At 40.9% G+C, this 128,709-nt stretch overlaps 2 protein-coding genes across 3 annotated transcripts; one reads left to right on the top strand and one right to left on the bottom strand.

The window, feature by feature from the left end:
- The first annotated feature begins 55,733 nt into the window (after positions 1 to 55,733).
- On the top strand, positions 55,734 to 79,849 carry insyn2ab (inhibitory synaptic factor 2Ab). Its single transcript, XM_085428585.1, has 3 exons — positions 55,734 to 56,875; positions 59,844 to 59,915; positions 79,394 to 79,849. Exons 1-3 carry the CDS (start codon positions 55,734 to 55,736, stop codon positions 79,575 to 79,577), a joined length of 1,398 nt encoding a protein of 465 aa, XP_085284711.1. The 3' UTR covers positions 79,578 to 79,849.
- A 4,996-nt stretch (positions 79,850 to 84,845) lies between these two features.
- Positions 84,846 to 94,018, bottom strand: LOC146655501 (indoleamine 2,3-dioxygenase 2-like). Of its 2 annotated transcripts, XM_085428133.1 has the most exons (10): positions 93,881 to 94,018; positions 93,045 to 93,140; positions 92,777 to 92,896; positions 90,564 to 90,682; positions 90,436 to 90,450; positions 90,250 to 90,349; positions 89,995 to 90,112; positions 89,829 to 89,880; positions 89,456 to 89,604; positions 84,846 to 89,286 (listed from the first exon to the last, which is right to left on the bottom strand). In XM_085428133.1, the coding sequence occupies exons 1-10, from the start codon at positions 93,968 to 93,970 to the stop codon at positions 88,931 to 88,933; spliced, it is 1,215 nt and encodes a 404-aa protein (XP_085284259.1). In that variant the 5' UTR covers positions 93,971 to 94,018; the 3' UTR covers positions 84,846 to 88,930. The 2 variants fall into 2 exon arrangements, with proteins under 2 accessions (XP_085284259.1, XP_085284260.1); XM_085428134.1 differs by lacking the exon at positions 93,045 to 93,140.
- Between the last annotated feature and the right edge of the window lie 34,691 nt (positions 94,019 to 128,709).

The following is a 128,709-nucleotide window of genomic DNA, read 5'->3' as shown; positions in this document are numbered from 1 at the left end:
CTGACACTTTGTTTGGTATCAGTACTTGCTTTTGATGAATGTATTGTCTGTTTTGCTCAAGGGATTTGTTGTTGATGCATTGACAACTTATTTTGGACACCTGACTTTTCTTTTTGATGGAGTGACTCACTTTTGCAAGTTATCCACCATGTTTTGCAGTTTGCACTAATTGTTTTGAGAAGTGCCTTAGTAGTGGTGGAGAGTTCAATTCTGTTGTGAGAAATGCACCAAAGCGACTGAGAAAAACTGTAAACCTGCTTGAAACCTGAACTAAATATTTCTGCTGTCATAAAAGATTACTGTTCGTTGTTTAATAACAAGAAATATCACTACATGACACAGACAGTGGTATACTTTTTGGTGGAAGATTTCCTTTCCCCCCCACAGCTCTCAATTTAATCAGCAGTTAAGAAATTGGACAGAACAATGCTGTTTTTTTTTTTGTTTGTTTGTTTTTTGTCATGTGAAACAGCAACGGGAATATTGACAAGGGGAAACTAGAGTGCAACATAATAAAGTATAAAACTACAGTGCTATTTGAAATTAAAACTCAGCGACAGCAAATGCTGCAAACAACTGCATGTAAAACTGTGCTTTTTTTAGCTGTGAGGAGACGCCTTCAAATCAAGGAACATCAACAAAATGAAAAGATAGACAGACAGACAGACAGACAGACAGATAGATAGATAGACCATCTCAGTTCATGGTTTAAGTGACTGTGAATGTGACTTGTTGAAATCAGGCAGGCTGGACTTAGTATTTCAGAATATATTGATCTACTGGGATTTTTCTGCATAACCATCTCCGGGCATATCTGCATGCACAACAGGCATAACTTGATGCAGATGGGCTACAGCAGCAGAAGGCCATGCCAACTGCCACTCCTTTCAACTAAAAAAAGGAAATAAGTTCACGCAGGCTTACCAAAACTGTACAGCAGAAGATTTGAAAATGTTTCCTGGTCTGATAAGTCTTGATTTCTGCTGTGACCTGTCACAGCAGAAATAGGGTCACACTTTTGCATTACATTGAAAGCTTGGAGCCATCCTGCCTTGTAACAGTTCAGGCTTGTGGTGGTGGTGTGGTGTGCAGAATATTTTCCTGGCATGCTTTGGGCCACTGAGTACCAGCTGAGCATCGTTTAGATTGCCACATAATGTCTAAGCATTGATTCTGACCTCTGTGACCACTCGCCTTCTGATAAAGTTTACACTGCTGAACCTTCTGGTAAAACCACAGAACCCTAATGTTTGTTTGCAGATTCAAGCCAACCCTAATATCTTAACAGTGACTATCTTCAATTCATATTTATCACCAGATTACCAGCACACAATTTAAATGTTTCACTAAGCAAGAGAACAACATCTTCGGCAAAATCTTTCTCATATAGCTAAGTTGGAATGAGGTATTTCATAATAATTAATAAACCTTATAATTATTCAGCGAAGCTCGGCGGGTGTCATAAAGCTAATAATAAAAACCAGCAGTGGCCATCATCTTTCACCCACACGGTTTAATTCTTAGCACTGTCTAAGTCTGATTAAAGCACTGCAGTTCATTGCTATGCTTTTCAATACAATAACTGGGAGCTGTGATAAACAACTTTTTTAATTGCAAATGCCTGGAGTGTGACCAGTGTCAGAAGTTTGCATTTTGTATTAGCATGCATTTCCACTGCAGCATTGTTCGCCTCACCTAACAGATGGCGAAATGTATGCCTGGGCTATTCAAGACATGAAATGCTGCTTAATTAATTTAATAATAGGCTGTTTGGTTTACTTTTTCCATGTTTTTTCTCTTTCTTTCTCATGGATTTGTTTGAACAGTAGCTTTCTTTGCTACATGGGCTGCATTCAACATAGTCTTTTATGAATGTGAGCACAAGCATCACTAAATATTCATTATGTAATCATTATTACCATCTTCAACATCCAATACATCACAAGCTATCCCTTCTCGTGAGCCCATAATTGGGGTCTGCAGTCTAGTGGGCTCTGGGAGACTCTCCGTCTCCAATTGGTTGATTGGTCTTTGGTGTCTTTGGTGCTGAATATTGATCATCAATGATCAATTACCCTTTAAATGTGAAGCAAAATGAATGTGCAAAGACAAAGAAGAAGAGGCTCAATCTTTCTATTGAGTTTTAATCACTGTGACAAAATACTGTTTTGCCCCCATTTCCATGTGTGAATAAATCAATGATATAAAAAGAGAGAAGGCAATCAGTCTCTTTTCTCACCCTGTCTCCCTCTTTCTCTCACTCGTCTCCGTCTCTTCCTTATAAATTGACTGGCCTATGACTCCTTCCATCACTGAGATTCATTTTATAGTATACTTTTACAAGAAAGATATCTTGGCTTGTAATAGGACAAATATAGATTTTATAAGTTTGCAGTGTATATGGGTGGAAGCATCCTCCCTGCTGTGATAAACACCATTTTGTAATATGCATTTCACCTTGAAAATGTTTTGCTGCATCATCACTGTACCATAAACAACAATTTGAAGCAGCCTTATCATTCCACTTCATAAAAAATACAAAAACTGAAAATAAAACATTGGGTATCTTGATAACAAAGCCCCATCCTGCTTTCAGCTTTCATGAATATATGTATTGAGGGAAAAAAAGACAAAAACTGTTGTGTAATACAAGGACATTATGAAATTGCCTTCACAGCAAACTAACAAATGGCTTCAGGCCCTTTATGCCACACAGTGCGATGCAGGACATTCATCTGGCACACATGCATATGTAAGCATAGATTTTAAAGCATGTGCACACAGACCGTCCATGCAAAAACTCTCTGTCTCATTCCTGTTCTCATTTCAACAGGATGCCGCAGAGGAAAACAAAAAGAGAGACTCATAACCTCTGCTGTGGCTAGTCTTTGTAAATTGTTCCCTTTAAATTATTCACCACCAACATATTTGTCAGCCAGATCCTGGTCTGCTGTAGAGGCTTTTAAATATTGAAAAGATTTCACATCTAATAACAGCGGTGCACGAGCTCAACTCCAAAAAGTAACTATTAGGCAATCCGTGACTTATACACAGGTTTTGTCAGCAAAGCTCTAACAACAGAAGAGGATCCCGCTGCATATGTCAGCATCACACCCAGTCACACCCAGTGCAGCATTAGAAGTGGTAAACAGCGTGAGAGCTTCCCATTGAATCTACCTCCCACTCAGATTCTCTCTGCTTGGGTTTCTGACATTACACTGGTGGGAAACAGGGGGGTGGGGGTTAGAGACACTGTGCCCCCGCACTCAAGAGACCCATGAGTTCAGGACTGGCTCTAATTGTGGTTGCAGACTGGTGGAGGTTTTGACCTTTACTGATTTATTTACATACAAACATCTCTCATCGAGATGTGGATGGTCATCTTCCCGGTGAGAAAAGATCCTCTCATAACTAAAGGCCTTTTTTTCCTTTCTTTCTTTTTTTTTTTACGAGCTAATATAACAAGCACTGAGACACGCATGCCAGCATTTGCATGCTCTAGCATACACACAGAAACTCAGGCTTACAAATGCGCACACACTGGAGCAGATTCTGAGCAAAGTCATTTGATGTATATATATATTTTTTACAGGCCATAGTTAAGATGAATTAATTAAATGGACTAGTTTGGGGTTACATTTACATTTTTTCTCAAAGGAACATCTTCCTCAGGACATAATCTTTGCATTTTATTCAGGGATAACGATAACATCACTTCTTGCACAAACCCCAGTGAATATATTCAAGGTTGCAGGGAGGTCGTTAAGTAACGCTGTCTATTGGTCTGATGCAATCCCCTCAAACAGGAATTTCAACTTTTTTTTTACTTTAAGTCATTTTGTTTATTGTTCAAGTTGACTTCAGGATGAGGATGAGGCCTAACTGTCCTCTCCACAGAATTTTAATTAGAGGCATCCATTATGTTATCTCATCCGTACCCATGGATAAAACCTTAACTGATAATATCTATTATTAAGAATACAGTGCTCACTTTATCTTTATCTATATTTAAATTTAGTTTAAAATTTAGTTTAACTATAAAAAAGTAGATGTAAGCAACACAGACAAGTTTATGTCAGTCCTATATACCTGCTCATTACCAAAACAAATATTAGATAACCTTTATTGAGAGGAGTAGGCCTGCATGGAGCTCACTGAAGCAGGACTAAACATAAAGAAAAAGAACAACAACATTTTATGCTGTGTGTATTAGAAACATTACAAAAGCAAATGGCTGCAGCTTACTTTAAATAGTCAATACAAGTCAAACATTGCTATTTACTCTGCTCCTGTTGAAATGCAGTGGAAAATTCATTCTCCTTTGACATCCTTGCCGAGGTCAACTTTTTCAGCCTAAACCAAAATTCAGTAATGTATTGGTGATTGAAACTTACTGGAACATAACATTGCAAAATAGTGCAACTTGTAAATTTAGCTATTATATAAAATTCAGTTTTGTATTGTAACGCAAAACAATATTCCCAGAAATGGAAAATACAACTCAAACATAGCTAATAGCCACATTAGCGTTGTCAAGAGTTGACTAGATCCTTTTAAGAGTCAGAAAACTGTTAGTGAAGCATTTTTCTGTGTAACGTCTAGCGTCCTTCATCATGTCCTCTCTGTCTTTGATTTGAAGTTTTAAAAGGTTCGGTGTAAAACATGACCTGACACTTCTGATTAATATCATGTACGTATTGCAATTATCCTGTATTTAGCTGCTGAATCGTCATTAAAGAGCGTGTGCCTAATTTAAAAGTTTAGTAAGAGACATGCCATGATGACAAATTGAATATTGGTCATGCAAGGAACAATGTAATTGGATCCGGCAGATATTTTGCAAAAAATGATTAATTCATGAAACTGCGGCTTATAATGAGATGCAAAGAAACACCATCTTATGCCGATAAAGGCCTGCAAAAGTCTAATTACACAAACACAACAACGAGGCTCAGAACATTAACTGGATCTTTGTGTCTGCCATCTAGAATTCTTTGCAATCGGTTAAATTAATATTTTATCTTTGGTGATCTGACTTGTGAAATATTATACTGATCCCAGAAATAAGTCAGAAGACACAAACTGTAATCTGCAAAGCCTCGGCGCAGTTTGGCAGCAGAAATGGAAACAATGTCTCAGCGTGTTACCTGTACAATAGAAAAGTTGTTCATAGAAATTGGATTTTAATGACGTGGCTTCCACTTTATTTTGTGTACTGAAATTGGAATTTTACAAACAATGATGAGTCATCTTGCACTGTGGTGCACAGAGAACAACCTGCTGCTCAGTATCAACAAACCTAAGGAAAATGGAAAAAAAAGGAGTCTAAGACACTCCTGTTTACATCAATATTAGGTTGACCAATTTATATCAATATCACACAGATGATGTCATGGCCCACCCAGTACAGAAAGCTTACAAATAACTGTTTAATAAAATTATAGAAGACCAGATTTGTATTAGATAGAAAGCATCATAACTGCTGGAGTGTAACAGGTGATGAAAAGTATCCAGAACCACCATCTACCATCTGGAAAACAAGAGTATCTGCTGCCATACCAGGAGACTGTGGAGTGGTTTCTTTCCTCAGGCTGTGAGATTACTGAACTCATCTTCCACAGTTTCGCATTGAAAAATAACTGTGTAGTGCAGTAACTGATAAGATACAATAGTCTGAGAACATTTTGCTAAATGCTGAAATGACAAGCAGGAGCCAGTAGATATCTTACGGTTTGTATTCTCAAAATACTTTGCAGCACTGTATTATACTGTGATTTCCTGTATGCCTTCACATTGTGTCTACAAGTTTAATATCTGAGCCATGAATGGAAATTAAATAATAGCCCCTTTCATTGGTTTTAAAATCTCCACTGGCAAAACCCTTGATTCATCACTGCTTTGGCTGTTGCAAAAGTTGTACTCAAAATCATTTAAAATGCATTCTTGATAACTCTGTCTGTTCCGATGAGACAAAACCAGAGCAGATGAAAATTAACAGGCAATACACTGAGGATTTCTCCAGCATTGCTCACCCACCATGTGTGGATCAGCCACAGGGGACAAAGTGAACAGCAATAAAAGAAGATGAGTGAGGGATCTGGATAAGTCACCCAGGATCACCCCATTATATGAGCTATTCCTTTTTAAACCCTCATCAGCATACCAGGGATTTCCAGTGGAGCTTTACCACAGCTCAGACAAGACGACAATCTCCCAGGAGAAAAAAGTGATTTTTTTTTCACTGCCACATGATGCAGCTGCCACTTATCAGCTCATGAAAAAAGAGGCTTTTTCGTTTATAAGATTTAAGAAATACCAGAGGCAACACCTAACATTTAGGTCATATCTACACTTGATTCCTTTTATGTACAGCAAGTGATCTTTAATGTAATTTGCAGGCAACTGTTTATCTGCAAATCCTGAAACGGTGTTGGTGTGTACAGAGGAGAGGCCGAGTGTACAGTGGATATGGAAGACAAAACAGTATAAAGCTGCCTGTTGAGGGAGAAAACGATTCTGTCTCAGACTCACTAAAATCTGCAGAGATTTGACCATACTTTCCTTCCTCTGTTCGGATTGTAAGCCATTTTCCAAAATGCGTGAACACTTAAGTGAAAGCTGTCTCCTCCCAGCCTCAACTTATCCTCCCAATTCCCTTCAACTACAATATGTGCTTTATTAATCACAAGGCTGTAGCATGGATTGCTTGTTCTAGTTAGATGTCATTCCTTCGGTCAACTGGTGTAAACAAGACACACACACCCCTTAAAAAAAAAGCACCTAGCTGTGCAAAATGCAGCACTCATGGAGAATTGAAAGCTATAAGGAGCATTGCAACTTGTTTACTTCAGGTCTTAGAAAAAGTTTTGCTTGGTAAGTTCATCCAGCATCCAGGATTTCTGGCCGAGCAGGGTTTGCATCTGAATACCTGACTGTTCTTGCTAAATATTTTAGGTGTTCACTTTGAAGAGAGAGGAGCTGATGACCAGACAAAAGTCCTTGCCACATGCTTGAGGTGAGATGAACTTTAGACATCTAACACAAAAGAAAAGAGGCACTTAAATATTGATCGGCCTTCTTGAGAGGAAAAGGATGTGGTTGACAGAAGTCAGCAGAACAAAACCCACAGATAAATGTTGCATGCTTCCTTTAATCACGTCAAAAATAATGAAATAATGCTAGCCATCAGTGGAGGGACGTCACTGCAGTTAAGTAACTTAAGAACTGGTCTATTCCCAAGTCTCTGAAGGAGAAGTACTGCTCTGCTGTCTTTAGTTGCACTTATAAGTTCATGAGAAGTCCAGATGTTGATCAGTACATGTTCTGGCAACTGGCCATTGATGCATCTAAGCATAAGGAATTTGTGCTGTCATGTTTCATTTGTTTTCCAGAGCAGCCACTGTCAGCATGGATGAAGGTTTGATGTCCTCAGATGGAAACTTGACAGGGATGCCAAAAAACTTTTTTTCCTCCTATAACAACTGACCATCTGTTTAAGCATGCCACCTGGCTAAAGCTTTCAAATTGAAATGTTGGAATACGATGGGAGACTTACTGCTTTATTTGGAACGACCTTTATTTGGAACAATGGGGTTGGATTCAAACAGAAGTACACAAAAGAATGCTTTTCTTTTCTGCTTTTCTAGCCAGCAATTACCAGCTGAAAATCACAACAGGAGTTGGCAGACTTTATCAGCTGACTTACCAATTAAGTTCCTAGCTGAAAAAGCTGAATGTCCAGCTGGTAATGGTAAAGTGTGGATGTGGTAGTCATGAATGGGCCATTTCATTACACATTCTAATTCTACAAACTAATGTAATTAGTTTGTTTTGTCTTTCCTGGATTAATAGCAGCTATACTGTACGGAATAATGGCTCAGTCAACCGACTTCAGGTGGTCACAGGCCTGGTCTCTGTCTTCAAAGCAACCATTTCTAAGGCAACAAATTGCAAGTTAAATGTTAAATGTTCACTTTGTTGGACAAGCAAAATATGTCAGATTAGAGCACAGTTTAATCCATTCCTCACACTTTTGCTGTTGTGTTTCTGATTTTGTTTGCTAAAAACAGACACTATGCTTGAAGTATCACTCTTACGTCACTCTTGCATGAGCAGAATTACAAAGCTTGACAAGTCGGCTCAGCTTACATTGGTTAAGCTATGATTGGACAATTCCTCCTCAGGGCAGCGATTTACTGAACATTCAGTTGCTTACTAGAATAATCTCTTTTTCCCCCTCTGGCAACTACAAGTTTCAATCAGTGTTCCACAGTACACTTTATATTACTAATTCATTTGTCTGAATTGTAAGTGTACAAATTAGACTCTCTGAGCCATTTTAGTTGCTCAACTCTACAGTATTGAGGGAAAGGCACGAGGGGTAATTGAAGCACAGTGGGCTAAACCACAGACTTTCAGAGCAGGAGTAAGGTACAGTGGAGAACCTTTATTAATTCTCTGTCAGGTAAACAGACCGCAGCGGCGAGACCTGGGTGCAGAGGTAGATGTCATTCTGACAAGCAGCACAGGGAGGAACAGAGCAGCACTGCTGGGATCAAGAAGCACCTGCTGCTCTCAGAAGAGCTCTTCAGCAGCACGGAAATATTGAGAAGGAAAAAAAAACAAAACAATAAACTTGTTATGCCGTGAACAAACAATTCTGGCTTAGCATTTGAGTAGCGCTCCTAATAATGGCTTGAAATGTGTTTCCAATTCTGTCTCTACTGAGACCATAATCACATTATGCGTAACATTTTCGCCTCTGAATACAACTGGCCCTCTTACCTGCACAGTGGGACATCACGATGTGTGCGGCTCAGTTTGCAAATACCAACCCCGCTCCTCTCTTTCAACCTCTCAAACATGGGTGGCACACACACACACACACACACACACACACACACACACACACACACACACACACACACACACACACACACACACACACACACACGAAAAAACATTTCAAACTGTTACACAAACTATGTAATTGTGAAGTTTTACTTATCAACTTGCAGAGTACAAGTTGAGCCGTTCTACCAGATACATCAATTATATAGAAAAAGTTCAGTCAAATGTTACCTGAGAAACCACACAACAGCCACACACTAGCAAAGCAGAGACCTCACACTTAAACATGGGTCACTTCTGAAATTACAACTTACTGAGGCAATCAGAGTTCTTTCCCCAAATTGTGATTTTCCAAGTGCTATATGTGTTCCTTATGCTTTCTGGACACACCATCTAAGTGGGCTAAGTCCTATCAATTCCTCAGTCTCATCAACTAGAACCACTTCTTTTTAACTCAGCCAGTGGCATTGCACATGCATCACGGCTTCCATAAAAATTAAAGTAGGACGCCTGCCAGACTCGTGCCTGTAGAATCCCTAAATGTTACATTAGCACTTCTATCAACTCTGCCATTCTAAAGAAAGAAACAATGTAAGCAAAGGCAAATAATGAAAGCGGGATAATAGAGATAATTATCCAGATTGCATGGTAAAAGATAATTGCTTTTTTATAGTGCTCAAATAATCTAGTTATATTTTACAATAACCATTTTCCTGCAAACCTTTGTAGTGTAGACATGAAAAACAAAGCATGTTCCTCTCGCGCACTCAAGCTATTCATGACATTATTATAGTATTGTTGTACTCCACTGATGGAAGGATTTATATTTTGTGGGGGGTTTTGTTTTTTTTAGGTATGGGCACAGTGGGACTGTGGTTAGCACTGTTGCCTCGCAGCACGAAGGGTTTCCATGTTCTCTGTGTGTGTGTGTGTGTGTGTGTGTGTGTGTGTGTGTGTGTGTGTGTGTGTGTGTGTGTGTGTGTGTGTGTGTGTGTGTGTGTGTGTGTGGCTTTTCTTCAGGCACTCCAACCTTCAAGCACAGTCCTAAGCAGAGCTAGTTATATTAAACAGTGATTCTAAAATTGGCCATAGGTGAATGGTTGTCTGTCTCCCTATATTAGACTAGCCACCTGTGCAGGGTGTGGGTCTAGCCCAGCAGGGCCTTAAATTGGATAAACAGGATGGATGGACGGATGGATGAACATGGATAAATGGATGGATATTTTCTGGGCCGTAATTGCAATATCTTCAAAGGCTTACTAATAAACTTATTTACAAAAGAACCAAGAGAAATTGGACTGGAAAAGAGGTGCACTGAGGATAATGGAAATTGGAATTATATTCATATTAGATGAATCTACATTTCATTACTTACTGCCAATATGCAGCGCCAGTGCAGGGAAAGGGCGCCTGACTTTCATGCAGTGAGAGCACACATACCACACACCTGAATTTAATATTTAATTTTATAACTTTAACTTCAATATTTCTTAGACCCTTAAAAGGACAGTTCACTTTAAAAACTCCCATGGGCTGTATGGTTATTTAAAAAATACATTATTTTGGCATTTGTTCATAGTAGAGTCATCTTTCTCTTCTATTTGTATATTATTTCACTTACACTGACATAGTATATGATTATTTTAAGACATGTTAAGGAGACATATCTACTTTGACTAAAAGCTCTTGCAGCAATTGATGTCAAACACCTTTCAGTGTAAATTAGAGAAATGACAGAATACATGTTAGGTCATTCCTTCAAGTCACATGATAAAAAGACCGATTTCAGATTTAAATCACCAACATATTCACACCAAAGACAGCCCAGATTACAGATATCTACTCACAATCTACCCTAATAAAGCTAAACATACATTGTAAAGTCAAAATCTTTTCACTGATACCACTAAAAGAGAAGATTTGTAGATTAAGATTCTACAAGAGGGGAAAACCTGGTAATAGCGGTCATTAATCAGTGTAATGTTTTTTTCATAAGACACCAAAATGCCTGATCCAGACTGAAGTTTTTCAAAAACATTGTTATATCTAAGTAAAAAAAAGAAAACTGGAAGTAAGTTGAAAACTTGCATTGTTATTATTAGTGTGACTTCAGCAAACATGGGTAGCAAAACAATAAGACAAAATGAGGGCCTGAAATGCACTGCAAACCTCTGGTTAATGGACCCTCATGCTCCATGAATGATTGTCTTTGATAGTGGAGAACACTATTACACACTCTCTGTTTCCATTCTTCAACACAAAGAGCAGGGGAAAGGTTGAGCAGTGTGAGAATGAGAAAGAAGAAAAGTCATTGGTTCTTGCTTTAATGCTCTTTGTTCCAGTGCATTTTAAAATTAAATGTAATGGCATGCATTTTACAGTGCGTTGTTCATTTTCCACTTTGCTTCTTTATAATACATCAAGTATTTTCCTAGGTATGTTTTTTTTTTAATGGCTGCTGCTGTGTACATTTTTTTTTCACTAAGCCACATAAAGTAATACATTTAATGATTCAACTCAGACTCTCTGTGATGGATTTTTTGCATCTCAGCAGAAAAAAAGAAACACAAAATACTGTTAAAAAATACACACACATGGCCCCAGTTTTCTTCAGTCTATGCTCAGACCCAGTGCATGGACTAGCATGGACTATCTTGAATCAGTGGAGAGTAATGCACCTATAATGCCCCTGTCACGCACCTCTGCCTATGGAGTGGAGTGGAGAGATTGCAAGATGTCTTTAGGTTCTCTGGTTGTTTGGGAAGATGCTAAAAGCATCAGTCATGTGGAATTGCATTAAATCTGGATTCTCTATTAATGTTTTGTTTTGTTTTTTGTTTTTTTTAGAGAACTAGGGGAAAGAATGGGTATACAAAAATACAAAGTGCACTCAGAGATGGAATTTAGGTCTAAAAAGCTCAAACTGGAGCAGATTATGATGCCTATCATCTTACTAGTGTGCTCTGAAGACATTTTTCATTGAAGTAAATACATGTCCCACAAAATCCCCCTGTATTTTGATTTACAGAGGATTTGGGGAGTTCTAAAGGGATTATTCTCCATTAGCAAGTCCTCCCAGGTAAAGAGACTTAAAGAGAGGGAGAGAGAGAGCGAGAGAGAGAGAGAGAGAGAGAGATCTACATTTGACAGGGCTTAAGTGTTTAAGTGTTTGCATTCACTGTATCCAAGACAGTTATGAATTCACTTTTAAGGTCTTATTCATAATATGCAGCTAATGCTCAGATTAAGTTTCTGCTTAAATCATTTTATCTTCATACATGACAAAATGTTTATAAAATGTGCCTGATGCTAATCGTATACTAGCTATTATACCTTAAAATATACTTAACAGAAACTTGTGTAAAAACACCTAAAATATTAAGATGACCTTAAGCAAGCATCTTGTTGATAAATGTTGATAGGTTAAATCATGATATATGTTCATTAATGCTGAAATTGTGCAGTACTAAAACTGCACTACAAGGACACCCTCTTACTACTGTGTCTTACTAATTGTTATCAGAAAGATTACATGTTTGGTAGTGTTTGCGTGTGTGCATGCCTGTGTGCTGTTCTGTCTGTGAAGACAATAGCCCAAAATGTTTTGAATGCATTCTTAAAAACATTTTAGTGGTATGGAGAAGGGTTGTATTAAAGGTCCATAAAAATTTGGCTCATGTCCACCAAGGTCTTCAACGTAATGATTTATTGGTCGAAAAATGACAGAAAGCCTTATAACTTAGAGAGTAGGATTTTTAGAAGTATGGGTATTCTGTCAACAGAAAAATGTCACATTTGACCTCTGACCTCTCCTTCAAGGTTAATTGCTTGATCTGAAGTCCGAAGCGATGATAGCTAAAAGGAGCTATTTAAAACTATGATTCTTACTGCTGTTGTTTGTATTAACAACATGTAGGCATAAAGGGAATGGGATGTATGGTAATTCTCACTTTCATGTTAGTTTGACCTCTTTTTCAGGGTCAAAATTTCTTAAAATTTCTTTCATCTTTAAAACAACGCATTAAATTTAACTGCCTAGAATTATAGTTTGTCATATTTGACCTCTGAGCTCACTTTTATATTTCAAATCTTTTCTGTCAAGTTCTTTCAAAAATGCGTTATAACCCTAAAGGAAAGTATTGTCGGGAGAAAGAGAACGAGCTGTTCAGTCAGCAATACACTGCAGTATAATATATAATAAGCTCAAGTTATTCAAGTCCAGTTATTCATAAATCAATATTATCAATATTATCCATTACTCCTACATAATTTTTGTGTAATTAAAGTAAATATTTGTCATGCTACCCTCATTTGATATTTACTGCTGTACAAAAGACTTAAATTATATTTAAAGAAAATAAAGGGAAAAAAGCAACATATAGAAAATCCAATACAGTTCTGCCTAGGCAGAGATTTGTGATATCTGAGAGCATCTTGCTACATTTGTATTCTACTGCTAACTGCATATTTGGGGAAGCACAGTTGCCTGGATTGTGTTTTTCATTAAAATAATTTTCAAGTGAGGTGGGGGGGTAGCAAATGTACGGAGCACAGGGCTTTAATACTGGAGATCAGAAGTCACAGTTTCCTAGAGTTTTGATTTCGTCAAAAAAGAAAAGATTATGGAAGAAGACTGAATACTAAGTCCACAAGTATTCCCTGAAGTGCTGAGTGCCAAAAGATATTAACTCACACTGGATACTTTGAGTGGATTTTATCAGCGAAAAATGAGTTTGTTGAACATAATAAATTAATTTAGTTCCAGATCTCAATCCAATAGAGCACCTATGGCATGTGATGGATATTTGCATCACAGATGTGCAGCCGACAAATCTGCAGCCACTGCATACATGTCATGTTAATGTGGACCAAAATCCTGGCCTCCTCCCAGACCTCAATATTATTGAAGTAGTGTAGCACCATCTTGACTGAGAAAGAAACTAAAGACAGCCAACATCATAAGAAGAGCCTTGAATGTCCTTCAAGAAGCCTGGAATGCTTTCTGAAGAGTACTTAAAGAAATTACAGAAAATCTTGCCTAAAAGAGTTCAGACTTTGTTGAAAAGGGATTTACCCAAATATGGACTTTACAGTAAATTCATCAGAACTGTATGAATTCTGTTTTTGCATATGTTTCAATAAATGCCTGCACCTGTTTCCCATTTCCCAAACAAATATAAAGAAATGAGGGGTGGCTTGAGATTTTTGCTGCAGTTCTGTAGTTAAAGGTGGGTACAAGCAAGGGGTACTTAATAAAGTGTGAGTGCATCTAAATAAAGTTTCTAGGAAAATGTGACACAGCAGCATTATTTACTGTTTATGCCCCATAAACTTGGCTAGCAGGTAGCTCACATTTGGCTTCTCAACGTCAAGGTTTAAAATATGCATATTATACACAGTACGCTGCCCTACACAGCCGCATACAGAGTATACATTCCTGGAGGCTTTTCCACATAATACACTAATGGAATTTCTTTTTTTCAAGATCCACTTCAAATATCAGCTTAAAAATTGGAAGTTTGGACTTTGGGGGAAGTTCAGCCCAAATATCCCCAATTCATAATTGCTGTGTATAAACATAATCTCCATATCAATGACATTCAAATAACTTTCATGCTGGATTCATTGCAATCACTAAAGGCTTGTGGGACGTTTGTCATATGTGGCAGCTCTCCAAATAGTCCCTAATATTAGCCACAGGGAGAGGCTGGTGGTTATAATGAAGCAAGCACTTTGATGGCAGTTTAAAGATGTCAATGATGCAGGCGAGGCAGTGGTTTCTGAGTAGTATAGTCAGTTGAAAGCACAGACACTTAACACAACTCACATGTTAATCACCTAAAGTTAGTGCCAGTTAGTTCTACTCTGTCACGCCTGATGGGTTAATAAGAAAAAAAGAGCTGAATCTAGAATAAAAATAACACAGAGCGCACTCATATTTCAAGGATAACGTTTAAACCGGAGCATAAAGAGTTTTTGGCAGCAAGCATTTAGTTAGAGAAAAAGAGTGAAGAATATACAGCCACAGGTTGCGTTTGCAAGTGATGTTCATTTCCCTCATCAGCAAAAAGACATTAGGTCCTTGAACTGATGATGTACCTTATTTCAGCTCAAATGCTGATGAGTTAAAAGTGTGCATAGCGAGCATTAACATACCTGCAATTCACAGCATCTTAGTTGTAAAGTGTGAAATGTTCTTAATTTTAAACCGTTTATTGTTGTGCATTTTTAATTGGATGTGTCATTGTTTATTACAGCCAGCTGCTTAGAAAAGGCAACCGACTCCCCTTCAAAACTGAAAAGAAGATCATTTCAAAACACAGGTGGCGTTTGGAATATGAATGTTTAGTTTAATTCAGCCTCATACAATTCTCATCATGAGCTTCGTTTCTGAAATGAATGAAGCGGCCTTTTAATGTGAGAATTCAGCAGTCCTGCGTTTAGAGCGATAAGGTTTTCCTCGAAAAATAAAATAACTTGTTAAAATTAGACACCAAGTGACTGCATTTTGGCTGGACTGGTTAAATGTGGTATAATGCTCTGCCAGCACATTAAAAGATAAAGGCTTATGATATACAGCCGAGGCTTGCCTGGCCCTGGTTTTTAATAAGGGCTGACTATGAGCTGCTAAGATCTGTGGCTGTGCATTTCCTCTGGGACTGTGTTGTGCATCGACCCTATGCGCTGCCTCTGCATACACCAGTGACTGAGTCCTGCTTCCTTTTTCCTCCTCGCCAAGCATTAAATGTTCAGCGCTTGGTTGCATTACAGTTTATGGGATGGAGCACAATAATTACTGAAATTAGAAAATGAAAGCATTTCTCTTTATCATTTTTGAAAAGCATCAAATGAGCCACACATTGTTAGCTTTTTTTTTTTAACATTATTGTGCTATATTAGCCATTATTTTTGACTGCAGCTTATTGCAGCCGGATATACTCAACTTGCTCAATATACGCTACATGTTATGCTTCTGTTTTGCTATTCAGAACTAGGCCATGTATTTTTCAAAATAACTGATTAATATTTTTTTTTACTAATACCATTTTTGTCTTTCTTTCTTTCTTTCTTTCTTTCTTTCTTTCTTTCTATTCCCCAGATTTGTTCATACATGTTTTTTAACTGATGGCAAATCAAGATTTCAGTGACTATGAAGAGCTTAAAGTGATTCTGTTGTGCAGTCTCCACTGAAATCTCATTGAAGGCTTGGCTTGTCAGCCCATTTAAACCTGTTTGGACATTCTAGAATTTACTTCATCACTTGATAAATAAGAGAGGCTTAGCTTGCCTGAAGGGGGGACTGCTCCCTGTGCTGCATAATGTCAGGTACATCATGTCTTTTTAATGATAACACTTGTTTGCAAAACCGTGATGCTGACCATCATTAACCCAATTCTGTATTAGTCTGTGTATTTGGATGTGTTGTGTTTGCATTTATTGCACCTGCAATAAATAGTGGTCAAATTGCAAGAGGATTTTAGAGAAAAGCAGCCTCACTTTGTCTCCAATGGACAGCAGCCTTGCTCCACTGCTTTTCCAAATAAATCAAAGGAGCTTTGCATTTCAAAACATTTCAGGTTTGGCTGTTTGTATTAATTAGCAAGCATTTTAAAACTTACTTTCCTTTCATATGACATACATGGGTTTTTTTTTTCAGGAAATACAAGAAGTATAGAAAGTAAGGAGCCCTGTAAGGGACATCGGAGTAAAAAAAGATCGAAAATGTACTTTTGCGAGATCCTGAGTTACTTTTGCGCAAAAGTCCATGCACTTCCAGGTCAGTACTGAGACCTTGGAAACAACTATAGTGATGGAAGACACACAACCATGCAATTTTTATTTGGAGCTTGGCCTACACTATAAAGACATTAAATCAGTTCTTAGCAGGAGACACGTTTTTTATATAAGTGAGAGATATCTGAAGAAAGTTCTTAGTTTAAGGGGACACCATCATCGTGAGGCGTACTCTGACCTCTTTGTTGACTTGATTAGCAACCAGCTGCAGACTCTGGACAGCTCGAAGTACGATTTCCAGGATCTTGCAAAACCTTTGCAGGATCTCACAAAAGTAACTCAGGATCTCATTTAGTTCATCTTTTCTTTCCACCTTGAATGTCTCTGGCAGGGCTCTGTAATAATGTACATGTCATCTTTACATTCATAGGATCCATTGTGCTGTTAAATTCGAGTAAAGATCAGTGTTGGTCATTAAGATATTTTTAAAATTAATTTAAAAAATATTAAAAGGTTTGATCTGAAATACTTTTTTCATTCTCTATGAAGTATATGAGGGATGTGACCTTTAGAGGTAGGAGGTACAATGGTGAAAAAAATTTGGTTCATGCCACAGCGGCCATAAATTAGTAGTAAAACTGGTACTTCCCGACATCCTTTCCATGTTTCCATAATGTTTGATCCAACAGTTTTATTATTTTTTAGAAAATAGAAAAAAATTGTTTTAGTGGTTGATTGTCATGCTTGATTAACTTCTTACTTCTTACTTCTCAGATAAGTTTGGGTATAAAAATGTGAATTCAGTTTGTTATTTGTCTGACAAATCAATCAACAACCAACAATATAATATGATTATGATATAATATTTCTTTTTGCTTTAAATTAGTTTGAAAGATTTCCAAAAAATTTGCTTTTTCTTGATTTTATGGCAGGTGTTCTAATAAATTTGAAAAGCACCATGTTCATCTAAAAATGACAGGCTAAAGGGAAAAACATATGCTTTCAATCATATGAATAAAACATGTGGTAGTGTTTCTATCTTAAAGACATTGTTGTCGAGTGTGTAGTGCCTTTTCATGCATCATTATCGTCTGCACTTGTCAGTGTGATACTGATGTCATTTATGTTCTGTTCTGCTCCACTTCAGGGTCTGTTTTAAAGAAACTTACCAGCAGCTTTCACCTACAGGGTTTATTATTTCTTTATGACTGCTGCTCAAGCTCTGGCCCTTTGATCCCGCTCGCACATCTGAAAGTTTGTGTCTCTGCAGGATCAATAAAAGGTGCAGTGAAAGCTGCACTTTAGCAGCTAGGAGAGTGGATGGCAGAAGTGTCTGTCGAAATTGAAAATAGCAGATGTAGGATGAGAGAGAAAACAGAGACGCTTTTTCAAAACTCCAGACACCGACTTCATCAGCCTCCGTTCTGTCTCACCTGGAACATCTTTGGCGTACAGGATGAAAAAAGAAAAGATTGACAGATGAATGAAGAAACTTCAAATTCATCTTGAACATTTTTAAACAATTTTATGAGTGATCACATTCATAATTCACAATAATTGTTGCAATAAAACTGCTGTGTTTGCTTACGTGTATCAAATTCTTGTTATTTCAATATAAGCACACTGATGAGAATAAGATTTTGAGTATGCTTACAATTTATGCAATGTCAAGACGCAGCCCAATCAATATTGTTTTTTTCCACTGAGCTTTTTTTTTTTAAATTACTCATGACTTCTCCTGTTTTCTTTGAATATAAATCTCCCACTTTGCCAGAGAGTAAAAGAGTCCAACATGTGGTGAGCTGATCTAACAATCTTGCAGCCCCAGCAAGACCTAAGGGTTTGACATGAATAAAAAGCATATTTAAAAGATGACATTACATTCAAACACAGCAGAACTAGAATCAATTTATTATTCAGGAATGTTTCTGAATATACCTGATATCAGCTTATTTGTGCTTTAAGTTTCTTGCCATAAGCTTAAAGCAAAACTAAAAAAAATATACAAAATTACATAAAATATCTGAAAATGTATTAATATGGTACAATTATTGTCATGACCCTGTGCCTTCTCGGCTGACTCTGTATGGCTACAAGTGTTTTTGTTGTGCTGCATCTCCCTCTCTCCCCTTCCGCGCACTGCGCTCTACCGGGGCAGAGTCATGACGGCTCCAGCCCCTGGCTCGGACACCTGCAGACAATCATCTCACTCACTTCTTAAGGCGGCTGCTGAGAGTGCTTCCTCGCTGGATTATTGTGTAACACTCGTCAGTGTCATCACCTATCTGAGCCTTTTTCCGAGTTTCTGTCGTGCTACTACTTACCTGCCTTTCCTCTCTGTGCCAGATTTCTCGCCAGCCTGAGGACCGCCGTTCGGTGACCTAAAGACCGGAGCCCGAGCTACCTGAGCTTCAGTGGATTGTGTATATAGCCGTTCCCTTCCCGTGCCTGTGTTCCCCGGAGACCCTCTTCCTGTGCCCCCTCACTTGTATATACCCGCACCTGGTGTCTACGTGTAAATAAAATTGTGAACCTTAGTGACGGTCTGCCTCCGAGTCTCTCCTGAGCCTGACAATTATGGTTAAACACTGGCTTTGTTGATACAGATTCATTAATAAAGTAACAAAAAAATAGAGGAACTATATTTGTTGTATCCTTTGTCAGCTGATTAAGTGGGTTCTATTTAGCCATGGCAAACACTGCGCCTAAAGCTACTGGTGCTTTATAGCCAAATATTTTTCTTTCAGGGTCTGACCTTTTTAATTTATTATTACTGAAATAATACATTTGAAATTACACTGTATTAAATTACTGGAAATTCTCATTAAATCATGTGCAAATGAGATGAGAGCCCAAATATATATTATAAATATAAATCTAATTTAGGGTGGGCCATGCTGACATGATAGCTGCACACATCCATGATGCAAATCTCTAATTCCACCACAATCCAAAGGTGCTCCACATTAATGATCCTGCTTGAAGCTGCCATCAGAAGACTCATATATTTTGGTTATAAAGGGATGGAAATGGTCAGCAATAACATTCGGATAAACTATGGTCATGGAAAATACTCGGCTGGTCCTAAGCCGCCCAAAACACGCTAAGAAAATATCCTCCGCACTATTACACAATCATCAGTACTCTGAACCGTTGATGCAAGGCAGGATGGATCCTTACACCATACTCTTACCCCACGATCCACATGTCACAGCAGAAACTGAGAGAGTCAACAGAACACGCAACATTTTTCTCTTCTCCTAAATCAGATGTTAAATAATTATATAAAAATAAACTTAATCTGATGCCTACACATGTCAGCAGATATGTGTACACATAGTAACACACTTCTACAGTGCCTATAGCTTTGCCTGTCTGCCTTTTTTAAAACCCCTCATGCATTACACAGGAACACGTTGTATAATTCAGATGTTTTCTTGAAGGGAAAGTCCTTGAAGTTAAAATGAGTGATTTATGAGCCAAAATACAGTCTTTGGGTCTTGTCAGATGCTTTAAAGTATTATTAGGTTCTTGATTCTCTAAGAGCTCTTCCTATCTTTCCTTTGGTGTGCCAGAGGAAGAATTGATCTATACAAAAAAATCATTAAGTTTGATGAACTAATTTGAGTGTTCTGGGAAAGGGCATGCTTTCATCTTAGGGTCTGAAGTGTTGTGTTGTCAGGTCCTATAAATTATGAAGGAACACTATGTCCCCTGAAACATATGCAGAATTAATTACTACAATGTTTAAGGAAAATTGAAAAGGCAATGCTAGCCACCAGATGTGTGAAGCAAATGTAACACTTCTTCTTCAGATATTGTGACTTCAAATGAACGATTACTGGTGCTGACATCTCTCTGTTTATGCAACACATTGTATCATGCATCAAAAAGTAAACATACTCATACATGCGCACTGTAAACAAGCCCATTAGCCTACATCTTCACATCAGCTCTGTGATGATGTGAAAGAGGTAAAATGTTTAACACTGCCACAGTCTTCATTTAGGATGCAAGACGCATGCCAACATTTGCTAATTACCACTTTACATAAGCTCCAGCTCAGCTGATTGGGTTGTCAGCTGAGCTCATATAATGTCATAAACCAAATTCATACACAAGTTAAAAGTGTTACTTGATGACTGTTTCAGATAAGGGAGCATCAAATGATTGCACTGTATAAGGGCTGCATATGTGCACCACACTGCGTATCATGGGAATCTATCAGGAACGGCTCAAAACCACAAATGGTGGTGCAAGGAGAACATCGGGGCACTTTGAGTTATATGAGTTAGGAGATTTACAAGTACACCAATTTGTCCAACTGCTGAGATATTTTACTTTGCACCAGGCAACATTTAAATCCATGGTTCCAACATACTATCCTTAAAACTGCTTCCTACTTGGAATTTTGTCATTTTCATTGGCAGGTACCTTGAACCGTTTTTGCCATGAAGCTTTAAAGCAACATCAGTGAAACGGTGAAACCAAATATGTCAAGAAGATATTCAATCCCTGCTTTGAGGAACGAGTCTGAGGGGGAAATTTGGGGACACTGTGTGCTTTCTTTTTCTTTTTTTGTTTTTAGTGTCTATCTGCTGAACTGGATCCAAGAAGCTTGGCCTGCATCGCATTATCATTGTGAAGGCAGTCTCTTTTAGCCATTAACTCCATTCTGGATATAGTATTTAGTGTCTGTGTGTGGGTTTATGTGTGCACACACATGTATGGCATATGACTGACTGAACAGTGAGGTGATTTGCAGCCAAAAAAAGGAGCTGCAGTGATACTTTCTGGTAAGCTGTGGTTTGTTGGACTTGGAAAGAGTGTCCCTGGCTTAGACGCAGGATCAGACTGTTGTACAATTGATCTGTTTGACTGGAAATCCAAAACCTCAGCAGTAAAACATAGTCACAGTACACCGGAGCAGTGCACTCTTGGACAATGTTGGGGTCTTTATTTAACAAAAAAGCAGAGAAAGTAAGGCATTACTTATTTGCTCGCAGCAAAAATCTATTTCTTTCACTACTAATTACATTTATATTGCATTACTCTGCATCATGTAATCGCCAGGTAATGACAGAGTATAAACAAATGCATATGCCTGCATTTATATTCTGAAGAAATCATGCACAAGATTTTTGCACGTCAATATTTTTCCACATTTTTCACAATTTGCTGTAACTGCTATTTTATCTCACACACAAAGACAGCTACTGTATTTATCATAAAGGATAGGGTTGTTTTCTAGGAAAGCGGGTGTCCTGCACCTTCTCACAAAAGGAAGGCCATTAACCAGGATGACCTCAAAATGAACTAGTAACCTAGTTTGTGTAGCATAAACTATGACAGCAAATAAGAGCAATGCACATTCGTCTTGGAATGCATGTTGAGAAGTCATCTTTGAAGAAGCTACCAGCTGGGATTTATAGAAAAGCTGGTGCAGGGGGAATAACTATTCTTTGGACATTTCAAAACACAGATTATCACAACCACAGAGTTGTATAGTGTGAAATTGCTGAGTGGTGTAGTGGGAAGGATTCAGCACCTGAATAAAAAACAACAACAACACAAAAAAACCCTCAAAAGTGTTACTGTAAAATCATGAGACATATGCCTTCTACTCTTATAAAGTCTATGACAATAAAGCATTAGTTGCTTTGATAAAAGTGCTCTCGTGTTTTGAGACATATCAAACAACACTGAAGTGCAAGCTTTTAAAACTCAGCATAATGTAGTGTTGGTCTATATTTGCTGGCTTTTCCACTTGAAAAGTCATCAACTGAACTAAAAATATGGCTATAAAAATATGTCTATATTCTGTAACATATTTTAGGGTGTCACAAGCAAGAATGTTAATGCTACGCAGCTATATAAAACCAAAACAATGTAATAGGCAAAAACTCAAACACGCTACACTTGTCTTCGTTCTTCATCTCATCACAAATGAGAGTTTTCAGCTAGCTTATTTTCTTGTCTATTTATCCAGAATATCAGATGGGCTTAATGAAAAAACAACCAAACAAATCACAAATGTTTCACCGAGGCCAACTTTCAAATTAAAACATTCAGCTGGCACCTATCCAACAATAGATCAAAAACACAGAAGCTTCATTTTTGGCTTGTGTTTGGAAATCAACACCTGCATCACTGACAGTGATAAACCCACCAGCTGTCTTTCTCCTTTTCATCCCTCAGTACACTACTTCCAATGTTCAATTTGCTGGCTGTCTGCATTTGACACAAACGGCAGCCTTGAACTGCAAAAGAAAACAGGGACAGCAGGTCATATCTTGTTGAGCCAGTGTGTAAAACATTGATACTTTTGAAGTAAAAGACACACAAATGCCACTTTATTTACGTATCTTGATTTTTCGTGATATCACACATGTAACTCAATTTTTCTAAGGTCTCTATGTCACCAGGAAATACACCAGTAGATGCAGTTCTCTGTGTTAACTGTTAGAATCAAAGTTCTGGCCACATTACTCTACCGTGACATTTAGTACATCCCATAAGGGGCTATCACAGTCAACAATAGAACCCCAAAAGACAAAAGGTCAAATGGTTAAATGAATTCACATTGCTATCATCTACTGTTCTCTTGTTTGTAAGCACTCACTTGCCTAATGTCACTATTCAGTATCGCAGTAGAAAATGTGTGTTTTCTGTAGTGGCGTCGCAGTTTGAACGACATTTAAGATATCAAGAGAAACAATAAAGAAAAAATGAAGTTAGCTCCCAGTGTCGATTCGGGGAACATGCAGCCTCTCTACTTTTAAGATTAGGTTTAAAACTTTCCTTTTTGAAAAAGCTTATAGTTAGGCCTGGATCAGGTGACGGTGGATCCTTTCTTAGTAATGCTGCAATAGGCGTTATCTGCTGGGGGCTTCCCGTATTGCACAAGAAGATTGTTTCTTCTTTGCTCACCTGTTTTCACTGTGTTAATACACCGCTTTGCATTTAATCATTAGTTATTATTAAAATCTGGCTATCTGACATATTGTGTCCTTAGTCCTCCCCTAAGCCAGTAGTGGCAGATGGCTGACCTTCCCTAAGCCTGGTTCTGCCAGAGGTGTCTTCCTGTTAAAAGGGAATTTTTCCTTCCCTGTGTTTCCAGGTGTTTGCTCACAGGGGATCATCTAAGTTTGGGGTTTTCTCTCCATTACTGCAAGGCCTTTACCTTAAAATATAAAGTGCCTTGCAGCAACTGTTGTTGCGATTTAGCACTATATAAATAACGCTGAATTAATTTCCGACACTACAGATGCTTTCAGACATATATGAATTGAGGCTTAATTTATAATCCTTCCATAAACCCAGCTGTCAATGGGAGAAAAGTAGCATACACAGTGTAGAGGTCACCAGTCCATTAGAGGCCCAAAGCAGTTTTATTCATCACATCTGCAAAGTGTAGCAAAGACAAAAACTGTAATAAAAGCAATAATACTTTGTCTATTTTGGTTGTGGAATAAATACAGATTTTAACATCTGTGAAAGGGGGGGGGGAACCCTTTCACGGCACTGTGACATAATGTATAATTTCAGTTTTTACTGACCACGCAAAGTGCTTTAGACTACAAGCCAAATGCAACCATAACCATTCATTCACAGATTACTTTATTCTATTTACTTGAAAGACTTTATGTACCACATCCATGACCGGTTTAGAATCATCATAGCACCTGGAGGAAACTCTCCGAGGCATAAACGGTACTGCATATGTGATGGTTTCACCTGCCAGGGTGGTGTTTGCCTTCCATGATGAAAAAGCTTGAGAGAATTTTTAGGTCACATGCCTCATATAGCTCATGATGTATTTGCCTGTCTGATTTTATTAATACGCCAGCATTTCCACCTTGGTGAAGCGTAAAAATTTACCCTTCCATCATGGGTTTAGGAGTCATTTGTTTAGACAAGTTGTGATCTTTTTAAATTTCTGTCCCAAATGTGTGATGTTGCAGCAGGAAGATAATTCAGTGGAGGAAAGTAAACATTTTACATCTGTATAAAAAATACAGCTTAACAACAACAAAAAAGAAATGCACTAGCTTTGCATAGTTACTTTGACATACACCAAGGCATAGACATGTGCACCTTCTTCATTTAAGCACAAACTAAACAATTCAAAATGCAACACTCAGCTTCATTGTGAAACACTTGCCAGTGGTTGTGTGCATATCCCTGCAGCCTCAGCCAAGAGAAAGCCTATTTATCAGGCTGCTATTTATCAGGCTGCTAATCAACCTGATAACCTGCAGCTGTGCCTGCTGCCTGCCTGAGCCAACCTTCACTCTTTACCCCCAGCCAGTGTTATACCAGAGCCCTCTGCTACACTGTCATAATTCTCACTCTCGAGATTACAAAGTGAATCTTTAGACAACCCCAAAGACTTTTGTTATTTCACCAAAGCAAACAAAGTGTGAATGATAGAGAGATAGATGGAGATAAAGAAAAGAGCAGTTTTCAGATCATTGCTACAGGATAAATCAAGTCAGGTACCACTGACTTACGGTGGTACCTGACAGACATGAGCGCGACAGATAAATATGAAGCAACACCAGCTTGGATGTAGCCCAGTTTAACAAGATCTGCGTCAGGTCTCCGTAGCCTGTATGTTGGAATGTCGTACGGACTGGAGAAGTGTAGTTGGATGACAACGAAGAGAGGGAAGGTAGTCAGAACTACCTGACTACTTAATCATAGAACTACCAGAAGGCAATATTGACATTTACAAGTACCTGGGGATCCCACAGGCAAATGGGAACCATGAAGAGGCCGCTAGGAAAGCTGCAACCACACAGTGCCTGCTGAGGGTCAGGCAAGTCTTGAGGAGTCAGCTGGTAATAACAAGATCTGGGCTATCAACACCTACGCCCTGCTCGTGATCAGGTACCCTGCTGGAATAATGACATCAAGACCAGGAAGCTTCTGACCATGCTTGAAGGGTTTCACGCCATGTCCAGCACCCTGAGGTGTATGCTAAGCGGAAAGAAGGACGCCAAGGACTGGTGAGTGTCAGCACCACAGTCCAGGATGAAACAACAAACATCCACAAAATACATCAGGGAGATGGCCCCAACCAATCACAGGCAGCAGAAACCCAAGAAAGAGGAGGAACCTTCATGGAAGGATAGGCCCCTGTACCACCGGCAGATAAAGGAAGTGGCTGACATCCAGAAGTCCTACCAGTGGCTGGACAAAGCTGGACTGAAAGACAGCACAGAGGCACTAATCATGGCAGCACGGGAACAAGCTCTGAGCTTGAGCCTTGGGGTCTATCACACCAGGCAAGACCCCAGGCAGGCTGTGTAAAGATGACCCTGAACCAATCCAGCACATAACAGAAGGGTGCAAGATGCTAGCAGGCAGGGCATACATGAAACACCATCACCAAGTGGCCAGGATAGTATACAGAAACATCTGTACCGAGTATGGCCTGGAAGTCCCAAGGTCAAAAGGGTAAACGTGGGATGGTCGAGAATGACGGCGCTAAGATCCAGATACAGACGGACTAAATGGTGGTGGCTAACCAACCGGACAAGGTGGTGGTAGACAAGCAGAAGAAGATGGCGGTAGTGATCGATGTAGCGATACCGAATGACAGCAACATAAGGAAGAAGGAACGCAAGAAGCTTGAGAAGAGAGGGCTTCTGCTGTGTGTATCCACCGATTTTGCTGCTGCAATTTGCCTTTTAGGTATGTGTAAATGTTGGAGTCAGGTATAGATTTTATGTGTATACACACACAGGCATAAACTGATGGTACGACGCGACACTGAGCATGGGAAAACACAGGGCTTATCTACACAGGGTAGTAACGGGGAAATCGGCAACAGGAGGGAGACACAGCTGGGAGAGATCAGGGCTAACGAGACAGGGGGAACAAAGCTGCACATACTAACATCAGACAGGAACAAGAACCTTCAAAGTAAAACAGGAAACAAAACACACTTTACTAAGACACAGACAGACTTGACACTGACCAAAGGCTACTAAATGATAATCATAATCACAACAGTATCAGATCATAAATCATAATATAGAAAAACAGCAAGATAACTGAAACACCAAGTACCAGAGAAACATAAAGGAAAATCCATGATGCAAAAGTACCAAAACATAATGAACTCAAAATACTGGGTCCAACGGACCCAGAACCGTGACATTCAGATAATTATTTATTAAAAGCTAGATATTCTAAATGAGAATAAGAAAGAAAAGTATGTCTTTGTGCCCCCCTTTTCCCTGTTCATGCCCTATCGGCCCCCCTGGCTAAACTTTGCTAGATCCGCCCCTGCACAGTTACCAGTTGTCAGCTTCATAGAAAAGGATCCTGGTGTAGAAAGTAATATTAAATAAATTCTAACAACAGATTATCAAGCTGCTGTTCAGCCGCTGGTTTCCTCTTTCTGGCGCGAAGTGGGCGATAAACAAGAGAGACGGACTCGCGACAGAAAAGCCGATCATTAATCAGTTTCATGATTGAAGTAGCAACAGGAGAGGGAAGGAGAGAGAGGCAGTCGCTCCATATATCGGTTGTTAAGCTTAATGCTGGAATGCTTTACAAACATTCAGAGATGAACTTACACACTTGCTTTACTTCTCTCTGGGATAACTTTCTCGGAGATAAAATGCTGGTTTGGTAGTGAGGCTCCAGATGCTCAACCAGACCGCTGACAGGTCTTGCACGCCACAGCCGCTCAATCACGTGACGCATACTGCTCCGACGTGCTACGGTTATGAGCCGAGTTATGCCATGTCGCAAGTTTTGTGAGCTGCTTTTGTGATATTTAATGGATCGGATTACATTTTTTATTTCTCTCCAATATCCGATCCAGTAATTTAGGTCAGTATCGGACCGATACCGATACGTAATATCGGATCGGTCAATCTCTAGTCAATATGGTCCAGAATCTCTGATGAATGTTTCCCGCACCTCGTTGTTTCTATGTCATGAAGAATTACAGCAATTCTGAAGGCAAAAAATAATAATTTATGTTATATATTTGGCCCATATTAACTTTATTAAAGGAAAAGGGCTAAGCTAGGTATATGTGTGCATTGTGAATGTGTGAAATTTTAAAGATAACTGTTTTAAAATATGTACTGTGCTCTAGTGGCTACTGTCAAGCTCAGCAGTGCCTGCAGAGCCACAAAGGTGTTTCCCGATTTTCTGGTTTATTACAGAGTCTTATTCACAGGAGACTATTTGAATCACCACAGCAGGGCAAGCACAGGTGTTGCTAATAAGATTAACAATGCCTCTGTTGTATTCAAGCCTCCCAGTAAGTCACATCAGCGTGGCAGTAAGCAAACATGAACAATACCAAGACCTGGGAACAGAGAGAGCTCACTGTAAATCTGCCACCATTAATTTAATATTTACAATACAAAAAGTGTTAGAAAGTGGTGAGCTCACCAGACCTTTGTAGCTGTAATCCCCATATCTCAGCTTGAGGACTGTTGCTTGAGGTTTCATTAGCTCATTCCATAACATGCAAACTTTCAACCAAATTATTGTGGGGTGACAGGTTCCAAAAGGAAGAAGAATGCACCGAAGAAAAACAACGTACTTGCATAAATTAAGTCAAGGTTACTAGTGGGAGCACAAGTCAACTTGTGTTTGTGTATGTACAAATATACGTTCATGAAAATGTCAGCTTCTAACTAATTCAGTGCATATTTTACCCAGTAAAGGCAGAAAAAAGTCAAAGTAGTGAATAATAACAGAGTTGAATTTCATTAGTGGCTTCAACAATGCACTAGCACAAATACAATTAACCCTGTGCTATCCACACAAGTCACTTCATTACAAAGTAATTGAGAACCAGTCCAAGAAAGCTTTTTGCACACACTTTCATTAATTTTATAGTTGTAAGCTAGAAACAAAAGTCATCAGGGAAAGGCCAGTTAAGCTGGACAAAAACCTCTTTGAGAGATTTATTAGAGTTTTATTGTTGCATGAGTATATCATGATGTGCCTAGTGTATGAGTGCACTCTCACAAAACAATGAGATGTCATTCAGTACTGATAAACACTTTTGCATTGGAGAATAATGGGTCTTTTCACTGTGTCAAGTTGCTTATAGTGTCTATTGTGCTTTTTAAATATATCAATGGTTTCAGATGTTGTTTTTGCATTGCAGTGGATATCAATTAATATTCAAGGCATCCTGTTCGGAGTACACATCCATCATGGTCCACATGCAGGCATTTTGCTGAAGTCCCTATGGATTCATTGTCCTTCTAAGTACCCTTGGGTGCAGTCAAAAACAATATGGCAATCATCATTTCTGCATTAGCATTCTGATGCTGAGAAACATATCAGTGGCTGTATTCATCGCAGTATAGGCCATCTGGTGCCTCACACAGAAGAAGCATCATCCTAATATACAAGAAATCAGTCAATCAACAAACTCATATACCCATATAATGGCACAACATAGGCAAATAAGCCCACCAAAACCAAAGTGAATAGTGCTGCTGTTAGAAAACGTGATTTTTTTTCACACATCTAAAACTTACTAAATCCATCTTAGCGCTTTCCTAATCTGAAATAAACTTTAAAGACATGCTTACAGGGAATTGTATTGTAATTCACCATGTATAAAATATTAACATAGACCTGTCTTAGTGTATCTGACAAGGTAAAAGCAAATGGGATGTCCTAAAAGACACAGTTGTACCATTCTGGAGTATCAAAGACTAAAATGCATGATTAATGCCTGTCAGAACAAAGTGCTCACAGAAAGGTGCAATGGACTGTTAATACAGTGTGCTTAGGCGTAAAACTTTCCCAATGGTTGTGTGGAAGGCATTTTACGAATGAACTGGATTACAAACTTTAGACAATTTTTAAAAAAAGTTGTTTTTGTTTGAAAGGTCATAACCGTTAAAATATTATTAAATCTGATTCTTACAAGTTGCAGTAACTGTCAAATCTTACTTACATTTCATTACTACCATTATGCACAGTGTAACCATGTCCACTATGTGCAGACTGGATGGCCTGGCTGAATTTGGTATAAAGTAATACATTTAACAGTGAAGCAGCTCTTATACTGTTTTGATTTTTATTTCAAAGAAATATGTCTTTATTTGGTCTTGCTACTCAGGGCCTGTGTGACTGCGGTAAATGCTATTAGTGTTAATCCACGTCAAAAATACTATAAATACCTCAGGGTGTGTTACAAAAGGACTGTGATATTTCCTTATTTGCTTCTAAGTGACTCAAGCTTCACTATTAATGTCACTTCATTCATAGCTCCTTAAAATGGACCTCTTAGTCTTTCCCCTACTATCTTTTTGCACACACAAAAGCTTATGGACCTAAAAATATCAAGCTTTTGGGCAATTATCATTTTTTGTAAGTTTGCCTCCAGAGATGGGCAGTAACGTGTTACTGTTATCTGATTACTTTTTTCAAGTAACGAGTAATGTAAGGGATTACTATTGCAAAAAGGGTAATTAGATTACTGTTACTTTCCCGTAAGCACGCGGCGTTACTGCGTTACTAAAACCGTGATTTTTTTTTGCGAGAGTGTCTCATGATAATGACGTAAGCGAGTGCGACGTTCTTGGCAACAGCTGTGTGCAGATCAACAATGGATAATATATCAGTGCGGGACAGAGTATGAGCTTGCAGCATTTAAAGCGTGGAAGTACTGACCTTACTTTGATTCTGTAAAAAGTGACAAAAACATTAGCGTCCGTTGTTCACTGCTTGGGAAGAAAACTTATTTTTACAGCGAAAAAAACCCAACAGAACGCTACCACGTAATGGGAAATTCACAAACAAACTCGCGGATTCTTCCACTGACCGCTGCGGCACACCAGCACCAGGGCAAACATCCGCCTGCTATACAGGTGAATATAGAGCAACAGGACTTTGATATTTTCTGCTGTGTTTTACTTGCATCTATTTGAAAGAGTGAGTGTAAACACAAAAAAATATTTAATTTTCTGTGCTGGAATGTGCAGAAAATAGGTTTAAATGTTAAACAAATTTCTTCCAGTCAGAGAATGTTGCATATAATTAAATTTTTGCTTGATGCATAAAGTTAAAAGATTAAAACTAATAAAACAAGTTTTAAAAAGAGACTTTTCCATTTGATTACATTTTGTATGATGGATTATGCAGAAAAAGTAGAATTGGGCTGAAAGATCTATTGCTTTATCACCTATTCAGGTTGTAAATCGTGTTTTTAAAAAGTAACTAAGTAATTAATTACTTTTGAAAATAAGTAATCAGTACTTTCTTTAGATGTTCTTCCAGGCCTTTAATGCTACCATCTTCAGTTGTTATTTGTTTGTAAGTCTGTCTTTGTTCAGGTTTGTCTTCAGTAACTGAAAAGCATGCTCTATTGCAGGGTGTCCAACTCCAGGCCTCAAGGGCCGGTGTCCTGCAGGTTTGAGATATCACCCTGGGTCAACACATCTGAATCAAATGATTAGTTCATTACCAGGCTTGTGGAGAACTTCAAGACATGTTGAGGAGGTAATTTAACTATTTAAATAAGCTGTGTTGGATCAAGGACACATCTAAAACCTGCAGGACACTGGCCTTTGAGGCCTGGAGTTCGACACCTGTGGACTATATAAATTAATATTTCTAAGATTACAAAATGCAGTATTTAGTTTTAGTTCATGGTGAGCCCCACAAACTACAGCACCAAAACACAGCAAAACATTAGTGCAACATCCAATACTTTCTTCACAATTGGCTCAAATGGGCTTGAAATGAAGTCATTTGGATCCCTAGCCTTTCAAACACACACCTGTCTGCAGGAGATGATTTGAAGGGGTTTTTAAGTCCGCCTCCCATTTGGCATATAATGATAACAAGTACCTTCAATCTTGCTGCAACTGTACAAAAAAAAAAAAAAAAAACGCTAGGAAAACGGAACTGTAATGAGATGACTGACGGATAGTGTAATCCAGGCCGGTTGTCCTAACAAAAAAGGTTAATAGCTTAAGTGTTTGAAGCTCTTAAGGGGAGAAAAACTGACCTGCCACAGACTGTCTGGGGCAGCCCACAGCCTAACTCAATTTCCTTGCAGGTGATCAGAATAGGATTGGATCAAGTTAACCTGATGCAGGTCAAGAGAAGAGCCAGCATCTGGAAGCAGAGGTGGGTCATGACATTAGAGCCAGCCTATATGGCAAACCAGAATTGTTTGGGTCTTCTTTTGAAATGCAATTACTGTTTTGAATCAAAATTACTGATCCCTGATATTCCAGCTCTTTGTTCACCATGAGTGAGTCTGCAGAAAGCGTCCAATAAAAAGAAGGCCTTTAGTGGTCAGAATGACTCTTCATACAGTGAGAGAGTGTGGTGATTAAGAAGAGAAATGATAAGGGGCTAATGTCCTGCTAGACATTAGCCCTCTTTAGAATTAGCACATATATATTGCAGCACACTGTAGAAGAGATATTTTGTTCTTAATGATTATTGGAGTCCCCCATTGTCTGCAGTTTTTAATGATATTTTATCTTTCTTGACAAATTCTGTCACAACTGAGGACATGATGACATTTCTAATTTACTGAAAGATATAAAACCTTTGATTGCTGAATAGTTCACTGCATATATCTAATACCAGACTGTGAGCCTGCGTGCCTTAAAGGTATGACACTGCACCGCAGTATTTAACTTTTTTCCCCCAATGAATTCGCAAGGACAGTCAAAAAGAAATAAAAGCAAATACATCTGCAAACCAAGTGAGCATTTGCAATCTGACTCTGGAAATTGCTGGAAATGTTTTTGCACGCTACCACTGTTGAAGAAAAACATAACACCCATCCACAGTAAGCAATATTGCTCCCCTCTGTTTGATAGTTTTGCAGCTAATAGGATTATGCAAGAAGAGGCTGCATGTGATGGAAAGGTGGGGAGACTTCCACGATTTATAAGCCTGACAGGGACAATTAAGAGGGCACGCTCACTGGGCTATTACTCAACATGCACAAAATGAAAACACTGCCTTTCATTTACATCAATGAAGCCATGAGGAGAGCAAGTGGAAGTGTAGCTGGAAAGAAATACTCTTTGTTTCAAACTAGGGAGCCTATTAAAAGCAAACGAGCCTCTGCATTTATGTTTTGAATGATAAATTCAAGCATTTTTGTCACAGACATAGCACTTTTCCCTTGTGTAGTATCCTAATAATTGTCTCTTGACACAGATTGAATGCTGCAACATGCTACAAGTATAGATGGCTGCATTTCTGTTGCTCTTTATTATCTGAATGTGTGTAACTGTCATGTGGTAGAGTGAGAATGATAATGTCAGTTTTACAGCAAGAGACGAAAATAACACGAGGTGATCAGTATCCACACCGATTTGTTTAAGAGGAGCCTGTATCCACATCCATTATCATCCTTCCTATATAACCTATCCTGGCACTTCCATGTAAGAAATTGCAGGTAGATAAAAGTATACAAACAGGACAGCACAGCAAGAGGCAATTAGAGCAGCTGCAGCATCTCTAGGGTGGCCTGATGGGTCACGTGTGAGTGCAGCAACGAGGGACTTCAAGAATCTCCCATCCCCACATCTGCTGAATAAATGAAGAGATCTCTCCAAAAAGCACAATATTCGTTGACAACTGATCAGGGTGGTGGAGAGGCATGCATATATATGTCTTTGCTCGTGGAATAGATAGAAAGGTGGGTAGCGTGCAGCTCACTATGACAGGCTGTGTTAACAGTATGCACACAGACTGAGGCATAAACATTAGGGTGATCAGAGCAAAATTAAAATTTTTATACACTATCTGGAGAAAATGGATGTCTCACCCATACTGTTTTTCTTTAATCCCACTCCCACAGCCCCTGCAGGATTTGGGGCTATTACCACCCGCTCTTGCAAAAACACCATCCGTTCCCCTTGATCCTGTCTAGATTTTCACCACTGCTATTTTTGATAGTTTTGTATAAAAGCAATCCAACAAGAAATACCGTTTATATGTAGCCTTTATGAATTTCTTTAATCTGAGACAATCATGGTTCAGTTACTCAAATGTTTAGCAAGCCAGTTTTATAATATATAAGGAAAATGGATGTATTGCTTTGACAACCAGGCAAGTTGCATTTAAATGCATGTCTGTCCAGACTCATATAGTGAAGACCCTGCAGGGATTTAATAGGTGGGCATCAAAGATTAATGACACAGTCATGTGAAGTGCATTTACCATTTCCCCTTTTCTTTTCCTAGGTATTGTGGCAGAATAATGGAAAAGTATTGATGATATTCAAGAAAAGTTAACCCTCACTCAGTCAATTTATTGGTGGGATTTTCTGATACGTGGCCTACTTATTTATATTTATTTCTTTTAAGTCAAGTCAGCTTTGTTTGTTTAGACATCAAGTGCCGGCCAAAGTGCTAAACAGAAGGCCAATGTAGACACAATAAAAGAAAGAATTTTAATAAATGAGATCATACACATACATATACATATATGCACATATATACGTTATCTAATAAGATAAAAAAAACAAATCAAAAGAAGTAAGACAGAATTGCCCCCAAAAAGTGGCCTAAAAGTAAATAAATAAACATTTATTTATTTATTTTGTGTTATTGCTTTCAGGTTCATGTGAACGTGGTAGCGGGTCATGAAACATTCTGTGTAGTCTTGTTGCCGTGCATGTGTGTTGTTATCATTCTGCTCAAGTAACAAATTGTTTCCCATGTAATACTTAGAAAATCAATAATATGTTATTTTCACATTTTTGTACAGTCAGCCATGCTAACGCCTTCTTTTATGAATAGCACTTTTGGTTTGTGGGCTGGGATTGGGGTTAATTGAGTTGCATGTACACTGTACTATAGAAGGATGAAAAGCACCTAGAGAGGTGGAATTATGCTTGGAGCGAACAGGGATGAAAGTAGGTAGAGAATATATGTGCCGGAAAATACAGGACAACTGAATTTTGCCAACAGGCGAAGCCATCTACAGCAAATGGGGGTGTGAGAAAGAGAGAAAAGACATGGTGGCACGGATGGAGACTAACTGATGAATTAAAACAGAAGGGCTCCAGCAAGAGTGAAAAGGGAGGTTTATAAGACAATAGTGAGATCAGCTATGTATACAAGTACTGCTAATGAAAAGGCATGAGCCACAGCTACAGGCAGGGCAGTGAAAGATGCTCAGATTTGTGTTGGGAATGACAAAGATGGACAGAAACAGGAATCAGTATTGCACACCTTGGACTGCTAAGGGAAGAAGTAAGAGAGGTGAGCTTGATTTGGGTTCTGGGCATACTTTTAAAAGGATGTTGAAGGCCAGGCTACCAGTAAATTGAAGAATGGGAATGTCAAAGAGGAGGGAAGACATTTAAATTTTTTGATTCACAGAAGATGCAGAGGACAAGCTAGAAATAGAAGTGGATAATCCTCTGTGGTCACCCCCTAAAGATGTTTAACAGCTCTGAACATCCATGCTACTGTGACCTGACATGACCAGCAAACCTAAGAAATACAGGATCACACAGCCTGTGATAGACTCTCTTACTTTACAGCACTTGAAAGCTTTTCCTCTACCCCTGCGTCTGATTGGACCAACACACTCTTGTTGATCTTTAAATAGATTTGAAGCTTGATTCCTTCCCCAGCCTTATTTCCTCAGAAATAAGTGAAACATGTACAACCTCCAAACACCCCATTACACGGCAGTAGCTGAGGTCATGTAACCACCTGAAAAGGTCAGAGTTTCTGCATCCACTTAATTTTACAACCACAAGAGGTGCCTCACTGCCCAAACCCTGACCTTTTCCCAAATCTAACCAATTTTATTTTCAGTGCCTGAAGCGCCAAACAACAACTGAGAACGAAAGTATTAAAATGAGCTGAATACTGAAGTCAGCCATATTAAAAACTATGATCCAACACAGTGCATGTCCTAGAGTCCTAGAGTTTGATCCACTTTGTCGCTACATCCTCTTCTGTTGTTGCTGCACATTAAGCAGGGAATTTGCGTACCCATCACAACAAAGTTCCATGACAATGTCAATGAAAAATTCACTTTTTATTGGCATTATTTACCTGGTGCGAACATCTAATTTTAACACATTACTTTCCACTTTTCACCTCTTCACACAGCATTATATTGTGATGGTTTGTTAAAAGTGTCATTTCATGTATTTCTTTGAGATCAGTTGAGCTTTCCAATGCTGGACTGTTTCCAACCATTTCTGCAACATTTTCTTTAACCAGGAATCTGACATTTATACCTCCATCATGCAGTGATGGGTCTTCAGTTGTCAGGAGCCACAGTTTGAACCCCTCTCTCTTTGTCTGTCTTTTATTATTTGTTACACAGCTATTTCTGTTCCTTGTGCTGGGGAAAACAGACTCCCTGAATGTGTGCACCATTATCCCTGGATTTAAATTATATCTCTCCCTACCTCTAATGACCAGCTTTTTACATTGCCTTTGAGTTCTGCCATTATCTGCATTATTTCCAAATCCATGCAAGCATTGTTAACGGGAGCAGTTAGTAGGAATCACTGGCATTTGCTGTGCTGTACCTGCCACAAGCTGAGCCTAGCCATTATCTGTTTGGTAGCTTTCTCTCCTCAGAGGCCTTTCACATACTCTTACATTTTAACAGTATGCAATCAAATTATCTCCATGCTGCCCAGTTTTTTTCACTGGGGCATATTAATAATCACTTATTTTGATTTGAATGTCCAGCATTTATTTTCTCAAAGCAAGATTTTCCCATCTAAATAAACAGATTTGATCAATCAGACCACTACATTTGGCAACAAGTGTGCTCATAGTTCAAAATGTGCATCAGTACTGAATATAGTCTTAGAATCAAGCTGGCGTGTCTTTGTTTGATTCTCAGTGTTTGTGCTACTTCCTGTTTTATTTTGGTAGTCCTTGTCACATGTGCATTTTGTTCAGTTTTGCTTCCCCTGACTTGTTATGTCTGATTTGTTCCTGTTGTGTTCCCATGTGGTTCCACTTCTCTAATCTCCCCTCAGTGTATATACTGTCTCTGTTTTCCTCTGCCCTTTGCCAAAATGTTTGTTTATCTATGCTTGTGTTTTCTTCGGGTTTCATGGGCTCTGTTACTAGCTTTTCTCAGTTTATGTTCTCTGTTATGTTTTCTTTGTCAAATAATTGAAAAATTAAAAATCAGCCTTATTAAATGGCTCACTTTCCACCTCCCAGCTTCACTGAGTCTGCACACCTTGTAGATTATGACACATCATTGCATGATGCCTGATTTTGACTTCATTTTTTTCGCAGTGCGTTTTTTGAGGAATTTTCTGCAAGAACAGTTTGGGATGTCATGCTGCTTTTATGGAACAAGCTACATACTCATAGTGTTTATACATACATAGTGCAGTATCAAAGACTAAAAAGCCTTTATACTTAAATATCTGTGTGGCCTCACTGTCACTGACTAAAAGTGAGACAAAAAGAATGTAGTTCTCAATCATCAGTGCTCAGTGATCATCAGGTAAAGATGTTTTGAACATAAACAGTGTAAAAGATGAGTGTAGCTACTGTGACATCATACATTGTTTTCTGAAGTCTTGTTTTGAAACTTTGAGATGAGTGTTTCCTCCATTGCAATCTTGATTGCTAAAAAATCCCCACTGTCACAAGGAGGAACGGGTATGACTGTGAAACCACATGCTTTTTGGCTAATGACTTGTGATTGACAACATGTTAGCCAATATGCATGTGGTTCAAAATGACTCACAGAGCCTAAATACAGAATAGAAAATCATCTGTCTGATAAAAACGATACTGAGGTGCATTATTGACAATATCATGAACTTTTCTGTTGGTAAGTGCAGCTGTTTTTGCAGCTGCCTGTATTAATGGTAAAAACGCATATATAGTTTGACAGAATTATTTGTCATATTTAAATGAAAAGTAACTACTTATAAGGCATACTATGTATGTTGTTACGACCCTCTCACACTCATGAAAGCCATGGCCTGCTTTTTGGTTGGCCTGGGAGGATCGTCAGCTAATGTCTTGCAGGCTATCAAAGCTGGCCCAGGTGATCTGCTCAGTCTCTCTTCCACTCCATCTGAAATCAACCTATTGGTAAACTCTGTGTCTTGGTTAGGTTACGTTTAAATTACTTTATATTTGAGTAAACATGTTTTGTGAACACCTTTCTTATCACCTGCTCTGAGCCAGTTTTGTGACAATGCAGCTGGTCTCTAACCATATACATAAAACATGATTAGGCTTAATGACAATGGTTACCGCGGGCAGGGTATTTAAGATGGATGGGTTCCACAAACTGGTGCCCGCTCCTGTGTTTTTTTTTTTAATGGATTAATTCTAAGTAACCAAGTTCTAATCGACAGATTAAAAGCAATACAAAACACCATTCAATAATCAAACTAGCAATCAACCAACAAGTTTTTAAAAAGCCACATATTAAAATAAAATAAAAACAGTAGTTCCTCCAATTTATAAAAAAAATAAGGGTTTCTCATTAGTACACATCAGCTTAAAGTACTGCTATCATCACTGCAGTGAACATTGACAAAGTTTTTTTTCATCATATGCTTTGTGTAAATACATGTTTCCTAAGTCCACATGTTGCACAAGCTCACCTGTTTGACTCCAAAGTGACATTTTGATGTGTTACCAGGTACAACCCACAATCTTCCTGCTCTCCGATTATAGAACTTTGTGATAAAATCCTTTCATTGCTGAAATAGAACTCTTTACAGCTGACTTTCATGAAGTTTGAAACTTGTGTCACCCATGTTGTCTGTTATGTTACATTGTGAAGCTTAGCTGAAATACCTTTTAGCAGCACTTTAGTGCTTTTTCAAATTGATTTCTCAGCATTCACAAAAATCCTCAACACCTGAAAAGTGTTTACTGTTCTCCTGTTTGATGTGCAGCCAGTGTCTAATGTTTATGTAACTCATAATTGCAAATACAGCATTGTATACATGTGGGGGCAGAGGAAAGACGTAAAGGCTGGGGAATACGTTGCTGTTATGGTTATATAATTGGAAACCTCCTGCTGCTTGTGCAAAAAAGCCAATTTACTTGTGACCCGTGTCACACAGCCACAATTACCTCCATCCAATTAGAGACAGATCTTTAGCTCAGCCTACAGCAAGTACTTTCAATTTTCTTTGCCAGGAATACTACATTTTGTTTTCAGATCTCTTTTCATAAGGATTGTGCCTTCCATAAAAATCATGGTTCCTGCCCCTAAAAATTAAATTGTTGAGGATTTTGCTGTGTCACAGCAGCAGGAAGGAAAATGTGGACGTGTGTGTGTGTGTGTGTGTGTGTGTGTGTGTGTGTGTGTGTGTGTGTGTGTGTGTGTGTGTGTGTGTGTGTGTGTGTGTGTGTGTGTGCGTGTGTGTACTGACTGTCTGGAAATGACTGACAATGAATGATATTTTTTCCCTGATTTGTTCTTTTTTTTTTGATCTGTTTTTTTTTTTATTGCTTCTTCTTTTTTTTTTTTTTGCTTTTTTTTGCTTTGTAATTGCCAGATAGTGCAGCAGAATTTCTCAATGTGTAATATTGTTTAAAGCGAAGGCTATTGAGCCACCAGTCAATGGGCATTTCGATACAACATCGAAACATTCAATATATGTCCAGTCTGCAGAGAGATCAGAAGTGGGTGTTGAAGAGCACAGTGTGTAAACCCAGTGATGAGTAAGCACTTCCACTATTGCTCCTGACACATCTGACAGCTTCTCTCCACTAATACCGAGCTGCAGCTTCATCTCAAGGGTGTATGAATTGAGACAGATTATTTGGGGAGTGATTCAGAACTGTCATTATTAAGTCCTCAATGCAATATGGTGCGATTCTATGGGGCCGCTTTGAACAAGACAAACCACTCATTCTAATGCCTCTCGTCCAAGCGGCATTTCCAGAAGGGATGTAAAGACCATGACCACAGAAACCAAAGAATGCAGAAAGATAAGGTTTGAAAAAAATGATGAAATTGCAAGAGAGTTAGAAAAATGATAGGGAAAGTAGTTTCAACCCAGGAAGAGCTGATATATTCATGAATCACTGTGATTAGAATTTCTATTCTGCTACTGCAGCCATTACAGAAATTTCTCTTTTCCACATAATTTGTGTTTGTAGATATTTGTATTCATCGTGGCTCCATGGACTCTACACTTCACATTACAAAAGCCACCTGGTTTGAACCGGAAGGAGACACAAACCCAGCCTGGACTGGCTAGCATATTCCTTTTGCCAGTCTCAAAAAAGGATAAATGCATCAGCATAAAATCTGCACCAAATCTGCATCTTCTGCATCTTGGAAATAGGACAGCAGCCAAAATCCTAATGTGTATTCAGTGACTGCAAATAATATTATTAGCAGTTACTGGTATTTAATATCTTATTGCATATAATAATATATACACAGTTTGTGTGTTATGTGTTTGATTAGGGTTAGGGTTAGCCAAGTAGTGTATATTGTTAGAGGTGAGCAAAATTAATAAATAAACCATTGTAAAGTCCTCGGAAGTGATGGGAACATCACTGCAGTGTGCTGTGCTCGATGCTCATTAGCTGACTATAAGTAATCACACAGCATATCAGATTTCTAGTAGAAACAGATGGCCACGCGGTGATCTGAATATTATTATCGTTGTGTTACTGTGGATGTATCAGAAGAGGTTTTTTTTTCATTTTATACACAAAATTAGAGAAAAAACTGTTTCAAGCAACACAGATGTTTAGCTTATTATCCATTACACTACCTTCAGTCTGATTGGTGCCAGATTCCTTCTGCAGCATGACAACAAGCCGAAATATACATACAATATTAAGTCGTAAAGAACTGTCCTCGGCTACAAGAAGAAAAGGAACAGATGGTATTGTTCCCTTGATCTTACATCATTGCATCAGTCTGGGATTACATTAAGATACAGAAGCAACTGTGACAGGAGAAATAGTAAGAAGAGAAGAAACAGTACATTCTTAGCAAGTTCTCATAGATGCGTGTAATACTTAGCAGAACTTCTGCCACATTTTAATTTAATATAGGATCTATTTCTGCAGTTTCTGTGTAATAAGCAGAAACAGAGCTGGAAATTGCAAAACTGCCTGTTTCTATTTAATAACATAACCTATTAAAGCAAACTTAAAAAGTGTGTGATTATTACCTGGAAACACTTGTGGTAGTTTCTGTGTAATAAGCAGGAAACAGAGCTGCAAAATGCAAAGCTACCCGCTTCCATTTAATAAAGTCCTGAGCAAGTTTTCAAGGATCCAGACTTTCATGTAACTTTTAAAGGATCTTGAGTGAACTGTAGTTCTCTGGGATTTCTGAGCATCTTTCAAAGATTTTCCCTGGACATTGATGGCTTTTCACTCATTTTCAGTATCTGACCATTTTTTGTTGTTGTTTTTTTTTTTTCTTGGCCTATCTCAGTGTCTGTGAAGAAAATAGAGACGTGGAGGACAAAAGTGCCAGGCGTAAAAACAAAAAAGTGCATATTTACAACAGATGAACAATATCTGAAAGTCATTAAGTAGCAAAATAACAACAATAACAACAACATCCAGCAAGACACGACACAGGATCTCAAAGCTGCATGAGGTCCCTTCAGCTGATCCATCTACTGTTTGCTGAAGTCTCATTAGAAATGTTAGATATGGTTGCAGTGGAAGGCTGGCTGTCAAGTAAGGCTGGCAGAAACTCACTGGCAATAGGTGTCATGGAGTGATGAATCCAAATTTAAAAGCTTAGGTTCAAATCATGGTCAGGATGTACTGAAGAGGTCAGGAGTGTTGGGACATTTGTAAAACATTGTCATGGTTCGGGGCTGCATTTCAGTCAGTGGTATTGGAGGTCTAATTAAAACTGATGGAATAATGAACGCAGACAAGTACAGTCTGATTTTGACCCATCACACAATACCATTGTGAAACTATTTGCTTGGCTATCATTTTTAAGCATGACAATGACCCCAAACATGTTGCCAATGGAGTGAAATATGTGGAAAAGATTACAGAATGGAGTCTGTCTTGGGGTGAGAGGCAGTGTCCACCCTGGACAAGTCACCAGTCTGTCACAGGGCTAACACATAGACAGACAACAATTCGCACTCACACCTATGAGCAATTTAGTGTTTCCAATTAACCTATCCCCCCTAACTGCATGTCTTTGGATTGGGGAGGAAGCTGGAGTCCACAGCGAGAGCCCACGCAAACACAGGGAGAACATGCAAACACTCAGAAAGATGGTGGAATTGAACTCAGGACCTTTATGCTGTGAGGCAACAGTGCTAACCACCGTGTCACCAGTATATATGTGATATGTATTTTGTTAATGTAAAATGCCCAAAAGCCAGAACGGTATTTCTAATTTGAATACTTTGCCACTGAAGTCTGACCAATATTCCATCAACATAGTCTTTATGCTTGGTGCACTAAATGACCAGTAGTGTTAGTTACCACTGAGATAGGATATGAGCTCAAACGGAAAAACTGATGAGTAACAGTGATTTAATTTGAATGGGCAGAGATGACATCTTCATCCATGAGGGAACTTCAAACCCATATTTGGTGAGTCACAAATGATGGCAGGAATGATGAAGTGTGGTTTCCTGGAGATCTTATATTAGCAAGATAAATCAAAGCTGTAGCTTCATGTGTGATTAATATTTTTTTTTCATCTACCCTATTAAATATTGTTCGAAGCACCACACAGAGCATATCTTTTTAGACTAATTCCACATAATATGTTCTGTTCATCTGTGCTATTCTGAGAAGCTTTTTTTTTTTTTGATGAGATAAAACCACTGCAAAACTAATGCATATCTGAAAATATCTGATTAGTCGCAACAATATGGGCTACCATGGAAACAAAAAAATCTTCCAGTCTAAAGTAGCGCAGAGTGGAAAGACATGAACCCAAGCACATCCAGCATCACTGGAGCTCAGAGATCATTTCTCACTTTGAAGTGCGCTGTCGACCAGTGCCTGCAGTTGCTGTTGACACAGACTGGAAGCAAACAAAATCTGGGCCATTATGTATTTAATGATGGAAGAGGACATACCCAAGAGACCACAACTGTTACTCTCTAGGCTCTGTGGACAGCAGGCTGTTAGAACTACTGCACAGACAAAAAAATAATAATTTGACAATTTTAAGATCTTGACGTGCAGATACTGAAGTGGCTGATATAAATAAAAGTGTACCTAGAAATGAGCGTGATTAAGCTGCAGCGCTCTAGATTTTTTTCACACAAAATTCTGATGAATTTTCTTTACAGAAATTTTCTTTACAGGAAATGTAAAGACTAAGAAGTTTATTCTTAGTAGTAAATCTAAGAAGGAATATACATTTATGTATTGTAGGGCAGATGGATCAGATAGTAGAAGTATGACTCTAGGCAGTTAGTCAGTCAATCAAGATCACTTATTTGTAACAGGAAATCAAGGACCGTGTTGGGGATCATTAATCATGAATTGCAATTCTCTAACTTTTCCTCATTACCAGTAGGTCAAATGCTTAAATAAAAGGTCTTGCAAAATTTGATGCACGTATTAAGGTGTCCCAAAGGAAACATAATGACTTTAGTGAGAAATGCTATCACAGCAAACTTTTTTGTTTTTGATGTAGGGCGGCAACAGCGAATCAAAACCCGACTATACATCCCTGTAAATATTTCTTGTAAAAACTCCCCCAAAACATCATAGAATAAAAATGTACAATGTACCATACAATACTGAAACCAACTTATAAAGCTGTGCAAACTTCTTTGCTTCTGACAATGGGAGTAATTACAAAAGCACTGTGGTTAGGATGCATGCATCCAGTAAGGAGAAGCCACACTGTTTGTCCTTACCGTCGATCGCATCCAGCCTGTAAATTACTGCCATCTCGTGGCTGCAGTTGGCTATTGACTCTGGAAGCAGGATTAACTCTGCCTCCGAATTCACTGAAATCTGCAGTCTTGACTTCATGGACAGGATAAAAATTACTAAATCTCTCTCTAACTCTCTCTAACAAAGAGTTATCTCTAACAAACAACCTGTCTAACAGTACATCTTAAATAGCTATTTTTCTAGGTATTTTCAAAGTGTTTTACTTCTACTTCTACTTTAAATGAATGGTTATAAAAACACTCGTTATTGACAACTAATGGGAAAACATTTAGATGACAACTGAATACTTACCGTTGTCTTGTTGATGGTGGTGGTAGTAGTGGTGGTGGGGGGTCTGTGAAAGTCCCCACACATCACTGCTATGTTGCTAATCTTGCTCCTTTTGTCAACTCTGGCAAAACAGTCTTTTCTGGTTGATACATTTCTACCAATCTGCCAGCAGTAATGTAAAATGCAGAGCAATAGAAACATTTTCCCAGCAATTGTAGCATTATTCAGCATTGGGTAAATTTGTTTTGCAAAGGCTTGAAAGTAATGGCTATTACTGTATACATAAAAGTCACTTATTCCAGTGCTGACTGCATCATTGAGGATATCAGTTGCAAATTGCTAATTGTCCTAAAACTAAAAGGGACATTGTAAAACACCAAAAAAAAGATGCTGAAGAGAGCTGTCTGTGTCTTCCAATTGTTGATCCAACAAAAGCATGCTGGTCTAAGTCTCCAGTGACAGATTATGTGTGTTTGAATACGGTCTCAGGAGACCTGGGCACACAGTGAATATGCAAATAAATCTACAGACAACCAATTACGCTGAAAACTTTTCAAACAACTCTTCAAACCACAAGGAAGAGACATGTTGCAACTTGAAAAACACAAAGAGAGTAAGAAGTGAGAGAGTGAGAGTCACAGTATGAAGATATTTTGACAATGTATGAGTTTACATTCAACACTAGATTATAATGGCAACACTTTAAAACACAATGATAAATAATATAAAATAGGTACCCAGTAATCATCTATCCAATGGAAAAATGATGGGTTATGTAACATTTCTATATTACATTGATTAGTTGTGTGTTTACATGCCTGTGTTGGATAATGGAAATGAGTTAAGCAGAATTAGCGTTGGCTTCTCTGTGGGAGTTTTTTACAGATAGTAAAGCCAATTTTCCAGTGACATTAATAGTGATTAATAGTGCTGTGTTGTCAACGCTGTTTGATCGGACACAAGTGGAGAGGCAGTTTGGTGGGAAGATTCCTAAAAAAGAGCCAGAGTCAACACAAAGACATGCTATTTGTTTAACAAGAACTATAGAAGGAGACTGACCAGCAGCTGGATGAGTAGAATAGAAAATGAACAGAAATAGAATAGAAATATCCTTTGATGTCCCTCATTAGGGAAATTCAGGTGCGTGGAGCATGCAGATTCACACAAAAATAAAAATAAAAAGGAAAAAAATGTACAGTTATTAAAAATAGCATACTCGGATCCAAAGAAATGTGTAACTGAGTAAGAATCTTTTTTAAATGTGCAAAAAGTGGTGTATATTTGTGCTTTATAAACAATGACAGACTATTTACAGAAAATGGAAAAACTGTGCAAATGACAGCAGGGATGCAAACAACTTTTTGTGTTTGTTGGGAGCAGTGATGGTTATAAAGTCTAACAGCTGCTGGGAGGAAAGACCTGCGATAACACTCCTTTGTACACCTAGAATACAGCAGTCTGTCACGGAAGATGCACTCCACTTCTGCAACAGCTTTATGCATGGGTTGGGGACATTGTTCAAGAGTGATGTGATTTTTGCCAAAGTTCCTCTACCACCTCCTATAACCTGCACTGGGTTGAGGGGGAATCCTAGCACAGAGCTGGGCTTCCTGATGAGCTTATCCATCTGCTTCCTCTCAGGTGTAGATAAGCTGCTATGCATTAATTAGGGGAGTCTGCATAAACTTTCATGGTAAATTAAAAAATTAAAATGGACTCCAGAAGACCAAAAAGGTGGCTTGCGATATCAGGAAGCACAACTCTATCAGCATGTCCTATAAGTCCTGATGAGCCCCAGCTGACATGCTGTTTGGGAGATGCTCTGACACAGTAGTCTAGCAATTACACTCTTGTTTAACTGTATAGGTGCTTGACACTTGTCCATTTCCAGTGCTTCCAACATTAAGTTCTAGTGCTCATCCAATGCAGTTTCATGAATGTAATAAATGTTGTTCACCTCACCTGTCAGTGTTTTTTAATGTTGTAGATGATCAGTATAATCACCATGCTCAATATTTTTATATCTGAAGCAAAAATGCTGTTCTCTTCAGCTTCCCAACAGTGCCAAAAACTGTTTTCCTCAGGTGCTGAGAAGATGTGAGAAAGTCCTTGTTTATTCATGTTTCCAGCTATCTCTAGTGATCTTACTTGTTCGGATCCCCATGAGTTTTCTGCATACAGTAGGAAAATCCTTATGAATAATTTAGATAAAAGATAAAAATGTATGTTTACTGCTTTGGCTGCTTCATATGCTAATCCAAACAATTCTATTTCACCTAGGGATCTTCTGTGGATCTGAGAGAAGCGTTTGACAGTGCATACTCCCCTCACCTTTGAGATGTTGGAGAGCTCGACAGAGACCAGGAAATCGAATGGAAGAAACAGAGCAATGTTTGTGTCTCAGCCTCAACATTACACCTCAATCTTTTATGTAAAATCTGCTGTTTTCCATTTCATACGCTTTCCCTTTCCAAGCCTTGATTTAAATTGGGCATGGCCACTTTAAAATCTTTGCATTTACTGTACAGTGGCCCAGAGGCTCAAGCTGTCCTCTGGGATCCAAACCTAATGAATGGTTAAGCTGACAGTCATCAGCAAGTAGCGAGCACTTTTTTGCATAAATCTGGGCACTCCCCTCACAGCCTTTGGCATGTCAATAAACGGAGTAGTAGAGGAGGAAGGATTGTGGCAAGCGGTGGAGGGGGGGATTTTTTTGTACTTGTCAACTCTGTCTTGTTCCACTCATTAAGTACAGTGAGATTAAGCTGGTGTTGAGACTGAGGGGGAGCTGTGGTTCATGGCAGGTTGAATTGGCATGCATGCAGTGGGCTCAGTCAGAAGCTCATCATAGGTCTATGAACAGGCAGGGCTGGGAGGAAAACAGACAATTAAATCAATAATTCGGCAGTCAGGAGATCACTGCACTGGCTGCTGCTCCCTGTCAGCCTTTACGAAGAAAAAGTAATATGAAGAAGACTTTCTTCTCTTCATATTCAAGTTGCTTATATAAGCTAAGAATGATGAAACCTTTGTCCTGTGTCAGGAACCTCCTATGACATCTGTTTCCCAACTTCAACCTTTAACTCTGAAATAATCAAAGCATATGTAACAAGCTGTGCTTTAAAGGACGAAATTCACTTTAAGACACATCATAGTTTGAAAACTCCTCCTTCATCACTAAATAAAAATCATAGAACTTACTCTAAAATTTGCAGTTAAAGTGGAGTGTACACTGACAAAAATTTAGTCTATGACAAAACTGACTCTCAGTTGGGGTTTTATCATTTTATGTTAACCAGCAGTATTAGAAGCTGTGGAGCCCCTCGAGATTCAGCTTCTTTTTCACAGCCCAAAGTTGCCCAATCATATTGAAATATGGGGAAATTTGAGGTGAACGCGACATCTTAAAGTCTTTGTTACGTTGTTCCAGCCGTTATATGTAACAGCATGCAGTTGTGACACCACTGGATTCAAGTATCTGTCTGTGCCCTGTTGGGAATGAGAATAGACTGTTGTCGTTTCTCTGAGGCCAACTTTTGATGCTTTGGAGCCAGCGGGTGGGTGCTTTTGATCATGGACATTGCCTTTGTTGCCCTTATGCTTCTGGTCACTGAAGTCTAGTCTATGCTTTGTGTTTTGTCGTGGACTGCAGAATGAAACTGGGACAACCCAGCACCTCTGTGAATCTGTTGTTGACAGATAAGAATTGATTATGCAGAAAATAAGCCTAAAAGTTTTTGCACAGTACTGTTGGCATCCAGTAAACGTAGACATAGAAATAACTGTCCTGGCACAAGCTTGGCTAATAGAGGCCACTTCAGGTTTTCTCTCAATGGAATTTTCGTTTCATTGCTTTTTAAATGTTTGATATTCTTTACCAGCAAAAGCGTTATAGATCTTTTACAATTTTATCTGTATCCTGCAGCATTTCACCACTTAACTTTGGCAAAACTTCTATTTACAACATTTTTTGGAATACCAGTCAACAACTAAATAGAAGAAGAAGAAGAAGAAGAAGAAGAAGAAGAAGAAGAAGAAGAAGAAGAAGAAGAAGAAGAAGAAGACTGGTACAGTGTCTGCAGGTTTCAGCGACTGTTAAAAGAGACTTTACTTAAGCATGAAGCAAGAAGCAGGAAGAGGTAAAAACAAAACTAAAACATGTATATAAATCATAACAAGATGATAATAATAGGATCATATATACATGAAGAGTATTTTTTGTGTTTTGGCTTTGATCAGTTTGGACAGCTTTGATGTAACTTCCTCCCCCTTTAAAGCAGAAACCCTTTTTCTCCAGAAACAACATTTAATCTTTTTTCATATTTATGTGTTTTCTCTGTTAGAAAACAGGATACAATATATTATTAATCCTCTTAACTTAAAAAAAAAGTAGAATAATGTGAGAAACTTAAGAAGTCTGGAAAATCAATATTTCTCTTTCTCCAGTGTGGTATTTTTCTATCTGTGCCTCTCTATTACTCCCTCCCGTCATTTCATTTTCTGTGTTGTCTCGGATTCTCATTAACACCGCTGCCCTGTTGGCTCTTCGCCTCCCCGATCGCCCCTTTGTGAAGCTACATAGCCACTTCTTTGCTTGATTCAGCCCATCTCACCACCTTTCATAAACAATGTGTCAGATGTATGAAAGTAATGGGGGGGTAGGAGACATCCAATTAAAAGCACAATGCATTATTATTTCACAGCTCCCCGTCTCTGCCATCTGCAAAAGCCCTTCATATTATATAACAGCTCCGTGTCAAGAGAGCCAGCCTGTGGAGGACAAGTTGAGGTCTTCACCGATGATGCAGCTCGCCAACTCTGGACTTTCCTCAGCAGCTTGCGTACTACCCCTCACTCCTCCCCCTTCTTCCCTTTGCCATATCCACCCACCCATCCACCCACCAGCCCACCCTCTCCCTGCCTTTCTTACGCACACATACACACATACACTCAATCACGAATGCACAGGGATTGCAGCAGCAGCAGCAGCAGCAGCAGCACTGCGAGATGGAGATCTCCGCTGCGTGTGTGAGTGCCTGTTCCCGGTGAGTGCAGGGACAAGAGCAAACGAGTGTCAGTGATGCTTGAATGAGGTGTATGAGGGAGAAGAGGGGGAGAGATCGGTGTAAAAGCCAGGAGGGGGGTGTCAGTGAGGACCCGATCAGGTTTTGAGGCAATGTCTGTCTGCTTCTTTCCCTCTTCTATCCCTATAACCTGAATCTTTGCCGGATGTGCCACAACTACTCCAGCTGTCACTGCACCGGCTGCCTCTCTCTCAGCACTCCCGCAGCCTGTGAGAGCTGCTCCAGTGGCTGGACGGTACCCTGGCACCCACTGAGTACATGGATGAGCAGTGGATCTACAGGGGATCTGTGCTATCTTGTCCTTTGCACCTTTGATCTGTTTCTCAAGGTAAGAGTTACTTCTTTTTTTCTTTCTTTTTTTTTGAGTTGCACACACATTCACAGGTATTGTGATAAAAGTGGGTGATTCATTTAGTCTGCCTTTTAAAAATGTTACTAAATCAAAATGTCAAAGGCATGCACGTATTCTGATAGAAATTGGTTAAAGTCCTTGTGTTGCATGCATGTGTATATCCCTGCATGCATTAGATATGGATAAATTAGGGAGGGGGCATTTCTGCATCCAAGCATTTCAAGGTTTTATGACTAATCAGGAGAACACGTCAAAGGTTTTTCTCCACATCTGAAAATGAAGATGAATAGTGATGTAATTCGACTTTGATTAATGTACTTATCATTATGCATATCTTTGCAGCCTCTGACAGACATGCAGTATTTATCCAGTGAGGCATAGGCTGATTATCGAGATTGCTGTACTTGGGAATTGTCTGGGCTTGATAGTGAGGAATATTGATGAGCGCTCACTAATAGACTAGTGTAAAGACTATTGCATATTGTCCTGTCAGAATGATGATCATTTACGAGAAAGCACCTATTGTAAGTAATGCGAACTATGTAAGAAATTCATATGCGGCGACTGATGTCCTCCTCAAGGCTGAATTTGATGAAAGGTGGATTCAGCCTTATCATGACTAAGGACATGTGTGATCTCGGAGTCTCTTGGGGTACTGCATCACATCCAGAGCTGCACTTGTATTTGGTGTCAGCCGTAGCCGCCCCCCCTCTCTCTCTATCCCTCTATTTTCTACACGTCAGTCCTTGACTACCAGAATTCACAGGAAACGTAGATATGGCACGGCTTTAAGGCGCCCCGCACAGAAGCAGCTTGTCTATTTAACCATCGTTTTCACTTGTTGTCTTGTACATGACACCTGAGTTAATCATCAGGTTTACCTGAGTAAACACGTATGCCCAAATCCCAGCCAGTTATTAATCAGTGAACTCATTAGGGAGATGTACTATAGATTTAACTGTCAAAGGGAAAGATGGACTTTGCCATTCCTTCATACAAGAAGAAGCCCACCCTGGCAGTAGAGCATGTGATTGCCAAAAAAAAAGACCTTCTTCATGTCACCCTCTTCAAACTTCCTCTTCCCAAGGATCCATTTCACAGCCCGTGCTCTCAGAGATAAAGGGATGGGAGCTTTTTTTTAAAAAACGCTATTCGTCTATAACAGAAAGTGCTTCACAGTGATAAATTTTTGAAGCCAATAAAGTCATAAAGCAAACTTTTACAGGTGTAGCCTGCAGCCAGTATAGATACAGATAGCTGGACGACAGCAGGAATGAGATGGTGTGCGTGTGTGATGCTCTCAAAACGGGCTGGGATGTCTTTCAAAAACTGAGGACGAGACTATATATTCCACCAAAGCGGCCTACAATGTTGCTGGAAGAAGAGGACTATTGAGAAAGCATTACTCGAGCGTGGACCAACTAAAGGCAAAACCTGTACACAGCCTCAAGGACTATCAAAGGGAAAGACTGCGAGGTGACATCTTGCCCTTTACATTGTGCTTATTAAGGCAAAGCTGGTGCAATGTCATTCTCTTTAATTTATGCTAATAGTGAGTAAAAATTCCTCATTTAAAGTGGATGCATTGCACAGTAACGACGCACACAGTATAATACACAGTGAATGATGAGCACAGCAAAATCCCATCTTATAACAAAAACAGGGGATTTACTTTGCAGTACTCCAGTGTTTTAGAAGTCATTAGTAAAATCACGAGCCATAGCATCAAAGAGCATTCACTGTTTATGTTGCGTTCAGTAAATTCATGTTTGAAGAGTAGGAGGCTACGATAGTTACTCAACCATTAATGAGAGTGGCCAGACAGTGTTCTCATATGTAAATATCCCACAGATGCACTTCAGTAATTATTGTGTTGATGCAGGCTGACAAGGATGTAAGGCGATCCGAGCAAAGCCGTCTCTTTCTCTCTGCTTTGCGTTGGGGCATAAATCATGAGTCAGCAGTGTTGCAGGCCTACTATTGCACTGAAAAATGGATCCAAACACCTATCAACATTCTTCATTAACAGTCACGTTTCTACCGCATTGTGATCACGATAATCAATCATGTTAGTGTAGCTAAAGGTGAGTTTTGTTTTGAGTTTTTTTTTTCTCATACATGCAGTATTTTAGGTTGAAGAACTGAAGGGCAATTGGAACAGACAACATGGTCTGCCAGGGTACATAAGGAGATTTCAGAGGATTACTTTTGCAATTTTAGAGTCAATGCATTATTCATAATCCTTTGGATAGCTGAGGCCAAATCAGGGAAGGACCTCAGGTCATTAGCAGAGATAGCTTGCTTCGAGGAGGACGAGAAAGAAGATGACGAGGAAAAGGAGATTCTCTTTCAGCTGTTTGAATATATCCATGTGTGACAACAGTCTCTCTCTCAGCAGGGCTTTCGTCTCGCTTTCACTCTGCGTATCTGACTTCCAACAATAATAAGTCACTGAAGAGCTTTTCTAGAGTCCCTTTATGTGAATTACCATTTAACTCCTTAGCATGCCTTACATGACTGCATAAGAAATTGTATGCACTTATAAGAGACTTCCTGCAGATGTGATTACCTTTTCAGCTGTGTGAGATTGGTATTTATGAGTGTGAAATAGCATGAGCCCATGTGAAACAGCTGTGAACAAATGCTTTTTTTTTTCCCGTAGAAATGCCTCTGACAAACATCTCGCGCTCGAATCAAAGTGCATACTAAGCTATGTTTCAGAACAAATACCAGCGTCCAATAAAATTCATCTGCTCCATACTCCAAAACAACTGTGCGTAAATTCATGACACAGCAGACCATATTGTTTTTGTGCAATGAGACTGAGCTCGTTGCCTGCTTTTATTTATTTATTTTTGCCTTTCTTTTTCCTCGTTTGGCACCGAAAGCGTCGCACTGACTAAAGTGACGCTAAGAGCTGTTGGCATGTATTGTTTTCTAGCATTGACAGGAAGCAAGATGAAACATAGTGTCCTCTAAATATATTCCATTTCACCAACAGTTAGAGCTGAGGGTTAGGTTAAAGTGGACACTCAGCAAGGTGAAGCACATGGCACAAGTCCCAAGAAATAAGCCCTCGTGCTTTGTGTTATCAGTCTCTCTCTGCTTTGGTGTTCATCTGTGTGTATGCGCCTCTTAGGATTCTGGCAAAGGCCTCTCTTTGAAAGGTGACAACAAGGCCAAAATACACTAACACTCACACACACACTCTGTCTCTCGTTCTTTCACTCACAGACAAGTGAATGAAAGTCAAGCACACACATATAGATGTTTAAGTAGATCTATATTCTATATACAAATGCCCATGTACATGCAAATAAAATACAGGAGCGACTTACATGGAAAACTCTTTCCATCGTTAGAAAGTATGTGTGCTAGTCATATTACACTGAGTTATTCAATCTTTTGTAATTACTTTTTTGGTCATTATGTCACTGTAACTCCACATGAACTGTAGTTGTAGATCAGCTGCGAATGGGAAATGAACAATAATCCAATCTACCCATGCTTTTTGTTTTACAAATTTCTTGGGAGTAGTGAAACTGACAGTAAGGAAATGTCTCTTCAGTATAAATTTCCCCACCACAACAATCACATTGATAGATTTACAATGTCGCTAAATGATAAAACATGATTACTTTCCGAGAAGCTGCAACACCATGAATAGCTGGCTTTTGTGTGGTAATAAATGATTCATTGGAGTTTATTTATCGCGTGCTGTCTTGGCATATAAAAATGATTAACCAGCTCATTCTGATGTTTCCTTTCAGCCATATCAGACATCATTTCATTTCCTTGTGCTGCTTGATATATTTCATGTTCTAGATGTGAAATGTGTTTCATCACAGATGAGTCAGAAAATGTGTCATTTTTACTTGATCATATTGGTCTTATTTGGTCTTATTTGCACAGAGATTGGCATTAAGAGTAGTATTTATTTGGTTGTTTGTTTGTTTTTTAATTCAGTTTGAGCTCCTCTGTGTGATCAAGACAGTTTACGATGTATCGCAGCATGAGGTTACGCAATTGAAAGTTAAATATCGATCTGCCTACAGTGCCGGTGCATCATTTGTGTGGTAGCAGGTAGATGAGATGCATCTTATGAATTAATGATTAATTACACTCTTTCAGTGTCACTTTACAGATACGAGATGTAAATATTTATTTTGAGGAACTGCAAAAACAAAAAACAAAAAAAACCCTGAAACCACATAAAAATGCAGATCGAAAGCTGGAAACCAATCATTTCAGTTCAGGTTATTAAACTGTTGCATAAACCTATGTAATATTACCAATATGCTAACACAGCCAGTTAGGAAATATGCACTTTATAGCACTCTATAGTGTGCTATAGGATCACACTTAATATAGGTGATTTTCGTTCAGAAATATGCTCAAGTAATATAATTGAATCTAAATTTGTGATAAACAGCAATCTGTAAACATTAAAATCTGAAGGTCAGTTCACACGGACGACTCACATGAAAGAGATATCCGATACGATCGCAGAGCATCTCTAGGCTCTGACCTCGTCACTCCGCTTGGCACAGCAGCAACCAGGGAGTGACGATAATAAATTTCTCCCTACAGAGTTTAGACTCAGAGCAGGTGGATACAGGTGGAGGAGCCTAACGCTAGCTATTAATGCAGAGTTTAATATGTGTGGGCCACAGCTGCTGTGTCACCATTGCTTCTGGTATCAACCTCAGACCACAAGAGGAATATATATAAGCCCTGGGCTAAGCACCAACCACTCTGTGACCATTCCTTAACAAAACACCCCCAACTGTTGTGGGGAGAATGTTATCAAGCAACATAAAAGCAGCAGCTCACAATGACATGTTGTATGAAATGTTATATAGCGTGGATAGCGGGAGGAGTGTGTGCATGGATGTACGGTAAGCATAAGGCTGGCAACGAGTGCGGCTGAGTGCATCGGTGCAAAGCAGAGAACAGCCGTTTAGATGTAATTATGATATGAAGAACAGTAAAACAAGCTGTCATGCAAACCCATTTGTTTGTATTGGAATGCCTTCCCAATAGGAATAAAAATATGATAATTGTATTTGCAAACAAAAAAAATAAAAAGATGAGCATCTCAATGTGAGTCTCATGTTTATATTTATTTCAAATACTTTTTCAAGGAACTAGCAGCAGATTTCACTTGAAACACCCCATATAAAAGTATTTCCATTTCACTGCTACATAAATCAGTGACATATAAAAGGGGTGTCATGCATTTGTAAAGCAAAAGGCAAAAGATAAAAAAATAAGAGCAGCAATTCAAAGTTATCATTCCCAAGTGAATCTATGGCGCAGCAGTAGCAGACAGCAGCCTCGGCAATCCTATAGGCTGACGCTGATATGAAGCAAACAAAACCTAAACACATTAATGATGCTTACTTAAAATGTATTTCATAGCCTTCACATTAGCCTAACTACCAGATATTTTGGTTACTGATCTAAGTCAGTGATCTGGCATCTAAACTGCGGTAAGACATCAAGTTAACAGAAAAACTGTGCTTTTAGCTTGAGGTGTATATTTAGGCTGACAACTGATATAATGAAGAGGCAATAAACAGAGTATTGAATGATGGCAGCAGCAACAAGGAGAGCAGTGTGAACACAATTATTATTCTAAAAAGGTCTCTTGAAGCAAATTATCAAACAGTTGGCAGGGGACCGTGCTTATGAAATGCTACTGTCATGGCTGCAAGTGTTAGCATGAGGTGTGATTAAGAAACATTAACACAACGGAACGAGAGTTTAATCGAGCTTCAGTCGTGATGGTGCAAAACTAAATGGCACGTGCAAAGTAAATGTTATTTTGTATCCTAAATGAGTTTGATTTTAGATTCTGGATCAGTTTTGGATGAGCACCGCTGGCCTGTTCGATTTTTCAACAGCACTGTTGTGTTTGGAAACGTAATATTAAAAATGTTATTAAAAGAACAAAAAGTACCATTTTTGAGTCATCAGATACAGATGAAATATGATCATCTTTGTTCTTATTTTTACAGATTTCCTCCATGTTTAACACATTTATGTTGCAGATTGGTGCATCACCTGTACAGCATGGCAGCGGGTAGATGAGCTGCATCTTATGAATTAAGCACTTTGATTGTTATTTATTATGCTGAGAAATACAGACACTACAAGTGCAAACTTTACAGAAAAATTGTCAGGAAATATGTACTTTTTAACACTGTATTATAGTTCTTCTCTATATATTTGGCTGGTTCTCATTGTATTTATTTAAAGATATCAAGCCGTTTGTACATGTATTGAATCATGCATGAATCACTGGAGTCTTTTTCAAGTTGTCCTTATTAGTTACAGTTAAAATACGCTTATCTAATTTTTTCTATTATTAAAAAAATAAATAGCAAAAATAAATATTTTAATCTCAGTTTTGGGTTACTTTAATGGAGGTTTACAAGTTATATTCCAAAAAAGGAGAAAGGCATTAGGCCATCTGCCACAGTATCTTATCAAAGTCATCGCATGTGAAAAATTGTCTCCTCTAGATTAACACACACTCTCTCTTTTTCTGTTTTGGCTGTTTCAGGAAATATGGTGAGCAAAGAGGACACCAAATGCGTTGTTCTCTCAAATTCAGATGAATCGGATTCAGAAACAGTTCCCTCACACAGCATTGACGCACAGTCCGGCTCCGAATCTGGCAAACAGCAGGTGAAAAAAAGAAACAAGGCTTTACAAGTGCGTTTTAAGGATATCTGCGAAGCTCAGAAAGAGCATCGTGCCAGACGCTCCAGGTCCATTTCCTGTAAAGTTACCCACAGAAAGTACATGACAATGCCTGCCCGGCGATCTATTCCTAACGTGACCAAGAGTACTGGTGTCCAGACTTCACCAGATCTTACAAAACGGTACAAGACTTTCCCATTTGAAAGGAAAAAAGGACACACCTTTAAACATGCTGCTTTGGTGGAAGAGTACAGAGGACAAAACAATGGATTTTTGAGTGACATAAAAGCAGTAGGAGATGATGGACAACCTACTGGGGAGTCATCTAAGTACAAGGGTAAGATTGTGGGGCAGACAAAAGCACTGCTTCACCACACTGATGACAGCAGTGATACAGAGGATTTGCTTTCCAGTGCCAACTGTGTGGATGGACCCTCACATTTCTCAGAAGAGGGTCATCCTACCAGCTCTCCTTCCAAAAGTGAACCAGAATACAAGGTTTGTGGGACAAGGACCAAACACAAAGGATTACCCAAAGAAGACATGGATGCCGGCACTTCCTCAAAGCGCCAGCTAGCTGACTCAGAGTTTTCGCAGGACAAGCCAAAGGGCACAGGCCCTGTTGCATGGAACTCTTTGACACAGGTGGAGTCTTTAGGAAGCCCCTCTGTGAGCTGTAAACGGAAAAAGGATACACAGCTAAATGAGCAGCAGTCTCAGACACTTCCCCATAGTGCCAAATGTTCTTTAAAGTCGCAAGGGCAGTGTCGGACAAGGCATGTGTCAGCCTCCTCTAAACTCCAGCGAACACATGGGGGTGACGAGGGCTTTCCTCTAGGAGCCACGGGCATCGGGAGCAGCCAGCAGATAATAACCTTATCTGGAGACAAGGATATCAAAGCACAGCTGCAGGCCATGGAGAGTCTCATCAGTTCAAGCCAGGAGACCATCAAGGTCCTTCTTGGAGTTATTCAGGAGCTGGAGAAAGGTGAAGCTCAGAGAGAGGGGTGAGTAGAGTAATGTTTACAGTGAAAATGTTTGTGAAATGTTTGTGAAAGCTCCACATGAAACCTATATAGTATATCATCAAGTATATCATCCTTATACTGCCTTCTGTTTGGATGTCAGTCACTATCTGATGTGTAGCCAAGTGCACAGCCATTGAGGTTACAGTGTTCCACACATAATTTTTTGACTATCAACACTATGCCACCCAAGATCTTGGTGAATCACATTTTGCAATAGCTATCAGTGTGAATGCACATTTTCTTCAAAAATATGGATGTGACTAAGAGGTTTCTAGAACAATATATCTCTGAATATTTTAAAAGTAAAAAACGAGAGGAAAACAATATCTGGTGTGTTTTTAAGAAATGTGAACGGTGTTATTGGGAAGCATGAACTACTCTTAGGTGTGGTAACACTTGACTTTTGGCATTAAACAGAAAGTTCAACTGTAGTTGATGGGAATGCCATTAGTCCTTCAGTCACTTTCACAGCAGCACAGTTGTAAAAACCTGTGCTCTATCACAACACAAAGCAAATTGTATTTAAGTTTCATCCACATCCAGTGGTGAACAAGGCACCCTGGTGTGACTCTGAGGAGCTTGGTTTTAAAGGCCCAATTAGTACAGCCTCATAACACGTTGCCTTTCATCTTCACAAAACTGTGCCTGCTGTAGTGATTTCACTGTGCTGTGCTCCAGCATTGTGCTCGAGTGTTATTAGAGAAGTGCAGTTACGGGACACAAAACTATTATCCTTATTTTGTGTTGTTTGTGTCAGTTATGCTTCCTTGAACCAAAAAGCAACTTAAAGTTTCCCCCTTTTTTAACCAGCATATATAATGTCCAACACAATGTCTGCTCTTTATTAAACCTGTACTGTATGTCATTTGTGGTTTTAGCAAGGTGTTAGAATAATCTACTCACTTTTTATTTACTTTTCAGCAAAAGTAAAGTGTTTTTGAGAAGCGACTTCACGGTTTACTCTGGAAATAACATTATGGCAAAAAAAAAATTATTATTTTTTTTTTTTGGAGGGGATTTTACTTTCTCTGGGTCATCTGTTCCATGAGACAATCCCAAACATAAACCAAAAATATGCAAAAGTACAGTAGGAGCTTTGATTGATGCATTTCCCCGTGATCTGTTTCACATCTTCTTAATTTTCATGATATCACAGTTTATTCTGGATACTTTTCAATGACAGCCTATGAAGAGGAAGTCCCATCAATGCCACATGTTTCACTTCTCTTATGGTTTTCCAGACCTTAACCTCAGTGACATGTGATGCTTATTGTTAAACACTTATGAATGTGCTAAAAAAAAAAAACACAAAAAAACCCCATATTAACAGTCAGAATATATAGCTCAGTATTTTTCTCTTATATTAATCTAACTGTTATAATATTTGTCTACTGGCTTCATACAGTTCCAAAAGTCACTTCCCCAGCCTTGTTCAGGAAACACTTTCATTTCTCCACACAAAGATGTGTGTAGAACACAGAATAACACTGTATATAAAAAGTGGCATTTGAAACATGGTGGCTTGACCTAGTGAAGCTTCTGTTCGCATGTTATGCATTTCTCAGGCAGGCAGAGCAGCAGGCACGTAGGCAGGGGGGTGTAGTGAAACTAGAATGATGAGGCCAGGACATATCCCAGGACAGCTGACGTGGGCAAACAACACAGCAGTGAATCTGTGCCAACAAGCAGTCGGCTTAAAGAAAGACTTTCAAAGGTGCCGGGTTTTTTTGTTTTTTTTGGTTGTTTTTGTTTTTTCCATGAAAAATCTATGAAGATCTTTTCTGTGTCACTGTGGTTTAATACAGAATCACAACAGTGAAGCGTGAACATTAGACACTGAATACAAAAAGGGGTGTTGTGCTGAGCACATGCACTGATTGTAAATTTAGGTTAATACACTTTTATTATTAAAGCAACTCTTTTTAATGATATGGGAGTACATGAAAACCTAGGCAGCAGTGTAGCACTAGAGTAGATCTTTTTTCTGTGTAGTCAGTTACTGCCCTTGCTCACAGCTGTTCAAAGAGACTTTACTTGAGAACAGGGCAGGATGGATGAACTCAGTGACCTTGAGCTTCCATCAGCATTTTCGATCCATGAAGAAGCCCTTCTGTCTCCTCCGATGAGGTCACCTTTCATGTCACGGTGAACATTTGAGGTGCAGCTCTTCCCCGGTACAAAGGGCTAGCGTGACAGCAAGCAATTACATGTGTGGCTCGAAAACAAAATATCCTATCATTCCCATCCCACGCGGTCCAACAGTCTATTCAGCGACATATTGCCAATAACAAAAAGCCCACCTGCATGCTCATCTAAACTCAAATGATGAAACAGAAACTAATGAAAGTCAGAGAACGCCACACTAACAAAAGTCATTGGATATTTAGTGTGTCCTCTTTAGCATGTGCACATTTTGTATGAGCCTTATGTGCCACCTGGCTTGCAGCTGGTGTTTGCAGAGGGCTTCCAACATAAAAACAACAGACAACACAGCCTGGGGGCAATACACCTCAGCCACAAACGGAGCAGATACAGTGCTGTTTATTGCATTTTGAAAAAGTGTGTCTGTAACAAGTTGACCTTTATGGGAAAGATGTACTGTGTGCTGTAGCACATAATGTAAAGATATCGATTTTTTTTATTACACAAGAGCTGCATTTAGTTGTTTCCTCCTATTGCCTATAGACAATTCAAAGTATGTCATGGCAAAGCAAGGTAATCCTATTATGTTAAATCAGCAAGTCTACACGCTTGATTACGTAGCCAAATCTGAGAGAACTGCAGGATCAAAATCCCCGCTGCATTTTCAACTGTTAGCAAAGAGCAACCCTGAGTGAAAACAAACCTGAGCAAATCTGTGTGATAGCCGATGCCCACAGGTGTTGAAATATGAAGGCGAAGCCTGTCACTGGAGCTCACGTATATCTTTCCATCTCTCCCTTCACAGGCTCTCCTACCGAACAGGACAAGACACAGCAAATTGTGACACTTGTCGAAACAGCGCCTGCATCATTTACAGGTGGGCTTCTTGCACTGTCTGTACAACGCATTGAATCAATTTGAAAGGGGTCCTTACGAGACTCATCTGGCGCAGTCATGCATTAGTGTCCAGAAAATGCAAAATCAAATATACTGTATGCACAACATTGCATCTAGAGTGGTTTGACTGAGGCAGAAAATCTGAAGAGTACTGAAAATGTTAAAGTCAAATCTTTTATGTGTGACATTAAATGGAATTCAGAAGAGAGGAATCATAAAATACACATCAAGGTCACGGAAGAAGTACAGATGTAATACCGCTGACAGTGCTGTGTATTGGGTGTTACTGTCACGGCTGCCGAGGCGAGCCGTGTGGAATAAATGAGGATCCAAGCGCAGGCAGTCGTAGAGGAGTGAAGGTGATTTATTGAACACAAAAGAATGTGGACAAACAGCAAACGGGGCTCGAACTAAACTAAACTGGGAAACAACTAAACTACAGAGCACAAACCTGAATGAAAACGAGCAGAGGAGGATGACGATGAACAGCAGAGAGAAGACACGGTGGATACACAGACTGACACTGAGTAATACAGACGAACCGGCAACAGGCAGGAGAACACACAGGGCTTAAATGCACACACCAGTAATCAGGGGATGAGAGACAAGAGGGCAACACAGCTGGGAGGAATCTGGGCTGACGGGACAGGGGAAACGTAAACTGATCACACTCACATACGACACGGACCTTCACAATAAGACAGGAAACTCAGATACATGGAACCAGACAAGACATTGAACTAAACAGACAGATTCACAAACAGATGGGGAGACACCATAGACAGACAGGTACAGACACAGACTTAGAGGCAGATCGAAAATAACACAGAACTTAAACAATCATCATCTAGAAAATGATAAACTAAAAGCGCTGGGTCACCGACCCAGGACCATGACAGTACCCCCCCCTCAAGGGCTGGCACCAGACAGCCCAGCAGAAACGAAAAAACGGACCAAAACAAAACAGAAAACAACCCGACCAGGGCGGGCGGAGGGGGCCCAGGACGGAGGGACAGAGTCCAAAAAGGCCCAGATGGTCAAGTTCAGGAGGCCGACCATGCGAATGGCAACGGGGCAGGTCCGGATGCCAACCGTGCGGACGGCAACGGCGGCGTGGAAACAAGTCCGGGGGCCGACCGTGCGGGCGGCAACGGCGGCGTGGAAACAAGTCCGGGGGCCGACCGTGCGGGCGGCAACGGCGGCGTGGAAACAAGTCCGGGGGCCGACCGTGCGGAAGGCAGTGGCGGCGTCCAGGAGGGCGTCCACGGTGGCGGAGATGCCCAACAAGCGGCCTGGCAGATGACCGACGATGTGGAGGTGGTAGTAGGGGACCTGAAGGCTGCGTGGCCCCTGCAGCCCCAGGCGAGGCGGAAGCTGAGGCCGGACCAGGCGAGGCGGATGAAGACGAGGAAGCTGAGGCCGGACCAGGCGAGGCGGATGAAGACGAGGATGCTGGAGCCGGACCAGGCGAGGCGGATGAAGACGAGGATGCTGGAGCCGGACCAGGCGGCGGTGATGAGACTGCAGGCGGTGATGAGACTGCAGGCGGTGATGAGACTGCAGCTGATGGCTGGACGGGCTCCTCGGGCCCCCCGGCTGACGAGGCAGGACGCTGGACGGGCTCCTCGGGCCCCCCAGCAAAAACAGTCACAGAACCAGTGGGCACTGGAGCCCCTGGCACACACGCAACAGAACCAGCAGGCACACGGGCCTCTGGCAGGAACGCAACAGAACCAGCAGGCGCACGGGCCTCTGGCAGGAACGCAACAGAACCAGCAGGCGCACGGGCCTCTGGCAGGGACAGAACAGAACCAGCAGGCGCACGGGCCTCTGGCAAACACATAGCGGCCTGCAGCTGCGCAGAGCATTGACCCTGCTCAGGCAGCGACAGCCGGGTGCAGTCCTCAGCTGGCTTCTTAAACTCCAGGGGTCCAGAGTCTGATGGGGGCTGAAACCCAGCCTCTGGGGAGGCCCTGGAGTGCATCTCAGTCTCAGAACTGGCCAGCCTTTGAGGAATGTTGACATCATCATTAGGTTTGACGCTCTGCTTAGAACAAACGGATGAAACCCAGTTCCTTTTAGATTGATTTGACTGGGCTTGTTGTACCGGAGTAGCAAGTGACACAGGGTGCAGGGCTAGTGGCTGCTGAACAGGAGGCTGAACTGAGGGTGACTGAAACAATGGTTGGGATGATGGCGGTGGTGGAATTGGAGACTGAGCTTGAGGCCGGGCGGCTAACTGAGCTTGAGGCCGGGCGGCTAACTGAGCTTGAGGCCGGGCGGCTAACTGAGCTTGAGGCCGGGTGGCTAACTGAGCTTGAGGCCGGGCGGCTAACTGAGCATCCGGTTGCAGTTCAAAAGAATAAACAGTCCTGGTATGATCAGAGCTGGTGTTAATTGTCTCTGGGATATATGCCACAGTTTTAGCAGACCCTGGGTTAGCTGACATGGGTTTAACAGGTTCAGAAGAACAGCCCTTTGCTTTCACTGAAGTCTTAAAAATGCCAACCTGGGAGAGATCGGTTATCAGGTAGGTAGGTAAGCTTTGTGAATTAGCTCCCACTGACACACCTCGAACAACCCCAGAAGAAAAAGTCTTACAGTTCAGATTGGAGCCGTTATCCTTTTTACTCACCACAGTCGGCCGCTCTGATATCCTGGGGTCCGACTGTGGCGAGGGGCGTCGACGGCGTGAGTGCCGTTTCCCATTTGAAGGCTGGACCGACGGGCCGGGCAGGACACTCTCCGTCGGGTCGGGGAGTGAAGCATGAGTTGCAGAGTGGGTGGTAGCAGGGGGGAGAAGATGAAGCTCGTTCAGAACGAAATTCTGTGTGAGCGGGTGAAGTGAGCTGAGCAACCAGGGGAGACCAGAAACTAAGCGCTGTAGCCGAACAGCTATGCCTTGGCGGAATTCTCTCCCCTCATGCTCGAGCCATAAGTTAATTAATCTGTCCACCGAGTAAATAATGTCCTCCCGGAGCTCCTCGGGCGGGTTGACTGCTGCTGGGTCCATAGTGGCCGGTTCGTACTGTCACGGCTGCCGAGGCGAGCCGTGTGGAATAAATGAGGATCCAAGCGCAGGCAGTCGTAGAGGAGTGAAGGTGATTTATTGAACACAAAAGAATGTGATGCTTCAAGATGGCGCCGAGTATGGCAGCCTCGTCGCGAGCTCCCCCAAGCAACGGCTTTCTTCTGTGTTTAATTTTACTTTTCCTTTATTTTTTCACGAGCAGCACTTGTCTCCTTGTGTACGACCGACAAACCTTACTGGACATAAAAGACGGTCTTTCTTATAACTTTCCGGAGTTCAAGTTTTGCAACACGGACGCTCCGTTTGCAGACCCCCCATTCATCTCACCTGAGACGCCTTTGTTCTCTGGCCCTGGAGGCCGCAAACGCCGACGCAGAGGGAGAAGATCTGGCGTTCTGGTTCGACTGAGACGGCGCACTTACAGACCACCGTTACCCAGTTTATTACTGGCTAATATGCAGTCTCTGGAGAACAAGCTGTGCGAGCTTCGGGCACGGATCTCATTCCAGCGAGAGATGCGGGACTGCTGCGTGATCTGCCTCACAGAAACCTGGCTATCGGACAAAGTACCGGACTCCGCAATACAACTGCCGGGGTTCTCTGTGCACCGCGCGGACAGGTCACAGGATCTTACTGGGAAAAGCAGAGGCGGTGGTGTGTGTTTCATGATCAACAACAGCTGGTGTGATTATGCGAACGTGCACCCGGTCAAATCCTTCTGCTCACCGGACCTGGAGTACCTGATGATTAAGTGCCGGCCATTCTGGCTACCGAGGGAATTTACAGCAGTGATTATTACGGCTGTTTACATTCCCCCACAAGCCGACACTGACCGTGCACTCAGGGAACTGTACAGCGCGATCAGCAGCGAGGAAACCGCACACCCAGAGGCAGCGTTTATCACAGCCGGAGACTTTAATAAGGGAAACCTGAAGAAAGTCTCACCAAAACTCCATCAACACATCCTTTTCAACACACGTGGAAACCGGCAACTCGACCACTGTTACACCTCTTTCCGGGATGCGTACAAAGCCCTCCCCCGCGCCCCATTCGGCCAATCAGATCACTGCTCCATCCTGCTCCTGCCCGCCTACAGGCAGAAGCTGAAACAGGAAGCTCCAACCCGGAGGGCGGTGCACTGTTGGACGGACCAATCAGAGTCTGCACTGCGGGACTGTTTTGATCACGCGGACTGGGAAATGTTTCACGTGGCCGCCAGAGACATTGATGAATACACAGACTCAGTCTGTGGATTTATCAGGAAATGCGTGGAAGATGTCGTCCCATCCAGAACAGTCAAATCCTTCCCAAATCAAAAACCCTGGATTAACGGAGATGTTCGCGCGGCACGGAACACCGCCTTTGCCTCCGCGAACACATCGGACTACAAACACGCACATTACCAACTCCGGAAGACGATCAAAGCAGCCAAACGTGAGTACAGGGACAGGGTGGAACAACAGTTTGACAACCCTCGGAGTATGTGGCAGGGACTAAACACGATCACAGACTTTAGAGGGAAAACCAGCACACCGCAGACCACGGCCTCTCTGTGTGAGGATCTAAACGTATTCTACGCTAGATTCGACACAGCGAACACCATGAGACCAGGCAGTGTGCGCACCGCGGATGACGTCAGTGCGCACACTGTGTCTGAGGAGGATGTGCGGAGGTGCTTCAGGAAGGTGAACGCACGCAAAGCTACTGGTCCGGACGGGATTCCCGGCCGCGTCCTCAGGTCATGCGCGGCTCAGCTGGCTGGAGTGTTCACGCACATCTTCAACCTTTCCCTCTCTCTGTCTGTAGTCCCAGCCTGCTTCAAAATGGCCACTATCGTCCCTGTACCCAAATCCTCCACCATCTCCTCATTGAACGACTGGCGACCTGTAGCCCTGACCCCCATCGTAAGCAAATGCTTCGAGAAGCTGGTCAGGGACTTCATCTGCTCTGCACTACCCGACTCACTGGACCCTCTACAGTTTGCATACTGCCACAACAGGTCCACTGATGATGCCATAGCCCTGACACTACACACTGCCCTGTCACACCTGGAGAAGAGAGACACGTATGTGAGGATGCTGTTTGTAGATTACAGCTCAGCATTCAATACCATCGTTCCCTCGAAGCTGGACAGGAAACTGCAGGATCTAGGACTGAGCAGCTCCCTCTGCAGCTGGATCCTTAGCTTCCTGTCTGACAGACGCCAGGTGGTCAGACTGGGCAGCATCACCTCATCCCCCATCACACTGAACACTGGTGCTCCACAGGGGTGTGTACTGAGCCCTCTCCTGTACTCACTCTACACCTACGACTGCACAGCCACTAACAGCTCCAACATCATTGTGAAGTTTGCGGACGACACTACAGTGGTGGGTCTTATCACCAACGGTGATGAGACGGCCTACAGGGAGGAGGTCAGCGCCCTGACCCACTGGTGTCAAGACAACCATCTCACCCTCAACGTCGCAAAGACAAAGGAGTTGATAGTGGACTTCCGGAGGTGCAGAGAAGTACACACCCCCATCACCATCAGCGGCGCTGCTGTGGAGAGAGTGAGCAGCTTCCGGTTCCTTGGTGTACATCTGGCTGAGGATCTTACGTGGTCAGTACACACAAACAAAACAGTGAAGAAGGCCCAGCAGCGCCTCTTCTTTCTCAGGAGACTGAAAAGATTCGGCATGAGCCCCCGCATCCTCAGGACCTTCTATCGCTGTGCCATTGAGAGCATCCTCACTGGATGCATCACCACCTGGTATGGCAACAGCACCGCCTACAACTGCAAAGCTCTCCAGCGAGTAGTGCGGTGCTCTGAACGGATAATTGGAGGTGAGCTTCCCTCCCTCCAAGACATCTACAGGAAGCGGTGCCTGAGGAAAGCGGGGAGGATCATCAAGGACTCCAGTCACCCCAGCCATAAACTGTTCAGACTGCTTCCATCAGGAAGGAGGTTCTGCAGCATCCGGTCCCGTACCAGCAGACTGAGAGACAGCTTTTTCCATCAGGCCATCAGACTGCTGAACACGTCATAGACACCTCAGCTTCACTACTGGAACTTCAACATTATGCACTCCACACTGTATATAAATGCCACTTGTTTTGCACATATTCAACTCTGTATATTTTATATATTTTATTATTATTATTATTATTATTATTTTATTTTATTTTTTTACTATTTAATTTGTAAAAATGTGTATACACACACACACACACACACACACACACACACACACACACACACACACGTAGGAAAATATTTAGTATACACATCCAGAAATGCATACACTATTATATATTGTACATATATTTATTAGTTTCAGGTTGGCCATTCTTGTATTTTGCTCGTTTGTGTTGTTGTGTTTGCACATCTCTGTTGCTTGTGGGGCTCGCACACAAGAATTTCACTCACATGTGCTGTGCCAGTGTGCCTGCACATGTGATGTGACAATAAAAAGTGATTTGATTTGATTTGATTTGATTTGAAACAGCAAACGGGGCTCGAACTAAACTAAACTGGGAAACAACTAAACTACAGAGCACAAACCTGAATGAAAACGAGCAGAGGAGGATGACGATGAACAGCAGGGAGAAGACACGGTGGATACACAGACTGACACTGAGTAATACAGACGAACCGGCAACAGGCAGGAGAACACACAGGGCTTAAATGCACACACCAGTAATCAGGGGATGAGAGACAAGAGGGCAACACAGCTGGGAGGAATCTGGGCTGACGGGACAGGGGAAACGTAAACTGATCACACTCACATACGACACGGACCTTCACAATAAGACAGGAAACTCAGATACATGGAACCAGACAAGACATTGAACTAAACAGACAGATTCACAAACAGATGGGGAGACACCATAGACAGACAGGTACAGACGCAGACTTAGAGGCAGATCGAAAATAACACAGAACTTAAACAATCATCATCTAGAAAATGATAAACTAAAAGCGCTGGGTCACCGACCCAGGACCATGACAGTTGCTTTGTTTTACAATACAGTGGATGATGGCTCCAATATTATTTGCAGAGGTTTCTGGGAAATATACGAGTTGGTATGACAGAATGAGTAACAATACACAACAGTGGGAAGTGAGTTGTATATAAAGTAGGAAATACTGTGATCCCATCACAGAGTATGTGAGGAGCTCAAATAAAACATACTTGGAAACTCCGAATGCTTTCTTCCGAGTCCAAAGTGTATGTATTCTCATACGTTCTAAGTGTAAAAAAAATGTCTCAGAAGCATGAGGAAAATCCACTCGTGTCATTTGTCACTTCTATCTAAAAGTGTCTACTGCTACAACTCGCTGTTACCTTGTTCTCCAAAATTGTGAAACATGAAAGTGTTTGGAAAATGCTCTTATCCCCAGAAAACACACTGACCTCTGAGACCTCCCAGTTTTTTCATATAGGCATGAGTCAAAGAAGCTTAAAAAACAAACAAACGAAAAAAACACCATCACATTTTTTGCAGATTTCAACTTTACCTTTTTTTAAAAAAAAATATATATATAAAAGTTTGTTGCCATATGGAAATGTTCCTTCCCACTTCTGCTTCATACTTCCCCTTTTGGACAATAGACTCTATACATAAGATAATGTTGGTAGCCCATTTATACTCCACTGATCTTCTGAATTATTTTGAATATGTTCCTGATATTTACAACACCAGGAATATTTGAAAGTGATTTGGACAAAGAATTAACACTGCCTTGGACCGGATTTTCTCTTTGTGTAACATTTCCTGCAAAATCATACCAACTCTGCTTATTTGAAGAGTGCATTGTGTCAAGTTGGCCCGGACTGTGGTGACAGGACCTAAAAACAGGAACTTAGTTACATGTAGGCTACTAGAGGAAGAAAAATAACAAACAACAACAAAAAGGCCCTTTAAAAAAAACACATTAGTTCTGGACTGGCATTCAACAGTGTCACATTCACATCACCAGTTTGCATATGCTTAACATTTGATAAAAACACAAGATATTGCTTGTGCAATTGCAGATTCATATTTCATTCAAATTATCATATCTAACATTTTGCAAAAGTCCAGAGTCACCCCTCATATCTATACAGTGGTCTTGAACAACACTTCTCCAGCCTTTCTAAAGAGGTTTTGAAGTTTTTCTTTGCTTTTTCGTTCATTTTCAGTCTATGTCTTGTACTTAAGAAGAATATATTTTTGCCTGACCTGTGAATCATTCAAACATAAAAAAGGCACCTAACTCTAGGGACATAACAGACAACCCTATTTTACATTTTTATCTTTAGGCACTTTATTGGTAGCAGCCTGTCACAAAAACGCACAGCTTGCTCCCATATCTTAAGTTTAATGTATAAAAAATGTCAAAAGACACAGTTTGACAGGCATAAAAGGGAAACAGCGATAAAAGGCTAGGGAGCGCCAAATTACACAAGGTCTTACGACAGGTCTTACAGAAGTATAAAAATTATGAACACAAAAAAGTTCTGTCAGAAATTTCACCCCCCACGCAACAGCATCTGGAAAACACCTGATTGGCATCGATTTCAGTTTTCACCAAGACAAGGATCCTAAACACCCTGCCAATACAATTAAAGCATACCTGGGTAGAAAAACACATACTGGTACAGTATCAGTCATGGACTGGCTTCAACTTTATTGAAGCAGTAAGAGTATCTTGATAGAGAACAGAATAAAATGTCATTCAAATCCAAAAGAACTTCAAGAAGAAAATTGAGTTCAACCCCATTTCTCAGCAGATTATTAGACTTTAATTTCATTCGCACGTATGGTAAATTGATAGGTGTCAGCAGTTAGAATTTTAAGGCTATCTTTATTACATCTGACCTGAAGGGAGCCTTCAGTCTCATTTATTGATCCTGGAAGGGATTGTGCATGCCAGGCTAAGTTTTTGCAGTTTTTAAACAGATGGTCTTCAGGGAAGGACACACACTACTCATCCATGCATTTGTATAGCACCTAAAGAAATCAAATTAAACAAGACCCAACTGGCTGGTAAGAGAAGAACTGTTGTCTTCCCCCAAACACTTCACTGCCCTCTTCCTCTTTCCACTCAAATTCAGACCCCTCTCTTAGTCTAAAGCACTTCACTGAGCTAGAAAATGGAAGAGGAAAAAAGAACTGAGTCATCTTTCTTCAAAGAGAGGAGTAAACAACCTCAGAAAAAAAATCAGTAAATATGAGAAACCCTGGAAAATGTGGATCATTTTGTAATTTAAAAACAGTTTTATTAGGCTAATAAGTAGGAAGATTTTGTCTCATACTGATCTAGTAGAAATACAGGCAGCTGATTGTCTTGTAAACCCCGCCAAGCCCTGGAGCTCTCTCTTGCTTCATGTTTTCTTTCTATGATTCTCCTTCTTTGGGAAGGCTCTTCTTAGTTATTCTAGGAAATACTTTCCGGAAATCTGCAGAAAATCTAGGTGCCAAGGAAAACACAAGTGCTATCCTCCTATTGTTTCGGTTTTTAAATTAAGCTTGAATTTTGTGTGCTGCGGCTGACAGGATTACATAGAATGAATAAGGCTTGTATTACTCTATAGCCACTACACTATGCAGTCATTATTTAGTTCAAGTAAAATGAAAAACCAGTTTACTGTCAGATTAAATTAGTTAGTTATTGGTGATCTTTAATAACAATTTAAATTTCTGAAGTTTATATCTCCTTTTATCACTAAATGAATGCCAAAGTCACTATTTCCCTCAAACGATGTTTGTATTTGTTCTTTGTGTTTTAGCACTTTGCAATACTGGCATATTCACAATACTAGCAATACTAACATTGCTGACAAAGTAACATATAATCAAATAATATAAGTAATATATACCTTCACCCTCCAGTTACAGTTCCATAATCTTTAAATTTTAGTGAGACAACTTATATTTAAAATTAAGTAGCGAAAACAGAGTTTGGCATCTAAGCTCATCTCTATCTCTCCCTCTATTCAGACACATTCAGACTAGGGAGTTATAAGCAAACATCCCCTGGAGCCTACAGATAGATATTCGGGTGGTGGAGGGGTTGAAATAGCAGATGGTGGGATAGGTTGAGGCATATAAGTCTGTGCGAAGAGAAATGAAGCTGAAGTTGTCTAAGCTAGTCCATAGACTTCACCCCATAAATCCTACATGGAACGTACGGGAAAAACAATAAATGCTAAATAATTGAACATCCTCTGGTTTTAAGAGGTTTACAGAGAGTAGTATAGATCTGTCATTTCTATTATTCTATTAATAGATCATTACTACAAGTCTATAAATGTAAAGATGTATATGAATTTTGCAATATTATGATGAAGAACGCATCATGGACTCATTCAAGATGTGAACTGAGACAAAGACAGATTTGTAAACATATATCATCTTTTGTTCATCCTTCTAGGTACATACACTAACCAGACACTTTATTAGTTACACTTCTAGTATCAGGTTTGACCTGCTTTTGCTTTCAGAGCTCCCTTTATTCTTTTGGGATAGATTCAACAATTTGCTAAAAACACAGTCAGAGATTTTGGCCCATGTTGACATGAAAGCATCACACAGATGCTGCAGATATGTCAGCTGCACATGCATGAAGTGAATCTCCTGTTCAACCGCATCCCAAATGTGTTCTTTTGGACAAAGATGTGATGTCTGTGGAGGCCATCACAGTGAACTCATCGTCATGTTCAAGAAATCAGTTTCAGATGATATGAGCTTTTTGATAGGATGAGTTATCCTCCTGGAAGCAGCCATCAGAAGATGATATACTGTTGTCATAAAGGGATGGACATGGTCAGCGAGGCAGGCAGTGGCATTTAAACGATGCTTGCAGGTAATAAGTGGCCCAAAGTGTGCCAAGAAAATATAAAAAAAAAACGATTACACCAAAAGCGCAAGTCTAAAAAAATAGATATTAGGCAGGGTTGATCCCTGTTTTCATGTTGTTTATGCAAGACTCTGATCACATCATCCAAATGTCAGAGCAGAAATCAAGACTCATCAGACTAGGAAATGTTTTTTTATCCCTCTTACCAAGTTTAGGTGATCTTGTGAAATTGTAGCCTCAGTTTCTTCTTTTACACTGACCGAAATGGCACCACTATGGTCTGCTGCTATTGTACCCTATCAAAGTTCAATGTGACAAATTCAGTGATGCATTCAGAGGTGTTTTGCTGAAAACTTGGAACAAGCTGTTACTGTTGCCTTCCTATCAGCTTAAATTATTTGGGTTTCTCACTAGACAAACTAGTTTTTCTTTTTTAGACCATTCTCTGTAAACATCGAAGATGAAATGTCCCAGTAGATTAGCAGTTTCTCAAATACTCAGACCAGCCATTCAGGTACCAAGAACTGTGGCATGTTCAAAGTCACGTAAATCACCTTTCTTCCTGATTCTGATGCTCGGTTTGAATTTAAGCAGGCTGTCTTGATCGTGTCTACTTGCCTAATTGCATTGAGTTGCTGCCAAGTGAGGGCTTGTTATTATGATTATTATTCTGGCTTCACTTTTTATCATTAGCACCCAGCTGAACAGATGTGAGTGTATGTATGGTATTACAGGTGATCTCTTGCGGTAAAGCCTTTATACTGCAGTTTGTATGTCGATTTGTTTCTTTATCGACTAGACAGGCCTTTTCATTCATTTTAACTACAGACTAGTCTCCCAGGCTAGTCCAGGAATCTTCAAGCTGCGCAGTGGAGGGATCTCCTGTGACTGACACATAAAGACACATGGTCAGGCAGTGATTTAGGAAGAACTTGATTTGCTTTTGCATTGCATTTTGATTGGCAGAGCAGCAGCATTTTAAATATCGCTTGATCATGCTCATTTAATTGTGGGAAGCTAAAATCGTGATCAAGATTAAAATTTGGTCCATTATGCAGCCCGAGTATCTAAGTGTGAAGCAGGAAGGCCTCTGCATAGAAGAGCAATTTGAACTGTAGAGCATAATTTCTCTTTTTTAGTTCACTGATGGTATCTCGATAAGACAAAGTTGTGGCATTTCTATATGTCAGCGAAGCAACTTGGCTTAATTAACAAACTCTAAGAAAAATTAAATGGCAAAAACATTGTCTTCAGCCTATTGTCAGTAAACCAAAGCAAGCAGTATATGGTAATAAAGCTGCAATGATGATGCACTCTGCAGAGTGACGGTAAAACGGAAGATTATCATTTCATCTGTGCACTATATCATTACATTTAGTTTGTTTGTTGTTGTTTTTTGGTTAATCTAACTTGGTTAGTTCTGGTGCAGAACTATAGTTTGAAGGCAGGTATTGGGGAACTATGTCATTCTGCAATAGTATTTATTGTTAACCAGGAAAGCTCAAATTTTCAAAGACAGTATTGTTTTCTTTATCCCTTTATTCTTTACCTTCAAGTGTATTTTGCCTTGTCTCCTCAAACTACCTCATTATTCAAACGGCTGAATGATCCCATCACAGCATCCCTGTTTTTTAATCTGCTGAGTTAATCTGCTGCTAAAACAACTCCAATCACGATGCCGGACAAACTACTCTATGTGACACTTTGATAAGAAAGGCTTGGGTACAGTGAGGAAAATTAAAACCAGGCAAGAACAGCAAGTTGGGACCAATTACCCCTCAAATTTAGACAACTAGTAACTGTGTGCTGGAAGTGAAACCTGGATTATCAGCCGCTGAAATGCTTGAGCTCAGAGTGCTCCAGCATATCCAACGCATCCAATAAATTCAACCACTCTAGTGGATGCTGAGATGAGGTAGTCAATCTGTGCATCTTATCTAGGCTTCAGCTCTCGCTCTCCCACTCTTTGTATAATGCCGCATCTTACTTATCACTGCAACAAAGATGGCATATGTATGTATGTATGTATGTATGTATGTACGTATATATATATATATATATATATATATATATATATGGCAAGTAAAGGCAAGTAAAGAAACGCTAGAGAGGCTATGTCTATAGACAAAACAATTACAGGGTTGTCTCTTTATTAAAATCAAACTACCATAATGTAGTACATTTCTTTGTAAGTGAGCAAACTTACAAATTAGGGCAGGATATCAACTAATTATTTCTTTCTGTGTGTGTATATCTATACGTGTGTGTTTGTCTGTTTTATAGCAATCGCACCGTTGGAAATTTGGAAAGCAGCATGTTTTGAACAGGTCCAAAATGGAGGACACTATGATAGCTTATTAGCTGTGTGGTATCGTAGCTTGGGCAGTACAGTGTTGCAGTGGTTAGCATGTTCCCTTATAGCAAGAAGGGCTTCAGTTTGAATCCACCAATCAGCTGGGGCCTGTGGACTTCCCTGTGTCTCTGTTCTCTTTGGGTATTCCGGCTTCCTCCCACAACTTTAGCAGCCTGTGAACGTGAGTGTGAATGGCTGTTAGCTCTGCACTACAGTAGCAACCTGTTTAGGGTGTACCCCGCCTTTCACTGGGATAGGTTCCAGCATTCCTGTGACCTTGAATTGGATAGAGGGAAGAAGATGAATGGATACCTAGCTACTAGCAGTTAGCAGGTTTGCTAGCTCAGATAGCCTTTTGTTGTCCTCTTTATTAACTCTTCATTCAAGGAAATACCACAGAGAATCAAAAACATGAAGCCTTTACACAACAAAAATAACTCAACTGTCATGGTCCTGAGAATTCTCAGGAAGTACAGTCTCTGTTGGGCCTTTTTCAGCAGCTCGGAGGTGTTCACACTCCAGGAAAGGTTCTCCTCTATATTGACTCCCAGGAAGCGGAAGCTTGCCACCCTTTCTACACAGTCCCCATTTATGAATAGTGGTTGGATCTCTGCCTTTTTCCTTCTGAAGTCTATTATGAGTTCTTTGGTTTTTGAAGTGTTGAGGAGGAGGTTATTGGCCTTACACCATGACGTCAGCTGCTCCACCTCGTCTCTGTACGTAGACTCGTCTCCCTTGGAAATGAGCCCCACCACTGTGGTGTCATCTGCAGGTCATACACAGGGTGATTCTGAACTGTTTTGCTCCAGCACCAGTACCTCCACTCAGGAGATGGAGGCTGAGATCAGGGTTAATGTGACACCGTTTTCTCCTGTCTCTGTGAACTCATCACTGGATAAGATTTTAGCCTCGAACAATGTTGTAACCACTCACTCTCAGCCTGAAGTGTCACCTGCTTCAGTTAATGGTTTACGTACCGTTTTGCCTGTATCTGTCTCTCCACTCAATATAGTCATCACTCTGACGCCACAGATCGCTGCGGGTGCAGGTTCCAACAAACACATCCATCCAACACACCACAGTCATGCTACCACGGTGACATTGGTTGGGTCCATACCTGTGTGTTTACTGTTTTTTCAGGAGTTAGCTCCTGATGATCTAAGCCTTGTTTTTGTGGATCGAGTGGCAATTCTTGTTTTCCGTATGGTTGAACCAGCTCCTCTGAGCCGCACACTACCATCGGTTAAGTCCAACCAGCTTATGTTGGCCTCTCCTAGGATTACTGAGACTGGGCCAGTAACCTGCGAGCCACCTTGGACTGATGCAGACTCTGGGAACCTAATGATTGCTGGCTCTGAACTGGTGGTCCCTACCACTGTTCACTTCACGGTTTTTCATGCCAAGATGTTAAGCCCTATAGACTGTTTTCTACCTGTTTTCTCTCTCTCTGGGTTTGTGCCTCAGCAGCCTGTGTTTCCTCAGCTCCTAGTCCAGCCAGGGGCCTACATAACTGTTTGTCCTGCATCTGCTGTTGGACTCCCAGGTGTGCCTATCCGGCACCCTGCGGCGACACCATCGCTTCACGTCACGTTAGCTGGAGGGTCCGAGGGGCCCGTCCAGCCACCCGTCTCCGCTGGAGGGTCCGAGGGGCCCGTTCAGCCACCCGTCTGCGCTGGGGGGTCCGAGGGGCCCGTTCAGCCTCCTGTCTCCGCTGAAGGGTCCGAGGGGCCCGTTCAGCCTCCTGTCTCCGCTGGAGGGTCCGAGGGGCCCGTTCAGCCTCATGCCTCGTCAGCTGGAGGGCCCGAGGAGCCCATCCAGCCTCCTGTCTCCGCTGGAGGGTCCGAGGGGCCCGTTCAGCCTCCTGTCTCCGCTGGAGGGTCCGAGGGGCCCGTTCAGCCTCCTGTCTCCGCTGGAGGGTCCGAGGGGCCCGTTCAGCCTCATGCCTCGTCAGCTGGAGGGCCCGAGGAGCCTGTCCAGCCGCCACCTGCGGCCGCCTCGTCGTCGCCTGGCCCTGCTTCAGCCTGTGCTTCGTCTGGTCCAGCTTCATCCGAGTCTTCGTCTGGTCCAGCCTCCGCCTGTGCTTCTGCTACGCCTGGTCCAGCCTGTGCTTCTGCTACGCCTGGTCCAGCCGGTGCTTCTGCTACGCCTGGTCCAGCCGGTGCTTCTGCTACGCCTGGTCCAGCCTCTGCTTCAGAGTCGCCTGGGCCAGCCTCTGCTTCAGCGTCGCCTGGGCCAGCCTCTGCTTCAGCGTCGCCTGGGCCAGCCTCCGCTTCAGCGTCGCCTGGTCCTGTGCCCTCCAAGCCTCGGCCGGTACGCCTGACACTTGGGAGCCGCCGCTGCCTTCCGCGCGGCCGGCCCCCTGAACTGCTCCGTCTCCTTCGTCGCCGCCGCTGCCTTCCGCGCGGTCGGCCCCCTGAACTGCTCCGTCGTCTCCTTCGCCGCCACCGCTGCCTTCCGCACGGCCAGCCTCCGGACCGGCTCTGTCACCTGTGCCACCCGCCTGGTCGGCCCCCCGACCGTGTGACCCGTGAACTCTTGTGCCTGTGGGCTCTGGGTCGGCCCCCTGAACTGTATTTGGACTGTGGTCATGTGCTCCTGTGTTTTCTGTTGTTTGTTTTGTTTCCCGTTCTGGTCCCTCCGTCCTGGTCCCCCGCCTCCCGCCCTGGGTGGGTTGTTTTCTGTTTTTGTTTTGTTTCTCGCGTTTGGGCTGTCGGGAGCCAGCCCTTTAGGGGGGGGTGATGTCATGGTCCTGGGCCATGTGGGCCCAGTATTCTCAGTTCCTTGTATTTTTGTATTTCGTTCCTTATTTAGGTCATGTTTCCTGAGTTGTCCTGTTATGTTGTTCCTTATTTGACTTCCCCTTGTGACTCTTATCCCCTGTGTGCCCCTCTATGTATCTGTGAGCCCTCATCTCCCCTCGTGTTTCATTTCCATGTTTCCCCAGCCCACTATGCCCGTGCTCTCTCTCTCCTCCTGTTTGCACCTCTGTGTACTTCCTGTTTTACTTTGACAGTCTCCCGTCAGTGTTGTTTACTCCTGCCATGTCTTGTTATGTTTATCTGTGTCAGCTGTGTTCCCATGTGTGGCCACTTCCCCTGATCATCCCTCTTGTGTATTTAGTCTCTGTGTTTCATGTAGTCTGTGTCGCGTCGTCTGTGTTTCCACCCTCTATGTTTCCATGCCCGGTCTATTGCATTCTTAGTCATAGCTTTACCTTAGTTGTTCCCAGTTTAGGTTTCTGTTTAGCCACGCTATCCCCGCTGTATTTGTATACCTTGTCATCAGCCACAATAAAAGGCTCGCTTTTGTTTAAAGTTCACTCCCGTCTGCTCACCTGTGTTCGCACCTGGGTCCACCATACACACCACCGCACGGTCTGTCACAGCGGACCGTGACATCAACTCAGAGATGCAGACAGCTTCAACGCTTTATATTTTCTTGCTATACTTACCTGCGTGTGTTCAAAGAGGATTTACAAGAGCATCAGTTGCAAATTATATGAGGCCTACCACTGAGTCAACCTAGACTACAGCAGGAAGCCCATATCAGAAAAAACATGCTCAGATCAAAGCATTAACAGCTTCTATTCCTGCCACCGCTGTGTTGACTAAGACCCAGCATTTGAAACAAAAGTATATAATGTAGTGTTTCCAATTTGGAACTAACAATGACTTTGAAGAACAGTTAAGTTCAGGAAAAAGCAACTGCAGTTCAATATGATGAGACGCAAGGAGCTAATTAGCACTTGTGTCCCATGCTGAGATAGCGGAGCTGTGATTGTTTTGTTGAACAATTGTCAAGATTGCCTGTTCTATGCTCATTAATTAGATTGTTTTTTTTTATTTTTCCATGCATCTTTGAAGCAGAAAACAGTGTAGCACAACAGCAGAGGCTTTTATTTCCGATATACATGACAGGGAGAGACTTTCTACATGTCATTTACTGTAGTAAACCTGTGGGAAGTTAGTTTCTGCTTCAACTGTTGCCTGTCAGCAGAGGAAATGACTGTCATTCTCTGGTGATTTATCTATGATGCCCCATCATGCAGTTCTGAGGATGTTACACTGCTGGGCCTGAACCGCTCATTTTGTCAAGTGGAGAGTTTGAACTGTGAATGGCCGAAGGGGAAATCATAGGAGGGGAAATGACTTTACATTGAAAGGTGCCAGCAGCAGAAAGAACAGAGAATAGAAGCAAGCAGGTGTACACTGCTGAATGAATAGACTTTGCTATGCTAAAAAGACATCTCACGGCTGCAGTATCCCTCCCAGGAGCAACAATCATTGAATGGTGCTCAGCACACCACGACCGCAGACAAACAAACTGCTCGCCACTGATCAGAGCAACAGCTACTCACACTGCATAGCTAAAGAGATGATTAATCTGCTTTGGTGAATGCCCTAGAAAAGTTTCCCTGTCTCCAGCCGCTTCAATCTGTTGTGTACAGAGATGATCTTAGATATAGGGCTTTTTGTTTGCTGAAGCACCTGCTCCCCAGTGCCATCCGCATCGTACGGCGCTGCCTCTGGCTTCCCATAGAGGCATTTGTCCACAGCGTGCAGTAATTGTAGTGATCTGCCAAGTGATTAATTGTTTAATAATTTCTGAGGCGATTCTGTGTTTCGCTGTTCTGCTCTGCTTTCTGTCAAGTCAACATTATTTAAACAGCACTTGTAAAAGTTTTTAACATAAAACAAAAGATACAAATAGAGATAACAGAGAGGAAACGAAGCAATGGATGATATAAATAAGAGATGCTCATCGCATACTGCTAGAAGCAGCAGTTTTAGAAAGATAGAGGATAGTCTTCCCTTTGTGAGGGACTCAGTATTTTGGAGACCTGCAATTGCTAGCTTTCGTTTCCAGTGGAAATAAGAAAAAGTGCAACTAAGAGAGCACATGCTTAAAAATATATTTTTGGTATTAATAATGATGTTAGATTTTAGAAACTCCTTATTGCTTGCTTTTCATTAAATTTAACATATTGATTCATTGGAAGTTCAGACCTGCCAAACTACTATCCAGACATCCATCCAGTTTCTCCCCCTGAAGGCTTTAATAGAGCACTGTTCATAACTGACACTTATCTTAAGGGTAAGGACAGTTCCCAGGATTCATTATGTCAATATGAGTAGAGCATATCCTTTAGGCAACTAATTACACTGCCCATCAAAGTGCTTACCAAATTGGGCCAGGCTTTGCACCTTACCGTCAGTTTCTCTGCATGCAGACAAGGAATGGACCTCATGTTTGACCTTGACTTGTCGGATGTCATCTCCTTTGGCAGCTCTAGTTCTCTCACCCAATAATCCTCTTTACTTTGACATGAATGAGCTTTGTAAGTCGTAGTATTCCCTGAGTCTTTTAAAAGCAGCGTGTTGAGCAATTTTAGCGATAAAAGAAAATGAGGATGAATAAAAAAAAGAAACTCCAAACCAAAAAGCAATTTAACATTCGATTACCAGGTAAGGGTTGCTGCAGAGTATCACTGTCGCAGGTACAGAGATTAATTATCTTTGATTTTAACTATGATGCCTTCAGAATTTATCGCATGCCCTAAGAATAAATACATGCCCTCTACAAATCAATAGCAATGAAGTGAAAGGAGATGGCGTATAATGGTGCATTTATCTCCTGCTTGAATACATGCAGTTAATCAGGGTCTGCTTGGCCTCTCAGTGGTTTCATTTGGATGGGATTAATCCCCACATTCCTCTCAGGCCTGAGAGATTTAATCAGAGAGAGGGTTGAACTATGGTGTCGGAACGAAATCAGACGATGACCGGCCTGGGATTACACTTGCGGATGTGAAAGTCTGATGTCAGGAGCAACCCACATTCCGTCTCTTTTTTTTTATTATTCCAATATAATCTATTCATTCCAATATAATCTAAAAGCCCTTTGACTGTATGCATTAAAAATGCAAAGATGAAGTAGAGGAACTCTATTACTCAGAGTCGTCTCAGAAATATGGATATGTGCCGCAACTAATATGTGCTGCCAGGGTGTCTGTCAGTGCATTTGAACCTCGGCCTCCCTCCCTGCCTCCATCTGGCCGTGGATTTTTATGGATTACTAACATAAAAAAATAAGTCAAAACCTGAGTCATAAATATTATAGCCACACAACTTACAGACCACTAACTTTTTAAATGGAACAGATGATTTTTTCCAGCATTACTTTAAGTGAAGAATTACAATAAATAAACTGAAATATTTCGTAATTCTACCTGATATTCTTGTGTTACAGTGTCGAGCTGGACTTTAAGCTGCAGGAGGACAAGCTACAGCCTCTGATGAAGAGACTTTGTCCCCTGGACAGCCAACAGTGCCCTGCTCTGCCTTACTCCAATGAAGTTTTCACATCTACTCCGAAACGCAAGTCGAAGACAGAATCCAAAAAGCATGCTCGATGGAAACTATGGTTCCTCTAAATAAAACCTGAAGCCTTTGGAAACGACCATTTTCTTGGGCACGTTAATACCCCTGTTATTCTCAAAATTGCTGAAGGAATATTCAGATGGGGTAATCAACACATGGGAATGGAAACCACGTGATTTAAGGTTCTGTGTTGAGATTCCACACCATGTCACCTGGGGACTTAAGACCAAAAAAATAAAAAATAAAAACATTTTAGATTCAGTCTTACCTTTTCTGGCATGTTTGCTGGACAGGATCGACACACATCTGCAAAAACTAGGTGAGCTTTGACATACATTTTTGCGCATATATTTTTAAAATCTGTGTAAAAATGGCCGTTATTCACGTACTGGCTCAATGCACCTCTCACTTTATATTGAAATCTCTTTGTTTCACCTTCCAATGAATGCAATGCACTTTGGTCTTTTCCCCTTAGAGTATATTGCTTGGCAACAAGAGGAGGAGCCATGTGGAGGGTCTTTTAATGGGTGAAGCTCTAATCTTTAAACGGACATCAGCCCCCCATCCCCCACTTCCTGAAAGCACAAACATTTGACTTTTGAGAGAAGCATGTGTAAAAGACTGAAACGCTATATGACTTTATGTCAGCGCTGTTCTTATAACCCCTACTATCCCCTCCTGTTCCTCCTTATCTGTTAGCATACTGTGTAATTTGTTTGTCTGACAGAACATCTCCTTGCCTTTGCTAATAACTCCTCCTTGTCCTTCCTCTTATTGTAACACCTTTATCTCTTTCTCTCTTTTGTAGCTTTTTATTAAGCTTATGGTGCAACTGACCATCTTTGCTTTAGTCATTCTGTCATTTTCTGTTCTTGGAGTGACACGAAATATTCAGAGTGTATACTTTGGAATATCTTCATCTTTATAGCAAAGTACTGTGAAATGGATTTTTAAAAATATGTATGTTTGGGCCGCTCCTCTTGAAGCAGGTACAATAGATAAAAAATACAGTATTCTGGGTTAGATTTTTTTAAACAGCATATATAATGTTTTGACTACTTGTATGGCAGAGTATTTTCTATGATAACACTGTTTGCTTTTTATTTTGAGTATTTCTTTATTGGCTTGTTTTGTTTAACAGTTCAGACAGAAAGTAAAAGCTATTTTGACATTTCTCTTGAGTCCAAGAGTTTGTCTTGGCTCTCAGTCACAGCAAAGATGTGAAATCTTGAAACAAATACATTTTAAGCCACTTGTCTCATGTCCAGTTAGCTACTTTAACAATCCAACTGTTGTTTTGTAACATTTATTTATCCTCATCAATTTAGTAAAATGGGAAAAAAAAAACTTTTGAACGCCAAACACATGTCCGCCAACCCACACAAACAACTGTGCACTGAACTTGCAGCAAGAGCAGAAGGGCTATATACAGTGCTAAAGAAGTAATGGTAGCAATCTTACAGCAGAAAAGACTTGTGTCCACCAGCTTTGGTCAACTAGGGGAAAAAAACAGAAATAAAACACCGATGATGTAGCAATGACACTAAACTTGCACGCTTTTATAAAGCAGGCATTTATTAAATTTCTCTAGTCACTTCATAACAGCAGCTGTCATGTAAATAATTGAATGGAATTGTACAAGAATTGTCAGGAAGACTCACACTGGCCTCCCATTGTTAGATTACACTGTAGATTACATTATTCAGGTCAACAATCTCCATGCAAAGATCTGTACCTTGGAAAAGTGCAATTTAGTGATTATGTGCAATATTATGCATTTTTCTACTGTTTCTACATCATAATTAAAACATTTTCAAATGAAGGTGATTCAGTGTTCTCTTACTGTATGTCTTTTAAATGTTAGATGGTTACCCTAGCCCTAACCGTTCTGTGGCTTCACTCACACAGGCCTAGAGACCAGTTGGCAACCCCCTGGCAACCTCCGGTCGCTAGGAAAAATGTGTATTCCCCTAACCAGTTGGCAAGAGGCTGCCAGAGGTTTCTGAGTTAAAACCCTCATCGCCATTGCTTTGGTTCTTAGCCATGGTTGCCCACAGTTTGCTCCAAGAGGTCGACTTGTCTGTAAACACTTGCTGACTACCCACCAAATGGCAGTGAAACCTGAAAAACTGTGATGCAAACCAGATACAGAGGATTTTCACCCTCTAAGTACAAGTTGCGATTTTCTGCTAAAACCAACATGTTTCAAAAGACTCAAACTTCACTTTGAAGGTAAAGGTCTCTTCTGGTTTGGGTTCACTGTTTCACTACTGTTTAGCAAGTAGCTTCCAAGTCTTTGCTGAAAGGTCAATGTCTTCCATGCAAATAACAGGCAAACACAGTAATTTTTAGTAACCCAAGGAATTGCAGGTTTTCAATCATTTTCAGTGCTGCATGGAATATCTCATTGCAAACAATTTTACCAAGCCACTGCCAGGACCCTCCCGCAACTACAAACAAACCAGCTGACCAGTGGTTGAAGTGGGAGACAGGGGCGATTCTAGGATCAGAGCTTTGGGGGTGCTGAACACCCAAAGAGCTGCCCAGCCAGGCAAGATAAACTTTACTCGTCACGATGAGACATCTTCCCTGTGTCTGTCAGTCCCTGCATCCTTAAATGTCTCCAGTTGTCCCGAGTTCCCTCTGTCTGTCTCCTTGGTGCATTTAAACCCCTGTTCCTCCCTGTCCTCATCGTCTGTTGTCTTCGTCTCCGTTATCAGTCATAATTTTACCATCTCTGAGTAAGTCTGCAAATTTATTTATTAAATCATAAGATTCTTAAATTCACCAAGTCTTTCTGTGCCTGGGTCCTCGTCACAAAACATGACATCACTGTTTTGTACATTTTAACACAATTTAATCCCCATATTTGGGAAAGAAAAGCAAAACACTATTTTAAAAGTCAGTAACAAAACCATCAAATCAGATAAAGGTTATTTAAATGCTGCAAACGAAGAATGGATTGAAATAAAAAAAAATATACATATCCTAACTAGTGATGGCACGATACCACTTTTTTATGTCCGATACCGATACCGATATCATAAATTTGGATATCTGCCGATACCGATATGAATCCGATATAGTGTTTTTTAATCAACAAAACTGTTTTTTAAATATCTTGCTGCATTTTGTATAAGTTCATACTCAAGTTTAAAACAACAACTACACTAAAGCTATTCTGTTATACCTGTATGCAAAAAAAAATATTTCATAGTTCAGCAATACTGATCAATCTAATAAACTTAAACCTACACCATCCTCCCTATTCTGGTATTTTAAAGAGTACTTAGCGTAAATATTAAGCAACCTAACTAATAGGGTTCCAACTCCCAGCAACAACAAAAATAAATAAATAAAAAATAGGGAACCACCCCTCACCCTCCACCTCATGATGCTTAATCGACGTAATCAACCTTAATTTGATGCAGTGTGAAAAAAAATGCACAGAAATAAATTATTTTTCAAGAAATATTAAATAGATTCAACATCTTTCTTCAACAAAATTGCAGAATTCACAGATGGTGCCTTCCCAAAGGAAAAAGTACTATAGCTTACTAGGGTATGTTAGACTTAATAGTTACTATATACAGTAATTGACTTCTATTCATTTTACATCAAATTAAAACTTTGGGTGTCAGATAATTATTTATTAAAAGCTAGACATTTTAAATGAGAATAAGAAAGAAAAGTATGTCTTTGTGCCCCCTTTTCCCTGTTAATGCCCTATCGGCCCTCCTGGCTAAACTTTGCTAGATCCGCCCCTGCACAGTTACCAGCGTCAGCTACAGTGGGGCAAAAAGTATTTAGTCAGCCACCGATTGTGCAAGTTCCCCCACTTAAAATGATGACAGAGGTCAGCAATTTGCACCAGAGGTACACTTCAACTGTGAGAGACAGAATGTGAAAAAAAAATCCATGAATTCACATGGTAGGATTTGTAAAGAATGTATTCGTAAATTAGGGTGGAAAATAAGTATTTGGTCACCTCAAGCAAGGAAAATCTCTGGCTCTCACAGACCTGTAACGTCTTCTGTAAGAAGCTTTTCTGTCCCCCACTCGTTACCTGTATGAATGGCACCTGTTTGAACTCATCATCTGTATAAAAGACACCTGTCCACAGCCTCAAACAGTCAGACTCCAAACTCCGCCATGGCCAAGACCAAAGAGCTTTCGAAGGACACCAGGAAAAGTATTGTAGACCTGCACTAGGCAAGCAGCTTGGTGTGAAAAAATCAACTGTGGGAGCAATCATCAGAAAATGGAAGACATACAAGACCACTGATAATCTCCCTCGATCTGGGGCTCCACGCAAGATCTCATCCCGTGGGGTCAAAATGATCATGAGAACGGTGAGCAAAGATCCCAGAACCACACGGGGAGACCTGGTGAATGACCTGCAGAGAGCTGGGACCAAAGTAACAAAGGTCACCATCAGTAACACACTACAACGGCAGGGAATCAAATCCCGCAGTGCCAGACGTGTTCCGCTGCTGAAGCCAGTGCATGTCCAGGCCCGTCTGAAGTTTGCCAGAGAGCACATGGATGATACAGCAGAGGATTGGGAGAATGTCATGTGGTCAGATGAAACCAAAGTAGAACTTTTTGGTATAAACTCAACTCGTCGTGTTTGGAGGAAGAAGAATACTGAGTTGCATCCCAAGAACACCATACCTACTGTGAAGCATGGGGGTGGAAACATCATGCTATGGGGCTGTTTTTCTGCCAAGGGGACAGGACGACTGATCCGTGTTAAGGACAGAATGAATGGGGCCACGTATCGTGAGATTTTGAGCCAAAACCTCCTTCCATCAGTGAGAACTTTGAAGATGAAACGAGGCTGGGTCTTCCAACATGACAATGATCCAAAATACACCGCCCGGGCAACAAAGGAGTGGCTCCGTAAGAAGCATTTGAAAGTCCTGGAGTGGCCTAGCCAGTCTCCAGACCTCAACCCCATAGAAAATCTGTGGCGGGAGTTGAAAGTCCGTGTTGCTCGGCGACAGCCCCAAAACATCACTGCTCTCGAGAAGATCTGCATGGAGGAATGGGCCAAAATACCAGCTACTGTGTGTGCAAACCTGGTAAAGACCTATAGTAAACGTTTGACCTCTGTTATTGCCAACAAAGGTTATGTTACAAAGTATTGAGTTGTATTTTTGTTATTGACCAAATACTTATTTTCCACCCTGATTTACAAATAAATTCTTTACAAATCCTACCATGTGGATTCATGGATTTTTTTTCACATTCTGTCTCTCACAGTTGAAGTGTACCTCTGGTGCAAATTACTGACCTCTGTCATCATTTTAAGTGGGGGAACTTGCACAATCGGTGGCTGACTAAATACTTTTTTGCCCCACTGTACGTAGAAAAAGATCCTCGAGTAGAAAGTAATATTAAATACATTCTAACAACAGCTGATCAAGCTTAAACGTGCTGCTGTTGTTCAGCCGCTGGTTTCCTCTTTCTGGTGCAAAGTGGGCCAAAAACAAACAAGAGACACGGACTCACGACAGAAAAGCCGATCAGCTGATCATTAAGCAGTTTCATGATTGAAGTAGCAGCAAGAAGAGGCAGTCGCTCCATATATCGCTTGTTAAGCTTAACGCAGGCATGCTTTACAAACATTCAGAGATGGACTTACACACTTGCTTTACTTCTCTCGGGGATAACTTTGTTGGAGATGAAATGCCGGGTTGCTAGCGAAGCTCCACATGCTATCCAGACCACCGACAGGTCCCGCATGCCACAGCCGCTCTATCACGTGATGCATACTGCTCCGACGTGCTAACGTTCTGAGGTGAGTTACGGCGTGTTGCAAGTTTTGTGAGGTGCTTTCGTGATATTTAATGGATCGGATTACATTTTTTATTTTTCTCCGATATCCGATCCAGTAATTTAGGTCAGTATCGGACCCGATACCGATACATAATATCAGATCGGTCCATCTCTAATCCTAACCTTAATTACTGGGGGAAAAGGATGAATGATGATCATAGTGAGTAAGAAGTAAACCGAGTGCATTTTTTGGACAGAGACTCACTTTTAATGTGTATGTATAATACAATACAGATATATAAAAATACACTCCAAAAATAGAGTCCTTGAAATGTACGAATGTACAAAATATTGATAAATAAAATTATAAAAATGGAGGCAACTTTGCCTGTGGTACAATCTATGAAAAGATCTTTACTGCAGATACTACTATGGCTCTGCAGATTTTTTATTTTATTTTAACCTATGTCGCCTCACCTTGAGGTTGGCAAATCTGTCTATCACTTTTTTGGTGATCAACTCTATCAAGCAATTTAACTGTTTCTGTTTTGCCTGTCAATATTCCCTGTCTGTTTTTTTACCTGGTTCTTCCTGACCTTGTACTTTCTCCTCACTTTCCCCTCTTTCCTCTCTCCCTCTTTGGACTGACAATCATACACAAATAGATTGTATTCAATTAGATGAAAAAAATTACATTAATATGAAAAAACAAATACTATTAAGATCACTAATAAAAAAAAAGTCCTCTCTCCGTTTACTTTCAACCAAAAGGCAAATAACCAAACCACATGAACATCTAATAAAAGATATAAATATTGAAACACTGATTCAACATTATTCTTGATTGACGGATCATTTGATCTTACACTTTTACCTGAATGTTGTTCCTGGGTTTAATCTTGGCACATGCACATATGACAAAATAACCAACTTCTCTCATTCCATTTCAAACAGGACAGTGGCAACAACAGTAAGCTACTGTTTACTTTATCTATACTTTTGTTGTTAAAATGTTATGTCTCAAACAAGTACTGAATGCTTTTTATATTTTTAGTAGTGTGTCACACAAACAGTAAATATTGTCAAAAAAGTAAGAAATCTTTGGGGGTGCTTTGATTCAAAAAATGGGCTAAAATCGCCCCTGGTGGGAGAAGTCATCAACCAGTCTCTATACTCTATAGACCTAACTTTTTGACCATATAATTTGATAGAGTGACCATATAAAGCAACACTGAGGGTTTCATTAATGAAAAAGGGAGTAGAGAATGGAGGAAACACACTTATTCAACAACTACCCCCTCCACCTTGCAATTCTGTATAAGAGAGTTTGACCATCATAAGGCCTCAGCAACTATTCAGTTGAGCTAAAACAACAAGAAACAAACAAAACAATATTAGGGTTCAAATGCATACAAGCACAATTACACTTGAAAATAAAACAATCACCACACTTAGTGCCTCTCTGTTTCATAGTCTGTTTTACTTGATTATGTAAAGGATTATATAAACATAAAGTGTGCTTTGATTAGTAGGTTTAAAAGCTTTTAGTTGCCACAAACATGATGTAACAATGGTACCAGTCATTGGAAATAATTATTTCCACTAGTTTGCACTACTCTGTAAGCTTACAAGAGCATTGTGGTAAAAGTTCATATTTTTTTTACTTTCACCACTCCACACTGTGACACCTGTGAAGCCAAAACAAGCTAGGTCTTCAGGCAGACACGGAAGGTCATTGGAGGAAAAGTTGAAAATGTGTGTTGCTGGATTCCCTAACTATATGTCATTAGTTTGTTTTTGTCCTGTGACCTATGGAGAAACCCATTTCTTAGAAACAGGTTTACTTCCAAAACTGTGTGTTAATACTCAGGGAGCTTTTTGTGTGTATGTGATAGGTGTAAACATAGCTCAAGTTTGTCATGCAATTCTCCACGAGAAAATGTATTTAAAAAATTGTTGATAGTAGTATTAAAGTAAAGAGGTACAGTTTTCAAACAGAATACTTTGTTAATGTAGTGACGTATTCGTGCTAGAAATCATCCATGACACCATCAAAGAGTGAAAACCCAATAATCATTTATCTAAAAAAATAAAAGTTTACTCGAAGATTTACTAATGTCAGGGTAAGTGCTTGGAAAATTCAATACGGATGAAAAGATCTGGCTGATTTGAATGATGGTGATATTTTTTGTGATTTAGAACTACATTTAGAGTGTTGCGTATGAAAAAGTTTTAGTTATAATACATATTTTTACACTGTTCAAAAATCCTGGATATTTAAACCGATCTTCAAATCAGTTTTATTTATATAGTGCCAAATCACAACAACAGTTGCCTCAAGGTGCTGTATTATTGTAGTATCTTTACCTCTTTTGTACGGTAAAGGCAATAATACAGAGAAAACTGATATGGACTGGGTAATAGGGATGGGAATCACGACAAGAACCAATTCCCAGAGACAGATACTTTATGCTGCAACATCGGCTGTTTGCAAGCACGTGCACAGATAGCAAGCTAACATTAGACTAGCCAGACAGAATGCTAACACTAAGCTAGCCAAGAACCCAGAGTGAAAGCTGAGCGAATGCCAACCCCAGGCCAGCAGTGACCCTGAATTTCAACAGTTAACAAACTGATAAGAAGTCAGGCAGCAGCCTCCGTTTCTACCTGTTCAGGTTTCTACAGTAGAATCACTATGGCGATCGTTTTGAAGTGTCTTTGTGCTGATTTTCATTTTTGCTTTGTGTTTTTGGCTACTACCTGCATACTTTCACGCCCTGAGGCCAGGCATCGCCATGCACCAGGAGAAAGCCATAACCCACAGTGGAGGGTCTGCCAGTGGGTAAAGGATTTTATCCCAATACCTAATGGCAGTCATGATGCTGTTGCCTAGCCTGTGGAGGTCTGTGTGTGCAAGGATGTGACTCACCAGACCATAAATGATCCACCACTAAACTGGTCATGCTGAACAATGTTACAGGCAGTATTGCATCTCTAGGCCCTTTCACCTCTGTCACATGATCTTAGGGCTAACCTACTGAAAAGCACAGGGCAGCACCATTCCCACCAGTGGCCTACTGCAGGTCATTTTGATATGGGAGTGCTCATCCTGTTCCTTGCACAAAGGACATATATCAGGCATATATATATCACCTTCTACAACTCTGTCCAAGTCTCCTAGAGTAACTGTATGTCTCCTGGAATCTCCTCCATGCAATTGAGACTGTGCTGGGAGAGACAGCAAATCGTCTGGCAATGGCTCGCATTGATGTGCTGTCCTGGAAGTTTTGTACTAACAGTAACGTGGTGGCTCTTACCCTAGCCAAATGCAAAACTACAGAAAAAAACATTCAGAGAAGATGAGGAGGGGAAAATGTTAGTGTCCTGCACCTGTAAAACCATTACTGTTTTGAGGGTTGTCAAATTGTTGCCCCTCTAAAGCACCTGTTAATTTCATTAACACAAAAGCAGCTGAAACTCATTAACAACCCCCTCTGGTACTTAACTGACCAGATCAATATCCCAGAAATTTAATTCACCTGATGCTATACTCTGAGTTAAAAATGTTTCTTAAATTTTTTTGGAGCAGTATATATGTGCCAGGAAATACACTGAGGTTTCTAGACTATGATAGTCTCTCTAAAATCAGTGCCTTTTGAGTGGTGTTACGAACACTCTTAAGGAAGACCATGAGGTTGGATCCACCAGTCCCAGTGGTGTTGAGTGCAGTACCCACACCTCTGAATGGACAGCCCACAGATTGCGCGTGGTTACCAGGAATAATGACGTACTTGGTCACAGTATTGAGGTGATAGTTTCGTAAATCCACCAGTGCGGAGACACAAGAGTTGTAGGCCTGACAGAGGTCAGAGTTGGAGCAGGACAAGATGAAGTCTCGCAGCGGTGGACAGACGGAGAGCGTTTCTATCAGCTGACGGTGGGCAGGAGGCATGTAGTCTCTCATGCGTGTCAGGAACGCTCCTAGATTGAGAGAATCAGTGAAAGGGACAGAAAAGAGACCTTGAAAGAATGAAAATAATTGTCTATCCTGGAAACATTCTCATTCAAAGCAATCAGCTGGCTGCACAAATGTGATTTATTCACGAGAGCCATCTGAAGGGGTCAAAGGTTGAAGGCAATGCATGCTTACCTGTCTCTTCCTCATGCTGGATGCACAGCAAAGCATCAAAGCATTGAATAGCTGAACTCTGGGCAGCACTCCCACCTGATAACAAAATAGGCTCATCGCTCACACCTTCATACATCACCCCCCTTGGAAGCATTGGGTTGTCTCTCCATCTAAAACAATTCAAACAAAAAACCTATACTGCAAACCTCCTTTTAATAGATGTACATGAATTTAAATATGTATGATACGATTTCAGATGTTATCCTACAAAATATAAAGTGCACCAATAGAAACAGATAAAAAGATAACTTTTACTGAGATAAATCTGCATGAGAGAAATACTGAAACCTTGAAAACCTTAGTTTGGAGAACACTGTAGCAGTGCTAAACTCACCCTGAGACAAAAATTCTCAATTTTCCATGAAATGCAGCTGGCTCCACGTGATCTGGAAATAGCACAGATTCAGTTGTCTAATTACCTTGAATTTCTCTGTCTTCATAAAAGAGCACAGCATGTAAAGTGATTAAATTCATGTGAGCAAGCCTTAATTCAAACTTACTGTGCATAAATTTGAATTTTTCCTTCATCTTCTTTAAAGACTGAGTTACTTTGATGAGGCCATTTTTTATCCCAGTGAGGTCAGAGACTTTAATGGCGCGCATCACCTCCAGCGCCCCCTGGTTAAAGTCAAAGGTTTAAACAGCATTACCAAGTTACAAGTGGCAAAAGCACACACAGTTTGTGGACCAGGGAATAGAGAAATTGAAAACACCAAGCTAATGTTCAGAAAGACTTCAAAAGAAGTAATACTAACCATTATGCCGGGTGAAGCCGCCATCTCAACCAGCAGTGACACAATAAAAAATCCCCTGCAAGTGTCACCACCAGGGAAGGAAAATATCAGGTCCATGTTCCTATTTTTAAAAATAATATTTAGCAAACAAATGAGTAAAAACCACATGACACATGAGATTACATAACAGTCCAGAGTGATACTTACCCAATTCTCATATCCCTGAAATGAAAGTAAAAGAAAGAAGTAGCAATTATTAGAATTTCACTGTGAGGTTATTATTGCATTTAACGAGACTGCCTAATATTTTGGCATTAAATAAGAAAAAGGATTACCCTGTGGGATCCTTTAACTTCCAGTTGGCTAAAACTGAATCTGCATATGTCAGGATCGGTGGAAGGCCAAGTCTGCGTGATACCAGCCAAAAAGGCAGGGCCAGAGCCTTTGGGAGTATCTATCAAACAACCATAACAGTGAAGTTTCAATCCAGCAGGCTCACTAAGATTTCAGGGATTGTAGTGACTATCTTTTGGCCGCGCCAGCAGTTTTGACCAGGCTGATTTGTCTGATGATTTCCCTTTCTACTTTCTATTTAACATTAGCTAGTGAAAAGTTTCACTTTTGCTGTGAAATATGTCACCTCCTGCTTAATATAAATTTGGTTTAGTCATGGTCAAATTAAGCCCTGCAGCACCATTAGTCAAAATGTAAATGTGCCTCTATCTACCACATTGATGACATTCCCATCAGTTTTAGTTTATGTTTTGTTAACAAATGCTTATTTTTTGTGTTGTGAAATAGCAAGATAAAACTGTGTCAATTTCTAATAACGACACACTATTAAGCACAAGTAATGGATTCATTAATAGTTTATTCGTCATTTATGAACCATTAATCCACCTGCGTATGCCATTTATAAACATAGATATAAACGTTAAATCTTTAGTAATTCATGGTTAATTCAAGCAGTTAATAGTTGTTAATTAAGTATTGTGTGTTATTTCATCTAAAATGAGGACACTCTCTACCTTGCAAAGCATTTATAAAATAATCTCATGGTCACCAGGACCTTAAGAATCAAACACATCTCATCTGTCTTCACAACAGAAAAGGATACAAACAAAGAGCAAAATGATACAACATGCTAATATTTAATGGAAGCTGCAAATATTGCTCACTAAATATTTGCAGAAAACTGAAATGTGAGCAGCACGAGAGTTTGTAGGAGGGTTTAAGACAGCAACAGAGTACTTTAACTTATATTGAAACTTCTGCATATAAAATAAAACATTTTTTATTTTATATATATATTTTACTTTATTTTTAGTTTGTTCCTCGAGTTTATCTTCACTTTAGTTTGTAGTCAGCTGTAGTCAGCTAGCTAGCTTTAGCCAGATAAGCTAATGCATTAAAAAAAATTAAAAGGAGTTGGATGTTTTCAGCAGTGGCATGGGGTGGTATGTCCCACTCCAAGTGTCACCCTAGTTTTGCATGTAACAGTGTTGTTTATTTTAATAATAAACCTACTGCAGGCTGGCTGTGTTTGTTGTTGTCAGTAGCAACCGATGTCTATAATTATGCAAGAGCACATTTTGTTCCAACACCAAACAAAGGCATTTCAGACAACATTGGTGGTTGATACACTCTGGCAACGGAACAAAGGTAAGCGTCATTAACCCTCTCGGTTTAACAGATGTGCTTCACCTGTAAATGACCTGACCGAATAAATCTGACATAGCAAAAAGCTGCACCCACACTGAGTCATTGCAAAAAAAAAAAAATACATATATAGGTTTATCATGAAAAATGTGTCCATGACCATGCAGATTTCTGGCATTTTGTGTAAATTTAAGCATGGAACTATTTTCTTATTTCCAATGAGTAAAGGAGTGTGAAACATAAGTTAGACGTGTTTGTAAATGAACCACCCCATTTTGTGTAGCTTTCTGGATTTTATACTTGTTTCGTTACATACTTATTTAGTATAGGCTGTATAGTACATAAAATCAAAACTCACATTTTTTTATGTAATTGAAATGTTTAATTGTGTGGGCTAAAGGAAATGTGAAACATGTGTATACTTACTGCATTTGATATATTTTAACCATATATCATTCATATTACAGAATGTAACATCTGCATATGTGTAAAAAAAAATGGCTTTGATTGTCCCACCCCATTTGGTTTCCATGACACCCTCATGCCACGCTAAGAAAATTCCTCTAAATCCACCTTTGAATGTTTCATAAAGAATGAATTATGCATCAACTAATACCTTACTGATGCTTAATAGTGTTTGGTTATAAAGTGTTACAAAGTCTTTTCCTTGTCCGTATATAAATGCATAAGCTGAATTTCTGAAAGTTCACTCTTAAAGGACTTTTTAAAAAAATCTCCATTTTCTGTGACCTAAAAATGCAGTTGACAAGTGGACAAAAAGTAAAAATACTTCTATGTGTGCATGGGGCACTATACTTGTAGGTCAAACAACTAGAGCACTATTGATTGAAATGTAAACATTTTACTGTCTGTCATTTGTGTGTCTTACCTCAGCAGGTGCATGTTGTCCTTCCTGCCATACATATCCCATGCTGATGAATCCTAGTGCTAGGTGAGCGAGCCTAAGCTCCCGATGGTCACTCAAAAGATCTGGACTCAAGACCGGCATCTGAATTGTGATTAGATTTTCTGTTTAAATCTATTTATTTTTATTGGGAATGGTGATCATCATCAGGTCTCTCAAAAATACACCTGTACACATTTACATGTATGGCCTGTCAGTATTTTTGTACTTGGAAGGCTTTGCTCATTCTGACCTTATCAACCAGATCCCGTAGTTTACGTGATTCTATCAGATGTATGAGATTATTTGCGAGGTCCAGCCACACCTGATAATGGTCTGGGAGGTGAGTCTAGAAAATAATAGGAATAAAATGACTTGCTCATTGGGTTTTGATTGTTTTTTGCGTGGTGGATTTTCATGTAGAGTGTAATCAGTAACATCATCAGCTCATGTTTTCCATGGTGCCTGACCTGCATGTCAACAAATGACTGGAGTCATCAATCAGCAACAGCAAGCAATTTAAAAGAGGCCATAATAAACAAGGCAACGCCCTGCCAAGCAGAAAACAGGGTCCAAAAGGGCAGGGAGATGGAAACTATAGGCTATACCATAAACAGAAACAATATTAGACTAATATTTTTTTTATGAGCGTCAGAGATTAATGCTGTTACATTTTGCTACATTTAGAAATCAAACCCAAAGAACTACAACTATCCAATTTGAGAAATATGTATCAATAGTTTCTATCAGTTGACTTATACAACTTAGATTCAATTAATTCTATTAAATGCTGTAGCAGACTTAAAGACTTAAAGAGACAGGCTCACAACAGATAAGTAGTCCTTCGTTATATTTCTAGAAAACAAGCATAATTAGGCCAGAGAGACTGTTATCTAGCTGGACAAACGTTTAAATTAAGGCTGCTGCTAAGGTATGTGTGTGAGGATAAACAACATATACAGCATAGTCAATGTTATATTATCCTTCAGTTTCAAACCTCCTTGATTTATCCAGTATATGGCAAAACAAAATGTGTCTCAGATGAGAACATTGCATCATTAGAAGAGAAAAGATAAGGGTGAAACCTACCAGTGGCTCTTCAAGTAGAAATCCAAACTCTTCAGAAATATCAAATACATCAAAGTCTGCTTGTAGTGTTTCTTTGCTATTAGTCTCCATGTCTGCTGGCCTGTGTAGCACTACAGTAGGCTGAGAGACATCAGCTGTTAAAACTTGCACTGAGCCTTTTTTCACTCCCTTTGTCACTTCCCTTTTTATTGCACTGAAGAGCAAATAGCCAATCACATTTCCCTGTCCTTTATGTCAAGAGCTGACAGACTGAACAGTTAATCGGCTAATCTTCCTCTTTTGGTCAGTTAATTTAAAAAATTGAAAACAACACAACTACCAAATAACAGAAACTGTTTAGAATGTTCTTGAACACACACCAAAATGTTTTTAACACGCATACGCCATGTGTAAAGTCAACACATGGTTTGTCTGTATTTTGCTTGTCTTTTTGTTTTAACTTCTTATTTTACTTTGGTATCTGCTCTTGATTATGTCTCACCTGTGCCTCAACTTCCTGTCTTTGCCTTCACTAATCATTCTGTGATATGTAGCTCGGTTAGTATACACTTAGTTACTTGTGTTCTTTTTGCTCTGCTTAGATTTTCTATTTTAATTTGTATGATTCTGGATTTTGTTAACAGTCATTAAAGGTTTGTGGGGGTTTTTACTGCCTGACTTTTCGGCCTACATGTAGGTACTTTTTACAGTTTTTATACAAAGAATGGCACATCTCTTCTACTGATAAAACTGGCTTTAAACATGGTGACACTGACATTTGTATTTTTGCCTTAGAGGAAATATGAGATATAAACAATAAAAACAAACCACATTGTTGATTATTTGGTAAAGTTTCTAGGTATGAATCCTGGTTTTCTGGTATACCCCAGAAACAACGCTAATAAATAGGGGTAATTCTATATCTGGCCCTGTTCCTGGTGCTCTGTGTAATAGACTTCTGCAGGTTGGTATCTTGTCAGTTTTTATTGTCATATTTATTTATATGATTTCTAGTTCAGTTAAATTAATGTGGTGGACACAGTGTTCCCAAGTGCTTGGCAACGATAGCAATTCAGCCACAAAATGTCATGGTCACTGTTAAGTCTAATTGTTGAATGTTGCCATTGTGTTTCTTAAATTTGTACAGTCTTATTTCAAGCAGTAGGATCAAAGCCATTCCTTTGATCCTGACCACCTCCCCAACCACTCTGTGCTGGGGGAGGTTTTATTGTAGATACATCCTATCTGAAAGATCTGTTTCTTTTGATGTAAGCTTCCTGGGTTTACGACCCTTTGGTCAGCAGGAGGTCACACATATACATAAAATGCTTTGTCTTAGAACCAAGGGGGCGTGGCTTTGTTCTGACGTGTTTTGTGTGAACTGTCTCTCAATAAAAGGTAGCAGGAGGAGGTCAGATCTGGGGGTCATTTTTCGTGGTGGACACAGACGAGGCCTCCCTTGCGCAAATAATCGATCGATCGACTGTCTTGTTTTCTTCATGATGAATAAGTCTCTAGAATTAGCGGGGTTTGTGGAAACACAGACCCAACAGTCACCTTAACCCACAAAAACTTCAAGAACTGACTTGTTGCATCCTGTTATAGCGCCATGCCAGGTTTTCAGAATGCCTGCAAAGGCAGTGTGCATGTGTATGCATATACATAAACAGTTTCTGTAAATTTCTTCCCCCACAATTTACTGCAAGTGGTGTTATTATAGAGTTAAGCATTATGAACCACAGCAGCTCAATCACAAAGTGGCGGAGCACGTGAACATCAAAAAGTGGGGAGCTCTGCTGTACCAACACTCGAAATGTCTTCTGGCATTATCATTAGTATAAAATCTGTGCACCAGGAGCTTAATGGCATGGGCAAAATTTTTATGGCTTTATTTAGTTTTCCCCTCTGGACAGTGAGTCTGGACAAACCAACATGTGTTCCTGTTTGCAATGCAGGGCAATGCAGTTGTGCTGTGGTAAGAGCTGATGCCTTACAGCAAATCATTCTTGTCTTAAACCAAGCATGGACACAAGCATAGGACATATAAATTCAAAGTTAAGTCAGTTTATTGCAGACACATATTGCAATATGTCAAAACTAAATTCGCCACAATTCCAAGAAGAGGTTTTCCTCCAAACTGATTTCTCTTCCACACAGAAATTTCTTGATTCCATTAATCTTTCTTCACAGGATTTCCTGAGGCTGCTGGCATCAGCACCGAGGAGAGAAGGGTAAGTCCAGTCACAAAAATTGGTCACAGAACAGTTGCAACAGACCGCAACTTACCTGTGTAACAATGGGCATTGATTCAGAACTTTCTAGAACACACAAGTAGGGTTAGTACAGAGATAGGTTGAATGTGCAGGTTGTCTAATGGGTTTGTAGAGCGTTCAGGGAGGACAAATGTGCTTTTCATTTTCAAACAAATTCAAATGGGATGTCTTTTTCTAAACTCATTTTCAAAAAGTACACTTGTAGTCAAGACCACCTAAACCAAGACCAAGACAGAACAAGATAAAGTCAAGACGAGACCGAGACAAAAAAGTCTTTCAACTGCAGCCAGATGCTGCTTCGTTTACGGGTGTCAGGCATAGGGATGGGTATCGAAACCCGGTTCTTGTTGAGAACCGGTTCCCACTGTTTCAATTCCTTGGAATTGTTTGGCATTTTTGCAAACGATTCCCTTATTGATTCCAGTCGCCCCGAATGACGTCACCACGTTGCGGAGCGTCATTTACCTGACAGGAAACACGGCGCCTAAGCGGCTCAAACGCTCAAAAGTTTGGTTATACTTTACGAGAACGGATGACAACAGGGCAACTTGCAATACTTGAAAAGTAGATATTTCATTTAAGGGAGGAAACACTACGAGTATGCAAAAGCATTTGCTCACAAAACACGCGATAACCTTAAATGAATGTCATGTTTTTAATTCCGCTCCGGACTCGTGAATCTCAACCCAGCAGCAGCGGTAACGTCTGCATGTCCTCTGCCGTTAATGCGGCAGGTAAATAATCAACTAACAGTGCATATTATGTTAGCGCGATCTGCCTTATTACAAAACCTGCCATTACTGTGCATTTAGGTGACCATGGTGAGAGAGACAGAGTCTGGCTGGCTCAGATGCTGGCAGTTCTCGCTGCAGTCTACCGGTAGCATTTCCTTTCAGGCCAAGATAGACGAATGTCACCGAGCAGTGACTAAGTTTGTGGTAAAAGGCTTGCACCCATTTGCCAGAGCAGATGCCCCCGATTTTCAGTAAGTGAATGTGTTTAATTGTAGGCAGGGACATTACTGGATATTCTTGTGTTAATTGCTACAGAATAATTTATGTTATACTTTGTTATTGCTACAGAAGAATATTTATTTTATTATTTTACATTTACAACTTTTGTTTCCTGGGGACCCTGTGACACCCCATCGAAGAGCCGTAGGCTGTGGATCTCTTAAGATCTCACTGTTGGGTTTGTAAGGCCATGTTACTCCTAAATGTCTGTCTTGTTCAAAGAGAAGATATAAAACAAAGTTCTAAGCTAATCAACCTTAGTGTTCTCCTTTTTTAAAAATAAGAATCGATAAGAGAATCGATAAAGAATCGAATCGTTAAACAGAATCGAAAATGGAATCGGAATCGTGAGAATCTTATCAATACCCATCCCTAGTCAGGCATATTTATATGTTTTTGCGATGCACTCACACAGCCCTCCTCATCGCTGTGTACTGTCTCACTCACTTACTGAGAGGACAGACGCATGCTCCACTTAACTGTCGCATCTCTCACCCTCTCTGTTTTTCACATAATGATATTATCCTATATCCTTGCATGTGATTGGCCACAATATGGAGGAATTGGAGCATAGCTGAGCCACTATGTGAGAGCTGAGCAGCAGCTGATTCACTACAAAGCACTCTTTAAGCACGGCTCTTAGAGCTTTTGCTTTTGCTCATGACACATTATCGAACGTTACGTTGTGTGACATGGATACTGTTGACTTCAAATCTCCCAACCACTATGTCGATCGGAGACAGCAAGACCGAGACAGCGAAACCAAGACAAGACCAAGACCAAAGTCCGTCGAGACCAAGATAAGACCAAGACCACGTAAAAGTGGTCTCGAGACCGGAGACATCCAACTCTACTAACCAGGAAGACAAATTCTGACTGCAAAAATTCAAATAAAGATGGGTGCGATGATTGATCTGTGGCTTCGAAATTCATTTTTCACAGTGTGATGTGGATTTTGAAATCACTGGTGTGAAGAGTGCATACTGGTATCATTTCATTTTTAGACCCTCCCTTAGCACGGTCATCCACTCAATCACCAGCTCCACTTCCCCCCCAACTATCACTACCACCTCTAGTTCAGTCTCCCGTGCAGTCATCTACTTCACCACCATCAGTAGCTCAGCTCCCACTCTCACCTGTGTCTCCAGTAGCTCAGCTCCCACTCTCACCCGTGTCTCCAGTAGCTCAGCTCCCACTCTCACCCGTGTCTCCAGTAGCTCAGTTAGCTGCCCAGCAGCCACTCTCTGCTCAGTCGCCTGTGTCGCCAGTTTTGCTCATTCACTCCATGCAGGGAGGTAACTTGATTTCTACTCAGGGTACTTTTCATGGTTTAGCCGCCGTTGGCACAGTTTGCCACTCCAGGGCTTCCCCAGAGGCTAGGTCTCAGTCCCCAGCTGATTCTGGACCCCTGAAGTTTAAGCAGCCCCCTAAGAACTGCACCATGTTCGCATTGCCTGGGCAGAGTCAGTGCTCAGTGCAGCGCCAGTTGTCCTCATGTCAGCCAAAGGACTTCATGCCTGTTGGCTTTGTTTTGGCCTCCGCTGGAGGGTCCGAGGGGCCCGTTCAGCCTCCCGTCTCCGCTGGAGGGTCCGAGGGGCCCGTTCAGCCTCCCGTCTCCGCTGGAGGGTCCGAGGGGCCCGTTCAGCCTCCCGTCTCCGCTGGGGGGTCCGAGGGGCCCGTTCAGCCTCCCGTCTCCGCTGGAGGGTCCGAGGGGCCCGTTCAGCCTCCCGTCTCCGCTGGAGGGTCCGAGGGGCCCATTCAGCCACCAGCTGCTCCACCGGCAGCCTCGTCCTCGCCTGCTGCAGCTCCAGCCTGTGCTTCGCCTGCTGCAGCTCCAGCCTGTGCTTCGCCTGCTGCAGCTCCAGCCTGTGCTTCGCCTGCTGCAGCCTCCGTGTCTTCATCCACGCCAGCTGCAGCCTCCGTGTCTTCATCCACGCCAGCTGCAGCCTCCGTGTCTTCATCCACGCCAGCTGCAGCCTCCGTGTCTCGGCTCCGGCTTCAGCATCGCCCACACCTGGTCCGGCTACGGCTTCAGCATCGCCCACGCCTGGTCCGGCTCCGGCTTCATCTTCGCCTGGTCCGGCTCCGGCTTCATCTTCGCCTGGTCCGGCTCCGGCTTCATCTACGCCTGGTCCGGCTTCTGCCTGTGCTTCTGCTACGCCTGGTCCGGCTTCTGCCTGTGCTTCTGCTACGCCTGGGCCGGCCTCTGCCTCTACTTCAGCGTCGCCTGGGCCGGCCTCTGCCTCTGCTTCAGCGTCGCCTGGGCCGGCCTCTGCCTCTGCTTCAGCGTCGCCTGGGCCAGCCTCTGCTTCAGCGTCGCCTAGGTCAGCCTCTGCTTCAGCGTCGCTTGGTCCTGTGCCCTCCAAGCCTCGGCTAGTACGCCTGACACTGGAGAGCCGCCGCTGCCTTCCGCACGGCCGGCCTCCTGAACTGCTCTGTCGTCCCCCTCGCCGCCGCCGCTGCCTTCCGCGCGGCCGGCCTCCTGAACTGTTTCCGCGTCGCCGCCGTTGCCTTGCGCACGGCCGGCCTCCTGAACTGTTTCCGCGTCGCCGCCGTTGCCTTCCGCATGGTCGGCCCCCTGAACTGGTTCCACGTCTCCGCCGTTGCCTTCCGCATGGTCGGCCCCCTGAACTGCTCTGTGTTTGGGTTGTTTTCTTGGGCTCCGGTGTTTTGCTGTGCTCTTCTTTTGTTTTCTGTTCCGATGCAACTTGCAAGTTGTGCAGCCATGTTCTTGTTCTTCTTCTTTTTTTAGAGAGAGAAGGGGCTTTCTCCTTGGAACACTTCCAAACAAGCCACGGTTGTTTGTTCATTTTATAATTATACCTTCATAAACCTAAACAGCTAACTGAGGCCTGAGTCTGAAGCTCTTTATTTCATTTTCTCCAAGCACTGCATGGTCTGACCATGAGTTAAATTTGCTGGGCCGTCCACTCCTGGTAAGATTGCGGCACTGTGTTAACACACACCTGAACGTCCTAAACAGCAAACTGCTGAAATGTCTGCTTTTATAGAGGTGCTCAAACTTGCTGATGGTCATTTAATTAAGTGTATTTGATTAGCAGCACCTGACTGCCATTTATCCTCCTAATTCCTAATGAACCAGCAAGGGTCGACTTTCCCTGTGAAACAGTCCTGTTTTCATGGTCCTGGATCATTTGACCAAGCACTTTGAGTTTGAAAATATTTTGATGGTTTATGATTTATGTTTAAGTTCATGTAGTTATCTTAAGCTCATTCTGTTTTCCCTAGGTTGCCCTGTTACAGTCCATTGTTTATTAGATTCATGTGTTTCTGTAATGTTTTTGTCTCCCGTCTCCTCCTCTTGTTTACCCCTTGTGACCCATTTCTTCTGTCATGTGTCCCACCCCAGCCATCATGTTCTGTTTTTGCTTAGTTATGTCCATGTCTCATCTCCAGTCCCCTTTTCCCTCTGTTAAGTCCGCATCTTAGTCTGTCATGTATTTCATGTCCGCGTGTTCTATGTCATGAGGCTCACGTTGCCATGTCTGCGTCCCATTATGTTTCGTCTTTTGTTTTTGAAGAGGTCTGGTGTCCAATGGTCATTGTGTTTAGTTTCACTTCCCCTGTGGTATCATTATGTTCATCCCAGTCAGCTGTGTTCCCCGTGCGTTTCCTTTTCCCTCGTCACCTTTGTGTGTAGTTATGTGATCTGCTATCATGCATTCATGGTCAGGTAGTCTGTTGTTTCACGCCATGTTTCCAGGTTTCATGTATTCATGTCCATGTCAGGGTTTTCATTTTAGTTCTATTTTAGCTACTGAGTTATGGTTGATGTTTGCATCGGTCGATATATTGTGTTTTCTACATTTGAAATGCCTATAATAAATGGACAAACACATCTGCGGTGTCTCTAATGTGAAGACCCAGTGGGATTAAACTTGTAATGTTGACCAAGCCTGTGTACCAAATGTGAGCCTTTGAGAATGTTTTGATGTATTAGTGTGAACTTAAATTTCCAAAAGGCATGATCAATTTATTTTAATTTATTATGTGTAATTCTTATAAAAATGCAAAGCTGGATTCTCAGCTGTGCTTATCATTGTGTGCATCTGACCATATGTAAGGACGTACTTAATGTTAAGATAAGCAGTTTGAAATTATGCATGAGCTGGAACAATTTTTATTCATCAACATGAAATAATACTGGAATATACGCTAGTCTCATACATGTGACTGCTTACCAGAAGTTTCTTTGCCCTCTGTCAGCAGGAGATCCTGGGTAATTTCTCAAGCTTTTTGTTCATGGCTCCTGTTTAGAACCATATGTAAGCAGCTTTATCAGATGATTGCATCACTGTAGTATTTACAGAGCAAAGAACCCCCCCACCCCACCTATCATACCAGCCCTTGGTTTCTGCCTCCCATTGTCAGCATACTTCTCTGCTACTGCCAGAAATCTCTCAAACTATTTAACCCTCCAAAACGGCAGGAGAAACCAGCAGGAAGGAGCGAGAAGCTGGAGGGATGAAAGCTGTGGAGCTCAAATTAATTTCAAGACCACTTACCAAGTCATCAGACACAGGGGGCACAAAGGGGCAGTAAATTTACTCAAGCAAGGGGAGAAGTAGATAAATTGGTAAAAGGGACTTGAAATCAAGACAGCATCTGTGGAATATTATACTTCTAAGTGAGAAAAGGGAGGCTTCAAGAGCAGAGAGGCCCATCTTTTTGTGATTTGTGCAATCTCTCAGTCGCAAACCCCTCAGTTCTTCTCATTTCTTGCTCACCGTCTGAGACTCCCCAACTCGTTTTCTTTTCTCTCCCACATGCACATTGTCTGGAGGCAAACGAACAGTATCCAACTGGCACATGAACTGATGGAAGAGAATCGCTCAGAGAAATGCTTTCCTTCATCTGCTCCTTTGAGTGTTGTGTTTCACTGTGTATAAAAATGAGAACACTATGTAGTGAAAAATATTTCTTGTTAATCGTTTTAGAACAAATCACAGAAAGTGTATTAATACTAATCTAGCTCTTTGTCAAATGCAGATAGTATTCGGACAACAGTGACTTTTTGTAATTCTGCACACAACCAGAGTTGATTTCAAATCAAAGAATCGAGATGTGATTGAAGTGCAGGCATCCAGTTTATTTCATGGGGTAAAATAAAACTATTGCATTAACCATTTGGGAATTATAGCAATTGATGTACCTGTGTGCCTTTTTTAGAATAACGGAATGGGCTAAACACTTTGTTATCTCATATGGAACGCCAGGACTGCCATAATGAATTAATTAAATACACCATTAAATAATTAATTAAATGTGGCAATAATTAATTAAAATTGGAATTAATTAATTAAATAAATAGTTATGACACATGTAATTAATTAATTATTGACACATTTAATTAATTATTTATGTATTTCACATTTTAATTAATTATTGACACATTTAATTAATTAATTATTGACACATTTAATTAATTATTTATGTATTTCACATTTTAATTAATTATTGACACATTTAATTAATTATTGACACATTTAATTAATTATTTAATGATATATTTATTTATTTCATTTTGGCAGTCCTGACGCCTGGCTCTCGTCATGAAATAATTTTATCTGTCAGCCTCACCCATCAAACTCAGGGGGCGGGGTTAACGCTGCCCATGCAGCTTCTCTAACATTTGATTGGTTGCCGTGCAAAGTAAGTCAAAACAGGTCGATCCTAGAAAATCGATTGCTTGTGTAGACTTGGGGCAGCCAGTTATCCCAGAATGCAGATCAAATCACAAGCAGCAATGGTGGTGGTGTAGTTTTAAAATACCCCGTTTTTCTGTCACCAGCTACACTTTTAACAGTGTTTTAGCCGCGAATGTCGCGACGTATGTCTGGTCAGGTTGTCAACATAGAACATGTTTGCAAAAGTGCTCAGATGTTTTCAGAGATTTCACTAGCTCTGCTAACAGTTAGCATGCAGAGTGCACCGAGGGGGTTACGTTAACCGGTTTGTTTACATATTTCACTCTCCGTGTTCCACATGTTGCATTCGCAGATTCTCATTTTCACCGAACGATCGTCTCTTTCCGCCTGGTCTTGTGTCTCTGTGCTTCTGTAACATAAAGAACGAGCTGACATTTTTCTCACGAAACCAGCGATCAGCTCAACAGACCCTCAGTTTACCTGCATGCATCCTCCTCCTCATCTGTCAGCTGTTTAACACCTGCTGCTAATTCAAGAAACACGCCTAGTTACCTGGTGATAGTCACAGTTTAACTGGGCAGCCGGTGCTCGATATAACGCAATGTCAGCGCATTTTTCTGCACAAGATAAGTAAATATAGTGTTTTCCCCGAGCGCAGAGCTGCTGGAGCTCGTTTCCTTACAGAGCACTTTATAGGCGAACAGCTTTATCAGCGGCTGATGTCCAATCACCGGCACACAGCTTTCAAACCTCAGCTGAGTTTTAGCTCTCAGTGGTTAAACGCTGGACTTCATTCACTCAGGTTCTGTCTGTCGGGTCACGTTTACTTCGCTGTTTTATTTACAACTGAGCAAATCGGTTTGGCTGAGGTTAAAGTTACGTTTCATAACTGCATAGTTTCACAGACGTTTAATGGTTCACTGGCACATGTGTTAGACTGAACTATCATCTAAATATCATCTGTTTTTTAATAGTTATTCAACTGTATTCTAAGCACCAGCTGTCTGTTAGAATGTGATTTTTTTTCTCTCTCTGTTGGCAGAGGTATAAAAATGCGCAGGAAAATCTGACATGCATGGCGAACTTCACCGACGATATTTAGGGAGGAATAAACACACATCAAACATAAATGAACCATTTGTCTGTCTCCATAATTGAGAGAATTTTCTCTTCTTATGTCAACACTCTCTCTCTTTTTTTTTCTTTTTTTTTTGCTTTTTCGGTCATGTTATGTTTACCTGTCAAAGGCTTGTTACAAACTATGAAACACATTGTGCAGACTTCTGGATGTTAGAAGAAAACTAATACTGCTCATGAATGAGACTAAAGGCAGGAAGGTGTCCTTTAAAACTAAACATGTTAATAGGACCTCCCTGTTTATATCATAGTTTATGATATAGCACGTGTATTTCAGTAATAGCCTGCTGAGGCCACTATACGTGCTGGCCTCATATCAAATGTGAAGGCAGACTGAGTCTATGTTTGACGTTTTTTATATCTAATCTTCCTTTTCAAACATTTAAACAGCAGCGAGTCTGCAGCTGAGGGAATACAAATTCAAATTGTCGGAACAGGTTTGCTCGTTTCTTGGATTCATTTGGTGATTTATTAAATGTATAACTGTTATTCTAATCTGCTGCTGAGTCTCTTACACTTTTCTTTATGCTGTATATTTTCACGTCTCTGGAATAGTTGGCAGTTAGATAGTCAGCTGGGAAACTTTGTGTTAACTCATGGAGCTGAGGATATCGTGGATATGCTGACCTCGCTGCGTGGTGTACAGAGCGAGGTCAGCATGATTAATATTCACAATAAAAATATTAGCCGAACATCATGAAGTCTGTATGTGTTTCATAGTGTCGAACAACCTTTGTACAGTTAAAGCCAGCAGTTACTACATGACGGAAACACCAACGTTATCTCTTTTATGTGTTTATACACAGGTCACGCTGATTACTGAACAAAAACCCAAAGATCAGATGTTAAACAGATTTATTTGCTCTCTCTCCTCCTTAAACATGTTTTTAATGTTATAATTCAGAATTGGCGACTGAAACACGTAGGACACATAAGAACATCAGGAAATAAAACATCGATAAATATAACCTCAGTAAAAGAAGTCAGCGGGGGTTACTACAGCTGTGTACCGGGGCCTGCGCTTTGTCGGTGGGATTGCTTGCGAGGCGAGCGGGTCTATCCCACGCTTTGCCGTGAGACTGGGCAGACATCTCCGAAATCATCGAAACACTTTTGCAAAGAGGCTGTATCTTGACAAACCGACCAGACACATGAAGATTAAACCACTACATTCTCGGCTAAAAAAATATTAAAACGGTATTTGGTAACACACAAACAGGGTTTTTCAAAGCTCAGTTCTGTTAGCTTCCACATGCCGGTTGTTGTGTGCTAGAAACAATGGCCACCAGGCCAAAGCAATGGTTTTGACTCGATCAGCGTTAACCCCGCCCCCTGAGTTTGATGGGTGAGGCTGACAGATAAAATTATTTCATGATGAGAGCCAGGCGTCAGGACTGCCAAAATGAAATAAATAAATATATCATTAAATAATTAATGAAATGTGTCAATAATTAATGAAATGTGTCAATAATTAATTAAAATGTGAAATACATAAATAATTAATTAAATGTGTCAATAATTAATTAATTAAATGTGTCAATAATTAATTAAAATGTGAAATACATAAATAATTAATTAAATGTGTCAATAATTAATTAATTACATGTGTCATAACTATTTATTTAATTAATTAATTCCAATTTTAATTAATTATTGCCACATTTAATTAATTATTTAATGGTGTATTTAATTAATTCATTATGGCAGTCCTGGCGTTCCATAATCTCATGTGTAGGGTTTTGCAAATTGCCTTATTTGTAATTCAATCAAAAATAATTCCCCATTTACATTCCCCCTGGCTTCAGGCTAACTAAGCAACAAGACTACGATTAAGGACTTGTCTAAATATTCACCTAGAAATGTGTCAAATAAGGCACCATCCAAGCGTCAAACATACAGTAAGCCTATTTAAGTCTGACAATCCCATTCTCAGGGGCACATTTTAACATGTTTACCCAATTCCCGTTTTAGCTTACTGCCCATACCCCATATGATAATAATAAAAAGCCAGTTTCACAGCGAATCACTACACACCACTTTACTTGGCTTTTACCATGACAGGTGAAAGTGGTTAGTGCCTAAGTGAGTCCAGCAGCATAGTTATTGCATTGTACTCATTAAGTAAATCCTGGCTGACGCTTTTCAGATGTGCAAAAGTTTTCTAGTAGCCCATCAAGCTCCACAAGCTTGCTGCTGCTGTAATAATTGGCAAAGTTTTCAGCATCTTTGTGTTCTGGGAAAGCCTATGAGAACAATTACACCCCGAGATTTACAGCTCACCCTGTTCAGCATGCAGAGAAGCACTTAATTGGGGTTAAACTAGGTCAAATAAGGGTATTGTTCATATGAAACTCTGTGGTTAAAGTGTCATAAAAAAATGACACTTTAATAACTGTAACTAGCCAAGTCAATCTCATGACTTTGCATATTTATAATTGAGTAATTATATCACTTTAAATAGGTGCATTTAAGAATTTTGTGTGAACAACTGTAAAAAAACAAAAATCATAGAGAGCACAGTTTAGTTTCATGATCACATTCTCACATATTGATTTTTATGTACATGTGCATTACAAACAAGACTAACTGCCATATGAAATGCATGGCTAAATGAAGTGCACAATGACTACTCAGAGAGTGTGGTCCCCATGGAATAGAAATTTAAAAAAAAAACACTGTATCTCATTATAAATGTTCATTCTCTTGGTTTGCGAAAGTGGAGGGAGCACCATCAGATTTCCAGCCACTAAGAGCAGGAAGCATCGTCAGTGGCATTTGTGGTGCTAATGCTAACTATCTGATAACCAGTGGAACAAACCAACATTAAAAGTGTCCTGGCCTTGTTTGCTATATGTTACTATTAAATATTTTCTACTGCGGTACACACTATTCAAACTCTCATGTTTACTATTACCACTACAAAAGACAATCTAAAAGGAAGAAGGAAGAGACAAAAATTGCTTATTTCAAGCATGGTATAAAACATTGGCATAGCTTCTGAGTTGGAAAAATGCAGCCATTGTGGAAGTGCTTTAAACTGGTATTTTATCCATAGGCCACCAGATGGCCATAGCTGTTGTTGCCAAAAGCTTTCTAGTCCAATGGGAAAACAGCCTTCTGTCTTGATCACTTTAGGTTCCTGTGCTCAGGTATGGGCTCAGTTTCTCATTGGGTCATGTTTAATAGACATTTTTTTTCTGTAAATCTTAAATGTTACCATGTTTAAAAATGCAAATTTGAAATTTTTAACAAAAACGTACTGGCTAACACTTTGTCAATCAGTCAGACCTGCCATTCCTCCAACCAGCCAAGATGGCAACAGTAAAAACGTTGATGTCAAAGTTTCAGAAACCAATGGGTGATGTATTGGTAGCTAGCTACAGCTTTTATACTTTCAAAGATTTTAGAATGCAGATGCATTTCCAAGCATTTCACTACATATCGTACTGTGTATGACTGTGTACGTGACAAATAAAATTTGAATTTGAAATTTGAATTTGAGTCTGCAGCAATGCCCACTGTTGCATAAATATGAATTTTTTTGAACTGTGAAACATGATAAACTACTGCGGGGTTGAACTGTTGAATCACAGGTGTTGGTCCCCTTCTGTCAGGTCAGAGGTAATGAGCGGACCCAAACGTAGAATAAAGAACCGGGAGCGGAACTTCTCAGGTGAAGCTCGTCCGTACCAGCTTCACCTGAGAAACATGAAGCACATTGTGAAACTTCATGTTGCGAGAAAGACTCAGCTGAACAGTTACTGGGTTGATTATAGATTGTATTTCAAATAGGCCAATGAATCGAGGTGATAGTTTTTTGAATATCCATCCACAGTGGAATGTACCTGGAGGAAAGTCAAAATTTCTGGCGACTTGGTAGGCTGGGGCCAGAACATGACGTCAGCAAGACACTTGTTTTGTTCCACTAACCTGAGGTAAGCAGCCCGTGTGGTCTGCCACACGCAATGGCAGCAACGCATATGGTGCTGCATGGAGGGTATGGCCAGTTCTCCCTCCCTGATGGACAGTAGAGGAGGTTGGTAACTCAGGGATTCCTCAAAAGGAGAGATTCCAGTGTCAGCCAACGTATTAGAGTTCTGAGCATACTCCACCCACGCCAATTGAGCATTCCATGTGGACTGATTTGAGGAGGCTACACAATAGAGGACGGCTTCCAGCTCCTGATTAGCCCTCCCCACCTGGTTGTTGGTCTGAGGGTGGAAACCAGAGGACAAACTGACTTGGGCCCCCTGTTCCAAACTAAACTCCTTGCACACCCGAGAAGTGAACCCTGGTCCCAAACAATATCCTATGGGATACCATGCAAATGGAACATATGATTGATGAGTTTGGGGCGATCGTGGCTCAAGAGTTGGGAGTTCGCCTTGTAATCGGAAGGTTGCCGGTTCGAGCTTGGACAGTCTCGGTCGTTGTGTCCTTGGGCAAGACACTTCACCCGTTGCCTACTGGTGGTGGTCAGAGGGCCCGGTGGCGCCAGTGTCCGGCAGCCTCGCCTCTGTCAGTGCGCCCCAGGGTGGCTGTGGCTACAATGTAGCTTGCCATCACCAGTGTGTGAATGTGTGTGTGAATGGGTGGATGACTGGATATGTAAAGCGCTTTGGGGTCCTTAGGGACTAGTAAAGCGCTATATAAATACAGGCCACAGGCCATGAGTAATTTAGCCATTTCCAAGGCCGCGGGTAGGCAAAGCAACAAAGTAAGCCGCCTTGGAAAACCGATTAGTTATGGTGAGGATGGTGGTATTACCTGAAGAAGGTGGCAGGCCTGTGACGAAGTCCAGAGCAATGTGTGACCACGGCCTCTTGGGGGTAGGCAGTGGTCAGATCAGGCCCGCCGGCAGGGTGTTCGGCACCTTGTTCTGAGCACAAACCGAGCGGGCCGCTGCATATTCTTGAGCATCTTTAACCAGTGACAGCCACCAAAACAGACGTTGGAAGAATTGGGTTGTGCTGTTCTTACCTGGGTGAAAGACCTTACCCCAGACTGCTGTGGGAACGTACAACCGGTCGGTGGGACTAGACCCCAGGTCAAGTTCATGCTGCTGTGCCTCCCGGGTCAGCCTCTCTATCTCCCAGGTCAGGGAACCCACAATGGATGTAAAAGCAGAATGGGCTTTTCCTTCTCCAATGACTCCTGATGTGGGCGAAAAACAACACCCACCTGGCTTGCCGGGCACTTAGCCACCTTCAGATACGGCCAGGTTCTTCTGATCCGTCCAGATCAAGACCAGGTGCTCACTGCCCTTCACCAATGCCACCATTCCTCCAGGGGCAGCTTTATGGCCAATAGCTCGCAATCCCCCACGTCATAATTCTGCTCAGCCTGTGTGAAAAAATGGGAGAAAAAGCCAAAGGAATGTAATTTACTTCCTACTTGTTGAGACAGGATGGCTGCCACGCCTTAGTTGGAGGCATCCACCTCCACCACAAAGGGTCAGTTGAGGTCTGCTTGGACAAGAATAGGTTTCGTCTATGGAAATCCAAGCGTTCCAGGACTCGCAGGTGATTGGCTGGCCAGGGACCTATGCCCGCCCAACTTCAGATCGGAGTGTGGCAGTCCACACACACCATTGGCTGCTGCAGGATCCTTGAACACGGTGGACCAATGATGCGGCTGCCTGCGTTTACCTGGGAGTATAAAAGGCTGAGGATCCTTCATTCGTGGGGGACTTGTTGATTTGAATAGACTGTGCAGGCTGTCCCTCCTGCCTTTGCATTTGCCTTTGCCTTTGCATTTGCCTTTGCATTTGCCTTTGCATTGCTGCCTTTTGAACCTTTGTTTTTTGAGTAGCTGCCTGTGAGATGTTTAGATGATTAGTGTTCCACTAGTGTTATTAGTGTTATTTGAATATATGAGTTTTTTTGTTTGTTTAAATCACCCCATTGCCTTGTGAGTTGTTTCACTAACGGTTTTCAGTTGTGGTAATAAACCTTCTGTTTTTCTTTTTATCTAACCCTCCTGCCTCTGGGCTCATTTATGTTACATCCTCTGTCGCCTAGCAGAGCCGGGTCGTAACAGGAGGAGAACAGCTGCTTGAGACGGTCGAAGGCCTGTTGAGCAGAGGAAGACCAGTGAAACAACACTTTAGGAGAAGTAAGCTGACTGAGGAGATTACCACTTTGCAGTAGTCTCTTATGAATCGCAGGTAGAAATTCGCAAATCCCAGGAACCTCTGTAGTTCCTTCCGGGTCTTGGGCTCGGGCCACTCCACCATGGCCCGGACCTTGGCCGGATCTGCCCGCATCCGCCCCTGTTCCACAATAAACCCCAGGAAGGACACTGTCTGCACTTGGAATTTCTGTTTTTCTCCTTTCACAAATAGACGACTCTCAAGCAGTCATTGCAGGACGAGCCGGACCTGTTTCACATGATCTGCTTGATTCTTGGAGAAAATGAGAATGTTGTCCAGGTAGACAAACACAAAGTGGTCAATGAAATCTCGTTCACCATGGCCTGAAAAACAGCGGGAGCATTGGTGAGACCGAAAAGCATTACAAGATACTCAAACTGACCCAGATGAGTGTTGAATGCCGTTTTGTCAGCTGCGTCCATCAGTATCCCTACCACTACTTACAGGCAGCATCTTTTAGCTGGGAAGGACTGGTATCTGCAAAATATCCCTTATTCCCACAGGCAAAACCTGCCACATGCCTTCTTCTCTGATCAGAGAGGGTGAGCTTGGCATAGCCCAGGTGCACGAGCTGTTCCTCATCGTCAGGTTGCTCGTGTTCCACCATATGCCATTCTGTAAACTGAAACCCCGTCCAAGAGCTCGATTCTCTGTCAGCCCACCGAGGGTCACTGGTTCGTTTCCCATACTCATGCATAAGGTCACCCAACCAAACACAAATATAAATAAGAGCATCTAAAGTCTTTGGCAGTTCTTTTGTGGCCAACTCACATTTTATTTGCTCATTCAGGCTGTTCAACAATTCTCCACAGAGCGCTTTTTCATCCCAGCCGGTCTCCTCGGTTAAAATCCAGAAATCCACCGAGAAATCTGCCACGGTTCTCCTCCCTTGCTTAAGGGTGAACATCCGATGCACGGTCATGTCAGGGCAGGAACCTTTGTCGAAAACACAGTGAAACTAAGACAGAAAATCCTGATAGGAAAGTACAGGATCTTGAAATTCATGATTTCAGCGCTTGTCCCGTCAGCAGCTCAACCATAAAGGAAATCTTTGCACAATCTGTGGCATAAGCTCAATTCTGCTGCCTGAAGACCAGAGCGCACTAGAAAATCTTATGCAATTTCCCTGAGAATTTCTCCGACACCGGTAGTGGGTGTTCCTGAGGTTGAGGTGGAGGAGAGGGAGGGAGAGGGCAGGCAGCAGCAACACTTAGCGAAGGCAGAGAAGATGAAACACTTTCTGCTCCACCACAGTGAGGTTGAAACATACCTTTAGGGTCAGTGACCACCTGGAGCTGCGCGCTCTGTTCCTTAGTGATGTGCTGCAACATCTTCTCGTGGCGTTCTAACAAATCCGCCAGTAGCAATAACTCACACTGAACGGGGCTCAAGTCCTCTGGGTCCATCACTGGGTGGATCCTTCTGTCAGGTCAGAGGTAAACACAGAACTCCTCCAAGAAAAGAAAGTGAATTTATTTATGGTGTAAAACAGTGTAAAATACAAGTCCCAGCACTATGGCTGCCGTGGCAATTTCTCCCAAATCCCACAGTGCTCATGTCCGTGGTGTGAATCGTGAAACAGCAACTCCAATTCCTAACAGTGGCTCCGCTCCCGTGAAAACAACTCCGCTCCTGATTCCTAGTGAAGAAAAACACACAAGTGATGACTAAGCAATCCTCTAATAAACAACGTTTTCTCAACGTAATCCACGGGCGTACCAACGCATTCAACTCAGCGATCCAGCATCGACTGAAGCTTAACCACACGGTTAAGTAGGGATGCTGCCGATGATTGTAATCAGCTCCATCTATGAGTGGCAGCCAAGCCGCAGGTGTGGCTGACTCCAGCGAGTGAACACTTCCAGGTCAAACAATACGCACCGCCAAAACGTCCGGGGATATGAACATCCCACACAAAACACCCACAACAGGGAGAGAGAGACGGGAGGGGAGTAGAAACAAACACCGCACTCGAACACAACAGGCAGGTCGAGTGGTGAGGACTGCTGGACCATGACACCTGTCATGTTGTATCAAATATTTTAAATATTATAACATTGTTTATAAAATTTTGTTATAAGACCTTTAAAATTGTATTTTTATGCATTGAGAATCTTTGTAATTTGTAAAAACTCTGAACTTTGTTGAAGAATGAGTCATGACAAATTATGACAGACAATATATCAGTCTCAGTGTCCCCCTTAATCCACTCTAATATATTTCCAGAAAGTGTCACATAAGGCAAGAACAGAACCCATTCTGTTCCTGGTCATTCCTCTAACATAAGAGACAGAAAGCCATGGCTAGATATAGTTCTTACCATATGGTGAAAGAATGTCAAGACACACATATAAACAGGCATGCACACATACACACACACACAATCCCCAGTGAACCTTTCTCATCCATATGCTGCAGCCGTCTGAATGGCCACAGGAAAGGGTAGGTCATTAGTCAAAGCTAGAGGATGAGTTTACTGTGTGTGGTTTCTATTCTGCAATATAGTAGGATTACCTTCTGCCTCTGACTGAATTAGTATTGAACTGATGTTGGGATAGACAATGAATGCCTTCTCTTTATGTTTCTCTTGAACTACATCCATATTTCAGCACAGCTGTCAAAGAGCTCAAAGCTGAGGGCACTACTGGAAGCAGCTACTAAGGTTGGGACTGCTGCTTCTGTTTCTTTAAAAAGGAAGTGTGAAGTGATCACTCAAAAGACATAAATAAATAAAACCTAGAGATATTTTGAGAGTTTGAAGTTACCACTAAATTAATAATTACGAAAGTTGTAACTAAATAATCTGCCTCAGATAGGTGTCAGAGAGGTTAATGGCTGTATTGAAGTTTCTTACAGTATGTGGCATTGTGTGCACATTGCTTGAGAGTTAGCGACCATATTGGATGTCACCTTCACCCAGCTGTTCCCCCTCCTCCAGTAGGCGCGGACCCCCACGCGCCTCATCCACCACCTCCGGCTGCCGAGGTTCCCCACTGCGCCTCCACTGCTTTCCCTCCACTGCTTTCCCACCGTCAGGATACCCCGGTGGGGGTGGCGGCGACAAGGTCACCCAGGAATGGAGCAGCTCCTCCATCCTCCCTAGGTGGCATTCGCACCTCCGCCGCCTGCTCCCACTGGGTGGCCCCCATTTCGGCCACTATCTGGGCCAGCTCCTCCCTTCCCTGGACTTGTCGTGCCACCTCCTGGGTTTCGGCACCAGTGTGGTGTGAATTAGACACGGCGGGTCCAGGGATCAGTGTTTTGAGCCATCTTATTACACGCGGCTGCAGCTCTCAAGCTGCCAGCCGCAAATACACCACACCACAATAACTCACCAACCCCTAAGTCCCCGTGTTTTAACAGGCAGGCATGATTGCAGATGCCGTGCAGGTACGGCCGTACAGCACCGCAGACCACGCCCGCCACACTGGTCATGGACCAGTAACTTGGCCTGTGTGACTAGTGTCTTATCATTTGATCCTACATTGTCAACATGACTGTAACATGTCCAGAATGTAAGACTTTTAATGTCACATGAGGGGGGGGGGGGGGTGCTATAAGTCAGAAGGTTGTTCGATTCCTTGCTGCTCCATTCTCCAGTCTGCATGCCTATGTATCCCAAAAGGTTCAGAATCCCACGTTGCCCTTTGATATGTTCATTGGAATATAAATGTGTGAGAATGTTAGATAGAAAGTACTTTGGTGTAGAAAAAGTACTTGTGTTAATGGGTGAATGAGGCACGTTGAATAAACCACTCAAGTAGAGTAGAAAATCACTCTGTAAGAACCAGTCCATTTACTATTTACATTTACCGTTTACCATGATTAGTTGTCACCTGTCTGCAAAACCATTTTTTCCAGTGTCCAGTTTTTAATTATTACCCACATTAACCGTCGCTACAAGCAAAAAATATAAAAGTCAGGTTGTTAGAAAATAAGTACCTAAAGCTCATTTTGTTGTGTTTTGGGGCTCTGTTGTTGTAGTTGGAGTGAAAAGAGACAAAGAGAAAACAGGAACAGTGACAGGGATTTAAGCAAACAAGCTATGATTCGGCCGACTGGCATGTGGTATGTGCCCTAAACATTCAGGTATTTGGTCACCTCATGACACATTTTAAGTAGATAAGGAAGGTTTTTTTTCTCTTCATGACAATGACAGTAGCATTCCTTGTCTTTTCCCCCCCTTGGAAACATATGCACTATCCCAAGTATTATGAGTGCAATACTTTTTCACAAGGATGCACTGAGGTGCCCCTTAAAATGCAATTGTTGTGGTAAAGATGGTATAACGTTGTCAGCATACTTATCATATTGTTTTGTAAACTTGCTCATGATGGTGGGAATTATCAAAAATCATAAATCTATTGTAAATGCAGAAATTTGAAATGCTAAAAAAATCATGCAGTTCTTGTGTTTTCTCGTTTAAAGGCTGAATGGGTACAAATCCTGACTTATTATGTACAGCCTAAGAAATGTATCTACCAGACAATCAGGAATGCCATAACAGATAACTGCAATCTTAACGGTTGCCCTTGAATATACACCAGCAGTATAAGATTTATGCATCCAGAAGTCACTGTATAGTGTTGATTATAATCCACAATGTGAAGAGTATGATTCTTTCTCTTTGTGCTTTGCATTTGTTGTATCAAATGGCTGCAAGTTGTGATAAAGGGAACGTCACACAACAAGATTTTTGGCTGACTTTCAGAAGAGTACATAGTTCCTGCAGCATAAACAGAAAAATCACAACCAGCGCAGTGAAGGGTTCCATTTATAGAGCTATTAGAGTGAAATACCTCTAAATGACCTTAAAAAGAAAATGCATTCAAGGTTATCTCTCACTTTGAGAAATATCTATTCATCCTGATTGTTTTTCCTACACACTATATACATATCACCTTATGCACTCAGTGTCATCTGGTCTGTGGGTTTCAGCAGAGCAAAAGATTACATCTGAAACCGGGATTGCGTCTTTCTAAATTTAGTGACACCGTCACAAATGATAATCCCCTGACTTGCTAACAGCTTTTGCTTTCCTACTAAACTGTGGTTTTCTGTATTTCCTGCCAGAGAGGAAATGCAGGAAATAAAAAAGAATAAAAAAAAATTAAAAAGCAGATTAGGGGATAAAGTGAACATTAATTTTTCTGAATCTTTTAACCCTTGCCTGCACTGTTATAATTATTGACTTCCAGGTATTGTTTATAGGGCGAAAGCAGCCCTGAGCTGCTGGATGATGAAAGTTTGTTGTCTGGGATGTATCACTGTTCTGCCTGTCATCACTGATACCTGGAAGACATCATACCCTCAAGAGGACCACTGGACCCAAGATACTGTCATTTCAACATAAGACTGGCAATGCTGCCAAAAAGAAAACAACACCAATGGCTACTCGGTGAAAAAATGGAAAAAGATGCAGGAAGTAGAATCTTGAAATTACAGGTTCAAATCGTAAAATAATTGAATAAATAAAACAAATTATTTGTAGTCTAGGCAAAGAAAAGAAATATTGATCAAAAATAACAGCAAATAAAAAATTATACAAGATGAGTTTCCACTTGTAATTGGAAGATGAAATAGAGAACATGACTCTCATCTGTGATTCAATAATCTCAAATGCATGCATGGACAGTGGGCAAGTTAATTCTAGCACCTCATGCAGTCCAAAGCACTCGCATGAATTTATTCATACTTTCAGTGCTGACAGCAGGCGCTAAATAATCATTTGGCTCATACAAGTAGTGGAAGCATATTGTCTAAGGAATAGATTGCTGTCTGAGATTCCTCAGCTGTCTTCGTGCTTTAATTCCCAGACAAATGAGACGTATGAAAGTTTTGACGGATTGTCTGTCATTCAGTTTGTGTCAGTTTGGAGTGCATGCTCGTGTTTGTGTGTTTGTCTGGATCTGGTGGAAAATATTCCATCAACAACAAACGCAACAACAAAAAATGTCAACTAAAACGAACGTTTCCTTGCTTTAAAAAGTACCTCGAAAGAAGACACGAGTCAGTTTTAACACAACATGGGTAATCTATTATTTATCGTTATGGTTTGTTATTCTGAGCCAGCACAGAACACATACTCTATGCAAATGCTTAATTAAATGCAACGGCATTGTGCACTGCACTTTAGTACAAATGTGATTGCAGACTGTGCAAGGTAACAGCACCGTTACATCCATGGCTTGTTTCTTTTTACATATTGACTTTTGTCATTACATCACATGAGTAATGTTAAATGTAAGCAGATGGTGCAGTGAGATATATTAGAATGATAACGCCCTCGAGGCATGAATAACTCAGAGACCTTCACAGTCTTTGAATCGATCTGAAGGGTTCTTTACACTATAGAGTACACGGTGGGTATGTAAATGGTAATGTGCTCATACTCTGCATCTGCAGGAGAGTGCACATGCACACAAATGTGACTGTTTTGTTAGTTTAGTTTGTGCAAATTGATTTCAGAAGGTTTAGACCCTGGCTCTCACTCCAGCCCTCTTCCCTTACCAATTATCTGTCACCATGTTGGCTGCTGCTCTCTGACATGTGGGATGCAAATGGCTGTCCTGTGTAACACTGCCAGGACAGGGGCAACGGTGCCCTGTGCAAAACAATTGTCACAATTTGCCACATGACATTCTCACTCTAACAAGTCCCATTCACTTGGATCAGTGTCTCAGTGAAAGGCTTGGATTGTGGGTGCACAAGAGTTGAATCAACTGACATGAAAAAAATCAGATGCTTCTAAATGAGTAGAAAAGTAAAGCTTTAGAATCATCCTACAAAACACAGTGTCCACTGGGGACGTTTACCTGCCACTGTCTGTCTTTGTATTGCTCTCTTCTATTCAATCACCATTTTAGAGATGGAGCTATAATGTAATTTCCCACCATATGCACAGATGGTCCCTTTACTGCATGTTTATCATGTTACACTGCACATTCAGCTAGCTCTTAATTTTGTGCAAGCCCTTGCAGTGGTCTCTGTATTATAATTTAAGTAATTATGATACACAGGGCCCCATTATAACCATAATATAGAACAGTGTTTTGCCAACATTGCGAGTATTAAAGAGGAAACAGGGAGATTTTTTTTTTAAAATATCATATCATCTGGCCCTTACTCTCAAAGTCAGTCTTTGACATCTTCATAAATGTCATGGCAGGTCACTCTTAAAACACTATAGATTAACCTTTTTTATGAATTAATTATAGACTTTATTAGATGACACTTTGCCAGTACCGAGTTGGACCCTTGTTGCCTTCTGAACTGCCTTAATCATTTGTGGCATAGATTCAACGAGGTGCTGGAAACATTCCTCAGAGATTCTGGTCCTCACTGACACGATAGCATCACACAGTTGCTGCAGATTTGCGAGTTGAACATGCATGATCTGCTTTTCCACCACACTCCAAAAGTGTGTCCAATTAGATTGAGGCCATTCAAGTACAGTAAACACATCATGATGATTTGAGCTTTGAGTACCCTATGGTGCTGCTAGCAGCCATCAGAAGATAGGTACACTGTGGTCATAAAGGGATGTGCATGGTCAGTGACAATACTCAGGTTAGCTGTTGTAACGCTGGGTTGTACTCAGTGGTTGAGAGGAAACACTTAGCAGGATAGTTGGAAGAATACACGAGCATACTGTTACTGGGAATTCCACAGCTTTATCCTTTAATGCACCTTCTCCTCATCAACCTTACAAGGCCCGGTTGAACGACTGGTGTATGTCCTACAACATTTTCACGGACCAGCCTTTAAGGTGTCGCGGATAAATACAACAAAAGAAAACCAGTACCGGTCAAAAAAAACCCGAAGATTTATTCATAACACACGTGAAAAGACCTGGGGAAACCGAGTTAATGATAAAAACAATTAAAAAAATAACGCTAAAAACCAATTAAAACCCTGAAAACCATAAATTTGACACCCGAGCCTCAACTCTCGTGGCCCAGTACCAAACGCCTCACAGACCAATACCAGTTCACGGCCCGGGGGGTTGGGGTCCACTGCTGCAGCCCATCTTCTTCAAGGTTCATTCAGAGAAGCTCTTATGCACACTTGTTGTAATGCATAGTTATTTGAGTTGCCTTCCTGTTAGCTCAAAGAAGTCCAGCCATTCTCCTCCGAACTCTGAAATCAACAAGGCATTTTCACCCAGAGGACTGCTGCTCATTTTTTGGACCATTTTCTGTAAACCCCAAAGACATTAGGATGGGTAAATCCCAGTAGATCAGCAGTTTCTGAAACACTCAGACCAGCTTGTCTGAAACCAACAAACCTGCCATTTTTAGAGTCACTTAAATCACTGTTCAGTCTGATGCATTTGCAATGTGTTTGGCTGATTAAATGTTTGCATTATGGCTTAGTCAGTCAGAGTAAAAATAGGATTGCATTCTCTTTGCGACTAGACAAAGATTGGTGGTTTTATAATTAGATGGCAACTAATTTGTTGCGATAATTTTGGTCACGCTTGAGTCTCATCTATTGTGTGACTGTAGCATCACCAATTGAAACGGTATACTATAAAGTGGCTGATAAAACTATACACTTTCCCACTGACCCTAACCCTAACAACCCTGACGACAAAGTTACTGTTACAGGACTCTTTGTAATCTACTTAATTTTAGCACTAAATGGTTGCATGCATAAAATAATATAGTGTAATATTACCATATGAACTGCCTGAATTATTACAGGCTGTAACCCCTGTGATCACCATAATAACGCTGAAATAATGCACTGTATAATATGATAAATTCTCTGGCTTGGTGGTTACTTTGGAGGTTCATCAGTCAAATCAGCTTCCAGTAGATTACTTCTTCTCAGTGGGAGCGAGATCTTATTAGAGCTGACAAACTGATTATGAGCTCTCCTCCCTCCCTTATACCTTGGGTGTAATTACTTCTGCCACTGAGGTTATGCTTACAGTCGCGTTTGTTTGTCATTTCAGTCGTTAACAGGGTATAGCAAAAACGTCAGGTGAGACTTCAGTGAAATGTGGCTTGGCCCTGGCCCGTGGAAATATGTGATTAATACAAGGTGAGGTTCCACATTTTAGGCACAAGCATTTTTTGGCACGTTTCTGCTTTTATCAAACATTGCATTTCATGCACATTTTCTGTTAATAGAACAACAAATACAGAGGATGGGGCCGTCTTGGCACCGGCATGCACACGCACTCGCTTTTTGTATTGGCATTTTTTTGGAAGAGCTGTCAGCCTGGCACTGACTGCTGAACATAATGTAAGAATATCACCATGAGCAAAGCAACAATAATGTCCTTCCATTGTGTCATGTATTTCACATTTATTGGTTCTTAATCTTTTTAGTATAAATCGGAGACATTTTATCATCCAAGACACCAGAAATCACTGATGCTTTGCTATTGTTTGCCAAATATATAAACCTTTTAAAGAACATAACACTCACATTTACTTCGCAAAGTTCTAATAAATTATTCTTTTACAATGCAAACCCACCCTTTATTGAAATAAAAATTGTTACTGACAAAGCGGCTCATCATTGTACTACTGCATTTCTTTAAAAATGAGTACACCATAATCATCTAATACAAGGCTTTATAGATTCATTTTCATAGGTAGGGCACCAACAATCAGGTTTGGCATGATTCTGAATGCGTGTATGCGCTGAGTCTCCCTCCCTCATGCAGTAGGCGCGACTGTCACAGGTGAGGAAGCAAGCCTCCATTGAGCCAATTCAAACACGCACAGTACATGCCATGTGCTTTGAGTTGGAATGACAGCCAATCCTGTCAGCCGCTCACAATGCCACGCTTCTTATCTGTGTTAACAACAGATGCTCAGTCTGACTGCAGAGGAGAGGAGGTGCACCATGTCTAATCTGGTAAGTTAAAGCAATTACCAGAGCACTAGTTATAAGAATAGAATAATATTGAATGGCATACACGGTACAGATTAGAAATATCTGTAGAAGATGTGGCAATAGAATCAAAATGTAATGCTACTGTAAGCTGTCATACGTATAACTGTGTTCAGTGATTGGTGTGACTGGTGTGAAGGATGGGGAGAAATCACATCGATGTAATGTAAAAGCCATATAACCTACAAAAAGTGTATTTTTAAATTGTATTTGTGTTGTTCGTGGTTTCTTTCACATTTCTCTCCTTGAAAGTTCATTAGGTCATCTCTGCCAAAGCTGTCAGGTCAGTGCAGCAACCTGCCATATCTCCTCCCCGCCGGGTTCTTTCTTTTGTCAGGAATGTTGTTCAATCGAGAGCAAATGGATGACATGTAGACTAGTTTTCTCACACATCAGCTTTTTGTATTAGAGTGGGGGGTGGTGCAGCAGTGTGTAAAACCTGCTCACAAAATCTTTCTCAAAGCTGCCGTCCAAGTATTAATCTTGTAAACCACTTTCAGATAGTATAACTCATTGTAAGACAAAGAAGGTCTACCTTTTCATTTCCCTTCCACCCAGCAAAGGCACCAGCGCTAATTTAAAGCAATACGAACAACAAAAAACGTGCTTCAAATGGCATCTTTTCACCGAGCTGCATCATTGTATGCCTCCAAACTCACTCTTTAAAGCGTAATGCATACAAATCTTTCTCTTCTCTGTTTTTTCTTTTTCTTTTCATAAAACTGAGAATATAAATTTGGTAGTTCTCTCATTTCTCTTGAAGTGATTATATTAACGTGAATTCTTTTATCAATACTGCATCACAACAATTATGAATCAGCTCATGATACAGAATTATTTTTGTTATTGCTTTGCCCTGTTGGGGAATCCTGTGGAAATGCATTTACTACAGTGCAGTGAGCGGAGGCTAATCTATTACACACAATCTTGGAGGAGTTGTACTGGCAAATACGCCACGGACCTGGTTGGGTAAAGTAATTTATTCAGGAAAAGTAATTTTGCGTAAATGACCAGCTACATGTACAAAGACACACAACACACACAGCTTTCCAGGGGGATGGTGACAAATGGTAGCAGGGGTTTTGAGGGGTCCAACAGCACAGACACAGTTGCTACAGTCAATATTTTGCTAGAGGGAGACAGAGAGCCAAACAGATTGTTGACTTTTGGAAAGCAACTGCTTCTCCGTTGGGTTCTCAATCGACACTCATTATCTCTGGGGCTGAAATAATCAATTTATACACAGATGGCTTCTCTAGTGGTACGGCATTCTGATAATATGTTATAAAGAAAGAGGAGCAAAGCATTCTTCTGCCTGTATAAAGATAAAAAAAAACCGAAATAAAAAAACTCACATTAATAAGAGTGACAATAGGAGTCACAAACTGGTTCCACTTTAGGACCAGTACCAGAATTGTGTCTTGGATCTTAATCATGTCTATGCAAGCCTGTCAACTGCTTTCATAAATGCTTCTAATTATATGTTGCGCTGTATATTTATTTTTTGTGTCAACCTCATAGCAGTGCAAAAACACTGTACTATTTTAAAATCTAAATACATACATACACATATATATTAGGGGCGCAACGATACTCGTATCGATATTGAACCGTTCGATACAGTGCTTTCGGTTCGGCAGAGGTGTGGACTCGAGTCACATGACTTGGACTCGAGTCAGACTCGAGTCATTAATTTTATGACTTTAGACTTGACTTGAAAAAATGTTCTAAGACTTGTGACTTGACTTGGACTTTTACACCAATGACCTGGGACTTGAATTGGACTTGAACCGGTTTACTTGAAAAGACTTGATATTTTACCCCAAATATAAAATTTAACATGCATATTATATAGAGATTGAAAATGTGACGTCATTCACGGGTAGAACCGCAAAGGATTCTGGGAACTCGTGGCAAGCGGTACTAGCGCACGCAGGCTTTCAATTGAAATCAGTTACACAGCGATAAAAAGAAACACAAAAATGTCAAGAAGCTGTTGTATTATTAACTGCAATAGCCGGTCGCATGACAGCCACGGGAAGCCGACGGGTAAAGAGATCGGTTGTTATCGGATTACGTCGTTGAAGAGAAATTGTTCGAGCCATGTTTCCGAAGTGACAAACAGGCGATGGATGGCCTGGATTGCAGCCATTCAAAGATCAAATATAATGTCTCAGAACACTCCAGCTCACAGGTTAGTCTGCTCCAAGCATTTACACGAAGGTCAGTGTTTTTTAGTAGTTAATACGTCATTTTCATAACATAATTAGTGATATAGGTTACAAGCAAGTCTGGCACTGAACCGAAATTGTCGCGCTATGCTCCTTTATTTATTGTGCATAAATAGTGAATTGTCCTGACATGATATTGCGTTTCGCTTCTGTTATTACCATGGTACATTGACAAAAACATATACTTTTATTCACAGGATAAAACAGGTTTTTTGTTTGTCCAGTACGATTACAGGATACAATATTATTGTCACTGCTACATTTCTGTAATGCGTACCAGAAATTATTTCCACTGCTAATTAATTACCATTGAGCTCAAAGGTCCTATTAATAAACGGTTAACGAATGTGTATTTATGACGACAATTTGTGAGACTGGTAAACTTATGATACGTACGATGGTCTTTCGTTCTACACGGTGCATTTCAAGGTCCTGTACCCATCCGTCGGTAAACTGTACCTGGGCTTTTTGCAGTGACCTGAAGTTACTAAACTTCATGAGTGTGTGCACTCACTCCAAGAACCGTATAATTATAAATATGCATATAAATATGCTAAGATGAGATAGTTGACTTCATCTAACTAGCAAATGTTGTCCAGGCTACGTTGGTGATGCAGTTTTTTTTAATGTGTATGATATTTTTGTCATGCGATTTTAAAGCCGGTCCTACAACCGCATCCAAGAATAACATGCAGCTTATCTCAGAACTGTCGGTGAAAATTATTCTAGGAGCTAGGTTTAATTGAGCTGCATTTTAAAGAGGTGCAATTTCACAATTTGTGTATATTTTCTACGTTCACTATTTTGTCATGTGTTGAGAAAAACACAGATTTAAAAATTACATGGTCTAATATTTACATTTAGCATATAACTGCAACATGCTTTTTTTCGTTTTTTTTTAAAGACTCGAAAGGACTTGAAATTCAAAATTTCAGACTTGTGACTTTACTCGGACTTTTACACCAGTGACTTGAGACTCGACTCTGACTTGCCTGACATTACTTGAGACTTGACTTGAGGATAAAGACTTGAGACTTACTTGAGACTTGCAAAACAATGACTTGGTCCCACCTCTGCGGTTCGGTACGCATATGTATCGAACAATACAAAATACATTTTTAATTTATTTTATCAACTTTCCTTCTGACTACCTTTTTTATGTTTTGGATAAATTCGGCTTTGGTAAAATAATCATCTCTGGTTGAAACTTCTTTATACTTCCCCGCTTGCCGCTGTCAAAACAAATGGCACATGTTCTGACTTTTTTCCTCTGTTTAGGGGGACTAGGCAGGGCTGTCCCATGTCACCGTTGCTCTTTGCAATTGCAATTGAGCCCCTGGCCATATCGCTGAGATCAAACCCAGGTATCACCGGGGTTACTAGAAATGGTATAGAACAAAGGGTCCTTATACGCAGATGATTTGCTTCTTTATATCTCAGAACCAGCATCCTCATTTCCTTTGGTGCTCTCAATACTTGAACAGTTTAGCCTTGTTTCTGGCTATAAGCTGAATCTCGCTAAGAGTGAACTGTTCCCCCTGAATGCTGCTGCACAGAAATATCAGTGCACAGCACTGCCTTTTCAAGTTGTATCGGACAACTTCACATACCCCCTGACCGTGGCTCAGGGGGTTGGGAATCGCATCTGTAACCGGAAGGTCGCCGGTTCGATCCCTGGGCTCTCTGTCCTGGTCGTTGTGTCCCTGGGCAAGACACTTTACCCTACTTGCCTACTGGTGTTGGCCAGAGGGGCCGATGGCGCGATATGGCAGCCTCGCTTCTGTCAGTCTGCCCCAGGGCAGCTGTGGCTACAACTGTAGCTTGCCTCCACCAGTGTATGAATGTGAGAGTGAATGAATAGTGGTATTGTAAAGCGCTTTGGGTTCCTTGAAAAGCGCTATATAAATCCAATGCATTATTATTATTTAGGGGTTAAAATTACAAGTCAATTTCATGCTCTTTTCAAGCTTAATTTCGACCCACTTGTTGAGGAAGTTAGGCAGGATTTGGACAGATGGTCTCTACTCCATCTGTCTGTAGCAGGGCGCATAAATACAATTAACACTGTTCGCCATTCGCTGTCAAAATAAAAAACGGGCACAAGATATGAAGTTGCAACGCGTGTTTGCATACGTAAGATTTTCAGGAGGAGGACAGACATTTGTTTAGAACTCTTAAAGATGTCGAAGAAGCTCCTTTAAGCAATTACTGTGATGTTCCTCCACCTCCAAAGAAATGTCAGAAGGAGTCCGAACCACAAAAGAAGCACGTATTCTCGGAAAAGTAGTTGCAGGAGGTGAGCTGGCTTCAAACAAATGATGAACGCACAGAGATGTGGTGCGGAATGTGCCGTGAAAATTTAATAAATGACAAATTAAAAAGGCATGAACATTTTTTTTGTATCGAAAAAATATCGAACCATGACACCAAAGTATCGAACCGAACCGTGAATTTTGTGTATTGTTGCACCCCTAATATTAATTTATATATATATATATATATTAGGGGTGCAACGATACACAAAATTCACGGTTCGGTTCGGTTCGATACTTTCGTGTCACGGTTTGATATTTTTTCGATACAAAAAAAATGTTCATGCCTTTTTAATTTGTCATTTATTAAAATTATAAATATATATTTTAACTCAAAAGTACAGTTTTTAAATTTAACCCTAACCCTTGTGCGCGTTTTTTATTTTGACAGCGAATGCGCACCTGCGGACCACTTATGTGCAGCCCTGGTTATTTAGCTCGTCATATTGCAGCCACAGAAATTATTTTGTCCATGAAACCATAAAGCTGCACTTTCTTTTTGCCTTATAGTCTGATTTGTCATAACTTTTCCGTTTTGTGGTAAGCTTTTCTTTGGCTGTCACTTCTTCACCCTGACCTGTCTTATTTGGCTCAGCAGAACTAAAATATATATCTGTCTGTGAAGGTTCTCAGTCATCCAGGTCATCGTAGTCAAATATAAATCCTGCTGCTTTTACACACGGACTCACATAAGCTCAGCGATTCTCTGCGCGATCAACCTCTCACATGTTTAAGCTTGCTGCGGGAGATTTCACTTGTCATGTTTGCATAGTAAGCTAACGATTAATAAGACGATGTCAGAGGAATTGGTGCGCAAATTATCATCACTCACAGATCAGTGCTGTCGCTCTCTATACACAGTTCGCACGATTGCAAAGTGAAAGCAAAAAAACAAGCGCAAATTCAAACGCGATTTCAATATGTCACATATTGACAGTGGCTCACCGATGCCAATGACATAATTACCCAGCTACATTTCTGAAAGAATGCAAAAGCATTGACATATATTTTTCCTTCCTACAATAGCCCGACGGGCAGGGAAGAGATAGATTTTGGTAGCCCGACTGAAAAAATCGCTAGCCCCAGGACGTCAGGCTAGCGATATTGCAAGCCCTGTATCTGATTGAGGAATCATGCATCTTTGGAAAAGAGAGTTTATTACAGAGAAATGGCTCTTTCCAAAATAAAAGCTATACTATCCGCTTCTTCTGGGCTATATTCTCAGCAGCATAAGGAGAATCATGTGCTAACAGCTGTCTAAATGACTCGGCTAAAGTTAGTAGCATGCTTGTTGTTTTTGTCTTTGCACTAGGATGATGTCGGCGAAAATGTGCAGTCATATTCGTTGTGTTCCCACTAGTGCTTTCAGGTTGATCTCGTTGAAATGACCTTAACGCCACAACACGGCAAATCTCCGTTAACGAGCTACCGCCGATCGCCCCGTGCATGGGGCTAGACGGCCAACACGTTAACGAGCTAACTGCGCTAACACACTAGTTCCCACCAATGTAATTGAGCATTGCATGGCACATCCAACATACTGTTTTACTTTAGTCCATGACTCGCTTACCTTCAGGGTCATACGTCACATGAAAACCAAAATAATTCCAAACGCCAGATCTGAATGAGGGTGGGGGAGGTGCCCTGCGCTCTTCCTTCTGACTATGCTGTCTGTGTTGAGCGCTCAGTGGATCTGCGCTCGACAGTGCAGCCTAGGCAGAGTAGTCGAACGCAGATTCACTGAGCGCTCAACAAAGACAGCATCGTCAGAAGGAAAGTTGATAAAATAAATTACAAATGTTGTATTGTTCGATACATATGCGTACCGAACCGAAAGCACTGTATCGAACGGTTCAATATCGATATGAATATCGTTGCACCCCTAATATATATATATATATATATATATATATATATATATATATATATATATATATATATATATATAGTAGTACCAAACCTATAAAAAGAAGCTAACAATTAGCGATAATAATAAAGTGCATAGTTATGCTGTGATTCAGCAGTATAGTGCTACAAAATTACAAAACTACTACTTTTTCCTTTATCTTCAGTGCCTCTTCAAATAACTGTAGATGTTGCTACATAATTCCCAGTAGTCATCTACCAACTATAGAGCTGATATAACTTGTTTAAACGTGTTTTCAAGGAAAAGTGGACTGAAGCAAAATGTGTGTCTAAAGTAACTCATCTCATACAGCCATGGGTCAAAGTGCATGTATGATGCGCTAGAGTCTTTGAAATTTCCAACTTTGATATGGGGTTTTTTCTTAACACACACACACACTTACATACACACGCACACACACACAAATGTAAATATTATACATAAACAGCCACCATAATGAAAACTCCACGTATTATAACAGTATGATTTTAAAAAAAATCATATTGAAAGAGTGCATTGCCTTGGAAAAAGCATGTGACATTCCAACTGTACAAATACTGCACATGCATAAATAAATAAATAAATAAAATTGATCAGGTTATATTCTTCAGCTGAACCACATCATAGCGCAGAGACTGAGCTCATCATGGAAGACAATAAAATGAGCACTAACTGTGGAACAATATTATTTGCAGTGGAGGCTGCTGCAATCAGCCATAACAGCAAAACAGTCTGGTCAGCATTAATTGATTTTGTCCTAAACTGGTTTCAGTCCTGATATGAAGAGCACTTATACAGTGGATATAGCGCACCCTTGGACCGCCATTAAACGCTCACATGCCCTCTGTGGCTTACTCATCTAACATCAGACCCCTACTGTTTTCACCCCGTTTATGGGAAGGAGTCAAATAATAAGCGTAAAAGATGTCAAGAACAAGGAAAGTATCGTTTTAGCAGCCGAGTAGCTGTAGACTTCCTGAAGTACTGCAGCCATGAGAAAAAGAGTTTTCACCAGACTCTAACTAGTCCTGTGAAAAATCACATACACCCCATGATTCAGTACCTTAGAGACTCACCTTTATCAGCAATAACTTGAAATAATCACTTTATGACTTCTTCAGTCTCTCACATCATTGTTGAGGAATTTTAACCCTCTCTTCTTTGTAGTGTTGCTTCAGTTCTGGCTTGCAGGCATTGCTTTAAGCATAGTAGTCTGAAGGCCCCACTACACCACTTCAGTCTTTGATTGGACCATTGCAACTCCTTGATTCTTTTCTTTTTCAACCATTCTGATGTAGATTTGCTGATGTGCTTGGGATGATTGTGTTGTTGCATGACCCAATTTCATCTAAGCTACAGCTATCAGATAGACTGCCTCCCTTTTGACTCCAGAATTCTTTGGTATTCAGAGGAGTTTATGGTCAACTCAATGACTGCAAGGTGCCCAGGTATGGCTGCAAAACAAACCCAAATCATTACCCCTCCACCACCATGCTTAACATTCATGTTGATCTGTTGTGTTTTTTGCATGGTGCTGTGCATTATGGACAAACATCTTCACTTTGTCCTTGCCTTTCCAAACACAACTGTTCCAGAAGTCATTCTTTGTGGTCATGCAATATAGTTCATTGTGATTTAGCAATGGTGACACTTTCTGCTAATCATTAACAACAACAAAATCTAGTCTTGAATGATATTCTTCTGCAGCTCTTCGTGCTAAATACAACACATTCAGCACACATACTTATTATTAAGACATGTAAAGAGTGGACCTAAGTGAAAGAAAAAAATAAAAATAAAATTGTTCAGTCTGGAATGCATACACAGGAGGTCAAAACGTAAAGCAAACAATATAGGAAAGGTCCATAAAACTAAAGAAAAAATCTTACATTGGGAAGGCAAATTGAAACGCAATAAAATACAGTTACACAAGGAGAAGATCAAACTAGAGACAAAACATAAGGAACACAAACTTGAATTCAGCTCCAATGCTTGACCACAAGAAGAAACAAAAACAGGCAGCTGAAAGGTGAACAACAGCTGAGTACTGAGGTGACAGAAGACAAGTGGCACATGAAATTCATGAGAAATGACAGAAACTGAAGCACAATGAAAAAGAATCGTCAAATAAAGCAGTAAGTAAGAGAAACGGGAACTAGAAATATAGAATTAGTAACTCTTGATTGAATTATGCTGATTTAGAAATAAAGCAAAGCCACTATTCTAATTCAAAGTAAACAGTGGTTCAC

This window comes from Rhamphochromis longiceps, linkage group LG13 (assembly GCF_057381845.1).
Source record: "Rhamphochromis longiceps isolate RC_006_pf linkage group LG13, R_longiceps_female_GT1.1, whole genome shotgun sequence".
Taxonomy (NCBI): domain Eukaryota; kingdom Metazoa; phylum Chordata; class Actinopteri; order Cichliformes; family Cichlidae; genus Rhamphochromis; species Rhamphochromis longiceps.
Note: the sequence above shows the minus strand (reverse complement) of the source record. Positions and strands in the feature narration are given on the sequence as shown.

Bases quoted from the DNA above. Each gene is read 5' to 3' on its own strand.
- insyn2ab (XM_085428585.1), top strand. From the start codon at position 55,734: ATGGTGAGCAAAGAGGACACCAAATGCGTTGTTCTCTCAAATTCAGAT. The intron at 56,876-59,843 runs GTGAGTAGAGTA...CTCCCTTCACAG, and splicing joins GGTGAAGCTCAGAGAGAGGG to GCTCTCCTACCGAACAGGAC. The intron at 59,916-79,393 runs GTGGGCTTCTTG...CTTGTGTTACAG, and splicing joins AGCGCCTGCATCATTTACAG to TGTCGAGCTGGACTTTAAGC.
- LOC146655501 (XM_085428133.1), bottom strand. From the start codon at position 93,970: ATGGAGACTAATAGCAAAGAAACACTACAAGCAGACTTTGATGTATTT. The intron at 90,683-92,776 runs GTAAGACACACA...GTTGTTTGATAG, and splicing joins GACAACATGCACCTGCTGAG to ATACTCCCAAAGGCTCTGGC. The intron at 89,881-89,994 runs GTAAGTTTGAAT...TGCTATTTCCAG, and splicing joins AAAATTCAAATTTATGCACA to ATCACGTGGAGCCAGCTGCA.